The following is a 123,574-nucleotide window of genomic DNA, read 5'->3' on the forward strand; positions in this document are numbered from 1 at the left end:
AGTATGACTTTAAGATTTTACTATTAAAATATGTTGTTTGCTCTATGCCTTTTTTATTTAAGGTACTTATTATCAGGTTAAGATCGCTTTTTAAACCATGAATTGTTACTGAACTTTATTGAATGTTTTTTCTTTATCTATTGAAATAATCATATTTCCTTTAATCTCTTGATGTGGCAAATCACACGAGTTGATTGTCTAATGTTGAACCAACCAACATTCTTATAATTAACTCAGCAAAGTCATATGGTTTGATTATCTATGTCTCATGGTATTCAGTTTGCTAATATTTTCTTTTAGGATTTTGGCATCACTGTACATAAGTGCAAGGGCTTATAAATAGCATTTCTTACACTGAACTTGTCTATATTTTTGAATGTTTATTTTTGAGAAAGGGAGCATAAGCGAGAGAGGGACAGAGAAAAAGGGGGACAGAGGATCTGAACAAAGAAGGCTCTGCACTGACAGCAACAAGCCTGACCTGGGGTTCAAACTCACTAACCCTGAAATCAAGACCTGAGCCAAAGTCTGACATTCAACTGACTGAGCCACCCAGGCGCCCCTGAACTTGTCCATTTTTGATACCACTATTACACTTACCTATAGAAAATGAGTCAGGGACTGTTTCTCTTCATTTTCTATCCCTTGAAAGTGTGTTAGAACTCGTCGATAAAATTGTCTGGGCTTGGTGGGTTTCCTTTCATGCATGGGAAGATTTTAAAATGCCGATTCAAATTTTTATTATTTTAATCATTTTTCCTAAATTTGTTCATTTGTGCATTCTTTCCTTTTAATTTATCATTTTTATTTCCATTTTCCCCATTATCTTTGGTTTTATTCTTTTGATTTCTCTTCCAGTCTCATAGATTTGAGATTACTGTAGCTCATTTACCTTTTGGTACATTTTTCTTTCTAATGTAAGCATGGAGCATTATGCATTTTCCTCTAAGAATTCCTTTCCAGCATGTTCGATATATATTTTTATTACCATCCAAATTTAAGTATTTTTAAATTGCCACTACAATTTCTTCTCTGAAACATGTGTTTCTTTAATAAGTATGTTTATAACATTTCCAAACATGTAAGATTTTAAAAAATCTCTTCACATGCATTCCTAACTCAATCACATTGTATTTAGAGAATAGAGTCTGCATATGGCAGTTCTTAAAAATGTTATTCAAACTTGTTTTTTGGCTTGGTAAGTTTTCACATAAATGTTGTATGGGTACCTGGCAGGAATGTATGGAATTCAGTTGTTGGGTGTGGGGTTTATGTGTGTTTATTAGATCAAGCTTATTAGTTATATTTTTGAAATCTTCTATATTTCTATTGATATCTTTTGTGACTGACCTATTAACTATTTTTTAAGTTTATTTTTATTTATTTTGAGAGAGAGATAGAGAGCTAGCAGGGCAGGGGCAGAGAAAGAGGGAAAGAGAATCCCAAGCATGCTCTGCACTGTCAGCACAGAGCCCGATGTGGGGCCCAAACTCAACAACTATGAGATCATGACCTGAGCCAAAATCAAGAGTCAGACACTTAACCAACTGAGCCACCCAGGTGTCCCCCTTTGTTTTAAAGTTTATTTTTATAACTATTGATATAGATATATCAAAGTCTCCCATTATGGTTGTGGATTTGTTGAATTTCTTTGCAGTCCTGGCAACTTTCACTTTATGTATGTTAAAGCTGTGCTATGTCTGGGCACCTGGGTGGCTCAGTCGGTTTAGTGTTTGACTTCGGCTCAGGTCATGGTCTCACGGTTCATTAGTTCAAACCCCATGTTGGCCTCTCTGCTGACAGCTCAGACCCTGGAGACTGCTTTGGATTCTGTGTCTCCCTCTCTCTCTGCCCCTCCCCTGCACATGCTCTGTCTCTCTTTCTCAAAAATAAATAAACATTAAAAAATTTTTTTAATTAAAAAAATAAAGCTATGCTATGAGGCCCATAGCTATTGAATTATTAATATCAATGAAGTTAATCTTCCATCAATATGTTTATCCTTATCACTGTATTGCGCTTTGCTTTAAAATCTATTTTGTCTGATATGAATATAGTCATACTATCTTTGTATTGGTTAGTATTTACTTAGTATATATATTTTTTACATCTTTTGACTTTTAGTCTTTCTTTTTTTTAATGGTTTAGGCAGTGGTGTGCTGGCAGATACTTAACAATTAGCTCTCTGGGGAGGGGGAGTGGGGTCTGATTTGTAGAGTTTGCTTCTGTTGTGTCAGTGTTCCTACCTGGGTTGCAAGGTAAAATACAGAACACCCAGTTAAATCTGAACTTCAGATAAACAAGGAATAATTTTTGATATAAATATGTCCCAAATATTGCATGGAACATGCTTATATTTAAAAAGTATTTGCTATTTATCCAAAATTCAAATTTAACTGGTTAAATCTGGCAACCTTACTCCCACCAACATGTCATTGAATGAAAAGTTGGGAAGAAATGTTCACAATCAGCTTGTTCTAAAATAACTCTTATTAAGATGTAATTCGCACATTATACAATTCACCCATTGAAATGGACAATTCGTCAGTTTTAATATATTCAGACTTGTGCAACTGCCACCACCATAATTTTAAAACATTTTCATCTCCCCAAAATTAAACCTTGTACTTATTAACGCTCACTAACCTCCAAGCATCCTCCGGTCCCAGTCCTAAATAACTACTAATTTATTTTCTGTCTTTATAAATTTGCCTCTCCTGAACATGTCATATAAATGGAATCATACAATATGGCGTGTGTGTGTGTGTGTGTGTGTGTGTGTGTGTGAGACTGTCTTCTTTTACTTAGCACATGCCCTATATGTTGTAGCATAAATTAATACTTCATTTCTCTTTATTACTGAATAATATTTCTTTGTTTGGATAGATAACATTTATTCATCCATTTATCAGTTGATGAACATTGATTGTTTCCACTTTGGGGAGATTATGAATAATGCTGCTGTAACAATCCGCTCTTGTGAGGTGGTAGGAGCCAGTACGAGGCATATGGCCGTATATAATTGTCTACTTAACTCTCTCTAGTTCCCTCTAGCTGATCAGCTACACAAAGAGAAGGATTTTGTTCACCACTGTATTTACATTTCTTAATGGAGCGTCTAATACTTGATGTTTAATTAATATTGTACGCATGAATGAAGTACAGCGTGGTAGTTAAGAGTGAAGACTTGTTGAGTACTTTAAATCTCAGATATGCTACCTATGTAAATGTGGAAAAGCTAGCAGGTTACTTAATTTTTCTAAGACGGTTTTTTTCCTGGTAAGATGTGAAGGACATTAGCACCTCCTTTAATAGAATTTTGTGAGCATTTAGCATTTGAATGGCACATCTTCAATACTCCATAACACATGGTTGCTGTTACTTGTATTAGACATTGATAATCCACCTGATATCGTGATCTCCCGATTCCTCAGCCTCTGTCATCCCATTCACAAAGTGTGACCTACTCTGGGGACAACCTTGGACTTCTCACGGGAAGTCACTTCACTGTAGACAAACCAAACTCCCAAATCCCACTTTCTGATAATCTTAAGCAAATTGCATAACCAACATTGATATTGTTCCTTAAAAAAAAAAAAGCCAATTTAGGAGGAAAATACTATCTAGTTGTCATATGAATTTCTGTTCTGATTAACAAGGTAGAATGTTCTCAGTTTATTGGAAATGTGTATTTCTTTTGACCTTTCTGTGTGTTTTTTAAAGCTTATTTATTTATTTTGAGAGAGAGAGTTGGGGAGGGCAGAGAGGGAGAGAGAGAGAGAATGAATCCCAAGCAGGTCCACCTGTCAGCAGAGAGCCCAACGTGGAGCTCCAACTCACTAACCATGAGATCATGACCTGAGCGGAAATCAGTAGTCAGACGCTTAACTGACTGAGCCACCCAGGCACCCCTCTTTTGTGACTTTTCATGTTTTTTGCTCATTTTCTACTAGTATGTTAATCTCTGTCCTTTGGATTTGTAGGAGCACTTTATATATTAGGAATATTAATCCTTTGTCCAGAATATATCTTACAAATGATTTTCTCAAGTTTGCATTCCTCTTCTACTTTTCATGGCACAGAATTTTTCTTATTTCTAGGAAGTCAAAAAATATTAATCTTTCCTATTAAGAGTATAGGATTTAGAATGTGAAATTCCCACATATTTTTATACTCTGCCTACCCTGTGAAAACCACTGGTAATAACATGGCATATTCTCAAAACACATGCATTTATATTCGCCACGTATCACCAACTGTCTACTCTTTTCCATTCTTAATGTGGCCAACTGGTCTAGGCCACCATTATCTCTTGCCTCTCTTCATCTCCTTCCTCTCTAAGTCATTGTTCATATCACCATCCGAATGGTCATAGTTAAACATAAATGACTCTTTTCTAAACATACACTAGCATACAGGTCATTAACCGGTGGATACATACTATTCAGCTCCCTGCTCTATTCTCACTTAACAATTTATATTGAGCTTCTCTGTCTTCAAGTGTTGGATGGGACATACTTAGGTTTTTAAAAAAGGATTCCTTGTTTATCTGAAATTCAAATTTAATGGGGCCTCCGGTATTTCTATTTACTAAATCTCACAGCCCTCCTCCTGTCTTTGGCCCACAGTGGCTGTTCCAGTTCTCGCTTTCTTTCAGCCACACGGGAAGGAGGAGCACATGTCCAATTCTGTAAAGGGCAGAACGTGGACATACCACATACTTTCACTTTCATTCCATAGGCCAGAACTTAGTCACGTGGCCTCCTGGAGCTTTTGGGGGCGGCTAGGAAGTGAAGTGTTCAGCAGGTAGCCAGCCAGCTAAAGCCAGAGAAGCCCTATTTCAGAAGAATGGTTATTACAAAACAGCTAGTAGTCTGACACAGATAACAATCCTTCCATCACCAAATACAGTCGCTAGCGGTAGCCAGTCCACTTCCCCATTCCAACCAATGGGTGGGTATGTGACCCAAACCATTCCACTCAGCCCCTCTGTCTCTGGACCAAAATCTTGAGCAAAGTGATACAGAGACTTCAAATAACTCAAGTTCATTCATCCCAGTTGTAGTGACCTGAGAAATTTAGACATTATGGCTTTATGTTACTCCGATCTCTAGAGTTTCTGGTCCTGAGCTTCCCCCTAGTCTGCCCTCCCAGATCCAGATTGTCCTTGGATCCTGTATCTTTTGTTCCCCCTGAAGTCTTCAGAATTGGTTTGCAATCAATAGAACTCCAAATGATCAAAGGTCAAGTCTGGATGTATTCCAAGGTGAAGAGTTAGAAAACCAGTTCTCTACCTCTGAGGATTTCTTCCTAAGCACATTTTCACTTCAGCACTGCAGTTTTCAGACTTAAAAGTAACAGGACGACTATAGGTCCAGAGATAGTAGCTTAAAAGAGAAACAGAGAGAGAAGTGAAAATTAAATCTTATTAAGCTAATATTTGCACTTGCTCTGTGCCTCCTTGCAGAGATTACTAATTTCTCTAATACTTGCAGAAACCCTGTACTTTGTTGAGTTTTATGTGTATTATCTCATTAAACCCTTGCAGCAATAATAATAGGCATTATTATTCTTCTCATTTTCCAGATGGGGAAAATGGGGCTTGGAAAGTTAAGTGGCTTGCCTAAGGTCACATAACAGCTGTAGCTAGCATTCAAAACCAAGTTGAACTTCTGCATTTAAACTTTTTACATTCTGCTACACCACAGACCTTTAAAAAAATTGATATCTAAACCGATTTTTAATTTAATTTTTATCTTTTCATCCTGGAGAATTTTCCATGTACTAAAATAGAATGGTATAATGAAGCATTCGTGTACCCATCACTTAGCTTCAATAACTATTCCCATTCTACCATTATTTTTTCATCAATCCTCTCCTCAAATTCACTTTATTTTCTCTTATTCTATGGTATTTTCTTTATTTAAAAATTTTTTTAAGTTTATTTAGTTATTTTGAAAGAGTGAGAGAGCATGCACAAGGAGGGGAGGGACAGAGAGAGAGAGAGGGAGAGAGAGAATCCTAAGCAGGTTCCACACGGGCAGCAGAGGGGCTCTGTGCTGTCAGTATAAGGCTCAATCCCATGAACCATGAGATCATGACCCGAGCCAAAACCAAGACTCAACGCTTGACTGACTGAGCCACCCTGGTACCCCTATCCTAGAGTATTTAAAACTAAATCCCAGACATCATATCTCATCTCCTATAAATACCTTAGAATGTTTCTCTAGTACATGAGAACTTAAAAGAAAAAAAACAAAATAGCCTTATCATGCCTTCTCAAATTCACAAAAATTCCTTCATATATTTAATTTCTGATCCAAGTTCAATTTTCCCTGTTTGTCTCACAAACATCTTTTTACAGTTGTCAAATAAAAATTCAAACACAGTGTGTACATTACATATTTAGACATTCTCTTAGGTCTCTTTTACCTTATGACAATCCCCCTTCTCTTTTTTTCTTTTACACCGTGTGTTTGTTGAAGAAGAAGGGGATTTTGTCCCTGTGGGATTTTTTTTTTCTTTTCACATCAGATGGATAAGGTGCCAATTAAAAAATTTTTTTTAATGTTTTATTTATTTTTGAGAGAGCACAAGCAGGGGAGGGGCTGAGATAGAGGGAGATCGAGGGTCCAAAGTGGGCTCTGTGCTGATGAGCAAGTCCAATGTGGGCTCTAACTCACAAACCGTGAGATCATGACCTGAGCCAAACTCCAATGCTCAACCGACTGGGCCACCCAGGTGCCCCCGATGGGTAAGGTGCCAATTATGTTATGACAAAGTTTGAAGGAAGCACATCCCACACAGTGGCTGAACACCCAATCATCACACTTGTGAAATACAAAAGGTTCTGTCTTGTGGTATTTCTAATTGCAGTTGGCTGATGGCATCCTCCCGGTGTCATTAGCCTGTTCTTCCATCTCCCATCTTTACCATAATCTGGTGGTTGGTTCAAGACGTTTGATTAAACTCAGGTTCAAAATTTTTGTTTGTTTGTTTTGGCAAGATTACTCCATAGGTGGTGTTAACAGTCTCCTTTTAAAATAAATTGTGTACTGCTCCATTAAATGTGCTGAGTTAGTGATTATAATCAATAAACAGCTTTTCTCCTCCCAACTCTGCCTTAATTTTATTTTTTTTAGTTAAAGAAAAATTTTTTTAAGTAATCTCTACACCTAATGTGAGGCTCGAACTTACAAGATCAAGGGTCGCACTCTCTACTGTCTGAGCCAGCCCACTGCCCCAACCCACCACTATCTTTAAATAAGATCTCCCTTCTCTGCCCCCAATGACATTTCAGGCAGATCCCTTACCTTTGGGGTCACTTTCAGATGTGAAAAGAGTCTCATTTTCAGCTGTAGAAAATTCCAGTCTGGCCTAAATTAACTTTAATTTTTTATCTAATTCAAATCTCTCCATTTCTCTCCCTGCCCTTTTACTTTAGTTGGTAGACAGTCTCCACCTTGTCTCCTAGGTCCATGAGAAACATTGCATATTTTTATCCAGCTGAATGGTAGAACCCTATGTCCTCATCCAGCCACTAGGGGCAGTTCCAGCCAGACTCCAGTCTATTGTCTCTCTATTCTCTCCTCAAACTCCAGGGGAGCCTCAGTACCTTCCCCCAAAACTCACTTGTCTTCCACTCCTGTAACAGCACAGGGCAGGTGTACACATTCCTTAAGCCTGGCAAGCATCTGGCCAAGGAGTGAGAATCCAGCATTTTTGTCTGGCTAGCACTCACAATTCGCTACGTGGCTCCCTCACTGCCTCCGTCTCTTGGCTCTGGTTGGAAGAGCAATGTCCCATGCATGTAGGGAAGAAATGCTATTGTGCTCTCTCTTGTTGGGAAGTCTCTCTAAAGATGCATCTTCCCAACTGAATCTTTCGCTTTCTCTGATAATGGCTGTGGGAGGGATGGTTGCTAGACTCATAATAAAGCCTGTGTATATGTATAGAGAACCCTTCTTTAAATATGGGAGGTGGGGCACCTGGGTGGCTCAGTCAGTTGAGCATCCAACCCTTGATTTCGGCCCAGGTCATGATTCCAGCATTGTGGGAACGAGCTCCAAGTCAGGCTCTGTGCTGAGTGTGGAGCCTTGCCTGAGATCTCTCTCTCTCCACCCCCCCCCCATGCCTTTCTCCTCCACTTCCATGCTCTCTCTCTCTAATAAACAAAATTTTTTAAAATTAAAATATGGGGCTGCTTTTCACTCATCTCCTACACCTCTGAGGCTGTATTTTAAATTACTATCAACAGAAAAATTTCCATCTACATCCAATCTATTAACATTTACCCTCAACTTGGCTTTATAAAGTAATTCTGCTAAACCTACAGAATTTCCTACTTTATTTTAAAATAAATGATTGAGATAAACTCAAACTTAAATAATCCTCTCCAGGATACTTTTGCATGTGTCAGTGGGATGTTGGTGAACATTAAGCACAGTGCTAACAAATGTTTGTCTTTGGTCCTTACTCAAGAAGACCCCGGTGGTCTACTAAATAAATATCAAAAACAATTAAGCAAGGAAAGGAAAACATTTCTAAAAACAGCAGAGGACAAGGAAGCAGGTCTCCAGTGATTCAGTTGAATTAAATACACCCAGTCTTGTTTAATACGTCATACACAGAACCATGTACTTGTTAGATTCCCATTTTTTATTAGATACAACCTATAACCATTCTAATTGACATGTTAAGGTTTACATGTATTTTCTTTAAATTAGTGGGTTTAATTAGAATTGCCGGGTGGAGAACTGCTTATTCCAGCCTTAACTAGGAAATGAAAAGGAGGCTTACTGACTCACTCAAGAGTCAGCTGAGTACATTTTTATTCAGCTCTCAGCCAAAGGAGGAGTGAGGAGTGAACAATAAACTAACCAAGAACTGCATGGTGATGAGTCATTATCCATGGATGAGTGTGTGTGTGTGTGTGTGTGTGTGTGTGTAGGGGCAACTCCGTTACATCAGACTAGACTCCAATAAGAAGTTTAAACATGAAGGAGAGGTTTCTGGAGGGGTACTGTAATGGATCAATTGAATCATGTTAAATCATGTTCATCATGGACAAAGCTGTTAAATACGCCTGAATCCAAGTATTAGATATTCAAAATGTGTGCACTTACTAGAGCTCCAGCCTCATATTAGAATTTAATAAATGTTTGTGGAAGAAGAGAGGAAAGGAGGAAGTGAGGGAAAGATGGAGGGAGGAAAGGGAAAACGGTTTTTATTCATTTTAACAACCGAGTAAGCATCAATTGGTTAATGGTCTCTCGATAGTGTGTTTAACGTGGTATTTAGGACTGATTGCACAAGTGAAAGAAAATTAAGAAGCTAATAAAAATCATGTTATGGTAACAACGGAAAGGCTGACAGCACATGAGTTGGCAAAAGAAATCTTAAGCATTTGGGTTTTATGTTTTTGTTTTTAACACTGGCATCACAAATTAGCTTTGTAACGTATTCAACAGTCCAGAATATCAAGCCATTGATCTGTTCTGTTAGAAACATCATTTTCCAAGTCATTTGAATTAAGTTACAGATATTTTTAAACACAAAGACACTACTCATTAATAGAAAGCAAATGTTCCATTAAGGAATGTAAGATCTCCATTTTATTCACTTTCTTTCTGATACCTTCAGTTCCTCTGTTCTCTTATCCCTCTACTTTCCTGTCTGACAAAACATTAAACCATAGATCAGTGTAATGGCCCACATTTTAAAATACAGATATTGTTAGGAATAGGGAATTGGGGGGATTGATTTAAAATGATTTTATTTGGTTCATAAATTTAGAAGCAAGAGTCCCTTACTGGGAATTACGGCTATGGGCAAATATGGGGTCTTAGGCTAGTGGATTATGGTAAAGACTAAAAATTGCTTTCATTGTAAGGACTTTTTTTGTTGAGAACATGATGTCACATAAAGCTATTTGTTATAACTGCCTGTCATTTTTTTTAACTTGTTTTATTTTTTATTTTTTTAAATTTACATCCAAATTAGTTAGCATATAGTGCAACAATGATTTCAGGAGTCCTGAAATCCTTAGTGCCCCTTACCCATTTAGCCCATTCCCCCCTCCCACAACCCCTCCAGTAACCCTCAGTTTGTTCTCCATACAACTCCACAGAGTTTCTTCTGTTTTCTCCCCCTCCCTGTTTTTATATTATTTTTGTTTCCCTTCCCTTATGTTCATCTGTTTTGTCCCTTAAAGTCCTCCTATGAGTGAAGTCATAGGATTTTTGTCTTTCTCTGACTGATTAATTTCACTTAGCATAATACCCTCCAGTTCCATCCACATAGTTGCAAATGGCAAGATTTCATTCTTTTTGATTGCTGAGTAACACTCCATTGTATATATATACCACATTTTCTTTATCCATTCACCCATCGATGAACATTTAGGCTCTTTCCATACTTTGGCTATTGTTGATAGTGCTGCTATAAACATGGGGGTGCATTGTCCCTTCGAAACAGCACACCTGTGTCCCATGGATAAATGCCTAGTAGTGCAATTGCTAAGTTGTAGGGTAGTTGTATTTTTAGTTTTTTGAGGAACCTCCATACTGTTTTCAGAGTGGCTGCACCAGCTTGCATTCCCACCAACAATGCAAAAGAGATCCTCTTTCTCCACATCCTTGCCAACATCTGTTGTTGCCTGAGTTGTTAATGTTAGCCACTCTGACAGGTGTAAGGTGGTATCTCCTTGTGGTTTTGATTTGTAGTTCCTTGATGATGAGTGATGTTGAGCATTTTTTCATGTGTTGGTTGGCCATCTGGATGTCTTCTTTGGAGAAGTGTCTATTCATGTCTTTTGCCCATTTCTTCATTGGATTATTTGTTTTTTGGGTGTTGAGTTGGATAAGTTCTTTATAGATTTTGGATACTAACCCTTTATCTGATAAGTCATTTGCAAATATCTTCTCTTGTTCTGTCAGTTGCTTTTTAGTTTTGCTGATTAATTGTAAACTGCATTTTTAAGGCAAACCTGATAAAACAATTTTGGGACAAGATAGCATATTAATAATTCTTTCCAATTCTGTGTCATGTGCAGAGTTCATAATTATTCTTTTTTTTTTTTTAGGTTTATTTATTTTGAGAGAGAGTACCCACATGTATGTGAGCAGGGAGGAGCAGAGATAAGAAGAGAGAAATTCCCAAGTAGGCTCGGTGCTGACAGGGTTCTGCGTAGGGCTCAATCTCACAACAGCGAGATCGTGAGCTGAGTTGAAATTAAGACTCAGACATTTAACCGACTGTTTTCATCCTTTCTGTTTTCATCCAAGTCTTGGATACTGACTGCAGAGTGGGCAACAGCCACAATCCCGTGGCTCCCCACTGAAGGCCACACCCGTCAGACTTCCTTCTCCTTCCTCCCCGCCTCTGTGCCTCTGCTACCCGGTGTTCTCTATCTCCCACTTCACCCTTTCGGAGAACTCTTCAAGGACCTGAAGAGAGACCTCATGGAATTGCCTCATGGCCAAAGTAACCCTCTCTCAGGGTGCTCCTTTGGTACTTTTTCTACAACCCTCTAGTGGACATCATAATGTTCGTCCCTAGAACACAGACTCCATGTAAATAGAGTCCGTACCCACTTCTGAACCCTCATTGAACAGTATTTGCTGTGTGCCAACACTGCTTTAACGCTGGTCTGTGATCGATATTATATTTAGAGCCGAACAGACTAGGTGATGGTCTTTGCATTTTGGAGATATGCCATCTTCTGAGGAAGAGAGTCTTACATGGAAAAACCAGGAGAATGCAATTTGTGTTATGAGCAAAGAATCCAGGGCTCCAAGGGGCCAGAACAACAGGAGAGACAATCAGACTGAGGGTTTAGCAAAGCTTCTCTGAGGAACCAGTGTTTAACTTGAGGCCCAAGTTACTCAGGAGTTACTCAGGTTATTCAGGCCTGAGTGAAAAGAGTGCCCGCCAGACACAACAGTGTGTGGGACGTGCGGCCCACGGGTGGTGGGGGCACAGGTTGGAATGGCCGGGCCAAGCAGACAGGGACGGAAGACAGTCGGGGATCTAGATGTTCTGGAGCCTTTGAGGCCACATTAGGGATTTTGTATTTTATCCTAAGTGTAAACCATTGAAGGTTTTAAGCAGGAGATTAATGTGATTTGTGTGCTTAAGTGCCTTGTGTTTCCTGGTTAGTATTGAATATTTACAAGTAAATGAATAAATTAAACATACACAATGAATCAATGATACAGTTCTATGCCATTTCAGAGTTTTACCAACCCCAGGCAATTAGGTTAATTCAATATAGCTTGTTCTTAGGAAACATGAAGAAGGAATTTGTTGCTTTTCAGCCACTCACTATTCATTTTTCTCTTTCTACCAACAGTTCATTTTATGTTAGGTAATGCATCTTCCCACTTGTGTATCCTTGGTGGCCAGCTCTCCCGTGGCCAAGAGGCAGATTCCAACCGGACTCCCTCTTCTGGGACTTTAGCATGTTTAGCAGAGTAACTGATGGGAAGAAATATTTGAAGAAATTCATTTCAGCCATGGCCAAGTTTAAAAGATAGCATGTACTTCAGGCTCTGGTGCCCTCGGCATCCCTAGTTCCTGTCCTGATTTCAAGCCTGAGTCTCTAGTTTCTCATTTTTCTTCCCAGTAAAAGTCCCACTAGTTCATCCACTTTTTTTTTTTTTTTTTTCTTAAAATGGTCACTGTTGGTTTCTGTTGCTTGAAATAGAAAAATCACAATGGGATAAAAATCTATTTTAGTCTTAAGTAGAGATGGTATTTTGGCCTCAAGTTTTTAAAACTTTTCTTTGGATATGTGACTTGGTTATTTCCAACCTAATAGAAACCTTAACCTTTTCTTTTACTCCTCACAACTGATTTTAGCAGTTGGAATGTATCTGTGGGGACTGAAAGATTTGAAATCTTTGAAAACAGTCAAGTTCTCTTTTTCTGTCTCTCAAAGTTTCCTCAAAGACAAAAGTAGTTTCCTAATGTAGTTTTGTCTTTGCAGTATTTATTCTACAAGTTTTGGTTAGAAACCATTCTCTTTGCCTTAAAGACTGTTTTCCAAAGTATGTTCCACAAAACACTAGTGTCAATTATTACATAAATCTGAATGGCGGTGAAGACTCTATCCCTCCCTTAGGGCTTCAAAGAATGTTGTAGCACCTTAAGGCACTCAAAAAATCCTGCAGTAAAGAAATCTGAGTATTTTCCCAATGTTTCCCAAATGTATCTGCTCATGCAGCTCTTCTTCCTGCAAAATCAAAGAGCTAGCATCTTGTGGAACCCACTTTGAGAAGTGCTGCTTTAGAAAATCAAAGGAAAAGTGGGTTTTTTCCATTTTCTCTGGTACCATCTGTTCATGTTCCCTTGGCAGTAGGTTTATTCCTTTTCTTGTTTTTCCTGCTTTAAATACTCGTTGAACATTCTTTTTGTTATTGTCCTTTTTAGAATTTTTAAAGGCCTCCATCCCTCCTAGCACACGCTATACTTTGGATTTATTCTAGAGACGTCTCTGAAATGCCTCTTAAAGTGAAGGCCCACCAAAGTGCTCTGAGGGTAGCCACAGTGTTTATGTTTCATTTATTTTTCTGTGTGTGACTTTTCTGAGTGTACCTAAAATTAGAAGTGATACAGTAGAGGGAAAATTCAACATCCAGCCCATGCATTTGGCCTGTATTTTATGCACATGCTCATGAGAACCCATAAACAAACACAAATACGTATCATAGAAACAGCACAGTCTATTTGCAAGGTTCTCTTAAAGGTATCCAGACAATCCAAGCTGAGATGAAAAATGTGGATGAAGAGTGAGCAATGGGGACAGATCATTGCTCTCCCAACTTGTCCTGACTGGTCCAGTAAGAGCATGGGAAGGGAAAGTCAGGGGCTCCAGGAAAAGGCCAGGTTGGACAGGACGAGGAGCAGGAACCAAAGATTAGCAATGATGGTTTTGACCTTGGTCCAAGAGATGACAGCTGAGCAACTTGTGTCTTTTTTTTTTTTTTTTTTTTTTGTAATGTGTATTTCTTTTTCAGAGACAGAGAGACAGTCCGAGCAGGGGAGGGGCAGAGCGAGAGAGAGAGAGAGAGAGAGAGAGAGAGAGAGAATCCAAAGCAGGCTCCAGGCTCTGAGCTGTCAGCACAGAGCCTAACCCAGCTGGAACTCAAGAACCCTGAGATCATGACCTGAGCCTAAGTCGGATGCTTAACCTACTGAGCCACCCAGGTGCCCTGCAACTTGTGTCTTTAACTCTTCATTCATTTACTAATTCATTCCCCACTAACATTATTCAGTATCCATTCTGTAAAGGCATTCTGCTTGGTTCCTGTCTTCAAAAAACTTACTGTTGCAAATGGCAAGATTTTATTTCTTTATGGCTGAGTGGTATTCTAGTGTGTGTGTGTGTGTGTGTGTGTCTCACAATTTCTCTATCCGTTCATCCATTAATGGACAGTTAGGTTGTTTCCATATGTTGCTATTGTAAATAATGCTGCAATGGACATAAGAACACAGGTATCATTTTGAATTAGTATTTTCATTTTCTTCAGATAAATACCTAGAAGTGAAATTGGTGGATCATATGGTAGTTCTATTTTTAATTTTTAAATTAAAAACCATTTTTTTTTGAGAGACAGAGAGCATGCACTTGGCACGTGCACACACACGCACACGAGCAGGGGAGGGGCAGAGGGAGAGAGAGAAAATCGTAAGCAGGCTCCATGACCCTGGGATCATGACCCGAGCTGAAACCAACTGACTGGGCCACCCAGGTGCCCCTATTTTTAACTTTTTGAGGAACCTCCACTCTATTTTCCACAGTGGCTGCACCAATTTACATTCCCACCAAACACTGCATTTCTCTACATCCTTGCTAACACTCGTTACTTCTTGTGCTTTTGATAGTAGCCATTCTGACAGGTGTGAGGTGATATCTCATGGGGGTTTTAATTTGCATTTCCCTGATGATGAGTGATGTTGAGCATCTTTTCATGTGCCCGTTAGCCATCTGGATGTCTTCTTTGAAAAAATGTCTACTCAGAGCCTGTGCCCATTTTTTAAACAGATTGGGGTTTTTTTTTGTTTTGTTATTGAGTTGTTTCAGTTCTTTATGTATTTTGGATATTAACCCCTTATTGGATATGTCGCTTGCAAATATCTTGCCATTTGCAACACCATAGATGGATGGACCTTGCAACAGCATGGTGTGCTAAGTGAACTAAGTCAGAAAAAGGCAAATACCATATGACTTCAATTATATGGGGAATCTGAAAAACAAAACAAAGAAACAAAACAACAAAATACAGAGAACAGATTGGTGGCTGTTCACAGATACAGAGAACAGATTGGTGGCTGCTACAGGGGAGGGGGATGACTAAATAGGTGAAAGGGATCAAGAGGTACAAATATACTATTATAAAATAAATAAGTCATGGGGATATTATGTACTGCATGGCGACTATAGTCAATAATATTGGACTGCATATTGGAAAGTTGCTAAGAGAGTAATAGGCATTAAGGAGGGCACTTGCCATGAGGACCACTGGTGTTATATGCAAGTGATGAACCACTAAATTCACACTCCTGAAACCAATATTACACTATATGTTAACTAACTAGAATTTAAATGAAAACTTGACATAAAATAAAACAAAAGAAAGTTGCTAAGAAAGTAGATATTGAAAGTTCTCATCAGAAGACAAATATTTTTATGTAACTCCCCATGGTGATGGATGGTAAATAATAGACTTAGTGCTGTGATCATTTCACAATGTATACAAATATCAAGTCATTATGCTGTACAGCTGAATGAATATAATGCTTTTTGTCAATTATACTTTAATAAAATCCTTGCTGTCATATTGGGTGACTGGGTGCCTAAATGAAAGTGTGCAATAGAATCTGGCAAGTGTTACGTTAGAAGTAAGAATACAGTGCTTTTCTGAATTAACTTGAGTATTTAGATATACTCTATAACTTAAGCTTGTGTTGCTCTAGAAATATATGACTTGTTTCACGAGTGTGCTTTCAATTTTCTCCAGTAGTTCATGTTCATTCATGTTCACCGCTTTATAGCATTTTTATAGCATTGTATTGCAAAATAGAATACAAAGTTTCAGTTACCATAAATATTTATTGCTGAATCAAATACCCAAGCTACTGATGAATGTTTAGGTAATTCTCATTTTTTTTTTTGCAACGCCGCAGTGATGCTCTCATGTACCTGATGGGTTTGAAATGCTCCTAATAGTGGTTTTAATTTTTTTTTAACGTTTTATTTATTTTTGAGACAGAGAGAGACAGAGCATGAATGGGGGAGGATCAGAGAGAGAGGGAGACACAGAATCTGAAACAGGCCCCAGGCTCTGAGCTGTCAGCACAGAGCCCGACGCGGGGCTCGAACTCACATACTGTGAGATCATGACCCGAGGTGAAGTCGGACGCTCAACCGACTGAGCCACCCAGGCGCCCCTCCTAATAGTGGTTTTAACTTGTTTCCCTGATTGCCAATAAGGTTGAGCATCTTTCATTTGTTTATTGGCCTTTTGGGATTCTAGAAATTCTTTTATACTTTCTTTCCATAAAATACAGTACAGGGCTATCCCTCAGCACACTTTCAATGAGTACTTGCGATGGCAAAGTACCTTTGTTATGTCACACTAACATCAGTTCCTACATTCTAACTCAGCCTCATTTTTGCAGGTGGATGGGTTCTGGAAATCATTGTTTTTCTGTAGACCCAACGTCTGTGATGCATTTGATGGGTCCACCCACGGAGTTATAACATTTCCCTAAATCTCACTGTGGGAGTTGAATTTGCCTTGATTTCTCTGAGAAGGAGACCCCAGCTCTACTCGGCTAGAGCACTGCCAAGCCTCTCTGTTCCTCTTCCTGAGGGTCTGGAGACTCTCTGCTGATTCCCAAGGTGCAAGCGGGTGTTTCACTCTAAAAGCATTTGCAAGTATGATATTAATTCCCTGCTAACTTGAAGCATCCCCTGTGTGTGGAGCCCTTTGCTGAAATGCTCCACCTGTCAACTAGACCCCCTTGGGTACCAGCATTGGATGCAATTACATTTTTTTATTCCTCCCCTTTGAACATTAACTTGGACCACCAGCCAGCATCTGCGGGGGTCAGAGCCACAGCCAAATGGTGTTCCTGAGCCTGGTTGAGCCCTCACTTGCTCCCCACCAGCCAGACACTGAGGTCCTGCATGCCCTGAGGCTGACCGGCTAGAGTATGGCAATCTGTCTTTTTTCCTCAGTTATTAATGTCCCAGTTAAATGTAATTGTTATTGATTTGTACTTTCCAGCAAATAGAACTCCTTTTGCTTCTGTAAAGTTCCTTCTTAGAGGGCAGAAAATAGGGATGAGGGAGTCACAAATCTTTCTTAAGAGAGAAAGTGTTACCCTAATCCCTCCTCTCCAGCCTCTTCTTATGACTTATTTTTTTCCTGTCTGGAACTCAAACATTTCAATCCAAGCTAGATACTCATTTAAAATCATTTCGGGATTGCTAGGCAAGTGTCGCTATCAGAACCTCAGCAAGAAAATAATCAAGTGTGCTATCTCAATAGATTTTCATATTTTAGGTCAGCATATTTCCTCTCATTTGGATGTGTGGAACTACTGTGGCATTTAGTGTACAAAATAGGCCATTCACTAAGACAGTAATGTAGACAGAAAGTCCTGTGCGACAACAGCTCGAGGAAGCAAGTGACTTTCTGCCAAGCTCACTGCAGGCACCCAAGCGTGGCCCAGTTCTGCACTGGAGGAGAAATCACAATTCTCTAACCCTGTGCCTCCTTCTTTTGTTATTATGCACGAAACTGCACCCCCAACTGTTGCCCTGCACCTCCTCTTCCCCCACCCCTGCATTTCCAGGGCATGACCATGCTGTTTGATCTCACCTGTCTAAAAATACATCAGGCATATCCCAAAATTCTGAGAAGGGAAAAACACTATTCCATTAGGACACGTTACTTTCTGTTGTCACTTGGAACAAATCATTTACAGGTTCAAAGTGTTTTTTGTCATAGATCTTAGAGAGAGAGAAAAAAATGCAGTTGCTTGTTAGGAAGTATTTCAGAGAGAATTTTATCCCCACAAATCACTAGTCATGTTTTATTGCTGTGACAGAACAAATGAATAAGAAGGATTCATTCCCACAAGCACACAACCCCTATTGCAAGAATGTTGAAATTTGACTTGATTCTCAGTGGAGGGTCTCAGCCCTAAAGTGGAAGGATTAGGTATATCTTTGAATTCTAGAAGTTTGGACAGTGTGCCCAAAGGCATTAAGAGGTGAATGTTTTTGTTTTTGTTTTTGTTCTTTTAAAGCAAGCTTTGGAAAACTGAAAAGGCTTATCTTGAGTTATTTTACTATTTGCTGGGTCACCCTTTATTGCTATGTAGCCTTTGGGGGGTTATAGTACTGACTAGTGTTCCAATTCACAGTTCCCACAGAAAGGGGAGGATTCTTTCGTTTTTTGTTTTAAAGCTGATTTTTTTTTTTTAAGTAGGGAGAGCAACTCACTTTGCTGAGCCTTCATACATACATAAAAATACATATCCTCAGTTGGAGGGGGGAAATCTATTTTATATATTGATCAAAATCTGGTAACACCCCATAAAAACTCGTGGGACACCACTGCTCCATGCACCCAGGTACAGAATAACTGCCTTGGGTCTGGCTTAAAAACACAGCTTTCCAGGGCGCCTGGGTGGTTCAGTCAGTTAAGTGTGGGACTTCAGCTCAGGTCATGATCTCGGTGTTTGTGAGTCCGAGCCTGATTGGGGCTCTGTGCTAACAGCTCAGAGCCTGGAGCCTGCTTCAGATACTGTGTCTCCCTCTCTCTCTGCCCCTTTCCTGCTCTGTCTCTCTTTCTCAAAATAAATAAACATTAAAAACCTAAACAAAAAAGTGCACAGCTTTCCTTGGCTGAGGAGCACTGAGGAGCACAGGAGCACTGTGGGTGAGGGTCTTAGCTGACTCACGCAGGGTGTCACAAGCAAGAGGTGAATGTTAGTAGTGCATGGATGCAGCAGTAACTAAAATGGAATCACGTGATTCCTTTTTCAGTTCTCTTTAATCCTGATGACATCAAAGAGAAAATTCCAGTTTGGTACCAGTAAAGTTTCACCACCTCTCAGGAGTGCCGCAGAGAGGAGCAGGGAGTCTTAGCCTCAGAGCTTTGGGTGGGCCATCTCTCCAGTCTTGTTAGGGTGAACATAATTGTTTTGTTTTCCTTGTGATTGTTTTCACGATTGCCTTCTATTTCTGACAAATGGCACTGGCTGTGTAGCACGGTGCTGAAGCAGGTGCAGCGGCTTCCCCTAAAGCAGGGGGAGAGGGAGAGAGGATGGAGGGAGACAGAAGCCAGTCTGTTTATCACCTAATCTCCGCAGTGACAGCCCACTGCTCTGCCGTATTTTCTGTTTGTTAGAAGCAAATCACTGAATCCAGGCAACACTCAGGAGAGGGGATTATACAAGGGCATTTAGCAGGAGGCAGGGATTATCTGGGCGATCTCACAGGTGCCTAGCACAGGGACATATTGCAGTTGCCTCTTTTTCTTCTTTTCCCTAATGGATAAAATGCTCCATGGGGGCAGAGAGAGTATCTTATTTATTGTGGTATTCCTAGCACAGGGTACGGTGCCTGAAACTTAAAAGTATTCAGTGTTTCTTTTAAGGAAATAGGGAAGGAAGGGAGAGGAAAGAAGGAAGAAAGGAAGAAGAGAGGGAGAACCAAAGTGAGAGGATCAGAGTGTTCTGCTAATCCCTAGAGAGCAGGAGGGAAGGAAAACTCAACTAAAGGGACTCTGGGAATGGAGTTTGTACTTCCACCTCTTCCCTGGTCCTGAGCAGAAATAAGCCTCAAGGGAAATGGAGCATAGCTTCTGTGGATGGGGAACAGCTAAGCTATAAAATAGACTGAGTTCCCCGTGGAAGACCAGCCCTAATTGGAGTCCTAATAGCACACATACAGGCTCTGCTGAAGGGGCTGAGATCACTGGAGGGTAGACAGGAAGAACTCCAAGGTACTTTTTCCCACTTGCAGAGAGCAGTGAGAAGTTATACTGAATGTGTATAGGCTGCTCTGTCATTTCACCTTAGAAAATAGAGATACTGCTTAGTTACAGATGCTTGGTAAGCGTAACGTACGGTACAGCTGTAACTAAGCTCTTCAGCCATGACAGTGGCATTTATGGGTTGTTGCATTTATGGGTTGTTCCCATTTGTCCACTGTTACACACAAAGCTGTAATGAAGGTTTTTGTAAATCTGTCTTTTCCACAATTGTGAATATCTCTAGGTCAAATTCCTAGTGGGAATTGTAGGTAACGTATATGTACACTGTGTGTGTGTGTGTGTGTGTGTGTGTACCATCAAATTTCCCTCAGAAATGGTACACAAACTTTCATTCCTGATGTATGAGACCGCCGGCTACCACACGCTTGCTGAGACCAGGTTTTATTTATTTATTTTTATTTTTATTTTTTTTTAATTTTTTTTTTCAACGTTTATTTATTTTTGGGACAGAGAGAGACAGAGCATGAACGGGGGAGGGGCAGAGAGAGAGGGAGACACAGAATCGGAAACAGGCTCCAGGCTCTGAGCCATCAGCCCAGAGCCCGACGCGGGGCTCGAACTCACGGGGCCGCGAGATCGTGACCTGGCTGAAGCCGGACGCTTAACCGACTGCGCCACCCAGGCGCCCCAGGTTTTATTTATTTTTATAAAGTTACCAATCTGACAGCTGACAAATAATGGTTCATTACTGTTTTGGCTACCTGTTGTAGTTGTTAATGCTGCACACCAAATATTTCTGACTTCCCACCCCCTGATCACATAGTAGGATTGAATTGCATGGCCTTTGAGGTTAGGTGACCTGTTCTGGTCACTGAGCTGTGACTAGACATGATATATATCATTCTGGACCGAGTATTTCATTGTCAGCGCAAGACCCTACAGAGCCCTCTTTCGATTGGGCTATTGGTTACCAGCAGTAACATCCCAGAAACTGGCCTCCTTCGAATAACTGATTCATATGGACAGGCCAATGTAATCAATTGCATGGAACAAAGGCTCCAGCTAAACCATGAAAAATATGAGCAAAAAATAAACCTCTGTTGTTTTAAGCCACTGTGATTTGGGGTTGACGAGCATTACCTAGGCCATCATGACTGATGCGTTAAACATCTTTATCTTACTGAAATGAAACACATTTTCCTAGGCTTCTTGACCACTTGTGCTTCCTTTTTTTGTGAATTCTCTGTTCGTGTCTGAGCGTGTTAACTTTTTCAGCTTAGGAAACTCAACCAGACATCTGTCAAGGGTGAACATGATCCCCACTGAGAATGAAGGGAGAAAAATGAAGTCTGAAATACCACATAAAGTACAGGTCTACCACAACAGCCTTTTTAAAGTGTTTTCAGTGATGTGCTTTCCTTTCAATGATAATGTCAAAAAATTAATATAAACATATTCTGGATCATTTGAATGGCCGCTTTATAACTGAGGGATGCCATTTACTTTTATGATCCAAATGGTTTCGTATGGTGTCAATAGACTAATCAATGAAGAACAAATGTGCACTCAAAACATAAATGATGTGTTTGCGCCAAGTGAGGAATAAGTGATGTCCCAATCCATTGTCCACTTAAGAGCAGAGGTGTCAGAATATGTGGACGCACTGAGTCATTACACAGCCTGCATCAACACAAGCAGGATCACTTCAAGAGAATCTGGCACAGCACCCAGTACCATTTTTATGTTGTCATTTGACAACATAACATTATGATCCTTTGCTTGCAAACAGCAGAAGCAGATGCTGGCTAACTCGAGCAATAAAGAACTGATTGGAGTAATACAGGAAAATGCAGACTTGAAAAAGAAAACCAGTCTCAGAAAGAAACAAACCGGGACAGCCCCAAGGATCGCAGTACCAGGAATTCCTGGAATAGGGACATTGTGGAGGCTGCCAGCAAAATGACTCAGCCCCGGGCACCTTCCAACTGTGTGTCTTTGTGTTCTGGGTTCAAATTCCCGGGTTCATTTGGGTCATATGCTCATCATTTTCTGGGGTCAGGGAAGGGAAGTCGTATGGGACTCGGATGCCTGATGAAGATGAAAGGTTGTATACTCTCAAACTAAATGTGAGATGTCAAGGGCCCTTCCTAGAGGGCTTGAGGGATTTAATCCTCCCTGGGCAGGGGAGTACATGAGGCCTCTTCCTTATAAAGGCTTTTCCTTGTGAAGGAAAGGAAACAAATGAATATCCAGAGAGGCATTCAGGAAGAACATAAATTACAAAAGGACAAAAGAACGATCTGTAGACCTGAGGAGAATGTAAAAGAAGGAAGAGTGCTGCTTGGTAAAATGGATGAAGGAGAGGAGGGTGGCCTATTTCTGGCCGTACCGGGCCTCGTGAGGTCCTGTCTCAGAGTCACATTCAATGAAACAGCCGGTTTCAGAAAAATAAAGTCAAACGAAATTTAAATCTTTGCTTAGTCTTTTGATAAAATATTGAAGTTAGGGTATACTTTTAACATACATCAAAACTCTTTGAAATACACTTCAGAGACCTTTTTAATCACCAAATTCTCTTATGTGCTCTACAGAGGCTTCCCCCAGATTCATGTTCTCCATTGTCTCTATTTCAGAAAATTCCACTTGATAAAAAATAAAATAAAATAAAATAAATAAGATAAATTAAAAAAAACAGAACTCTACTTGACACTTCATTTGTGCCTCAGTTCACTATCGTGGCTATCAACGAAGCGTTTTTGGATTTTTTTTTAGGGTTTTGTTGTTGTTGCTTGTTTTTTGTTTTTGTTTTTGTTTTTTTACTTTACCCTATTTCTCAGATTCTCTACCACAAAGAAGCACCTAGGCAGTGACCTAGAAACCAACAGAGAGGTGGGGTGGTGGTGGTGGTGGTGTGTGTGTGTATGTGTGTGCGCATGTGGCCAGAAAATGGGTGGGATGTATAATCATTCCCCTATAACACTAACTGTATGTCACTAACATTTTTCATTTTCATTTAACTCAAAATATTTTGTAATTTCCCTCATCACTTCCTTTTTCAGGCTTATTATTGCAGTTATTTAGAAGTGTGTTGTTTAACCTGGGACTAATATAACACTATGTTAATTATACTGAAATTAAAATTCAAAAAATAGAGAAACATGCGATTTTTTTTAATTTAAAAAGCTTTTTTTTAAGGAGCGTGTTAATTTCCAAATATTTGTAAAGGATCTTTCTGTTATTAATGTCTGGTTTATTTCTGTTATGGCTGAAAGGTATTCTCTTTTGAAAGTGTTTTACAAAGTCATTTAGGTCAATCTAGTTGATCTTTAATTAACTGCACTCTAACTTCAAATAATATTATGTCCTGTAACAACATACTCTCGATTCATGCCTCCCACCTTCTGTGCTACCATCGTGCTTCATATTACTTTACATGTGCTGTATACAATTGTATGGTGATACTAATTTTTCTTGGGTAAACCGCTACAATTTTTGAGAAAATGGAACTTAAATTTTCATATTCACTTCATTTCTAGCACTATTTCTCTGTGCAGATCCAAGTTCCTGGCTGATACAATATCACTTCTATCTGAAGACCTTCCTTTAAGATTTCTTAGGAGCATAGGACTGCTTATAACTCATTCTCTTGGTTTTTTGTTTGTTGGAAAAAAGCCTTCATCTTTCATTTTTGAAAGATATTTTTGACAGTTTCGTTCTCTCGGCACATTAAAGATGTCGCTGTGCTGTGTTCTGGCTTGTATAGCTTCTGACAAGAAGACTGTTGTAATTCTTATCTTTGATCCCCTGTAAAATGTCTGCTTTCTCTGGCTGCCTTGGAGATTTCTCTTTATCCTTGGTTTTCGGTCGTTTGGGAGAATGTGTCTAGATGCTGGTATTGTTTTGTTTATGGGACAGCTATGTCTTCCGGCAACGCTTTTCAAATGTTGGTGTGCATATGAATCTCCCAGGGATCTTGTTAAAATACAGACTCGATTCCATAGGTCTGCTGCATTTCTAACAAGCTACCAGGTGAAGGCAATGTAGGCAAGGCATTAGAAGGCAAGCAGGGTAAGAGAGGAGAGGAATTTACGCAGCAGCGATTTCTGATTTTTTGCCTCTCACTGGTGGTCAAAATCTTCCAGTGGGCTATTAATACTTCCCCATATTTCCCAGTGGTTTTTACTGCCCTTTCAGGCAGCCACTGAGGAAGCCTTGCCCATCTCAAACCTGGGTGTGAAAGATGCTCCCACAGCTAGGGAGGCAGCAGAGAAAAGGCTTGATGCGGCCATCGGTGTTAGCAAAAGAGAAAAGGGTGACGAGAGCCACCACAGGAGTGAAACGCAGCCAAGGCAAGCAAACAGCAAGGTCAGAGTCCTCAATGCTCTCTGAAAGAAGCATCTCTTTTCAAAGTCAGTCTTACTCATCTCATTATTGGAATGTAAGCTTCATGAAAGCAGGGATCTCTCTGTGCTAGAGCCTTTAAGGGTGGTCAGCACCCAGTAGACAGTCAAAATATTGCCGAGTGAATATACTGTAATGGGACTTGGAGACCATGAGCTTCTCAAAATAAATTGGGGGCAGGACAGACGAAAAGAGGGGTGGAGAAAGAGACTATCTCTTTATTTAACCTCATCTTTCTTCCCCGATTGAAGTGTCGCTGCTTCAGGTAAAGGGAAGCAGCCACCAGACTGAAAGAGAGACAAAATAACCAGTTTTTTTTTTGGCCTTTATGCCGGCTGATAATTTCAGGGATTTTCACGGATAATTTTGACAAAGGCATTTTTTTTTTTTTTTTTTTTTTTTGCTTTAGGCACCGGCAGTAGAAACAGAACACTCCATTGTCAGATGTGGTTTCTCATGCATATGAAAAGACTGGCCTATAGAGGGTGCCAGTTCACTTCAAAAAACCAAAGTTAGTGCCTAAACTTTCATTGGGTCCTGGAAAGAGTTTACAAAGCAAGCAGAGAGGCGGCTTAGCCAGAGCTAATGAAACACCTAAATTTGCAACATTTTGCTCCATAACCAAAGTTTAAGAAAAGAAGGAAAGCAAATCTGTGAAAATGCCGGACGCATTCAAAGACCTCCCCTGGGAAAAAGAAGTGGCATCATTTTCCAAAAGCAAAGAAGAGAAGCCAGGCCAGGAGAAGCATCTAGAAGAGAATATCATATGTATTGTGAAAGAGAAACCCAAGGCTGGAAGAAGCTGCAAGTCCGGGAGGCCAGGTGGGCAGGCCTCTGCCAAATCCCACCCTGCACTTCGGGCCAAGAAATGGGGCCTTGAAGGCCTGGTGTGAGGTGTCTGTAGACTCTGAATGGTGGGCAGGGGGGTGTTCTTCTGAAGGCTGTTTAACTAAGTGCATCATTCTTGAAACTGACGCTGGTGTCAGTGCTCAGCAAGCATTAGAGGGAGGAAGAACCACTTGAGAATTTTGAAATACGCAGTTGGTCACAGTAGGCTTAGTAGGAAGCACAAGAGAGCCCGGTAGGAGAGAGAAGTCTCTTCAAGGTTTGGATCTGCAAAGAAATCTCCAGGGAAGGAAATGGAACCTGCAAGTGAGTTCTTGTAAAAACATTTCAGCCCTCTAGATGAACAGCATCAATTGAGGCAGCTTTGATGGCCCAGAGCTAAAGTCAAGATAGAGATATTAGCCTTCATATTCCAGTGAACAGATGCAAATTTTCAAGGAAAAGTTGGACTCAAAACTCCGTGAGAGTGAGAGCTGTGACGCGTCTTATTATGCATGGTCCTTTCAACTGGTGACTGTCTTTGCTTTTGTCAGTTCAAGGTGGATTAGTCGCTTTACTGTAATGTTCGATGGCTAAAATTTAAGCCAAATCAATAAAGGACAAGGAATGAGTTTGCAAAAACAATCAGCCACCTCCCTCAATTTAATTGTAAAATCAATCAAATCAGATATTTGGCACAGTGTAGGGAAAACATCTATTCTACCAATGAACAATCTCATGGATTCAATGATTCATTTGGAAGATATAACTACAGTCCAAGATTTAAATCTTAAAAAAAAAAAAGTTTCAAACAAATTTTCAAGATTCTGAAGTCAGCTTCTTTTCTCCTAAGGATTTGCTTCCTCTCAGATGTGCTTCTAACCTCTTTTGTGGTTATCTGTAACCATTAGCCATGCATTCAAAGTAGAAAATCTGTTTAAATGCTGAAAAGTCAGTGTAAGCCCACAAGCCTAAATACCAGCAAGTAAAGATGGAGAGGCACCAGTTACCGAGGCCTTACTGGGAGACACGTTATGTTCTATCTTATTTTGACCTCCAAACAACTAAATGAGAGTACTACCGTTTGCTCCATGCCACGACGAGGGTTAACAATTCAAGGCCACAGACCAGGCTGGCAATGTAAATGAGTGAAGAAGCAGGTGGGTTAAGAAGACTTGTTGCCCTTTGGACAGGTGCAAACGTTTCCAGCTCCTATTTTTCAAGAGAAGCTAGAAGATTTATATGAGTCTCCTGATTTTCAAAAAATGGTGGTAACTAATTAAAAGAGATATTTCCAATGCTACATGGAGCAGATAAAGGAAATCTGAGGCTAAATCTCGCCCAGGGACTACCATTTGGTTATGTCTGGTATTGGGGTGAAAATAAGGCTTGGGAAGGTGATGTCACCATGCTGCACAGCTGTGGCAGGTGACAGGCAAGTTTCCCAGAGCCCAGGATTTCCTGACTGCACCATTCTTAGCTATAGACACATGCTGCTGATGAGTTACATCTATGAAGTCCTTTTAATGTATGCAAATGTAGCAAAATCCTTGTTTTTTAATCACAATACATTGATCCAACTTAATAGGAGGTAAACAAAGGCAAGTAACCACTGGTTTCTGAAGGGAGTCAGCGTCAGGGCTGGGCCTCCTCTGAGGTATATCCTTCCTCCACCTGTAAAAACTGGCAAACAAAAAACAAATTCGGGTTTGGGAAGGAGAGGCTTCATTCAAAAGGATTATTGCAAAGGGGCAGGCAGGGACTACTGCAATAGGGAGAAAGCTCTGACCATAAGATCTGCAAGTGTCTCAAGAGTTAGTCCAAAAGTGTTTCTCTCTTACTGGGAGAAGGGTAAACAAGAGCTGGGTGTGGGGTAGTGAAGGGTAAGGGAGGGATAGCGGGTCAGAGAATGTCCCACCCTGAGGCCAGCCTAGTTTAAGGAGGGGCCCTCAAGGAAGGCCTGCAGGATGGGCCACGATTCAGGGACCTGGGACTGGGAGGGAAGCTTAACCAAAGTTTGGTTGACAAACACTTTGTCCTGATTGATCAGTGGGAACAAGCTCAACTAATCATTTCTGAGGCAAAGAGTAAGAATTTGGGGGCTCTATGTCTGGCCTTGTGATAGGGAAGCAAGGGGGAGCTTCACAAGTCTCATGCAAGTCACATGGGGAGGGGTGTTTCTTGCGAAAACCATTTCCTGACACAAAAGGGTGAGGGTCTTTCTTAACCTCCAGGTAAAACTCAACATTGTCAAAACATAAGCATAAGATAGACAAAGCCTCATGGTAAGATCAGGCCTGTTGCCCAGGCTCAAGCTAGTTAAGTCCAAGGTCAGTGTTCCCCACAGGAAAGAGGGAAGGAAAGAAACTAGGAAGGTTTTAGTTTCTTGTGCAGTGGGGTGAGCTGTGGTAGGCTCAAGATTGCGGGCCCCGGGGAACACAGAAGCTGTTAAGGTTTGCTGAGGGCAGAGCTATGGCAGGTGACATCAGCTCCACCAATGTCCTATGAGCAGGTGCAGAACTGGAGGTGACAGGTCATCAGTCTCTGGTCCCCAAAATCCCTGGAAATGATTGGGAGCCATTTCAGAATCAAGGAGCCAAGAGAAAATGTGGGACAAAAAGACTCCTTGGGTTTCATTCACAGCCATCTCCGTGGCCATCTTGAGCCATCAAGAAAGACTCCCCCAAATTCCAGGAATTGGTGACAATGGGGGCCTGTGCAAAATAATAGTTTTCTTTTCATTACCATTATCTTGTGCCCTCACTCTGTCTCAGGTTGATGTGATGTGGGACATCATGTTTGCTGTGTTATGTTTGTATAAATGGTCACATTCCTTGTATGAAAGTTGGCCACTCAGGAATAGCCCTTAAATCAACTTTTATTTCATCAGATTCTCCTCCTGTTTAACTTGATTTCATCCCTACCATTCAACACAGGATTTACTGTCCTTGTCTGATGTTCTAAAGAATGGAGGGCTGTCTTTGAAGTGGACATGGGAAGTGTCACCCCAAATAGTCTACTTATATATCATTGAAAGTTTAAAACAACAAACACAACAAAAATGCTCTCCGCTGTTCTAAACATCCTAGGAGGTCTTCCCATTGTTTAAGTGAGTATAAATTGTTGTCATTCTAGTAAATAAGTTAACATCTGCTGTCTGTCTGGCAATAAAGGCCACTCTCTTAAAATCCAAGTACACCCTAAACTTGACATCCAGGGCAGCACTGTCTCATAGTAACATGATGCAAAACCCATGTCATTTTAAATGTTGTAGTAGTAACCACATTACAAAAAAAATAGAAACAGATGAAATTAAATTATTAATTTAATGATACAGTTCATTTAGCCAAGTATATAAAAAAAACTATCATTTCAGCAGGTCATTGATATAAAAATTATTAATGAGATATCTTACATTCTCTTTTTCTTCAGGCTAAGTCTCTGGTAGTATTTTACATTTATGATACATCTGGATTCAGATTTGCTACTGAAGGGAATCAGGATATGCTATCCCCAAATATGCCACTTTGCTATAACGATTATTTGAACTAAAGGCTCTTGGGAATCAACAGATGCAGGAAGAGTTCTCTGTTCTCCTTTATCTGCCTAAAAGCAAGGGTATACATTTCCTTTTGTAAAGATGGGCACCTCCCTGAGCCAGGAAGGGAAGAGCCACTGTTATCACTGGAGATACAGAGATGAATTCACAACAACAGGCCTTACAAAGAGAACTCTTATCTTCCATTAGTTCCCCCATATATTTCCTAGCCATTTCTCCATGACCTATGGTCCCTCAAGTCCAAACCCCCTTTCCTTTGTTAAAATGGTATATGAGCTCCCAAGTCTAACCCCTTCTTTGAATTTCACTTCCTTTATGGGAACTGTTGTGCCCATAAACCATAATACAAATTCTGTTGCTTTTTATCCTGCTAACTTGTCTTTAGTTAATTTATTCTGCAGGTCCCCAGTCACTGAACCTAAGGGGGTGGAGAAGATTTTTCCTTCTCAACACTACATTTCAAGCACTCAATAGCCACATATAGCTGGTGCCTACAGTTTCAGACAGAGCAGGTCAAGGAGAATGATATATAGCATTGTTCTAATCTATACCCCATTTCCAATATATACTTTTTTTTTCTTACGTAAAACCTATTCTTGTCAGGACTTCCCATGTTTGCAGAAATTTAACATAAACAGTATTACAGTTTAGCAACTGTTAACAATTAGCTTAATTGAGATTATAACATCTCACTTTTACATTTTTAAAGGTTCTAGAGAAGGAGAAAAAGGTCAGTCCTTTCTTAGATTCCTTCATATTTTGGTTCTGAAAAAGCTGTTCCTAATAGCTTTCCAAAATGGAAAAAAAAAAAAAAAGTTAGTCTTAATTTAAGAATTATATGTGGTTTTAATTTAAAGACAAACAAAACAAGACTAAATCAAAGTCAGGATCAGATTCGTACCTTGCTGGGATTTTCTATTATGTAATCATATGTCAAGCAACTGTGGTTTCTAGCAGTGCTTTGTTCTGCATCCAAGGTAGGCAAACTCTTCAGAGCCCAAATAAAATAACCACACGTTCTAAAGTTAATTTAAAGTATAAATCATTACGTTATAAATAGTAGGATATCCCATTCAATGGCTTTAATTATTTCAGGTCTTTGAAGCAACAAATGGATTTGATTCAAGTATAATTTGCTTTATTAAAATTGAATTGAGGGCATATGTCTTGGCACTTCTATTATGTTTCCCCAAATGAAAGATGTGCCCTTTTCTGCTTGTATATTTTTTGGTTTCATTTTAAAATGTATACAAGCCTTCAATATCTAAAATCTAAGCTTAGGATCAGGTATAAAATCACTATGTCCTTGTCATTTTATTCTTCCCACCACAACGCACGTCAGACATAAAAATTAATTGCCAGACCTTTCATCTTACTTTTCTCCCTTGCTTCTGCTCTGCTCCAGAACATGTTTCCTCCTCTGCATGAGGACTCACGCTGTGGCAGTGAAATGAAAATAATACTCCTTTTTCTTTAACTAATCTTCACCCCAAAGGGTATCTTTTTTCATTGTACATTTCCTGGCAAAGGAGAAGATGAAAATTCACCAGGAATGGGCCTGGTTGGGTTTATGGTGGTATCAATTGAATATTTGTAAATGAACGACCATATGAATGAGCAGATGCATAAATGTGTCCATAACCCAGGATGTAACAAATGGCCAGGAAACTGGTGTCAGAATCAATACCCAGTTCTGGGAAGGCTCTGAGTGTCATCCACTGCCCTTGCCGAGCCTTCCAGGAATACTTCGTGATGACTATACTCTAGAAGCTTTTTACAAAAGTAAATCTGCAAAAGGTTATGCGTGGTTTTGGCTGTTAGCACAATTTCTCAAAGGGCCTAAAGGCCCGATAAGATCTGGCGCACCTCTGCACTCCTTAGACTCCACCACACCACAAACACAAAATCCCTGGCAAGCTGCTACTCAGTTTAGCTGTCACCTGAACTGCTTGCCTACAAAACTGGAACTGTCAAGAAAATGAGCATTTCCCTTGAGTGACTCTTTTGAAAGTCAAGTCAACCACATGTTTCCGGCCTTTTTTTTTTTTCCTCCCCTATTCTGGCTCTATCTCAAGAGTTTTCACCTATAGACCACACACTCCTACTCAAACCATGGCTTTGAAATCATGGCTGTGAACTTCTGGAAGTAATGTGCCTCTTTTCTTTTTTTCATTTTTTTCTGGAAAGAGTTTCTAGTGGATTCTTGAAAGAATCCCTGCCCCAAGCAGATACTCATAAACTGGGGATAGAGGAGAAGCACTGTCACAATCAATCAACAGAGAAGAACCCACGGATGCCTGACTTGCAAGCACCTTGCTCAGATGCTTTGTGCCAAGAACACAGACAATCCTGGCCTGGTGTGTTACACATCAGGGGACCTCAGTCCACTCCATATGTAACTATAAAGCACACTGGGCTTTATTAATCAGAAATTTTAGCTACAAAGATCTTGCAGGAGCAGTATATAAAATGGCTGTGCCTGGGACTTTTGTGCACCTACACAGTGTTGGTCATTGAAGTTATGGGCATCATCTTTTGATACAAAGAGTGAAGGAGGAACTTGACCACAAGGTAACCACTCTGTCACATGGTGGAATTAGCTGCATGCGAGGGATGGGTGAGGACATTCAACCATAGATTAAATGCAAAGTTTATCCAGGTTATGAAAGCAAACCATGGAGGAAAAAGAAAAGCAACAATTGTATTCATTCTTTTATTCCAAATGTTTACTGACTTCAGAAACAAGAGCAATTTATCTCCATGAGAAGTTTTATGTGTCTGTCTTGGCCCATGTTCTTTTGATTAAAGAGGCAGAGAATGAGAACATACTTTTTCAGCAAAATTCAGTTCCGTTGCACTTTTACTCCTATAATTTAATTAATATGAAAAGCTACATGCTTTATTCTACATGACCTAATAAAAGAGAGAGTGTTGAATGGTGAATTATAACAGTGTATGATTTATTCCAGGAATGTAAGGATGGTTCTAAGACAGAAATAGCAATGTGACTCATGTTAATGGACCAAAGGACAAAAATCACATGCTTTTCTCTTATACATGCAGAAAACAATATTTAAATCAATTGTGAAATTTTGAAAAAGGTTGTCCAGAAAACTAGGAATAGAGAAAAGTTCCATCACCTGATAAGTCTATCCAGTAAAACTCAGCAGTGAATTTAATATTTATTGAAGAAATATTAGAAGCATTTCCTTTAGGGTTGAGAATAAAACTAGGGTGCCTTTTCTCACCCTTACTTTACATGTGATATTACAAGTCTTGGCCAATAAAATAAATCAAGAGAAAGGAAAAGGAATAAAGATATAAAGGTCAGACAGTCAAGAGATTTAGTTGTCCTTATTTACAGATGATATAAATATTCACAGAAAACCAAAAAGAGATTAGACAGAAAAACTACTGAAAATTGTTAATAGAACTCAGCAAAAGGTCTTGCTATCTTTCTGACGGTATTAACCTAGGAACTAACCCAACAAATATGCACAAAATTTTGGAGAAATCTTTAAAAAGTACTTTCTACAAAAGTACTATTTTAAAAACATTCTTTAAGAAGTTTATTTATTTTGAGAGAGAGAGAGAGAGAGAGAGAGAGAGAGAGAGAGCATGAGCAGGGAAGGGGCAGAGAGAGAGGGAGAGAGAGAATCCCAAGCAGGCTCCATGCTGTCAGCACAGAGCACAAGGTGGGGCTTCAACTCACTAACCGTGGGATCATGACCGGAGCTGAAACCAAGAATCAGTCGCTTAACTGACTGAGCCACCCAAGCGTTCCTGAAAGTATTATTTTTAACACTTTAATGTAATGCAAATCACCTGGGGATCTTGTTTAAAAAGCAGATCCTGATTCTCTAGTTTGGGGGCAGGGCCTAAGAGCTGGCATTTCAGAACCTCACAGGTGAGGCTCAAGCAGCTGGGCCACGGACCACACACTGAGTAGCACAGTACTGTAACAGTTAAAGGATAAAGGGAAATAGAAGGTATGCTCATGTGGGGAAACCTAACCATTACAAAGATTCTAATTCTCTCCAAACCAGTCTATGATTTTAATATCATTCCCACCAAAATCTCAATAAAATTTGGGGTTAGAGGGTATTTGCTCAATTTACATGAAAAAAAAAATTCAAGATTTTTTTTTCCCAGAAAAAAAGAGCAGAGTGGGGGGAAGGGAAATTCCCCTACCATATATTAAAATATATTATAAAACCAAGGTAATTAACATGCAATTTAGTAATGGCACAGGAACAGATAATAAAACAATGGGACAGAATAGAGTCCAGAAACAGATCCCAGGATCTTGATCTATGAAAGAGGAGGTATCAACACTTAATAGGGAGAAGAAAAATTGGTTGGTAAATGATGTGGAGAAAACTGGCTCACCATAGGGAGAGGATAAAAATTTAAACTCTGCCACACACACACACACACACACACACTCACACACACACACACACACACACACGCACACAGCAAAACCCTGCAATGGTCTATGTTTCTGGTTGGAATTGATCTGGGGCTTCTGATCCAGAGCCAGAAGCAGAAGCAAGACAAACCCTTTCAGGCAACTTGGGTCCCCACATGAGCACATGATATTTACACTTCCCTCCTTCATTTACTTTGTTTTGGCCTCACAACTCACGGAAATTCCTCTGGGTACTCACATTGAGTCAGTCCTTGTATATGGTCCCACTACACTATATTGTGACTTTTCAAATTTTCTTTTGTCTTCATAAGTATTTTATTATGAAGTTGAAAAAAGCCACATTAGGAGCTACTAAACCAGATGCAGGTTTAACTACTACACTCAACTTTTTGATTATTGAGTCCAATATATTAGTACTTTTCCTCAACTTTGTATTGTCCACAAATTTGATTTTCATATCTTCTTTGTTTTCATTCAAGTTCATGATAAAAACATTTGAATAGATCAGGGTCATGGAGAAAGTTCTCAGACAAATAGTTACGAGATTTCACACAAAGCCAATATGAATCCATTGATTAATCAACAATGTTTGGAGAAAGCAACTTCCTGTTTCCTTCCCCTTGTATCTCTACTCTCTCTATAGCTGAGGCTTATAGACTTATTTCACTTCTATATGTGGGCTTGGCCTCCCCATACGTGTAGGAACAATCCTAGGAAGGTCTCCAGACCAAAACTCTGGAACTCAGAATGGGTCATGTTTTCTCCTAGTACTAGCCCTCACCCAAGGTGTAACAAGTAGGCTTCTGCCATGTGGCCTATTCTTAAAGTACTGCCTTGATAAGCTGCTTTTTAATTCCTATTATCCTATGAGTGGAGACCTGTTTAAAAAAAAAAAAAGTTATACTTGTGATCTTTTCATCTACTTGCCCTTAAATCCCCATACAAAGATATACCCCTCCACCCTGTCTCAAGCTCCAACAAAAAATGGGAACCCTGTAACCTGTCAATTTTTCAGTGGTGCCGGCTCTTGCCTACTTAGGTTTCCAATTGTCACTTGTACCTGATTCCCACACACTGCCCATCTTTTAGTATGCCCTGCCATTTGTATTAGACACTTGACACTTGTCAATCTCCTCCATGCTGATTGCCTATATCATCACCTATTTGTTATCTATCACAGTACCTTTACTTTTTTTAAGTTTATTATTTTTTTTTAGGAATCTCTACACCCAACGTGGGCCTCAAACTCATGACCCTGAGATCTAGAGTCACATGTTCTTCCTACTGAGCCAGCCAGGTGCCCTGTCACCATACCCTTAAAATGCCATGACCTGCTGACCAGTCTTGTCTTCCTTCAGCATCTTGTCTTTCTTCAACATCTGTGTCTTCCCCCAATATTTTCCCAACTTGTTGATCAAAATATTATAAGCAATTTTATCTACTGTTTGCTGATATCAAGTATTTGATGTCCATGACTTTCTCTGATATGTAATCTACTAATTCTATCCAAAAAAAAAAAAAAGACTTTAGTTTGGCACACTCAGTCTTGGGAAGTCCAAAATAGGTCCTACTGTTCACCATTCCTTTTTCTGAATGCTTCATATAAATGTTGTTCCATACTCTGGAACGATTTTATATGAATATGGAGATTTGAATGTCAGACTTCAGCAAAATTCTGGACACCAAAAACACCAATTTATAGTCATCAATGTAAACAATAGGAAAATATACTATCTCATATAGCAAGAAATCTGGGTAGTTTAGCTGCAAGCTGACTGATTCAGTGGCTCAGTAATATTATCAAAGATACAGATTCTTCCCAGATCTCTCTTCTCCCATCATCACTGTATGGATTTGTCTTTGGCTGGGTCCCCTCATGGATGCAAGGGAGCTTCCGCAGCTCAAGTATCATGCCCAGCCAGAAATAAGGACTACTTTTCCTATAAGTTTCCTTCCAGGAGCAAGGAAACCTTACCCAGAAACTCCCTCTAACTGACATCTCATTGCATTTTATTGCATAGAACTGGGTCACTGGCCCTTTACAAACCAATCACTGGCAAGCTCAGACTGACCAGAATTTAATCCTGACAAGTAGGGAAGAGATAGAGACAAGCCCCTCAAACTGGTTCTTAACAAGACAGGAGAAATCGGGCAAAGGCTCTTGGCGAGGCAACCATACTGTCTTCTCCAGACAGAAGGAATTACTCCCTACTTTGAAGGACAGGGATATTTGAAGGCATTTAGTGATGAAGACCTATTAAAATAGAGTGGACTTTTATCTATTCAAAAGAGTTGAAAACAGGATCGTGTCCAAAACAAAGGGGGAGATTAAGTTATCTCTAAAATTTCCTGCCAACAGTTTAGTGCTGTGATTCTGTTTTCATTGTTTCCACTGGGAAACTGCTTGCAATTTGGAATTGTGCACATCAGCAATGTTTGTGCTGCCAACAAAAGTACACAGTTGCTGATCTGTGAGCATTTCCCCTAACAGAACATTTGTGGAAAACTGAATCATGGAGATTCTAGGCACCATGAATCCATTGCCTGAACAATTTTCTGAATGCCTTACATCTTAGATACCAGCAGCTTCCCTCTATGTACATAAACTATAAGGAAACAATTGACTTGCAATGAGAAGTTGGGCAAAGCAGGTTCCATTGACTGGTTTTTACTGGCAATGTGCCTTTTCATTTATTTGGAGCTGAAAGCAGATTGTGTTATATAAGGCAACAAATTAAATGTGGATGTCAGTGCTGAGATGGAAGAAAACTTGCAGAAAAGTTGACCTGACTCATTCACTCATGTGCAGAGTCATTACTGTGCTACATGGTGAGCTATTCATGTGAAACGCAATCCGTATGACTTCCACTGGGGCAATCTGAGTGCTAATTAGAGGAAGGGAGGGGAAAAATGGATGGGGAAGAAAGTTATTTCTGTGTCAGTCAAGGTATGATTACTTGTAGATCCATAAATTATCAGCCAAGGTTCTCTCTTCTCTGGCAATACGAATCAAGAGGAGTAGCTGAATGCAAGTGATACCGTATGGGGGGAGTGATCAGAACTCTACAACTGCCTGGATTTGGGGAACAAGAAAGAAGAGTTGAAGATAATGTCGAGCTCTCTCGTTGGGAGATTTTAGCAATATCGTTGACTGATTGCTGCATGAGGGGTACTATGCTAAGTGTCAAATATGATTATTACGTCTCTTCTCCCAATAGTTCCATTAAATTAGTACTATTGTCATTCCCATTTTACAACTAAGGAGACTGAGGTTTCAGGGGGTTAACTTCATAAACAGCAGAGGTGAGATTAAAGTCAAGATCCTAATTCATCACTACCCTCTGCCTTTCTGAGAGAGGAGGAGGAAAATGAAAAATTTCCATACAGGCATACTGAGTTTTAAGCATTAGCACATTCAGTTGAAGATGTCCAGCAGGACATGTGAAACTAAGTTTAGAAAAGGGTTTAGGATGGATGCTACATCTGCCAGCCATTTGCTGAGAGGTACAAACTAGAGGCATGAGCTTGCCCTTGGAGACCCTGAGGCTTACTAACTCAGTTTTGTTGTGCGGGTATCTTTATGCACATCAAACATCAGGCATTAAAAAAAAAACTGATTGACCCATAGGCTCCACTTATTGCTATGACTGGCCCACTGACTGTCTGTGTGACTTTGGTTAAGTCGCTTGACCATTCTGAGCCTCTGTAAAATGAGGTCTCTTCCAGGACAAATGTGTGAGAGAAAAAGATGAATATATGTTACGATAAAGACAATTAATTGGATGCCAAAATGTGAGAGCAAAGGAGAGATAGTCTAGAGTTTAGGACAATTAGCACCATTAACCAAGGCAGGAAGGGAGACAGATTTCTGGAGAGATGATAATACCCTTTGTTTGGGATATGAAAAATTTGAGGGGTTGTCCACATGGCATTTCTTTGGGTGTTCATAAGAGAACTGCTGGGCTAGAAATATTTATTATATATACACTGAACACAGATTTGGAGTAAGAGGATGGAGTCAGGCGACTTATTAAATAAGCTTTCAGATCTCTTCCATCTCTCTGCCTCTCCAACCATAGTCTCCATAGCAACGTGACTCGCTGCCCATGCTGGATTACCTCACCGTGGATCAGCTGGTTTCTGTGTTGTTTGACAAAGGACAAAGCACCCTCAATATTTATGAACGAGTGGCAATGTGGTTCAGGGTATGTCAGCTATTTTCCCGTACCCTAGTTTATTACATCTTCCTATTGTCTTTATACCCCTTTCTAATAAGCCTTGCCTTTAACTTTTCCAATCATTATCTGCCTTCCCTTAATTTTTCACTTCCCCTCCCCCCGCCTCAGGTGCTTGCTTCTTTCATGGGTAGCTTTTCACTTTTTTGTGCATCTTTTTTCTCCATTGCCTCCAGTTTCATTCACGCCCTTTCTCAAGCCCCAGGAAAAGCCTCCTGCCTCCTTAATTACCAACCAAAGTTATCCTACCCTTCAGCCTCTCACATCCTCATCCTTAGCTTGCATCCTTATCATCATCTTTAGTAGCTAATATGTCCCAGGCCTTGAATTCGTGTTCTGCATGCCTTAGCTCATTTAATTGTTATAATAATTCTATGTGGTAGGTACTCCATCCTGTTGTACAAGAAAAGGAACTGACTTTCCTTTTACATTACTTGCTGAAGACCCACATGAATGGGGGAGCAAGAATGGACCCAGATGGTTTAATGCCAAAGCCCAGCGGTGACCACCATGTGTCCCAGCCTTCTCCAGCCAAGCTCATGTTTTTTCTTTCTTACCTTTTTCATTCCACTTTTCTTAAGTGTTTTTAGTATTTCCATTAAGGTAATTAATACAAAAATTATTTAAGCAACTACTCCTTAAATGTGGTTCTGTAAAAATCCTTTACGGTTTCTCTTTCTCTTTACTGTTCCCAAACCAACCAAACCTACACATCATATTCTCAGAAACATGTACACATGAGGCATTCACATGCTTTTATGAAATTTCTTTTCCTGCTTACCTCATTCTGATGAGGTTAACAAGAAGATTTTACCTAGTAGGGGAGGGAAGTGTCACAACAGATGAGATCCAATTTTGTTACCAAAACAAAGCAAAACAAAACAAAACAAACAACAACAATTTGTATGAGATAGAAGATGTACACACATAGAACAATTAAATAAAAGTAAATAAAAGTGAATGATTAAGTGTTCCAGTGAGAAATAAAAGCAGTAAACACTGCAGGAATCCATGGAAGAAGACCTTAAAGATGAGTGGGATTTTGTGCTTGGAGGGCAGGAACCAGAATGAAGACAGAAATTGGCATCTTCACCACTGATAACTATTTATCAAGCACCTCCATGGATTGAACATTAAAATTATCAGGATAAAGAGACTTATAAGTCTCCCAAATATTTGGTTTTTGAAGAAGGCCTAACAGATAGTGAAATAAACAGACAACCAAGAGGCACATAATACACAGAACAAGAGCTGAAACAATTCTGAAAATGAAGGGAAACTTACATCCATGAAAATGATAAGTCCAGGACTGAGGGTAAACTGGTTTGCGTGGAGCAAAGGGTTCACTCATTATGAGAGCCTTCTCTAAGCCAGGCACTGAACACAATGGATGCTAAGAGCTCAGAGCCAAAAGGAGGAACCAGGAACTCTAATGTGACACATGGGGGCATGCTATGAGGGGAGAGGAGGCATCAGAGAAGGCTTCTTGGTGGAGAGAAGTGGCAGTGGGGGTCAGTGGGGCCAGAATGGGCAAGCTGGGTGGGAAGATGACACTTAGGAGCAAAAGTTCAGGTTAGAAGATGTACTCAGTGTGTAGAAATAAAAAACAGAAGCTACAGGTCATTCAGTGGTGCTGAAGTACAAGTGAGAGCATGGAGTACAAGGCCAGGAGGGGTGAGATGACATGGGAGCCACGGGCAGAGGCTGGATTGGAAGGGCCTGGTGGTGAGTTTGTTACGATCACTCTTCCTGCAGGTTAGAAAATAACTGGGCACTGGATATTCCAAGAAGAGAGGCCAATTTGAAGCAGAGCTGCAGAATTATCAGCACTGAAGAGCAAAGGATGCTGTTAATGGATGACTCAGTATTTTTTAAAAAAATTTTTTAATGTTTATTTATTTTTGAGAGAGACAGAGACAGCGCTCGAGTGGGGGAAGGGCAGAGAGAGAGGGAGACACAGAATCTGAAGCAGGATCCAGGCTCTGAGCTGTCAGCACAGAGTCCGATACAGGGCTCAAACCCACAGACAGTGAGATCATGACCTAAGCCGAAGTCGGACGCCCAACCGACTGGGCCACCCGGGCAACACATGGATGACTCAGTATTTTAAAGAGCTGTTAAAAAGGTAAGATGGCTCTGAAGTCCAATTTCAAAACCTAGACTGTCTCTCCATCTGTATCTCCCACTTACCACTAATTGTGAATAGGTCTAGAGAATTCTTCAGTTCCTCCTCTTCTCCCACTTTTTCTTCTCTATCACCAACATTTTAGCTCCCCTTGGGTCTTTATCCTTGGTCCCTCCTGATGTATCATGACTATTGGGTCATAATATGGAGAATGCAGAGTTGAATACCATTACTACCCACTGTGTGCCTGCTGTGTCCCAGGCATTGTTTGGGGCACTTTAAAGCATTATCTCATTTAATCCTCATAACAGCAGTAAAAGGTGAGGGCCATTGTACAGATGAAGAACAAAGGGCACAGATAGGATAAATAAGTTGTCCAAATTCACACAAGTAGTAATGGACAGAGGTAGGAGTCAAATTCATGTATGAATTTGAACACACCCTTCTGTTTCAAATACTGGGTTTGAAATGATTTCCCAATGCTGTTAGGATTCAACACAGTCTTTGACGTAAAGATTTGCATGGTGATTCCTCTCTCATCTTACAACCAAAGCCTGGCAGCTGGCAGCCAGGATCTGAGGTCCTGACCACTCAGGTACCTATCTCTGGGTGCCGAAGCAGTCCATTTAAGTTCCTTTATATACTACAAGTTACAAATCATACTCTGGGAGCTTCTGATTTAAGTTCTTTCTTACCAAGGAGATGTTCAACAAACAGAAAAGAGCCTTTCAAAGAATGATTCAGTCTGATCTGTGTTCCCCACCCAGGTGTATTGGAGTTCTTCATTGTGTCTCTCCCTCCTCTGAGGCTATCCTGGTCTATGGCAGAAAGCTGCCTCCCCAAATGGGGGCTCTAACTTCCCATTTGCAGAAAGTTTATGGTCTTTCTCTCTGCTGAATTTCGCTTTATCATTAAGTGGCTCTGAGCTCTTCACATTGTCTAGTGTTCTTAGCCTCCGCTTCCTCATGTGTGCCCAACACCGCAATCAGACTGTCACTTTCAAAGTGTTGCCCACTTGAAAAGCTTCGACTTTCATGCAAATAGTAGAAAAGAGAATTCTCAAGTGCATTAACTAGGACCCTACTTGTGCTATTGCCCAGTATAATTTCTTAAACTTTCTCTATGACGTTTATCATTACTTCTTGTAAATGATGACTGATGTGAAGGTCACAAGTTATTTAGTGCCTTTAGATCTCATCCAAAGGTACTTTCCAGCTGAAAAATTCCATGATTCCACTGTGTATCAGTTTCATGTCAGGCAGGATCAGAGGCTTGGTCAATATTATTTTTTCCACACTGAAACTGGGTAAGGCAGGACATCTTACTTAAGTTAACAAATGTGTATCCTTCAAGTGGAAGAACAAATAAAACTATAATTTATGAATCTGCTAAAGGTTCCTTCCTGCTAGAAAATATTAACCTTTTCTCTTCTTTAGCAAGAACTTGATACATATACATAGTTTAAGATCAACATGTTTGGGGGGCGCCTGGGTGGCTCAGTCAGTTAAGTGTCTGACTTCAGCTCTAGTCATGATTTCATGGCCCGTGGTTTTGAGCCCCATGTCAGGCTCTGTGCTGACAGTTCAGGCCCTGGAGCCTGCTTCAAATTCTGTGTCTCCTTCTCTCTCTGCCCCTCTCCTGCTGGCGCTCTGTCCCTCTCTCTCAAAAATAAATAAACATTAAAAAAAATGTTTGGGAATGTTGGTGTCTTACAGTGATTTTCTACAAGCGTATTTCCCATCTCCAAACTCAATATTCCTTCTCCAAATGTTCTTGAGGCAATATTTGCATGTATTCATCATCATGGAGATCTCAGCTTCCTTTCTGCTCTTCTCTGACCTTACCAGTATTTCTGTATTTCCTAAGTCATTATTTTCTACAGAGAAATCTCCACCAGATACGTCAGTATTTGAAAGTAGCTGACACCAATAGAGAATTTGCTTTCTGTTTACTTGATAAAAGGATCTACCCCAAAGTAAGACCTGACATATTTTTATCTCCTTACTTGTGGGGGAAAAAAATCAAATTGTAATTAAGTTGTGATAACTGCAGCATATTGTATCTCATATGTTGCCGTAATCAAATTGTTTCTAAACACTAACAGGAAAAACTATAGTACAAGTAACTTTTGGAATACCCAAGTAATCCAAAGAGGAATGACTTCTCAAAAAATATAGGGCGCAACACCGCACATTTCAGTCTTCAGGCTGGGTAGGGAAACATTCACAAATTACCCCTTCCAATTTCGCTATTAACACAGATTGATGTAAAGCTACCTGCTGTGGGTGAAACACTCAGCCTCAGCAAATGGTCTCATTTTGAAACTATAGGTGTCATGGAAATTGTGCTTTCCTTCTACAGCTCATTGAAATGGAGATGGGATGGAATGGAGCACAGGGATCTGCTTTCTAATGAGGCAAAATGAGATGCATCTGAATTGGGGCATGGACTGAAATGAAGGGAAAATTCAATCAGTGCCTCATTTTTATATCCTTCGAAAGGCTTTGAGCAGCTGGACAGAGCAAAAAGACACCCATGCTCAAAATGTCCCAAGTAGGATACAAAATTCATGAGGAAATTATTTTCAACTTTCACGCAATGGCTCTATTGCATATATTATCAGTGTAAAGGAGAAAAACGTCTAACCTCAGAGGCACATTTTCATATTTTTCATGAACTTAGTTTCTTTGATACAAACATAAGAAATCACTCCAATCATCCTAGAGTCCATTTGCCATCTCTACTATCCATAAGATTTATCTGACAGAAGCAAAAATATCAGAGCAAACACACACACACACACACCAAATGAAAACAACTACAACAACAAAACCTTTATAATAATCAATGAAAAATATGTATTCTAAAGAATTGTGATATTTGATTCTATGCAGCTAGACTATATTCCCGTTTCTTTTTTTTTTTTTTTTTTTTAATTTCTTTTTTCAACGTTTATTTATTTTGGGGACAGAGAGAGGCAGAGCATGAACGGGGGAGGGGCAGCGAGAGAGGGAGAGAGGGAGACACAGAATCAGAAACAGGCTCCAGGCTCTGAGCCATCAGCCCAGAGCCTGACGCGGGGCTCGAACTCACGGACCGCGAGATCGTGACCTGGCTGAAGTCGGACGCTTAACCGACTGCGCCACCCAGGCGCCCCTATATTCCCATTTCTACCATTGGTGTTTATAAATTAACCTACTATTGCAGTAGAAGGAAGTGAAATTTTACACAATGGATTATGTGAAACACAAACTAATGAAACCAGCCAAATGTTGAGTCCTTTTTTTTTTTTTTTTTGAGAGAGAGAGAGAGAGAGAGATGGAGAGGGTGCAGGTGAGTGAAGGCCAGAGAGAGACAGAGAGAGAGAGAGAGAGAGAGGGAGAGAGGGAGAGGCCAATGTGGGACTCACGAACTATCAGATCATGACCTGAGCTGAAGTCAGATGCTTAAGGGACTGAGCCACCCAGAGGCCCCTGAGTCCTTAATTTACGTAGAATTCCTCTTAATTTTGTCTATTTCATCATCTTAAATTTCAGAATGATAGCATTCTTAGGTTAGTGGTTCATAGACTTAAGTTTTTTTAGGACAGTAAAACTCCCAAAGCAATGGAGAGAGCTAACGAACAGTTGACTTGCCAAATTGTTCATTTTGCCAACATCAACAATAACAAAAAGCTACCATTTCCAACATTTCAGAAAGGAAAGGATATTTCAACACCAAAAGCATAGGAAGTTCATAATTTCAGAACAAAAGAGAGCTCTTCCCAAGAAACACTATTTGTTAACCAGAGATAATTTTAAAGGATACATTTATGATTTTCTGTAAATACAGAAACATTTACAACATTAAATTTTATTTTATAATACCATGTATGTTGTGTTTCCCTGGTGCAAGTTTTCCTTTAATCAGGTAGCACTGTCTGTATGTATTTGATACATTTGTGTGCGATTGTATTATGAGGACAGGCTATATCATGCAGCTTGTTTTGGTGTTTCATTTTTATACCAGTCACTATCAAAAAATTCCCTTCTATATTGAGCACTAGTGAAAATATCAGTCTGAATACTGTTGTGATTAATTTGAAATAGTCTAGGCAAACCCTGATGCTAAGGAACAAGAGCCCCCATGTTCCCAAGCCCTTTTTTCTTCCACTTTGCCCACTGTAGACAGGTAGGAAAGCTGCTGAGTGGCTGGGGCCCAAAGGAAGCAAGCTGAGGGTGCTCTCCACTCACTGCTCCTCATTTTAGGACAGAACCATTTTGGCCCTCCCTGCCATTATGGAGGGAAGATGGACATTTCTTCAATCTAAGGGTTCTAAGGACTCCAAGTTCAAAGGAGTATAAACTTTGTCCCTGCCAGGTGTTGGGAACCCCTGCTGTGGGTGGGTAGTCTTGGAATCTGTCAATGTCACATGGTCTGAAACAGCCCAAGGGTCAGTGTGGTTGTAGGTTGAGTTCACATCCATCACAAAGCATCTTTGCATTTGCAAATTAAGCACAATGGAAACTGGTGGTGGGAATGCCACTGTGCTTAATTTGCAAATGCAAAGGTGCTTTCTGCTGGATGTGAACTCAGTCTACAACCACACTGACCCTTGGGCTGTTTCAGACCATGTGACATTGACAGATTCAGAGACTACCCACTCTGGAAAACAGTGTGGAGGTTCCTCAAAAAATTAAAAATAGATCTACCCCATGACCCAGCAATAGCACCACTAGGAATTTACCCAAGGGATACAGGAGTGCTGATGCGTAGGGGCACTTGTACCCCAATGTTTATAGCAGCACTTTCAACAATAGCCAAACTATGGAAAGAGCCTAAATGTCCATCAACTGATGAATGGATAAAGAAGATGTGGTTTATATATACAATGGAATACTAGTTGGCAATGAGAAAGAATGAAATCTGGCCATTTGCAGCAACGTGGATGGAACTGGAGGGTATTACGCTAAGTGAAATAAGCCAGGCAGAGAAAGACCGATACCATATGTTTTTACTGATATGTGGATCCTGAGAAACTTAACAGAAGACCATGGGGGAGGGGAAGAAGAAAAAAAAAGTTACAGAGAGGGAGGGAGGCAAACCATAAGAGACTCTTGAATGCTGAGAAGAAACTGAGGGTTGATGGGGGGGGGTGGGGGAGAGGGGAAAGTGGGTGATGGGCATTGAGGAGGGCACCTGCTGGGATGAGCACTGGGTGTTGTATGTAAACCAACTTGACAATAAATTATATTTAATGTAATAAATAAATAAATATCATGTAGAAAAAAATTAAATTAAAAAAAATTTTTAAGCACAGTGGAAAAAGCGCTGGCTTTAGGGACAGAAATGTTGCCTTCCAGTCTCTATTCAACATTTACTTGATTTCTTGATGTTTTTTGATGTTTTTCTCATGCCTGAGCCTGGGGGTGTGGAGTTTTGGTAGGAAGAGCACAGCAGTATAGGGCTATTTTCATCACATCCTATCAAGGATACATACTATCAACACAACTTTATCACTGTTGATATTGACCTTGATCACCTGAAGTTGTGTTTGTTAGATTTCTCCTTTGTAAAGTTATTCTTTTTTCTCCCTTTCCATATTGTGCTCTCTGGAAGAAGTCACCCTGTGTAGCCCACACTTACGTGAAGACATATGCACCCAGAGGGTGGAGTACCAAATATAAATTATTTGGAATTCTGTGTGAAAGATTTGTCTATTCCCCTCCATTTATTAACTGATTCATCCATTTATTTATGTCAGTATGTTGTCACTCTTTTAATTTTAACTGTTCTAACTGTTCTAATATGTATATAGTGATAGTCTTAAGTTGCATTTCCCTTAACGACTAACGATACTGAACATGTTTTCAAGTGCTTATTAGCCATCCACATATCCTCTCTGGTGAAGTCTCTGCATGTTTTTTGGCAGTTTTCCAGTTATAAGTTTCTTTTTAGAGATTAGAGATTTCTTTATATATTGTAGATACTAGTCCTTTGTCCGATATGTGATTTGCAAATATTTCTCCAGTATTTTGCTTGTCTTTTCATAACAGTGTCTTTTGCAGAGCAAAACTTCTAAAGTGTGAGGAAGTCCCACTTTTCAGGTTTTTTTCTTTTATGGATCGCACTTTTGGTGTCATATCTAAGAACACATCACCAAGACCTATGTCCTGAAGACTTTCTCCTATGTCATCTTTTGAAAGTTTTATAGTTTTACATTTAAATCTATAAGCCATTTTGAATTAATTTTTTTATAAGATGTGAGATTTAGGTGAACATTTATTTTTTACTATCAATATCCATGGAGCCAAGAATGTTTTTAAGGAAGTGATATCAATGGATATGGACTCTAAGCTAGACAAGGAAGAAAATTAAGATGAGACGAGGCTTGTAGATCATTCTTTTTAAAAGGCAGAATTTAGGGGTGCCCAGGTGGCTCAGTCGGTTGAACATCTGACTCTTAATTTTGGCTCAGGTCATGATCTCACAGTTTGTGGGATCAAGTCCTGCATTGGGCTCTGTGCTGACAGCACTGAGCCTGCTTGGGATTCTCTCTCTCCCTTTTTCTCTGTCCCTGCTCTGCTCATGTATGCTCTCTTTCCCTCTCTCAAAGTAAATAAATAAACATTAAAAAAGAAAAAGCAAAACAAAAAAACATCCTACCCTTCAAGAAGCTGTGGGGAAAGAAATATCCTCTGGAGATCTCTGGGTTTCTGTTAAGGTTACAGAAAATATTGCATTAGCTGATCACCAAGTGAGGGGCAGGGGGCAGCTTCAGAGTCCCAGAGGTGCTGGCAGCGGGGAGCAGGCTTTGTGTCCGATTGTAGTGACTTGAGTGTCATAAAATTTGGGGGGACACAGTTGTTGAACAAGGTCTGGAAGTCAAGGGAGGCAGTTTGTCGGGGGCGGGGGGTGGTCCTGAGAGAAGAGGGTGAGCAAGTGTTCAGGCCACTCAGTGAGTCAACTCTGTGAAAGCACTTTGTAAAATTATATCTTACGAAGCTGGAAATTACCAGCCATAGTTAGGTGGTGAAAGACGCTGTACAAAGCAAGTTAATATGTTTGATTCTCGTTGTCTAGAAATTACTTATGATTACATTTACATGCACGACCGTATTTTAGAATATTCATTGGCCTAGACATGATGATCCTACAGTTAGTCATAGATAAATATATGAACACATACACAGACACAAACACAATTTAGCCAAAAACAGTAAGTTCCACAGCTATAAAATGAACAATCAGATATTTCACAGATTGTGTTTTAAGGCCCTGGTTGGATCAGCCCATCTTCTCACTGGTTCCTGCCTCTTCCTCCTTTGTTCCGTTTCCATTTTCCATCATGTTTTGACAGGTGAGGTTGTTCGTGCAAAGGGATCCAACAAAAATACAGGAATGCCACCTTGGCCTCCTTATCCAGGATGGAGCAACCCTCCCTTTCCTCCTTGCAACAAAGCAGGCTAAACACACACTCTGTCAGCACCCCTCAACTGAGCGTGATGACGAAAGACGGTGGCACAATTGTTTTGCTTGCGGGGAGGGGATTTGTTTGCAGTCAATAGGTCACCTGCCCTCTCTGCTCAGGATCAGCTCTCCGCCCAAACCCCCGTGCCCTTCAGTCTTAGAATGCTTCAGGCTTCAGCCAGCACAAACATGTCACAGCAAGAGGAACAGGGATTGTATTTGCACATGCAGTTGGTTTAAGCACAGGCTTTCTTTGATCCTTCTCTATATAAAAAAAGCTTTATTATCATATTATAGCCAAAGGAATTTAGCCTTTAACCTGTAGTTTCCCTACACTTAGTAATAGAAAGCCTTCTTTTCTGACAACAGCTGAGGTCTGGAATAATTTTCCTCTTTCCCCTCGTTCCTGGGGGTGAGGGAATTAACAACTGTTTTATATCAATTAACATAATAGAAAGGGGTCTTTGGTAACATGGAGGGAAGAAAGAGAATCTTCTGGCAGAGCAATGCAGAGAAATACACAATACAAGTGACGAATATCTGTAAAAGGAAGATGTTTATCTTGTAGATGCTTTACCCTGAGACCATACCAGGTGAGCCATTTTCCTTTTCGGCCCTCCAGCGGGCAGAATGGCTCAAGGGGAGCCCTCCCTCCACAGCCCATCTTCACTGAGGGCTTGGGAGCTAGGACTCCAGAGACCACTGAGAGGCAGAGGGCCAGCTGGAGAACAGGGGGAGGCAGAACAGAAAGTTGTACTTCATTCCTACCCCTGCTGCCCCATTACTCACTGAGGAGGAGGTTCTTATGAACTAATTTCCACCAATGGAAAAAGCCTGAAAATGGCTTTGCACCATCCTCTGGACCCTATGTCCATGTCTGCCTAATCATCCAATAGCAGGGTTTGGTTTTGTTTTCTCCAAGCAATGATTTCTGTATTAGTTTTCTATGATGTGTATCAAATGACCACAAGCTTTGTGACTTAAAACAACACATATTATCACATAGTTCCTATGGGTCAGGGTCTCACAAAGTTGCTGTCAAGGTGTTGGCCAGAGCTGGGGTCTCATCAGAGGCTTGAATGGAGAAAGATCTGTCTCCAAACTCCCTCAAGCTGTTGAGTTTACTCCCTTGCCACTGTAGGAACTGTGGTAAATTGCTTCTTCAAAGTTAGCAATGAATATAGAGACTCTAGTGTGAGTCTACTGGCAAGATGGTATCTTACATAACCTAACATAATCACGGAGTGACACTCTGTGGTCTTTGCCACATTCCATCGGTTAGCTGCACGTCACAGGTCCTGCCTACACTCAAGGGGAAGGGGATTATACGAGGGTGTGAACCCCACGAGGCGGAGTTCATGGGGGCCACCTTAAAGCTTGTCTGTCTCAGTCTGTGTCCCCCAGCCTCAGAAATGTAAGGGTGTGGCTAGGGAGTAATGGAAGCAACATGTGTAGGGGAACCATGGAATGAGGAAAGATATTTTATACTTACACACATATACTCACGCATCCTCACCTAAAAACAAAATGAACTTAGGAAATTTTCTTGGTGGTTGATGGCGTGAGACTTTGCCACCATACAGCCATGGATTCAAACCCCTGATCTATGGCTTAGTAGTTGGCAAACCCTCGTAAGCCTCAGTTCCCATCTTTAAAAATGGGAATAGTGGTACCCGCCTTTGGGTTATTCTGAGAATTAAGTTAGACAAAGTAGATAAAACACTTAGCACAAGAGAAGGGCTCAGAAAATGCTCACTACCGTATCCAGTAAGAGCCTTGGGTACCTTAAACTAGGTAGAGTTTTCACAACATGCTCTAAACACGGAGAACTTAATCCTCCAAGTGGGGGCGTCCTTCTGAGGCTTGAAAGGATTTGGCACCAGCTGGCTTTCAGGCTTCCCACAAAGCTGTGGGTGTCCCCTAACCTCCTGGGTGGCTGTGCCTGCTGTCCTTACCCCTTCTCCTGCATCTTCATCAGTGGAACGAGTAAAGTTTTGCAGAGCTGGACACGAGGTCCCTGCAGACCTCCAAACTTCACAATGCCTCAGTAGGGGCCGGCCTCACTCCAGATGCCTCCATCCACACTGTCCCTGGGCAGAAACTCTGGTCATAGTCTACCGTTCTATCACAAGCTTCCCAGCTGCTAGTCCCACTTAGTCCTCGCAACCTGGCTCCCAAGATGGGTTTACTTAATTACTCACTCACTGAGCACTTACTCAATACCTACCACATGCCAGGCACGGGGCTAGTTTGGGGGAGGGGTAGCAGTGAGTACCAAACCCTTGGCCCATCAGCCAATGCAGAGGCAAGCCAACAAACTAAAGCTGACTCTTGACTTTGGACAGGAATATACCTGATGCCTTACATCAGTCCCTTGGTCTACAAATATAGGATGTTCAAACTGGCCCCTCACTTCCTCTACATTGCAGATTCACCCAGACTTGCACTTCTGGAATATGGTCTCACACCCCTTTTGTGTTTCCAAGTTCCGCTGCAATTTCATGTTTCATCTGATCAGCAATTTTCATGCTAGCTGGAGTACTTTCTCAAACAGTTTCACAAACCATGTTTTCCATGGAACATGAATGGGGGACTCACTCACTTCACCAGTCTTGGGCACCGCCCGGCTTAAAGTTCCACTTTCCATTTATCCCACTTGACTGATCATTTTCCAGCTAAGAACCATCACTTTCTCAGAGCTCATTACTTTTATCTGCATCACGGGTACCCGCTGATATCCTTTTTAAAACTTTGTTTTCACAAAGAAATGAACTATTTACTATTTCACAAGAGTCGCACTGCATACATCAGTGAATAGAGAAAACAGAGCATGTTGAGGTGTGCACCAGCCTCCTACACACCAGGTTTCTCACAGCCCAACAGGTGTGCAGCCAACAGCCCAACAGGTACGCAGTCAAGCCTTGTCAGTCATTTACACCTTACCCATGCTCATACTCATACTAATATTCACAAATACCAACACCAACACTAATACTAATAAAGTTAAAATCTATCAAGAGATTACCATGTGCCAGGCATTTATATGTGTTATGCTATTTAACCTTACAATCACCTCTTGAGAAAGAGACTGGTACCAGCTCTTATGTCATCAGGACACTGATGTTTAGAGTTTTTAGGCCATCTGCTCAAGGTCACACAGCTAGTTAGTGTAGTGTGAGATTAAATCCCTAGAAGTCTAATGCAGTGCTGTCACCCAAGAGTGAAGAGAGATGTGTGGGCCTGAGAACAAAGTTAACTTACTTAGTAACTTTGTCCAAGGTCATCCCTGGCTTCAAGCCCAAGGAGAGGAAGCATGATCAGTAGTCACAAAGACCAATGGTTAGCCAGTCACCTGTACTTTAGGGTATCTGTCGCAGCCCAGCTCTGGATATGAGCAAAGAAAGGACAGCAATGGATGTCTGTGCTAATGGGAGCCAATGTGGAATAATCAAGAACAGAAGAGGGGTGTCTGGGTGGCTCAGTAGGTTAAGCATCCGACTCTTGGTTTCCCTGCTTGGGATTCTCTCTCACCCTCTCTCTCTCTCTGCCCCTCCCTTGCTCACTCTCTCTCTCCCTCTCTTTCTCTCTCAAAACAAATAAACTAAAAACAAAACACACAAACAAACAAACAAAAAACAGAAGAGAGGCAAAAGATGTAGGGTGACTTAGCTAGGAAGGACTAGGAAGCAGACAAAACTTTCAGATAACTCTTTGGATTGAGGAATAAATGCCTTTCTCTGAGCAAAACTTATAATTCTGTGTGTCTAGGGTCCCCAACAATGACAGGGACGGATGGGTGTGAAGGGCACTAATCAAAGGCATAGTAGACTTGTGTTTACACTGAGAAGGACGGCAGACCTGGAATAGGCCTTTGAAGCCACCCTTGCTCACGCAGATCATAACGCACTGTGAAGAAACGTCTTCAAAGAAAAGGGGGGAAATTGAAATACACATGTCTAGCCAGTTATTTCACTAAGGCACTTCAAAGAAACATTTCCTTTGATCATTTTGACTTCTCATTAATAATGAATGTGAATATATGACTCACAGAAATTACTCAGGGACCTTGGGCTAATGGAGGCTTTGGTTTGACCCACCACCGGTGCATGGGGGAGGATAAAGTAGAAAATGGCACGCAGGCTATAAATCTTCTGCGGGAAGTGACACATATCCCGCTACTCATACTTCACTGGCCAGAGCAAGTCACACAGCCCACTTAACTTCAGGGGGGACAAGGAAATACAACCTTGCCTATGTCGGTAAGGGAGGGCGGGACACCGACAATATCTGGTGAACAGTGCTGATGACTAACACAAAGACCAAGTGATAAGTAGGTATTTTTAGGAGGTCAAATGAAGAAGTATGTTCAAGAGAATAAGGCATTTATGAGTTTTGTTACATTTCCATAATAATTTCTCAGATAGAATATCCCCATAACAGCCTTCAGCATGAACTCCACAATTGTTTGTGGAAACAAGGTGTCCTGATCTGACAAAATCACCAAGGAAAAATAATACCCCCCAAAATGTGAAATTTATATAATTGGGACAAGAGCAATTTTCTCACGTGTAAGAGGAGGATGAAACTATCCATCTGCCATCCTTGATCACTGGTGGGACTGCTAAGAAGTATCATTGTAGGACTCTGCAAAGGTGAACTACCAAAATTTGGATGGCACCATCAACCTTCTCTCCCTTGAACATGCCTATTGTCTTTCTATTTCTCCAAGGCATTTCAAAGTAAACTTCAAAGAATTTTATTGTATACCATCATATCTGGAGCTTCAAACAACGTGATACCGACGATTTTGTCTCATAATGAAGACTTATTACTTCATTCAACAAACATTTGTTTTGAGGGCCTACTACAGGCAGTATACTTCCCTAGACCCTAGGGATGCAAAGATAAAACATAGTGCTTACCTTCAGGGCACTCACTAATAAATCTAATGTGGGAGAAAGAGCAGGGATTAGAAAATTATAGGATATTGTGTAAGTATGGTTATAGAACTATGCACCAGATACAGTGGGAGAGCTGTTAGTATTGATATTTATGGTGACCATCACCTGCCTTGGAAGGGGACAGTGAGCCTGTGTGAGCCATCCAAAACACACACGAGTTGTGTAAGATGTTTGTCGCAAAACTCCAGGCTGCATTTTCTTGCAGGCTTCTTAGATTTGTATGGATGTCGGTGTGGTGTCTTGAGCCAGAGGCTCCTCTGTTTCCCTCCAAGGTCATCGTTTGAACTAGCTACAGAACTGCCAGCATCTAACCAACATTAAGTACTCTGCAGTATTTTCATTATACGTTTACTCTTATTTTTACTAATATTGATGTAATGGTAATCCTTAACTCATTGACTATTTTTTTCCTGAATAATCATCGATTATACAGCTAGACTGACTAAGACTCTTCTAGCCACATTGGGAGTCCCAGATGAATACAAGCCACTATCCTTTTTTTTTTTTTTTTTAATTTTTTTTTCAACGTTTATTTATTTTTGGGACAGAGAGAGACAGAGCATGAACGGGGGAGGGGCAGAGAGAGAGGGAGACACAGAATCGGAAACAGGCTCCAGGCTCTGAGCCATCAGCCCAGAGCCCGACGCGGGGCTCGAACTCCCGGACCGCGAGATCGTGACCTGGCTGAAGTCGGATGCTTAACCGACTGCGCCACCCAGGCGCCCCCAAGCCACTATCCTTGACCTCAGAAATCTTTTAAACTAACTGAAGAAGGACAAAAGCACATAAATCAATTAGAGGTTAATAATTTCTAATCTGTGTAACATGGAGTCTAAAAACAATCTCAGGTGTGAGAACCAAGAGATCAGCCTTGGATGGGATTTCACCTCGAGCTGGAAGGAGGTTGAATATTTGGATAGACTAGGAAAAAAAGACTAGGAAAAAAAGACTGATGAGAGTGTATAATTCTATCAGTCTTTGTCCATTCTACTCCAAACTCATTCCTTGCTGTACAGATTGGAAGCTGCCCCTGTGTTATAGCAAAGAGGGCAGCACAGCTGAGAAAGTGAACTCTGCTCATCTCCCACCCCCCACCCTCACACACCTGCTGTAGCTCCTTTCAGTGCATCTGTTTACCTTGTGCCATTCCCCCAGGCTCCTCTTGGACAGAGCAAGTCACGGGCTACTCCACAGGCTACTCAAAGTGTGGTGCCCAACGGCCACATGAGCATCATCTGGGAACTTGTTAGAAACACAAATCCCTGGGCCCTACCCCAGACCTAGTGAATCAGAAACTCTGACAGAGCCCTGCAATCTGGGGTTCAGAAAGCTCCCCAGGTAATTCAGATGCACACTGATGTTTGAGGAACACTGTGCTCGTCAGGCATCCTGGTTTCAAACTCTAGTACTGTTGGTACTTGCCAGCTCCACAGCTTAGGTAGATGGTTCATTTTGCTAAATTAGATAAGGGTAAAATAGCATTACCCACCCCCTTGGGGTCATTGTAAAGAATAAATGAGTTATTGTGCATAAAGCCCTTAATGTAATCCTTGGCAATTAGGAAGCACTCAGTAACATAGTACATTATCACCTGGCAGATCTTCTCTTTACTTTTAAGTGATAGTTTACTTTTTCTTTCTTTCTTTTTTTTAATTAAAAATTTTTTTTTAGAGAGAGAGAGGGCTCAAGAGGGGAGAGGGGCAGAGAGAGAGAGAGAGAGCGAGAGAGAGACGCTTAAGCAGGTGCCATGTTCAGGGCAGAGTCTGACACAGGGCTTGATCCCATGGCTCTGGGATCATGCCCTGAGCAGAAATCAAGAGTCAGTCACTTAACCGACTGAGCCACCCAGGCACCCCAGTGACAATTTACTTTTAAATAATATTCGTACCACAATATGGAAAATCTTAGAGCTGTGTTTCTTCACTCCTCATCCCCTTCACCGCCCTCACCATTCTCTCTCTCTCTATGTATATATACATTTTAATAGCATAAAACTTACCATTTTAACAATTTTAAGCATATAATTCAGTGGCATTCAGTACACTTACATTTTTTAAGTGCAATTTACATTTTTCTGCTATCACCACATCCTCCAATTCCAGAACCTTTCTTCATCCTCCGGAACTGAAACCCCAAGCCAACCAAACACTAACTGCCCACTCCCTCTCCCTGCCAGCTCCGGGCAACCCCAGCACTACTTTCTGTCTCTATGAATTCGACTACTCTACGTCACATGAGTGGAACCATGCACAATGTGTCCTTTTGTGACTGGCCATTTCCTTAGCACAGTGCCCTCAAGTTTCATCCATGTTGTTGCATGAGTCGGAATTTCCTTCCTTTTTAAGACTGAATAATACTCTAGTCTATGTATATGCCATATTTTACTTATCCACTCATCTGTCAGCATACACTTCCACTGTCCCCATGTTTCAGCATTGCAGACAGTGCTGCTGTAAACTTGGGTGTACAAATATTTCCTCAAGTTCCTGCTTAGAATTCTTGTGGTGTAAACCCAGGAGTGGGATTGCTAGTGATCTACTAATGTTGGCAGTTTCCCATCTAATAAAGATGAGCCTTACTTTCTCTCTGTTTCATCTGTCAAGCTGGTGTGGCCATGGTTACCAGACAGCAGCACACTATCCACCTTCTGTATCCAGAAAGATATTATAGGATTGCCTTATAGTCTTTCAAAAGTGGAAACTAGTGAATAAACAGCTGGGCCCTTCTCTAAAACATATCTCCTTCTATCCTAGACTCCATTTCATCATAGCCAAGGGTTTTCTGCCCTACCTACAAAGTACCTAAAGAGAAAACTTTATTTTCTTCGAACCCCACTGGTAACAAGGATCAGAGAATAAAGAGGGATTACAGGGTGGACTGTCCCCAATGATAACTTAGTCTTCCTCCGGTTGTTTCCAGCCAAGCACACAGTGTCATTAACTTTGACTGTGGTCATCACTTTGGCTTCAGGTTTAATTTATTTTGACTAGGAATATTGTCCTGGGAAACACTACAATTTCCTGAAGAGACTGCAAATCAGCAGTCTTGACTAAAATCATACATGGCCATTATCTTTCCTCTGCTTGAGAGATGTACGAAGACAGTATGTTATTGTGAGGTGGGAGGTTTTCTTTATTTAGGTCTGCCTTTTGGCTGAGCTATAAGGTAAGGCAATTAGATACCCAACACTTATAACAGATATGTTTAACTTCCCTGATATGTCCTGCAGAGGTTAAGCGAACACAAAGATAATAAGCTTTAACTGGCAGTTAGGTGGTTCAGACTTCAAACATTTTAGACTGTATAAACTATAATGGCGAGACAATAAACAATGTGCTCATTGAGCTCAAAACCACCTTGAGCCAAAATATTTCATGTAGAATCATTCCTACCTGTGAGGTCCACAAGAAATGGGTACTAAACATCTTTTTATGCAAGGCTTTTAGTTTCTTTTGTTTTGTTTTTTGTCAAGACTAAGCTAAACCAATGTGACCCCTCTAGGAGGCAGTATTGGGTAGTGGAGAGGTGGTCTGGATTCAGTTTGGTTAGGTTTCTTGTAGCCTCTTTTACTAGCTACGTGACCTTGAGCAAATTACTTAAATTCTTCATATCTCAGTTTCTCCACCTGAAAAGTATAGATACTAATAGCATCTACAGGGTATTTCTTGTCATTCAAGTGTAACTGACATCTAGAAAAGGTCACTTAAAATGAATACACCAAAATGTCATGGAAAAACAGGTGTTTTGGAGCATTTTCTTGGAAAATGAACTAAAAACTATATAAATTATAAAACTGTCTTACATTTAATGAACTCCAAAGTTTTAACTGTATAGTTAGTTTCAGGAAAAACAAAAACCTTCCAAATAAGTTACTTAGGAGGTTTTTGTTAAATGTTTTCGAACAAAACTGTATGAAGGCACCACACGATATTGTTCATTTCATATTTGACCTCAAAGGAACATTATCAGGATATACACTTTGTAAAAATATTCTGGGTGTAATCGGTTTGCAATGGCCTCTCCCGCTCCCTTGATGTGGAATGATTCCTTCGGAAGTACTTGTCGTTTTCCGGTCATTGTTTTCTTCAACCATCAGCAGGTTACATTATGCCAAATCTACATTTGCCAATGGCTTTGCAAGTAATTCTAGTATCTCCTGTATCACTTTCCTCAACTCCACGAAATTCTAAATATTTAGCAAATTGTGTTTTTTCCTTTTGTGATTCATCTGCTTTATAGTTTCATTGTACGGTTTCATTGTAAATCTCTAACAATCAATGCAGTTATGAGCGACAAAGGGGACTGACCCATGGCGAGATGTATCGCAGAGCAAAACAGGAAGGGATATTTGAATGGAGACTGATTTCAATAAATGGCAGCTCATTACAACAATTTTTGCCTTCCTGACATCTTTTAACTACAGAGATTTGGAAAATGAATACTAAGGTAGGAAAGACCCCAGGTTTCTCATTAAATTGCTACACTCACACCATGCACTCAGCATAGTCCCTGGTGAACAGCATGTGCTTAAGAGGATCTCCATGTTCACAAAGGTGTTAAAGGCATTTAAACCATGTTAATAATATAAGCTCAGAAGGTTATCTCCCTTAACTCAATTCCCCCTTTCCATCAATAAGTAGCACACTTAGAGAATAAAAGAATCCTTCACTCCCCAACCTACCTGCATTGCTTGCAACCCTTCCCCCTTATTTCATTTTATCTTCTCTCAGTAATACTTATTCCCATTTGACGTGCTATATATTTACATCTCTGTGTTTTGTCCATCTCCTGCCACTAGAATCTAAACTCCAGTGGCCAAGGACTTGGTTTGTTCCTTGGTGTATCCCCAGCACATAGTAGGCACTATTGGCACATAGTAGGTGTTCAGTAACTATTTGTTGACTGGATGATGAATGGAAGATTCCTTTCATCCTCATCAATCCAGGGCCCCAGTGGCCAGGGGCCATCACAATGATCCCACAATAAGGGAGCCTAGTACACAATGGCCTGAAAGAGCCCCTGATGTGAATAAGAAGGGATACTGTGCAAATCCTAGGAAGAAAGGACAGTGCAGAGATCCCAAGAAGCACACAGTAGAAGGAAAGGTTATGGATAGTCACTGTAAATGCAGGCCTTCTCTGTCCCTAGACAAAGATCCATTCTAGTTCAATTTGGAGGGAAGACAAGAGAGTTCTCCTGACGGGCAAAGCAAGGAACTTGGATTTCTCCCTTGTACAAAGGAAAAGATTTGTGGTTGAGTCACGGTGTAGTAAAAGAACTATCCCATGAGGGTCAGGAAACCTGTGTGCTGGTCTCACCTTTGACACTAATAGGGTCTGTAACTCGAGAAAGTCACCTCAGACCCTCAGGCCTTTACAGTTTTATCTGTGCTGAGGGAGTGTAGCTACATCAGCATTTCCTAAACTGTTCCTCAGAACATTTGACCCTCTTCTGTGCTGATATGGCAGCCACTAGCCGCATGTGACTGTTGAGGACTTGAAGTGTAGCCAGAGCCACATTTTAAAATGTGAAAACTGGGGTGCCTGGGTGGCTCAGTCGGTTAAGTGTCCGACTTTGGCTCAGGTCATGATCTCACAGTTCATGAGTTCGAGCCCCGCGTCAGTCTCTGAGCTATCAGCTTCAGATTCTGTGTCTCCCTCTCTCTCTGCCCCTCCCCAACTTGCACTCTGTCTCTCTCTCTCAAAAATAAGCATTAAAAAAATTTTTAATGTAAAAACTAAAGCAGTATACACAGAAACACTAAGAGTGGCAGGAGAGCTACAGAAGTTCCACGGTTGAGAGGACACCTTTTGTGTCAGTGAGTCAAACCCAGATCAGGAAGGCTGGGCTGCCCCACACTTGCCAACCTCTCCCCTGCAGGCCTCCGGGGAGTGGCTGAGGAGAAACCCTTAAGGGCCTATCTAGCTAGATAAAGCAGAGAAGCCACAGCCTGTAGACTCTGACAGAGATTGCTGTGAGGGTGATAAGAAATCTATTTCTGGTGCCTGACATTTCTGCCTGTGCTTCCAGACAGTGTCCCAAGTTGTGTGCTATATTGCCTAGGATTGCTGGGGTGCCATTACAAATACAAGTTTTTCCTGGGTGAACCTCAAAAATTCTCCTTTTGCTTACCAGCTTCTCCTTTGTCCTCTGTAACTGCCAAAATATTGCCTTATAAAATGTGCTGCTTTTTATAAGCTCTGAGCATTTATTCTGAATTAACTGTTTTTACAGCTTTAGATATAATTTATGTATACTAAATTTCACCAATTTTAACTGTAAATGAATTTTAGTAAATGTATAGCCATGCAACCACCACAATTACGTTTTAGAATACTTCCATGGCCCCCAAATTTTCTTTGTGCCCCTCTGCACTCAATTCCCCTCTCTACCCCTGGCCCCAAGAAACCACTGGTGTGCTTGTTATTACTATAGTTTTGCTTTTTCTAGAATTGCATGTAAATAGAATCATATAGCACAGTATATGTGATATTTTGTTTTTGGCTTCTTTCATTTAGAATGATGCTTTTGAGATTCATCCATGTTATTGTATCAGTACTTGGTTCCTTACAGTTGTCAATATTCCATTGTATATGACCATTTTCTTTTTTCTTTGTTTTTCTTTTTGTTTCTTTCTTTCTTTCTCTTTCTTTCTTTCTTTCTTTCTTTCTTTCTTTCTTTCTTTTTTTAATGTTTATCCTTGAGGGAGAGAGAGAGAGAGAGAGAGAGAGCGTGAGGAGGGGAGGGGCAGAGAGAGAGGGAGACATAGAATCTGAAGCAGGCTCCAGGCTCTGAGCCATCAGCACAGAGCCTGATGCAGAGCTTGAACTCTTGAACCACCAGATTATGACACAAGCCCAAGTCAGATGCTTAACTGAATGAGCCACCCAGGTGCCCCTGTTTTTATTTTTAAATGGGTATTTGGATTGTTTCCAGCTTGGGACTATTATGAAATAATAATCCTATGAACATTCCTGTGTAAGTCTTTCCATGGACCTATGTTTTTATTTTTCTGAGGTAAATATCTAGAGTGGTATTGCTGGGTCATATGGTAAGTGTATTTTAACATTTTAAGAAACTTCATTTTTCAAAATGGCTCTATCATTGTGCATTCCCATCAGCTGTGTATAAGATTTCCAGTTGCTCCATATCCTCACCAGCATTTGTTATTGTCAGTCTTTTGAACCTTTGCTATTCTAGTAGGGGTGTAGTGGTATCTCATTGTGGTTTTAAGTTGCAGTGCTCTAATTACCAATGATGTTGAGAGTCTTTTTGTGTGCTTTTTGACCACCCATATATTTACTCAAATATTCAAATATTTTCCCCATTTTACTATTGGATTGTTTTATTATTATTGAGTTGTAAGAGAACTTTATGTTATCCAGATACAAGTTCTTTTTCAAATATACACATTACACGTATTTTCTTTTAATTAATGCCTTTCCTTGTCATTTCCTTATATGTTTTGACAAGATAATGTTTTTAGTCTTTTTGAAGTCCAATTTACTAATTTTTCTTTATGGTTCAAGCTCTTTGCAGTCTACATAAGAAACTGTACCTAATCCAATGTCACAGAGATTTTCTCCTACATTTTCTTCTAGAAAGTATATGGTGTTAGCTCTTAGATTTAGGTCTATGATCTGGTTTTTGTTTGTTTGTTTATTTGTTTGTTTTAGAGAGAGAGAGCACAAGTGGTAGAGAGACAGAGAGAAAGGGAGAGAGAGAGAGAGAGAGAGAGAGATTGAGAGAGAGAGAATCTTAAGCAGGCTCCATGCCTGGCGCTAAGCCTGAGGCAGGGCTCAATCTCACAACTGTGAGATTGTGACCTGAGCTGAAATCAAGAGTTGGACACTTAACCAACTGAGCCGTCCAGGAGCTCCTGGAAAGATTTTTTTAAAAGAATTTTTTTTTTTTATACAGTTGAGCCTATAACCTGCAGCTTCCAGCCACTAAACATACACAAATTTATTCTTTCTTTGAGACACTTTTTAACATGCAGAGAAGTACCCAGATGATTCATAGATCCAAAACCACAGCCTAAGCAGGACACAACAACAACATTTCCTTCCTGAGCATGGTGCTAAGAAAACAGAGAACAGACCAACAAAGCCAGAATGGATCCCTGGAGTCAGCAGCAGACAGACCTCAGCTAGACCATCCTGGACTGACAGTCCTAATTTGGAAAGATCCTCAGGGAGCAATATTTGGCAGGGTCCCCTCCCTCCACCCAAATTTAATTCAGAACAGACTTCCATATACTTTTTAAAAAGGCTTTAAACTGTGGTTTTTGTTTTTAATCTTGGAAAACCAGGTGTAAAAAAAAAAAAAAAAAAAAGTAACAACATGGTGTTAATCTGAGAAGTAAAGTACCCAGAGAACAGGATGAGGACGGGACAGATATCGGAACATGGAGGTGGCTCCAGCCCTACAGCCTCTAATTCACGTGGCATGTAATCTTCTTAAACAATGATTACAGATACTAAATGTGCATTTGTGGCGACTGGAACTGTCATTAATTACTCTGCAATATCCCGTTGACCAAACTCTCTCCTCAAGTAAATACATGTAGCTTCCACTGAAATTAGTGGGTGTCACTTACAGGTAACTGAAAGGAGAATTTGGTTCTGTGACCTTACAAGGCACTGTGAAGACTGGGATTTACAAACGATGACTAAAGGAGATTTCTAGCAGAAGCAGTCAGCAATAAGGAAGGAATTAAATATCTTTATTTCGATGGAGTTAAAAAACAAAACAAAACAAAAACCACCTTCTGTCTAGACTTTGTTTGGGGCAAGATGCTAGGTACTGCCGGGGGAATCCAAGCTAAGACACAGACGCCCTGCCTTGACCTGCTCCCACAGCTGCAGGGGAGAGACCTGACCAACATCTCTTGCATCTAGATCATTCCCTCAGTCCTCAGCCTAAACGTCACTTTCTCCAGATGAGATTAGGTCTTGCTGGCAAGATGCATCACGTTTGCGATTACTTGTTTAATGCCTGTTTCCTCCTCCAGTTCCAAGAAGAGATGGATCACATTTATCTTATCATAGGGTCTGTGAACATCCTGGTAAGAACACAGGAGTCAGAGCCAGCAGCCTGTGTTCAAAACTCTGCTCTGTCACTCACTCTCTGTGTGACTTTGGGCAGAAGATGACTACTTTAGGTCTATAAGATATCAGAAATAGAAATAAAAATATTCTAAGGCATATGAACCAATGATCTAGATTCTAGACAGAACTATTACTTTCTTTAGAACATAATTTTGAAGCTCCTTAAGAGAGATTGGAAAGTTGAGAGACTACTCAAATCTTTCTTTCTCTCTCCTCCCGAGAAATAGCCAGGTTCAAATGTTATTTTTCCTACCACCACATCACTTTCCACCTGTCCTCCAGGTACTCAGCTTTAACTGTAGCACACTCCTACCTCAGGGCCTTTCCACTTGCTGTTCCCTCCACCTAGAACACTCTTTTCCCAGGGAGCTGTATGGCTCACTCCTCCACCTCCTCAAGGCTTATGCTAACTTATCACCTCCCTATAGGACCTTCTCCAATTACCTTAGCTAAAATAGCCCCTTCCCATCTCATCACTCCATCTGCCTTTTTTAAATGATACGCATCCCTACCTGACATCTGTACATTAACTCATTTTTACCTATTTCCCCCCACTAGAACGTAAGCACTCTGAGGGCGGAGGTGTTGCTGTGGTCACTGCCGTATCTCCCGCCTGTAGAACACTCTGGTATATAGTAAGTCCTCAGTGAATAGTCAGTATAGAATAAACAAATCTCAGTCTTCTTTTCTCATTGTGAGACACTTGACAATGTTGTTCTCATGCAGGACACGTTCCCATGCTGGGTACGCAGATCATGGAAAATCTTAAAATTAATTTTTTGTCAGGTAAAATAAGTTGGCGCCATTTTGCTTTAGATAGGAAGGGGGCATGGAATTCAGAAGCATGTGACGGATGTATGAGTGATGAAATCACACGCTTAAAGATCCCTAAGCTTTTATAAGGGACAGTATATCTGCATCTTACAAGAACACAGAGCAAATAAAATATAAAATTAAAAAAATTTTTTTAATGTTTATTCATTTTTGAAAGAAAGAGGGAGACAGAGCATGAGCAGGGGAGGGGCAGAGAGACAGGGAGACACAGAATCTGAAACAGGCTCCAGGCTTCAAGCTGTCAGCCCAGAGCCCGAGGCAGGGCTTGAACTCATGAACTGTGAGATTGTGACCTGAGCCAAAGTTGGATACTGAACCGACTGAGCCACCTGGGCACCCCCAAATTTAAAGTTTTTAAATGTTAGTTTGTAAAAAGAACCTTGATTTTTTTTCTAGACTTCTACTCTATAGGTAATATCATAAGTCAATATGCGTTTCCTTCTTTACATCTTGACTTAGATAAAACTTCCTTCTTAAAAACTTCTCCATGACTCCCTCCATTGAGCATTATGTGCTCCCCCCATATGTCCCCATGGAACCCCAAGCTTACCCTACTGAGGCTCTTAACACCATGTATTATAATACATGTAAATATTGCCTGATTACTTATTTATGTCATTTACTCACCCCCACCCAACACTGTCGCCTCCTCACCTCCAACCTGCAGGTCACAAGCTTTAGGGGAGACAAGCCCAAGTTACCTCATTGAGCATTTTACACACAGCACATACTGTGTGAATAAAATTTGTTAAATCAACTAATAATGTAAGTTCTTTTTAAGACTAGGCACACACAAATCATTGTTTAAAATAGAAAATTTATCATGTATGGGGCACATGGGTGGCTCAGTCAGTTGAGCATCAGACTCTTGATTTTTGGCTCAGGTCATGATCTCACAGTTCATGAGTTCGAGCCCTGCATTGGGGCTTGGGATTCCCTCTCTCCCTCTCTCTCTGCCCCTCCCCTGCTCGCACTCTCTCTCTCAAAATAAATAAATAAACTTAAAAAATCCTTAAAAAAATTTATAATGTACAGAGTTTGATAAATAGTAAAAAATGGTGTGACTTTTCGGGCACAACTTTATTCTGGGTGCCTGTAGTTTGGAATCATGAGTATTCAATTCTAGAATACCATCCTAGTTTTCTTTTCCTTCCTCTGCATTACAAATTTGCCCACAGATAAAACTGAAAAGAAAATGGAGTGCTATATCAGCGAGCACACACGCCAAAACAAAATTTACAATGTAGGTAAGGGAGAGGGGAACATTCTGGAAGCCCAATAAGTCACCTCATACTCAGGGAGAAAGAATTTTTTTTACAAAACTGAAAAAATCATGAGGTCACAGCTTATAAGCACTGCAATAATTGGTTATTGCCCCTCCTGTGAGCATTAGCAAGTCACTTGCTGAAGGGTGTGACTTTGACAAGGACGCTTCAGGTTGGTTACAATTTCCAGCTGTGTAACTCTCTCCCACTCAAGAGACCGTATCAAAGGCAGTAAGCAAGAATAGCATTATTGCAGGAGTAACCCTGAGTCCTTGGCCACTTCTCCAGAAATATAAATCATTTCGCACTCGGTACCTCACAGCTTATCATGGCAATCATGGCATGAGAAACTCGGGTCTAGAGCTGTAGCTCTCCCAGTATCTTGACTGGGGACAGCTTAGGCAGGACAAAAGTTTCTGTGGTCCATGTATTCCACTCCTTTCTACTTTCCACTCAGGAAACAAAACAAAACAAAACAAAACTCAGTAATGACAAAGACTACAAATGCAAAAATTCAAAAAAACTAGTTAAATCAAGGACAGTAGCAATTGAAAAGCAGGATTGACTCAAGGCAGAATCTGTTGTTCACTGATAACAAAGACCCTCCATAAACACAGTGGGAAGTCCAGCTCTCTCTCTGCATATGTGCACATGCATTGGGAGTTTTGCAACACTGGCAAGTATGACCTGTGAGCAAAGCTATCTCAGTGGAATAGTCAACAAACTCAACAAAAATAGGAATACCTATAAACTCACTTATTTACTAGTACGTAGGCTGTAGTATATCATAATCAACATCCAGGAACTCCCGCATTGTTTGATTAGTCCATTCAATGCCCATCAAATGGATCTTTTCAGACCTTACATGGACCATGGAGTATACCCTGAGAAACATTTCAGTGAGACAATTACACAATCAACTATTAAGTTTAGCTTCCAATATGTGCCTAATACAGCTTACTGCTTGTGACGAGGATAAAAAATATGAACAGGTCTGAGGAGCTTGTAGGTACTCAATAAATATTTAGAAAAATCATGTATTAGAGAGCAAAGGAACACATATGACTAGTATTGCTGGAAAGAATGAAAACGTTTTCATAATGTACAGGATTTCATGTGCAGTAATTGAGAGTAAATGCAATCCTTTCAACACTCTGGTCTCAAGATTTGTTATACTGTATCTAAAACCCATTGACCTGCATCAGCAAGTCATCCATAACACGTGCAAGATAAATTGCAAAGGGAATACCATCTCGGAGACCAGCTAGGAGTCTGGGGTAATAAAACAGGCCCAAAGTCTGGGTTTCCAGTTAATTTGGCAACAAGTGTGCATAAGCGTGAACCATAATTCTATAATATGCTCGAGGCTTAGGAATACATGTATGAGTTAATAAGTAGAAGTAGCTGTGAAACACAGTGAGATTTGATTCAGCCTTTGAAATCTCGTACACCTGCTATGAAAATATCTGCAGTGAAAGAAAATCAGATACAGTAAATAATTCACAACACAAATTCTCTCGTGTGGGTGGGAAGTGAGTGGTGTTTGCCTTTGTCTCATTTTATATCATTTGTGTCAGAAAATCCACAGCTACAACGTAGATGCTTTCTAAAATGGCAAACTAAAGATTCTAAGCTAACAATAGGCAACTGTAGAGCTGATATGAATTTGCTGGTTGCCTGTAGTACTATCAAAAGGTACAGTGGGCTGCAGAAATTCTTTTCTTGGTCGTTGCCTTTCTTTTTCTTTTCTCCGTGCAGGCTGTAAATAGATTGTAAATTGTGTGATACTGTTGAACCTGAAAAATAATGCAAGGCTACTTTTAGCATAATCTACCAGAGCATAAAAATTTTGCTTTTCTACCAAAAACTACTTGACCAGTGTACTTGACCTTGATGCCTGTGACTTCATCTATTTTTTTTTTTTTTCAGAGAAGCTTGAAGGTCAGAGAACCAGGGAATGAGAGTAGGTTCCCAATAAATGTATTAATCATATTTTTAAAATTTTCTGTATCTTATGATGCTTTGACATTTGGAGAACATTACAGACCCAGGAGAGAGTGCCCCTCCCAGGGCTAGCTAATTCCTAAAGATGACATCGGACCATTGATCACGACTTTCATGTGCAAACCAGTCCATCCTGAATCCATACCCCTTAAGCATCTCCTTTATCTAACCCTCATACACCAAGCCAATAATTTGTCTTCCCTAATGCATCTCATGGTCAGGTACCAGGCAACTACCTCTTTTACAATCCAAAGGCCACGAGAATTATTTCAACTAGCCAATCTTAGTTGTTGACTCTACTTTACCTTGCCTTTTCTGCAGAAACCCCAATAAAGGCTTTGGCCTATGCTTTCCTCTCCCTCCTTTCTGCCTCCTGACTGGAACTGGGGGACCTCTTGTGGCCCTGCATGACATGGCATGCCCCCTCTTAGGATACATAAGTGATAAATTCTTCTTTCAATGGCATTGGCTTTTCCATGTTGTCACTGAGTCATCCATAATCAGAGTCCCATGGGTACAAACAAGGCCACGGGCTTTTGTAGTCATTATTAAGAACATGCTTTCTTGGCCTCAAATCTGGCTCAGAGACGACCTAATTTCAAAAAGATAACACAAAGTACTATAACCCCCATCCCAGGATGGGAGCCAGGCCCTTTCCTCATCTCTGCCTATTTCCGGTGTGGCGCAGTGATGTATGGGGAAGCACACTCTCTTACTGACTTTCTGTCATGGCACCAAAGTCCAGAAAACTTGTGTGACCTACCGAAAAAAGTAGGAATGTAGATCTGTACAGGAAGTGAAACAGTAGAGCCCCGCACTCCTGATTCCTCAGTGTCGAGCCACTGGAATAACACCACTGATCATGATGATAGCTGTGAACATTCGTTTACTGAGTGGCTCTGTGCCCAATGTTTTACACGCATCATCTCATTGAACTCTTACAACGAGGCTATGAGGTAAGTGCTATCATTATCCCATTCTGGAGATGAGAATTTAGGCATGAAGGTCATTAGTCCAAGGTCATGTATCTAGTGACTGGTGACGTGGGACAAGACAAACCAAGTCTAAACCACAGCCCAGGCTCTAAACCCTTACCCTATACTACACCTGCCAAAGCTGAACAAGGCTCCATTTCCCTCATGACACAGAATTCAAGGACATAATTCCTTTCGTGAATGAAACATTGATAGTCTGAAAACCTTAACCCCTAGTTGGCATCTCTAACTGACTGGTAGATGATGCCATATTGCCTTCCAAACCAAACATACTTTTGATAGATATTCACAAGCAGGGGCAGGGCCAGGCAACATTGTGAAATAGGCAACCTCCTGATTTCTGGTGATTGCTTTTCCTAGAATTCAGGGATCTCACTACTTTTGCAGGTGAACCAAATGACTCCACGTCCCACATTGTCCTCTGTGGTCTGTGGCTTAGGCTCCAAAGTATTTCTGTGGATCTCTAAACCTGTCCGAATTCTCATTCTCTCTTGTGTTCTCTAGAATCCATTAAGGGTTCTAGATTCAAATGGACCTGGCTTCTAATTCTAGCAACCTCTAATTCTATACAACTTTTAGCTGTGTGACCTTGATCTCCACTGTCATCTATAAAACTGCCATTGTAGCATGGACTTCCTCAGTTTTTTTTATAAAGATAAAAATGATACATCACGTGTGCTGTGCCAACATCAATTCTTATCATGTAATTGATATTCTATAGTGATAGTTCAGTCATGAGGAATAGTTCCCCAATTTTCATATGTACTATTTCAATATAAAGTAGTAACATTGGTTTCTAAGAGCCACAAAAGCATCAGTCTCTTTACAGTATAGACATACTTCACAAAGATGGCTTAATAAGCCAGCCATGAAATTAAGCACTGACCTAGCATATCTGATAGGAATTTGAAAGAAATACAGGAAGTTCTGATAAATATAGACAGTAGGATAAATGAAATTTAAGCCATGGGTCTAAGAAGAGAATGCAGTCTACTTTACAACGTTGCCAAATGTCTGCAATTCTTATGTCATAAAATTCTAGGAAGAATGTAATACATTCAGCAGAACTAATAAAAGGAAAAAGCAGGAAGGCAAATATCATAAGTCAGACGTCTTCATCTCTGTTCTGCCACTCGTTGGCCATGTGACCTTGGATATATCTCTACGGATGTCAATTTCCTTCTCTGTACAATGACAGTGTTGGGCCAGACAGTCCTGGAGATTGCTTTCAGTTGTACCATTCTATGAGGTGATGAGTCCGACTCTACCATTGTCCTCTCCCCTTGTTCTCTGGAGATATTGTTACCACAATAGTTACTGTTGCCTCCCAAGTAACATCACGTAGCAAAGTCTAGTCACGCACAGGAATTCTAGGCACTGTGACCGTGAATCCTAATCCCTCTTTGGTCACACCGTCATTGAATGACCTTGCGCAGGGCACGTAACTCCAGCTAACTGCCTCAGATGCCTCACCAGACAAAAACCTCCAGGGATTTACAGGATAAATTTCCAACTCATTGCACTCTACAAGCTGCCCTCCAAATGCCTTTACAATGTTTACCCTGGGACCACCCATGACAAATCATGAAATTAGACTGGTTTCCTGAATAATTTTTTTTTCTTTCTTCCTTCCTTCCTTTCTTTCTTCCTTTCTTTCTTTCTTTCTTTCTTTCTTTCTTTCTTTCTTTCTTTCCTCCCTCTCTCCCTCCCTCCTTTCTTTTTCTTTCTTTCTTTCTTTCTTTCTTTCTTTCTTTCTTTCTTTCTTTCTTTCAGTAGGCTTCACACCCAGTGCAGGGCCCAACATGGAACTTGAGCTCCCAATCCTGAGATCAAGACCTGAGGTGAGATAAAGAGTCAGATGCTTAACCGACTGAGCTACCCCAGGCACCCCTCCCTGAATAATTTTCAATCATGGTATGTCTCCACCTCCAACATAGAAACCTATTTCTCCCTATTCAAACCATAACCATCTTTCAAGGGACGCTAAATTTAAATGAAAATTTAAAAGGCTGAAAAACTGGTCAAATTTGTGGCAAACTCAAGGCTAGGAAGGAGGGCTGATATACACTGTACAATAGAACCACCAGTATTTCAATAGGCTGAGATAGAGAGTGGAAACCAAGGAGAATTAATGTCAACTTTCAGCAAATATTTTTGAGCAGATGTGTCTTATAATGGAATTGGTGCATAATCCCCTCCCAAAATTTAGTGGATAGGAAGTTCAATATTTCTATAACAATAATAAAATAATGATAGCCATTTATTGTGCAAATTTTATGTTTTAGGCATTATGCCAAAGGCATCACATACCACGTCCATTAGAATGCTTTCAGCTGCAATTTGGAGTACCCAACAAAAATTGGCAGAGTAGTAAGGATTTTCTATCTTACAGCCATAGGTAGTGAAGGGGCTGGTTCCAGGGTTAGTTGCTTAAGCAGCATAACAACACCATGGAAACTCATCCTCCAACTCTGCCATTCTTGCAGAGTCAGCAACATCTCTCCTTGTGGTTGCACAATGGCTGAAATGATTCCAGGGGCCATATCTCAACATATAGAAAAGTACACCTCCGACATGTCTCTTTTTACTATTTAGGAAAACCCTGCACACAGCATCCCTACAATTTCCCTCACATCTTATTGTCTAGAATCAAATCACTTACCACACCTAAATCTGTCAATGCCAAGGGAAATGGACTGCCAATACCATCTTAGACCTATCATGATTCACCCCTCACTCACCTTCCTTGAACACATGGAATGGTGTCCACCTTCCCAAACAAACCTCTCCACAGGCAAAGAAGAGAAGGATTGGGTTGGGAAGTAGCAAATGGGTAGATAGTCAACAGTATTTATTACACATACATTATCATTTTAATAAATCATCTTCAAATGGGTTATTATGTTCATTTTATAGATTTAAAAAACTGAGGCTCAGAGAAGGTCAAGTAAATTGCCCATAGTCACACAGATAGAAGTGGGAAATCCTACATTCTTAATCATCATACTGATGGTTCTGAAATGTCAATGTATGTAGGAAACATCAAGAGTTAGTGAAAATGTGGGATGCCTGGATTGCTCAGTCGGTTAAGCGTCAGACTCTTGGTCTGGGCTCAGATCATGATCTCACAGTTCATGAGTTCGAGCCCATGTGGGGCTCTGCACTGACAGTGCAGAATCTGCTTGGGATTCTCTCTCTCCCTCTCTCTGCCCCTCCTCCACTTTCTCTCTCTCTCTGCTTCTCTCTCAAAATAAATAAACTTTAAAAAATTTTTTAAAAGATTAAAAAAAAAGAGTTAGTGAAAAATGAGGATTTCTGGACTCCACACTCAGAGATTCTGAGGGTAGATGCCCTCATTTTTCATTTTTAACAATTTCAGTTAATTTGGATACAGGGTATCTACGAACCACATTTTGAGAGAGAGGGAGAGGGAGAGAGAGAGAATGGGATTAGCTATCACTTGGGCAGAAATCCGAGTTTTTTTTTTAAAAAGCCCCGATTTTCTGGAAGCTTCAGACCCACCATTGAGCAAAAGCTATTGTTTGCACAGGTCAGGCCCTATATGGTGTCCATGTCTGGCTCACTAATTTAAGAAGGATGTGGATAAAATGTGAGGGGAACAAGGGACCTCTAAAAGTTGGGTCTTCTAAGTAATCATTGAAGAATTTGGGGAAATTTAGAGTGGAGGATAGTCAACTTTTTGGCTTAGGGGAGAGAGGAAGCCATCATAAACCTTCAAATATCAGCTAGGTTGTCACATGTAAAGGATGTTCAGAGGTAGAATCAATGATTCTCATTTTGTTTTATTATAAGAAAGAATAGCCTAACAATTAACATTGTGCAATAATGCAAAGGAGTCTGCCTCATTCAAGCAGAGGCTGGCTGACCCATGACCAGAGCTACAGACACAGTAGAAAGGATTCCTCAGTTGAAAGGAAGGCAAAGCAGATGGCTCCTAAGATAGACTGTGGTCCTCCAATCTCCTTCTCTGCAAACTGACTTATGTTAGAGTGCAGAGGAGAGGGGCAGAGGGAGAGAGAGAGAATCCCAAGCAGGCTCCAAGCTCAGTGAGGAGCTCAATGTGGGGCTTGATCCCACAACCCTGGATCATGACCTGAGCTGAAATCAAGAGTCAGACACTCAACCAACTGAGCCACTATGGTCATTTCTGCTGAACACCTTCAGCAGATTAGCTTCTATTTTAATTTTGTTAATATTAGTTTTATTAGCATAATTAATATAAAATGATTTTAATACAACATATTAATAGTAATGTTAATTCATAAATATATTAATATAACTTCTATTCCAGGTTACATTTCTATTTTAATTTCTACATGTGTAATTCATTTAAAACATGAAATTATTATTTAAAATGAAAAAATTTTTTAATTTATAAATATCCTGTTTGCCCTAGTTGATAGGACATGTCTGACTTTTCTTTGTGTCCTTGTGGCATCGAACTTATAGATACCTAATACATAGTTGGCAAATGAAAAAGGATGGCCTAGAATGGTGGGTGAGCACATCCAGATTATAACACTGCACAACATGAGTAGTGAGTAACTTTTAATAATTCTGCCCTTCTTACTACCATTCTTCCCCCTTTGGGCACTGAGCATTGTGGTTATATTTGCAATATGTACCTTCCTCTCTAACCATCATTGATTGGGCCAGAAGTTAACACATGCTGATAATTTCTTAAAAGGTGGCTATACTTATATGTAGACTCAGAGCATGGTCTACTGAAAAAGAATGAAGTCAATGAAAGACAAAGAGTGAGGTCTCTGGCTTCTCCACCCCTGGATCCCAAGGTCTTCTTGAGGGCCAAGTGTAAATGTGCCCTTGGTCTCTGTGAGAAACCTCTATGTCTTTATAAAAGTCCTTCCTTCCTTTCTTCCTTCTTTTCTTCCTTCCTTCTCTCTTTTCCTTCCTTTATTCTTTTAAATTTTATGGAAGTTTAAACGGTTTTAGTTCGTTTCAGCCAGAATCTTGAATCCAAATGAATTTGTCTCTAGGCTTGCTGTTGAGGTGACTGATGACAATATCCCATGTCCTGACAGCTCCAGGAAAGCTGAGAATTTAAAGAGCTCAGATGATGAGAAAGCACCTGTATGATGCTAATATTTTGGAGAGTTTGAGATCAGAACTACTTCAGGCTGATTTCTTTACCACTCCAGCCTTGAATCTGCAGGGACATCAAAGCCCCTATGAAGACTCCACTGCAGACCACAAATATCCTTTTAACAAAAATTCCCCCCACAGGAATGATGACAAAGGAAACAACCTCTAGGACAATGAGGCCAGATCGCTCAAATGAGAGATGGGAATATCTGGGGGTATCTACAGCCCCCTGGTGCCACAAAGAGCTTCTCCATGCAACATTTTGGGTCTGCATAAGGGAATCCATCTGTAAGGTACAAGTAGCCTTTCACAATCACATTTATCAGTGAGTAATCACACGAACTTTGTATTTCAGTTTTGTGGCAAAATCGTTTCGCAATATGCATTTTGTACTCCATGGCTATCAGGCAGAACGTGTTGATGTCACATTGATATACTCACTGAAAAACAGTGCCTGAACAAATCCAGGTGACACTCTTCCCAAACCCCCAGTTTCAATGTAAATGGCAAAGCAGCACTGGCTGTAAATGAGGGGCAGCAGGAGATGTGTGGTAGCAGAGTAGGCAGGGACATCGTTGAGAATTTTTTCTCTCCTGCGATGAAGATCTCTCTTGTGTTGGTCAAAGTGGGCAAATCATTAACACAGGAGTGCTGAGGAAGAAATGCTGCTTCTTGGCTTTCCTATTCCTTAATTTTTTTTCATATTTCTTTATTTTTGAGAAAGAGAGAGAGAGCAGGGGAGGGGCAGAGAAACAGGGAGGAAGAGAATCCCAAGTAGGCTCCATGCTGTCAGAGCAGAGCCCCATGCAGGGTTCGATCTCACAACCCGCGAGATTATGACCTGAGCTGAAATCAAGATTGGACGCTTAACCAACTGAGCCACCCAGGTGCCTCTGGCTTCCCTATTCCTTAGTCTTACTTAAAGTCCAAGGCATTTGTAGACCCTCTTCCTTGGGTCCTTTTCATCCTCCTTACTGCTTTTTGATTCTTTTGTTTGTTCCCAGGGGTAGGAAAGGAATCAAAGCACAATGATTTTCACATTGAAGACTGGTTTAAGGAACAAAATTTGCAGTGTGTCTTGAAATGACTGCCCCTATTTCTATAAAATTATTCCTCTTACTGCCTTGTGGATGCTGAACTGGTTGCAGGTCTGAGAATATGCTTTAACCACGCAACACTTCTGTTCAAATTTAGCCTAAGAAGTTGAGTTGGCTTCCCTTGATCTACTTTTCCCCCCTTTGATCTATTTTTTTAGTTAATAGAATTCAGGTTTTATTTCTGAAATGATATTTATAAAATATATATTTTTTTAATCCAGAATCCTGGGGCACCTGGCAGGCTCAGTCAGTAGAACGTGCAACTCTTGATCTCGGGGTTGTGCGTATGAGCCCTATGTTGGGTGTACAGATTACTTTTAAAAAATCTTTTTAAAAATATAAAAATAAAATAAAATAAAATCCAGAATCCTGTCAAGGTAAATGCCCTACAGTGGCATCATGTTTGAAAATGTTCTGTTTCCATTCTTCTTTCCACACTTACCAGTTGGCATTCATTTGTATTCTTTTCCCCCACTACCATCATTATGCTTTTAGATGCTCCAATTGACCCACATTTGTCCAAAGGAAGCCAATATAATCTGGTTTCTGTATCATTTTGACATTGGCTCTTTGATTCTCGAGCACTTACTTTCTAGCAAAAGTGAGTCTAGGCTCACTTTGTACTTTTTCTGCCTCAGACCTAGAATCAGTTATTTTTCCAAGGAGTCTTGTTCTTTTCAATAAATAATGATATTTAGAAACCAAGATCTAGCTTCTAGGTGTGCTCATTGCTAATGGGATGTAACTTATACAGGCTCTTTCAGTATGCAGAACTAAGGAATGTATTTTTTCAAGAAATCATGGGTTCTTACTGATACCTCCAATTCTCATCCAATATCATAGAAATCTTCCTCTCTTTCTCCTAGTTTATATTTTTATCTTCCCTCACATTGAGAACCTTATTTCCAAAAATTTAAAGATATTTTCTCATTTGCTGTATGCTTCAATCCATTCAAAATAATCTCAGTATTGCTTACCAATACCACCACAAATAAATCTAAGTTAAAGGAAATATTGTTTAAAGTTCTTTCTGTTCAAAGAATACATCCTAGAAAAGCATATTAACACTGTGCCTGAATCAATTCCATTTTTTTCTAGGTCTGCCTGGGTGGTTTAGTCGGTTGCGCGCCCAATTCTTGATTTCAGCTCAGGTGTGACCTCACAGTTCATGGGATTGAGCCCAGTGTTGGGCTCTGCACTGACAGGGCAGAGCCTGGTTGGGATTCTCTCTCTTTTCTCTCTATCTGCCCCTTCCCCACTCTCTCTCTCTCTCTCTCAAAATAGATAAGTAAACATTTTTTGAATTCCGTTTTTTTCTATAGTTATACTTGATGTACAATTTGATATGCAGTTAAGATCATTTTTTCTGTTTATATTCTTTTTTTTTAAATTTTTAAATGTTTTTGTTTATTTTAGAGAGAGAGAGATTATGAGCAGGGAAGGGGCAGAGAGAGAGACACACACAGAATCCGAAGCAGGCTCCAGGCTCTGTGCTATCAACTCAGACCCTGACTCAGGGCTCAAACTCATGAACCAGGAGATCAGGACCTGAGCTGAAGTCAGACACTTAACCAACTGAGCCACCAGGGCGCCCCTGTTTATATTCAGTTTTAATGTTTGCTCTTTTTATTCTTTGTATTTAATTTTGTTTTTTATTTATTTTAATTTTATTTTTACAATATGTATAATTTTTACATGGTTCAAAAATCAAAACTGTATAATAACATAAACTCAGAGAAATCTTAGTCCCAATGCTATCCTTTCCACCCTAATTGCTTCCAACCCTCTTAGGTGGCTATTTTTATGAGTTTATAGAGTCTTAATATTTTTATTTTTGCAAATCTTTTTATTATTTTTTTATTTTGATATTTAAAAAGTTTTCTATTTTTACTATAGTGGTTACCTTTATACGAACTAATACTTTGCAATTTTTAATGGCCATAATCCCCCTTTTCCTTACATGGACTTCTAAAATTGGTTTAGATCTTTAAGTAGTATCTTTTGACTCCCACTTATGACCTAAATGCCAGTCAGTGGTTTTATTTTACTTCTCCTCTTCCCTTTCTTTTTCTTTTCTTTCTTTTTTTTTTTTACATTTATTTATTTTTGAGAGACAGAGTGAGACAGAGTGCGAGCCGGGGAGGGGCAGAGAGAGAGAAGGAGAGACACAGAATCTGAAGCAGGCTCCAGGCTCTGAGAAAGAGTTCAGCACACAGCCCAACACGGGGCTCGAACCCACAAACCGTGAGATCATGACCTGAGCTGAAGTCGGATGCTCAACCCACTGAGCCACCTAGGTGTCCCTCCTCTTCCCTTTCTCTTCTCCAATATTGCCAGCTGTGCTATTTCTAATGTAGAAGAATGTGCAATATTTACAGGCTATTCTTCCAACTTTGTTCACAGTCTTAGACCTCAAGTTAAATACAGTCGGTGCTCATCGGTTGCTGCTTTTTCCTCAGTCATCTTCTAGTGGGATACAGTTCATCATCTAGCAGATTTCTCAGGATGAGATTATGATTACATACACTCTGATTTCTTGCATGTTTAAAACTAGTTGCCTATAGTCATATTTAAAGGACAGCTGGGCTAGATAGATAACACAACCTTGTTTTAAAAGTGGGAATGGAAACAATTCAAGTAATCAACAATCAAAGATGTTTAGTTAAATAATGAACCCTGGTCCACACATCTATCACACATGCTACAACTGCTGTAGAAAAACAGGAAATGATATAAAAACGTGGAATGGCCAAATTTGTGTTTTTAAAGCATAAGGACGCTATAAGTATGTGTATGGGTGTGTAGCAAAAAGCAGGTCAGAGGTACCTTAAAAAATTAGCAGTTATTTTCTTTGATTAATAGAATCATTGGTGATTTTTAGATTCTCCTTCATGCTTTTCTCCCCCAGTTTTTCAAATTGTTCAACTTGTGGGATTGGAGAGAACACAGTATTTTTTTTAAAAGCAAGACAAAGATCTAAAGTTTTCAAGGCTTATTTTTAATGTGTTGGTTTTCATCAATCCCACAAGACACAGTGTACCAAAGAAAGAGCAGCATGATCTAATTAGCAAGCTCAGGACAGTCTAGGCTGGTCTCGGTGCTCTGCCTGTCCTAGGTACTCGATCAATGTTGGCTGGTGATTAAGAAAACTACAATTAGTCAGCTCTGAGCAGAGTCATTTTAGGCAGTAATGTTAGTGTTTTTGAGTCAAGCGTCTGCCCTCTCAGGACTGTGGTGAGGACAGAATCAAGTAGTGTATAAGTAAAACTGTCAGTGTTGTCTCTGGCACATAGTTCTCATTTCATCTAGGAGGGAAATATATATTGTTACCCTCTTTTTCTCAATAACTAATGGGGATGTATTCGCATTTACTTATTCTGAAGGATGTAAAAACAAAATGGACAGATAGCCAGTTAAAAAAAAAAAAAAAAGCCTGAGGCAGCCTATGAGAGTGTTCTAGAGAAACAGAGAGGAAGAGACAGCTCAGAGAGCACACAGAGAGCAAAAAAGCAAGACAGAAACTTTAGAGGTTATTAGAAATTGCAGTAGTTAGGCCTTCTAAGTAAGAGTGGCTTGTGGGCTTATAAGTAAGAGTGGAGGAAACCTGTGTCCCTAAATCATAACTGTATTGTTATAATAAAAATAAGCAAGTGGAGTATCCACCTGCTTTGCTAAGTAATGATCACAGGATAGTAAACTCATCACAGCTTTTCCATCGACTTCCCCCAGTGGATCTGACCAAGAACAGACAGCACCCCAGAGCGACTGAATCAGAATCTGAATGTGAAATGCCAGGCCTAAAAGTTTTTTCTGAACACCTCTTCCAAGGGATTATGATGACTAACTAGGTTTGGGAGTCACTGGCCTATATATACATGTGCCCACCATCCATCCCATCCAGCAGGACAGTCCCAGAATAAATATTACGAGAGCCCCTCCTGGTACTCCTGGTCTTTCTCTCAAGAGATACACATTACGTGCTCTCCTACCTGGACCTCAGCCTCCCAAAGGCACTTTTGTGAAGGCGGCCTCACCTCTATAGGGACGGCCTTGAACCATTACTTCCACTCCATGATGGAAGACAAGACGTAGAGAAAAATCACCCCTTGAACTTAAATTCACATTAAAATGTCAACCAATAACCATATTCTACCTGAGAGTGGAAACTGATGAGTGGAGAAGACAAAACATACATTTTAGCGGGAAAGGAGAACGGGAATCCTGAGCACCTCAAGAACAGTTGCTTCTGCTACTTCACCATTTGGTCCAAGTCAATCAAGAAGGTCAGAAATAAATATGGATTTGACTTTATCTGCTGGTTATTTAAGAGCTTTTGCTCATTTCTTCTTTACCTATTTTTGGTCCCCAGTTTCTAGAAAAGTCAAAATTAACCAAATCAGTGGACAGTGATGTCATATTGTATTTCGACTGCTGAAAAACCAATCAACACTCCTCGTCGTGTTAATGTGTCATCCAATTTTGAGTGTTGTTACCTTGTTCTGGTTTAATCTTGATCTGTTGCTTGTAAAATAAGGATAGGCAAAGATAAACATAAAAACCCAAGTGTTCCTAAAAGTATTCATGTTATAAAAATGTAGGAGAAAATATTTTAGGTCCCCTGGTGCACTGAGTATACTCAGTGCCCTCCATATTCCCCCTTATATCTGCCATCATGTCCCTGGACTGCCCACCTTCCCCAGCCCCACACAGCTCACCTGGCCCATACACTGCGGGTGTTTTCATCCTTCCTGTCTTGGCTTATCATATTTCTAACTGGGGCCTTGTCCACAGAAAGGATTTTTAGTTACTGGACTCCTCAATTAATATTCAAGTTACCAAAGTTACCAATTTAAAAGCCTGGGTTGCACTGCTTTCAGTTTGAATGACAACTCTGTTTATAAGACTAGTAATGGAAGAAAAGCATTTTCAAGTTTTTTTTCTAATTCTCCAGAAACTGCAGCGGACAGACTGACCTGCTCAAACAATCAGTTCCGTCTACAAATTTAATCAATTAAATAGTCTTACGTTTAAACTGCATTAACAAAAATAAGACACTGAAATTTATTTCTAAGTGCTTCCAATGTCTTACAGGACAAATTTACAACTATAACAAGCAAAAACTTCCCTTGCTACACTGTGGCGAACAGAGCTGTTGATTCACTATGTTTTACATTTGAAACTAATGTAACATTGTTGTGTCAACTCTATTCAAATTAAAAAATTAAAATCAGGGGCTCCTGGGTGGCTCAGTTGGTTAAGTGTCCAACTCTTGATTTTGGCTCAGGTCATGATCTCATAGTTCATGAGATCGAGCCTCAAATCAGGCTCTGCATTGTAGCATGGAGCCTGCTTGGGATTCTCTCTCTCTCCCTCTCTCTCTGCCCCTCCTCTGCTCTAGCACATGCATTCTCTCTCTCTCTCTCTCTCTCTTTTTCCCCCTCTCCCTCAAAATCAATAAATAAACTTAAAAAAAAAAAGTCCCTAGCATTTAAGCTCTCTTATTGCAACTATAATCAAATAAACTTTAAAAAAATCATAAATTGAGTTCCCTTAAGCATTCCAGTTCTGGTTATAAACTTAATCACCATCTCTTAAACCTTTCAAGAACCTTAAAATCTCAAGATTAGAATGTTACCCATTTTATATTGAAACCACAAAGACAATCCTTTAGGGTCAGAATATGTTACATTCTCTTGAAATAGCAAACATACTGGTCCTTTTTAGAGAAGCTTAATTTGGGTAGATGGAATTCAGCAACCCCCTGGCCTAGGCTGGATTCAACTAATCTCTTTGCTGCCTGATTGAACTCTGTATTCTTTTCATGTTCTTTTTGTCCAGCTCTGTCCCTACAAGCCCCCATCTGTCTAAAAACCATCAGCCTTTCTTTATGTTGTCCAAAATTTGACAGAATCAATTACTCCTTAAGGTTGATGTGCTAAATACTCCTTAAGGTTGATGTGCTAAAGCTAAAAATTCCTTTGAAATGCACACATACTCACTTAGATGGAAATCACATCACTGTTTTCACCTTACAATGCCGCCATCACCACACACACGTTGGTTTAGATTACTCGAGAAGGGGCACAATGAGGTAACAGGCTTTTGTGCAATGAGTTTCAGTTGTCTCCTAAAAACATTTTTTGTGGTATTTGTTTTGAATGCCCTGTGGAAAGAACACAGGCCTCTTGCTTGGTAAGCAGTTTTTGAAAGGCTCGTCTCCAAGGCAGTTACAAACTCAAGACATTGCTAGGAGAAATTCTGTTGCATGAAGAAGGCTGGAGCTGGAAGGGGTCTGATGGTCATTTGGTCCAACGCCATGCTGTACAAAAAAGAAAACTAAGCTCTAAAGAGAGGGGACAAAGGAGGGAGAAATGCCTTTACTGAATGCCTCCTGTGTTCCAGGCACCGTGCAAGTTAACCTTCAATTAAGATGCATAGAGTGGTGCTTAATAATCCTTTCCAACTGGCTTTCCCCCTCAGATACACTGCAGTGCTACCACACTCCTCAAGTTCACCCATCTTCTGGCCCTGCGTCCTTAGCACACAGCTTGACCTTCCCTTCCACTGAGTCAGTGGAAGCAATCCACCATTGGCTATTTCAAATTTCAAACCCAGCCTCACATGTACCCAAATACCTTGTGAACAGAAGCCCAATTTTAATGGCCTGAGAGGTAAAAAGGAGGTGAATAACCAGAAAGTCTTCCCAGAAGTTTAGAGAAGCAGAAGGAGTAAGTAAGACTAGACAGAGCTGAAATATGGGTGCAGGGTCAAGGGAAGACTGGAGACTGGAGGCAGCAAAGCATATTCACAGAGAGATGGGAAGAGGGTGCACATGCAGGTCATATGGGAAATGATGGACAGAGCAGGAGCCCAGAGAAGGGGGATGTGGACGCAGGTTGAATTATTAAATTGGAAGGAAGGGGAGATGCTTCATTCTCCAAACCATGGGGAAAGAGGGGGGGTGGACATAAATACTGCTTATAATGGTCCTAGGGTAAGGGGGAAGTGGGGATGGAGGAAAAGCCAGGCTGGGGATACAGACTGGGTGCACATGGGAGAGTCTAAGTTCTGGACATCTCCATGAACTAACTAATGGGAGTAAGGGCATGAATGCGCTGGAAGGACATGGAGTTTGAGATCTGGGGATGGGGTAGTCCTGAGTGACGACACAGCACAGTAGAACTCCTGAAAGACCATGCCCTAGTAGATGCCAAGTAAAAAACACTGGGCTTGAAGCCAAGGATCAGAGGAGCCGTGGCTCAGAGGGGTCATCCTCCTGGACACTGGAGTGATGAAGGCTGACAGGTGGCAGAATTTGGGGGAGAGAAAGGTCATAAGTTTGTTGCCAAAAACCTTTTGTGAGTGCAGAGACAGGTAAGCAGGTGGACACAATGGAGGTGACACAGGGATGAGACACGAGCCTCAAAGCCAAAGGGAATTTTGTATGGGAGGTGTGGAATGGTAGCCAGGCAACAGTTTTGGGGAGCAAGGGAGACACTGACTCCCAACTCCCAGCCTGAGGGGCAGAGCAGAGGGCAGGTGCCGTCCAGCAAGATAAAAGGGAAACAGGGAGCTCAGAAGAGACTAAGGCTCATTTGGCAGCAAAAAACCAGAAAAACATTTAGTACAAATGTTAAGGATGTAGGGATTCTGTTTACAACGGGATGGAGTTTCAGATGGCACAATAGAAAGGTGAAGGGAGGGAGGCAGGGGAGAAAAAAAAGAAAGCATTCTGGCATGATCTAAATAACAGGATAGAGACTAAGGAGGTGTGTGTCTGAGGCAGCAACTAAGGATGAGAGGAACAGGAGGCAGAGGACCTCTGTCCTCAACTTTACTAGCCTTGTGACCTTAGGTGTGACTTACTTGCTATCTCTATGCCTCAGTTGCATCATTGTAAATGGGGAAAATGCTAGCATAGACCTCATAAGGCTGTTCCTGTGAGAATTAAATATACTAATACATGTAAAATGCATAGAAAATTGATCAGCATACAGTTATAAAAGAAGCACTAACTTTAAAAGGAAAAAGATTCCTACTCCACACTTTTCCCTCAAGCGATGGTCATCCTGTTACATTAAACCCTCAATAACACATCTTTGCTTCCTATCACTTACATGAAGCAAAAAACCAGCAGGAAAAAAAAAAGTCTGTCAGAGTCACTGACAAGATTCAATTTCTTGCAAACATATAAACATATCCTGTGGCAGTTAACCATTTTCCATCTCTTAAAAGGAAGGAAAGATGAAAAAGCTGTTTGAGGACACTAAGAATCTAGTTATAAATGTCTAAGATGGACAGTCAGTAGTCACCTAGTATATAACTCAGCAACAAAAATAAGTGCCTCACTAAGAAATGGGCAAAGGACTTGGACATTTTTCCACAGATGATATACAAATGGTCAATAAGCAAATGAAAAGATGCTCCACATTACGAATCATCAGAGAAAGGCAAATCACAACCACAATGGGTTACCACCTCACACCCACCAAGATAGCTACTAGCAAAACAAAACAGAATATAACAAGTGTTAGTGAAAGACAGAGAAGTTGGAACTCTTGGCCACTGCCGGTGGGAATGTCAAACGGAACAGCTGCCATGGGGAAAGTTATGATGGTTCCTCAAAAAATTAAGAGTAGGATTACCATATGATCCAGCAATCTTACTTTAGGGTATATATTCAAAGGAATTGAAAGCACTCAAACAGACACTTGCACACCTATGTCCACAGTAGCATTACTCAAGAGGTGGAAACAGCCCAAATATCTGCTGACATATGAATAAACAAAATGGTATATGCATACAAAGACATATCACTCAGCCTTTAAAAGTAAGGGAATTCTTGGAGTGCCTGGGTGGCTCAGTCGGTTAAGCATCCGACTTTGGCTCAGGTCATGATTTCGCAGTTAGTGGGTTCGAGCCCCGTGCTGGGGTAATAAATAATTGTTGGTTGTTGTTGGTAATAAATACTTAAAAAAATAAAGGGAATTCTGACACACTACAACATAAATGAACGTTGAAGGCACTGTGTTAAGTGAAATAGCCAGTCACAAAAAAGACAAATACTTATATGATGTATCTACAGTACCCAAAATCATAGAAACAGAAAACAGAGAGGTGGTTACCAGGGACTGGGAGGAAGGAGGAAAGGCGAATTGTTTAATGGGTATGGTTTCAGTTATACAAGATGAAAAAGTTCTGGAAATCTGTTTCACAACGATGTAAATATACTTAACACTACTGAATTATACACTAAAAAATGGTTATGATGGCAAATTTTATGGGGTTTTTTGGGTTTTTTTTTTTTTTTTGGCTACAGTAAAAAAAAAAGGAAAGAAAAGAGAGCCATCTAGTATCTCCCCCCCTCCCCGCTCCACTTTACTGATGAATAAAATGAAGCCCAGAGAAGAGAACCGACTCATCTAAGGTCACACAGCTCACAGAGGCAGAGTGAGGACCAGAACCCAGGACTCTGATCCCAGCTGCAGGGTTCTTGCTGTTCCACTGAGCTCTCTCCACGAGGTGCTGAGGTAGTGGAAAGATGACATACTTGATTTATTAGTGGTGACAGTGACATTCCACTGAACCTGAAAAGGATAAAGATTCTACTCAGTGCTTACAAATGCTCATGTGCCTGTGCCTTTTCTCCAGATCCCATCGGGATTATTCAAACCAGCAGGTCTGAGAGGCCACACTGGAAATCTTAGGATATTCACAGCTTCTCTCCCTAGTCTGCGGCAGGCCCCAGAGCAGACGAGAGCAGCTTTTCTGTGCCCAGGCTGTCCCCCTGTAATTTAGAAGTCCAGACAGTTACACCGGAAAACAGGAAGAAAAGCTCGGGGGCCCGCTTGAAAACAAGCTCAGTGTGGGGTCTCCAACGTCATGGAGTGAAGCTACTAGTTAAAACGTGCTGCTTTGAAATGGGTTCACTCACTCCTGTCTGGACTCAGGGAGGAGGAAGTCTTTCTCCCATTTAGGGAGATTTCCTTTCGCTCTTTATTCCAAATTCCACACAGGAGACAACAGGAAAAGCTGGCCCCAGCTCAAGAAGCAGAGATGAAAAACAGACCTTCATTTTTGGTAAGGGTGATGTCAATAGGTTGCCTTCTATTTAACATCAGAAATTTCTTTTATTTCCATGGAAATGACGAGTATGGCTGAGAATCCCCATAGCACCTGGCGTGGTGATTCCAGAAATCTCCACAGGTTTACCCAGCTTCAGAGCTGAAGCCCAAGACCTCCCTGGTCCTGGTCCCTGTGCTCCTCTGGTCCTCAGGACACACAAACATCTCATGCATACAACACCCCTCTCAGCTCTGAAGGTGTTAGGCAAATCCTTCTTGCATTAATACACCCAGGGATGAAGAACTAAATAAAACATTTTGGCAAGGACATTTCTAAAGATCTTTCCACTCCAGAAATATTTTTTTTTTTTTTTGTTTGTTTTCAGCAACCCTACCGAGGCTGAACCAGGATGCCTATAAAAAGTCTTCTGTGCTCCCCTAAGCACTCTTAATGAATCGTCAGGAAGGATGGAATAAGAGGGGGGTCAGAGAGCTGGAGCCCGAGCCAGATGCGGAGGCTGCCAGCTTGGCTCGGTGCTCTGGTGGCAGCGCTGAATGCCCATTCCCCCCACTCCTCGAATTGCTGTGGTCTCTGCCCATACTCCTTAAGGCAATTGGCTGTGCTCCTGGCTCGTCTCGCCTGTGTGTCTGCTAGTTATCGAACAAAGGGTGGAATTGCTCCCATGCCCAGTTTCCCAGATGCTCACAAGCACGGAGCCAAGGATCAGCTGAAACAGAAGGGAGAACTGAGCCGAGAAGCACTGTTGACAAGACTCGGCCACACCTAAGCTGTGGTTCCTGCCACAAGAACTCACCTGTCGTGTAAAAGCCAATGAGCCATTCAGGAAACATCATGTGCCTCCTGTTTAGAGGTGACCCTGAGAAACAAGAACTGTCTTGAGATGACACTAAGCATGAAAGTGAGGGAGAAAAGCCACAAGGCCCTGGGTCCTCTGCAGCACCTCCCCCTCCTGCAGACAGAAGTCAGGAGGTAAGAGGTTTTGCTGGGTCTAAGCGTCCCCCCTCTGACCTTCCTTTCCTCCACTATGTGTATTTTCCCCCAAATCCAAGGACCATCTTCACAGCCTGAAACTCCAGAAGAGCTAGCCTTTTGATAAGACCTTCTCCCCACAGTGAACGCTGGCAAAATGCTTTCTCTAAGCTGAATGATGTCCACCTCTCGGCTCATGGCTAGCTTTGGCAAACCAAAAGGACCTGCAGAGTGGGTGTGCATACAGCCCCTGGAAACAGGAACACAAGTCTCTTACGACTATCTGTATCACCCAAATGTCCAGGGGCCATGAGACTATCTGAGACACCTCTGGCAGTTTTGCCTTCAGGAGCTAATTCCAGAAGAATTTAAAACACAATTCCTTACCACCATGTTCAAGGAAACCAGGATACAATATCTAAAGAAGACTGTAGAAATGGGGACCCCAAAGGACCACTAGATCTGATGTGAGGGTGTTGAATTTTTTTATTGACTGCTCCTTTGGAAGGCAGGAAAAAGGAATTGCATCCATAATTACTTCATCTTCTTTATAAAGAACATCTTTATAAAGATGAGGCTGCAAAAACAAACTTGGTCACTGAATCAAGACATTTCTTTTTTATAAAGCTGTATAAAGGCTTTATAAAGGTAAGGAGAACCTGTGTAGTGTTTTAATCAGTACTGACTTGGGAGTCTTCTCCTCTACGCAGTATTTACAGGCCAAATCTGGGAGTCAGGGATATGGAGTGGGGAGGGAACTGCCACTCACAGAGGATCTGCTCTTCTCTAGGTACCAGGCTGGAGGCTTTATATTCAGGACCTTTGAACTCCAGACCCTTATAAGTAGCCACCTCCCCAACATCCCCACTTGGATGGCTAAAAGGATTTCAAACTCATCCCAAACTGGGTTTCCGATCTTCCCCCAAACTCCTGTTCCACCCACAGTCTTCCCCAATCCAGTTGATGGCGGTTCTGTTCTTCCAAAGGCCAAGCCCAAAACTTTGGAGTCACACTTGACTCAAGCATGACTCTTCTATTGTCCTCTTACCCCATTCCCGATCTGTCAAGAAATTCTGTTGGTGCTGCCTTCCAAATGTAACCCAGAATCTCTCTCTCTCTTCCCACCTCTACTGCCACCAGCCTGATGCAGGTCACAACATCATGTCTCACTCAGATTAGTGCAATGGTCTCCTGGCTTCTACTCCTGCACCTTTATAATCTATTTTCACTATAAAAGGCAGATGGATTTTTTTTTAAAAACATGTGAATCAAATCATGTCACCTCACCACCCAAAATCGATGAACAGCTTCCTACTCTACTCAGAGTAGAGTAGAGCCAAGGTATGGGGAAGTATATTGCTCCTACAATAGGTATAGAACAACGGTGTGAAGTATAGTGTTATCACGAGGCATGAGGAATTGGGACCAAGATTTCAATCTGCCACCCACGATTATATTAGTTAAAACATTACAATATTGCCATCTCTTATGTAGAAAATGGTCAAAAACTGACCACCTCATATGGCTCAATATGACACCATCTATAGAACTAAGATGTACACAAGGCTTTTGTCCAACAGCTACTAGAACTCCCTGGAAAGCAGCACAAACAGGCGATACCCCACAAAGTGCAGATTTGCTAAGCACATAGGAAATGAGAAACATCTGTGATTGTCTGTCTCTGAAATAGCAGTTTGGTTCCCCTTGAGTAGAGTCATGATCCATTGGAATCAAGCCATTCAATAGAAGTTAGGAATTATGTGAAAGTAAACCTTCAAATCTGAGTCCCAGTCATATTTTTCCCTGGAGAGTCAGAGGTATCGTGGTCCCACAGGATGACTATTTTAAGTAGAGAGTTAATTACATTTGAGACTTTGTTATAATTGTCCATGTGGAGTAAACCTCTCCTGCAGAATCACACCAATAGCACATCCTAATCAAAATTTCCTAGTTTGTTATCCTCTCTTCCCCTTTTCAGCAACTACACATATCTGCCCATGACTTGCTTCTTCTGCTTCGACCTTTGTTCATGCCCATCTCCTTGGAATGCACGTCATCTAGCTGATCTTTCCCACCCTTACTCCCTTCCCCATGCAGACTGGCTTAGAGGTCTTGCACTGCTTCACCATAGCTATGTGGACATGCCTATAATGCTGTTACAAAAACGTGGAGGCATACATCTATCCCGCCCCCCCCCCCCCAGACTGTGAGCTCTTTGAGTGAAGGGACTGTGTTTTATTTATCTTTGCGTCCCTAATACCCAGCATTGCACTCAACAAATAGTAGGGGCTCCAAGACATTTAACAAAGGAAAGGGAGAGTATTAGAGTAGGCTAAATGCAAGTCCAGTAACAAAGCCCAGTTTATGCAAAGGCTCACGTGGGCTGCAGCATATGTGCCTGGCTGCACAGCTCTCCTCCAGAAGGTAAATCAGGGATCCAGCCTTCTTCCAGCCTGTGACACTGCCATCTCCAACATGTGGTCTCTAAGGGCATTGCAAACAGGAAACAGGGCATGGGGAAGGTACAGTAGATACTAGGTTGGCCCAAAGTGACACCAATGACTTCCTTCGCCATTCCATTGGCTAAAGCTAGTCACATGGCACCACCTAGTCACAAGGAAGGGCTGGTCAGGCAAAAACTCACACAATGGGAAGAGAGTACGAGCCTTTTGGTAGTCTGTCTCTGCCACATGGAGAAGAAAGAAGTGAAGGGGCAGGTAAGGAGGGAAGAACTTACTCAATGCCTAAATACACAAGCACTACCTTTTAAGCCCTGTTAAGAATTATTTTCAAATTTCCTGTCAATTGGACCTTTAAAACCAGATATAGAAAGCAGTTGAACAATATGCTTAGACAGAACACACTAAAAATAAAAAATCAAAATAAGAATACACCCATGACAGTTTCACGCTTAAGCATAGTTAAGAGGATGATAAGTTTCAGGAGTAGAGGACGAAGGTGTGTGTGTGTCTGTGTTAGTTCTGTGTCTCAACTGAAAGAAGGAGGGAGGAGAGGTGTTGGGAAGCTTACGGGGCCCATGGAGAAGCATGACCGTGGGATTGCACCTACTCTGAAAAAGACTCAGTCTTCAGTGTGCAAAGTAAACCAAGGAATTCATCAGACATGAATACGTAGTGAGAGAATCATATTCATCAGGATTTGAGAGTGAGTGACGAGGAGGAGGCCACTACCTATGCGTAAAGCAACCACTTTCCAGGAGGCTGTACATAAGAGAAGGTCTGGTGTCAGAAGCCGGGGGGGTGACAAGGAGGGATAAGAACATTCATGGTGGAGACCGATAGCTGTTCACCAAAATCCCTTTCCTCTCCTTCTGGCACAAAGCCTTCCTTGCAGCCTGGCACTGCCACATCCACGGAGTATGAACAGAAATGACATGTGCCACTGTCAGACCTGGTCTACAAAGTCCTTCCTTCTATGATTTTTTTGTCTTCCAGCCAGACGCAGATGGCAATGATGTTTTGGTGAAGCCATAGATGTTTGTCATCATTCTGGCCTACCTTAACTAGCACAGCATAGAGGTGGAACATTTTTCTGCCCCATGGCTGTGCTAGGATGGCCAGCAGACATGTTCCTTGCTACGTAGGAAAGCCATTTGCCATCTGCAGTAGGAGGGAATTAGACCACACACAAGGAGCAGAGACAGACAGAAGGGAGAGAGAAAATTCCAGCTGGTTTGAGTTTCTTTCCAGGTTTTGAAACAGTGATTCCTAAAGCTTTCCTTTGAGCTGCTCTAGTAAGTTTCCCCAACTACAGGAATCAGTTAACTTCCTTTTCCTTTCTCTTTTTATGTCTGCATTCACAGAGAAAGGTCAAGAGAAGCCCGCTCCTGACTCTGCACCCCCCACCAACCATATGAGACAATGAGGAAGAACCCAGTGGCTGAGTGTGGGGTACGCCGTAGTAGTTTGTCACTGCTTCGAAATTGAGTTAGCTCTTCAGAGCAAAACAGTGAGAATGCTCCCCTGTACTCTCAGGAGAAAGCCTACCCTCCACCCAACCTGGGTCAGGCTAGGATGGAATGGAATGTCAGCAAAGACCGCCGAGTGCACAGTCCATACGTTAGTACTTTTTTATTGGGATGCTTTTTACTACATCTTCTGTGCCTGCCACGTCTCTACTGACAAACATTTCAAGGCTGAGAGATTCTCTGTATTTGCTGCTCATTTCACGCCGAAGTGACTGAATACCAACTCTGGTAAGTGATGACATACACCATCTCAATTACTGTTTGAAACTGCCCTGTGAGGAAGGCGTCATTATTCTGTACTGTGGTAACATAGACGTAACGTAAGGTTCCCTACATTAACGTTTTTTGAGCGCACGATTCAGTGACATCAGTATCTTCACTTTGTTGTGTGACTGTCACCACCATTCATCACTGGAAGTGTTCCATCATCCCAACCTGAAACTCTGTACCCATTAAACAAGAACTCCCCATTTTCATCTCCCCCCAGGTGCTGGCAACCACCATTCTACTTTCAGTCTCCATGAATTTGCCGCTTCTAGGTACCTCACGGAGTGAAATCTCACAACGTTTGTGTTGCTTCCACCTTTTGGCTACTGTAAGGGATGCTTGGTGCGCGAGTATCTGTTTGAGCCCTGGCTTTCAATTCTTTGCAGTATATACTGAGAAAAGGAATTGCTGGATCACATGGTAATTTTATTTTAAGGTTTTTGAAAAATTACCACTGTCTTCCGCAGCAGCTATGCCATTTTCCATTCCCACCATCAACGTACAAGTGTTCTAATTTCTCTACATCCTCGGAAGGTATTGTATTTTATCTCCATATTACAGTCAAGGAAACTGAGGCCCAGAGAAGTGGTAAATTCCTCACAATTACACAGCTACTAAGTAGTAGATCGGTACATGGGAAGCTGAGATTCTTCAAGTTGTCATGCTTCCCCGGCCCCATGGCTGCCCTCAGACACAGAACAGCAAAACAGCAAAAATACAAGTCAATTGAAACCTTAAAGCAAGCAGACCCATCTCTGGGAAAGGATTTGTTTCTGGGAGTTACCAACTCAGTTGTCCTTTTAATAATGACAGCCCCATGGACGCAGCTGGGACTTCTTGGAATAGAAACGTGTGTGTGTGTTTCATTGAAAAAAAAAACCAATCCTATTAACTTATTAGCAAGCTTTCACTCCTTCACTCAGCTGTTATACATTCTTTCATTCAAGTCTTTCTTAGGTCCAAATTCGGTGCCAAGTGCATTTTTAATGGCTGTAAACAGCTGTGCCTTGGTTCTTGCTCTCATAGAACTCAAATTCTAGAGAAGGAGACAGGCAGTATACAGAAAAAGATATAAACTGGACCATTTCAGTGTTGTAAGTGCACTAAAGGATATCAACAGGGGGGCGCGATAGAGTAACAAGCTGGGGGTGGGGTGGGCGGGGACAGGGGAGGTGACTTCGGATAGCATGAGGCCTCTCTGGAAAAGATGACACATAAGCTGAAACCTAAAAGTGAGAAGGTACCAGCCACGTGAAATCTGGTGCAAGAACATGTGGGCCTGCAGAACAGCAAACCAAAGGACTTGAGGTAGAAAAAAAAAAAATTGGCTGCTCTAAGTAAATCAGGATTTTAGTCTGATGGGATCATGGCGATGAAGGTTGGAGAGTAGACAGGAATATAGTCAGACATCAGGTCTCTTGGTGCAGGAGACCAGCACCAGATCTGATGGCTCTTATAGTAATCATAGCTCATGTTTATTGAGCACTTAACTAGATTTCAGATTCTATTCAAGGTATTTTTGTGTATTAGTCATTTAACCATCATGACAATTCTATAACTAAATACTATTATTCTCACTTTTGCAGATGAGGAAACTGGCCCAGAGAGGTTATGCAACATTCCCAAGGAGATCCAGCTGGTAAGGGGTAGAGCTTAGATTTAAATCCAGGCAACCCAGCTCTAGGGTCTGTGATGTCATAACCACTCTGCTATATGGCCATGTTGAGATCAGTGGTTTGGATGGTATTCTAAGACCAAGGTATCACTGAAGGGCTTTAAGCACAGAGATGTCAGGACCAGTTTTATATTTTGAGGTGCTCATACTGGTGGCTGCATGGAGCAAAATGAGAGGCAGAGAGACTAGCCGGAGGCCATTATGAGGGTCTAGATAAGAGATAATGATGGTGTGGATGAAAGAGGCGGTGATGAGGAAGGACAAAAATAGGTATCTTTGGGAGACTTTTCAAAGCAGAGCTGTAGTAGTTGGTAATGATTTGGATGTCGAGGTGAAAGGAGGGGAGAAATTTGGGCTCACTTCCAGGTGTCTGACTTGAGTAACTTGTTGGATGGAGACAGGCTTACTGAGTTGGGGAAGAACAGGGTGTCGAGAGGATATGTGTTGGGTATTTGAATGTCTAGCATTCATTTTCTTAACTACACCCCCATTTCTTGTTAGGGAACACCTCTTTCATATAGGTGACAGTCAAGCCAAGAGGTAATCCAATTAGATATTCCACCTCTAGAATATGAATCTTGAGGAGAAGAACACAATTCAGTTCCTGCACAGGTGGCTCCTAACAAAGTTTTCCTCTGGAAGGCAGTTGTTGGGCTTCCTACTTCCCAAGCCCAGGACTCCAGCATCTTATCAATACATTGGATCCTAAAGCCTTCTCTGCCTAAGTTAGCCAGTGCCAGTTCTTATTGCTTGTAACCAAAAGGAGTACAGGGTAGAGACAGGGTGAGGGCAGGGTGCTCTGAACTGAGAGATACACTTTGGATAGGTAAAGTTTGAGTCTACAGCCATACCATCCTGAATGCACCCGATCTCATCTGATCTCAGAAGCTAAGCAGGGTCGGGCCTGGTTAGTACTTGGATGGATAGGTCAAGTTTGAGAGGCTGATGAGATGTGTCAAGGAGGCTGTTGGGTATATGCACCTGGAGTTTAGGATTGAACTTTGGGATGGGGAGAAACAAATTTGGGAGTTATCAACATGTAGATGGCATGGTGCTATCTAGCATAAAAGCATCTTGATTTTCTTTGGGGGAAATATTTCTCCTTCTTGGCTAGTAATCTTGATGTGGCTATTAATCAAAATCCCAAACACTCTTCTGGTCAAGTAGCCAGCAGGGATCTCATGCCTGGACAGTCAGCATATGCCATCCATATGGCCACAGTGATTCTTAAGAAATGCTCAAATGAATTAGGTCAATGCAATAAGAATTAGCCAAAGAACTTTTGATGGAGCAATCAGGAGCAAAGAGTTCTCTTTCTGGCATGATTGCTAAGCTGGTACAATGTAAGCTTAGAGCTGTCAGAACTTTTGTTTGTTTTTACACCACCTTGGGGCCATAGCCTGAATGAGTGAGCTGAATGACAGCAGAAAACAGAGTCAAGTGACAAGGGATAGAGGCCACACTCTGATGCGGCATTGAAGACCCTGACTCTGTCATTCCTGAAACTAACTTCACAACAATGTGAATTAATAAATTCTCATTTTGCTTCAGATAGTTGAGTTTGTTACTCACAACCAAGCAATTTCTCACAACAAATGGCACTTAAAGCCCTGTTACCTGGATGAGATTACACAGAAAAAGAGCACAGATAGCAAGGACTGACCTTCAACACACTGTAATATTAACGATCAAACAGAAGGAAGAGCCAGCATTTTGGTCAGATTGTCTCTTGTCCTTGTTGACAAAAGGGACCGGAAAGGTAATACAATTCTTTATATTGCACAAAGAAAATCTGTTGGTAGAAATTGATTTTTCCCCCACTGGGTGATAGGCACATAGGGGGCCTTATAGTTAAAAATTCCCAAATTAAAAAATTCATGTGGCACCTGGGTGGCTCAGTCAGTTAAGCATCCGACTTTGGCTCAGGTCAGGGCTCATGGGGTCGAGCCCTGCGTCGGGCTCTGTGCGGACAGCTCAGAGCCTGCAGCCTGCTTTGGATTCTGTATCTCCCTCTCTCTCTGCTCTCGCCCTGCTTGTGCTCTTTCTCTCTCTCTGCCTTTCAAAAATAAATGTTTAAAAATTCTTAAAAATTAAAAAATTCGCTTATGATTTGGTATTGCCGCGTCATTCCTGCATTCAAAGGACAGCATCTCTTTGCTGGAGAGCTCTGTAGCCGCTGAGTCATGCCATCCAACATAGCTGTGGCTACCTGCCTTTTCTTGGCACCCAACATTCTGAGATGTGGAAATTCAGGGAGTTTGGCCAGGAAAACACAGGCCATATGCGGTCTTTTTGTAAATATGCATGAGTTCTCTGTGGTTTTACTGCTTGAGGGCAGGGAGGAGCTTGGACCCAGGCTCTGTTGGACCCTGAATTCACTTTGGATGAGACAGATTGGTGCCTGCCAACCAGGCTCCCCTGTTCCTAACAGTAGCCAGGCTGGCATCTTTGGCTTCAAAGGGGATTGTCCCAGTTCCTATGTCAACAGCAGGCTCTCCACCCAGCTGATAATTTGAGCAAACTGAACAGAATCATGAGTAGTGGGAGGATGAGTTCCACCCAACAGGGCGCTGAGACAACCACACGGAGGCTCTGGAGTGGGAAACCAGTCTCAGGGAAGGCAGCAGAGAAATCATAGAAATTCACAAATGGTAGGGACTGTAGAAACAGTCAGGTAAAAGTCTGCAATCAGGAGGAAAAGTCTGCCCTTTTATTTATTTATTTTTTTAATTTTTTTTAACGTTTATTTATTTTTGAGACAGAGAGAGACAGAGCATGAATAGGGGAGGGGCAGAGAGAGAGAGAGACACAGAATCTGAAACAGGCTCCAGGCTCCGAGCTGTCAGCACAGAGCCCGACATGGGGCTCGAACTCACGGACCGCGAGATTATGACCTGAGCTGAAGTCGGAGGCTTAACCGACCAAGCCACCCAGGCGCCCCAGGTCTACCCTTTTAATGAGACACGGAAGATAAAGGGAAGCTCACACTTTTGCAACACAGGAGAGAGAATGTGAATTTCAAGTCATTTCCCTCTACGTGGGTAGAATCAGAGAATCAGAGACATCCAACTGTCCCATGACTTAAATACTTATCACTGACTTTGAAACTAGAAGACCCATTGATGAACAGCCCACTGAAGTACTTAAGTACTCAGGCTCTGAAGCCAGACTGCTTGCCTTCATATCCTGGGCTCATGACTTGCTTTCTTCATGATTCTGTACCTCAGTTTCCTCACCTATAAAATGAAGATGGAAGTTTGAACCTGGAAAACATCACGCTAAGTGAAAAAACCCAGACGCAAAAGGACCAATATTATATGATTCCCATTATATGAGGCGACTAGAATAAGAAAATTCATAGAGACAGAAAGTAGATGGGGGCTTAGCAGGGGCTAGAGGGAGGAGAGAATAGGGAGTTTTTGTTTAACGTGCAGAGAGTCTTTGTTGGGGATGATGAAACAGTTACGGAGATGGTTACCGGTGATGGTTGCACAACATTGTGAATGTACTCAATGTCGCTGAATTGTACATTTAAAAATAGTTAAAATGAAAAAAGAAAATGGCTACTCTGTGAGGCGGTGGATATGTTAATTAGCTTGACTGTAGTAACTATTTCACAATGTATATGTAATCAACATATCAAGTTGTAACCTTAAATATATACAACCTTTGTCAAGTATACCTCAATAAAGCTAAAAAATGGTTAAAGTCATGATTTTTGTTATGTATATTTTACCACAAATTTTTTTAAAAAGGAATGCTGTTGCTGCACACATAGCATTGGGCGAAGAAGTCATACAAGAGAATCAGTGCGGTATGTTGACAATATGTAAAATTCAAAAACAGGCAAAAATCGTCAGTGGATTGTGGTCACCACCGAGGGTGGTGGGGACTGAAAAGGGACTTCTAGAGGGGCTGGTCGTGTTCTGTCTCCTTATGTGGGGATTGGTGACCTGAGTGGTTGCTTTTGTGACAATTATTGAGCTGTCCCTTATATCTGCACTTTTCTGTGTGTATGTTAGACTTCGGTAAAAAGGACCTCCACCCCCACCCCCCTCAAAATAAGGGTGATAATAATATCCACCTCAGAGGCCTATTTTGGTATGCAATAAGTGAAAGCAGACAATGTGTTTAGAATAGTGCCTGCCATGTAGGGGTCTCTCCATCTTTTTTTTTTTTTTTTAATTTTTTTTTTCAACGTTTATTTATTTTTGGGACAGAGAGAGACAGAGCATGAACGGGGGAGGGGCAGAGAGAGAGGGAGACACAGAATCGGAAACAGGCTCCAGGCTCTGAGCCATCAGCCCAGAGCCCGACGCGGGGCTCGAACTCACGGACCGTGAGATCGTGACCTGGCTGAAGTCGGACGCTTAAACGACTGCGCCACCCAGGCGCCCCAGGGGTCTCTCCATCTTTAGTGGCAGTATATGAAACCCAAAATACTCCTACCTCTAGAAAGCTTTCCGGATGTCCCCCTGCATTTGAGATGCCAATCATTCCCTCCTTGTCCACACTTCCCAGGTTTCGAGATACTTTGCATTTGTTCTTCCGGATCCCCACCTCGCCTTTCCTCTGCTTCTAGATCCTGACCCACGGCAAGATGCTCCGCCTTGCCCTCTAGCTTCCTTCCAATCACGTTGCACTATAGGGGCAGGGAGAACCAGCAGGAAATTGGAGGAAAGAGAGTGATGTATTTGTGCCCTTGGTGCTCTCCCTGTGGAGTCACTGTGGCCTGGCTGTGTCCCTCAACCAAAGGCCACACTGCTGTGGAGCAGGCCTCTCTACCCAGCTCTCTTCCCCCAAGTTCTGGTCATTGCTCTCTCCTGCTGGCCCTTTGGGGCTAGGAGTGGCAATGGCGCCTCATGATTGCTAACCCAAGGATACTGCACTACTCACCCTGGTAATTTCTCATGGTGTTCTTATATCCTGCCTAGACCTTTATGAATCACCTTTTTATTAACATCTTCAATTTCCCCAGTCTCAGTGTGTTATCTACTTTTGCTGAGACCCTGACTACTATCTACATTCTTAGAGACCTATGGAAGGGCCCCCAGCATTTCACATGATCCCACATAATCAGGTCCCTGCTGACACATGAGACATGAACAGCCACCCAAGTTGAACCAACCAGAGTCTCTCCTCTGAGAATTTGGCATAGAGCCATGGACTGAGTGATTAAACCAGAGGAGAGCTTGAGCATTATAAGATCATTAGAGGTAGCAAGAGTCAGGGCCGTGGCCACCCAAAGACACGAGCAAGCTAAAGCTACCCCATGGCTGTTGAAAAATCGGCCTAAGGAGGAAAAGGAACAGATGTAGCGGTTTGTTCATGTTTTAAAGGCTTTTATATATTCAGAAACAAAACATGTTTTAACAATACACAAGAAATGTAAAATCATCTCATGTAGTTTTCCCAACTATTGAACTGTGTCTTTAAAGTCCCCAGAAGTATTGTTCCTACCCAAGTCATATGAATGAGACTGTGTCTAAATATTTACTGTTCAAAATGTAGGAATGCTACTTGTTATGAACTCTTGTTAATATGTGCTGGGGTGGATGTGGCGAGGAGCAAGTAATGCTATTCAAGAAACTGGTTATCCATTAGCGTGTGAGATTTGAATTTAGATCACTAACGAAATACAATGGGATAGAAAATATGAGAATGCTTCATGGTCCTAGGAGCAAATATTGCTTTCTGAAACTTATTTCAGTGATACATATAATGGATTACAATGTAAAATGTATTCCAACAGGGCCCGAAAAGTATGAAAAATTCTGGTTGACTAAACTCTGTAGTTCAGAAATTACTCCGGTATGGTATCAATGTGGGGGCAAATAAGGGAAGAAAATACAGTAGTGCTTTCACAAATAATTTTGCTAGCATCTATAGGAATCATGTATTTTGAGCTTTTTTTAAATAAAATTTTTTAACGTTTATTTTTGAGACAGAGAGAGACAGAGCATGAACGGGGGAGGGGCAGAGAGAGAGCGAGACACAGAATCGGAAACAAGCTCCAGGCTCTGAGCCATCAGCCCAGAGCCCGACGCGGGGCTCGAACTCACGGACTGCGAGATCGTGACCTGAGCTGAAGTCGGACGCTCAACCGACTGAGCCACCCAGGCGCCCCTATTTTGAGCCTTAATATGCCCTTTCATTGATGACTTGAAGGTGGGGTCGGCCACCAAGTTACTATCCCACCATCCTCCTTCTCCCTTTCCCTGTTTTTCAGACTGGCGAAGGTAAGAGCCAGACCTTTATCATTCAGGTCCCTCCCCAGTGCCTGGAACATCAAAGGCTCTAAATAAGCATGTGATACATCTCTGAAGTCTGATCTGCTCATAAAGCTATTGTATCTACATCAATCAATGTTATGAATAAGGTTTTACAAATTCCATATATGCATCCTATCATCAAACATCGTATCATCACCGCAATCCCCCATAGTGCTTTAATGTAGATTTTTTTAAAGACAGCATCTTTTTAAAATGAGCTATTTTTACATTATTGTTTACATTATTTTTTAAATGTTTATTTATTTTGAGAGAGAGAGAGAGCATGTGAGCATTGAAGGGATAATGGGTTGAATTGTGGTCCCTGAAAGATATGTCCACTTGGAACCTCCGAATGTGACCTTATTTGGAAAATGGGTCTAGGCAGATATTAAGGGTCTCTAGATGAGATCATTCTGGATTTGGGTGGGACTTACATTTAATGAGAAGTGTCCTTATAAGAGACAGAAAAGGAGAAGACACACAGACATAGAGGGGAAGTTGTGTGAAAAAGAGGGCAGAGATTGGGGTTACAAAGCCCCAGACAAGGAACGCCAAGGGTTGCCAGGAGGCACCACAAGCTAGAAAACAGGCATGGAGCAGATTGTCCCTCAGAATCTGCAGGGGGAGCATGGCCCTACGACACCTTGATTTTGGGCTTGCAGCCTTCAGATCTGTGAGAGAAGACATTTCTGTTGCTTTAAGCCACCAACTTTGTGGTAATTTGTTATGGGAACCCTAGGAATCAAATAGGCCAGCTGAATAATTTACTAACAGTTTATAAGTCACACCGATTATATGTCTGGCTCTCTTGGCTCTTGTTTGACTGACATCCTTCTCTTAGAGGATTTTGGTGGGCCACTTTTGCTGCAGTTTGTTTTGAAATACATTGTTAAATTTCTATGGCTGATTAAACATATAAGGTCACACAGTAACTACCTTTCACAGGACTATAGACCATCGCTTGAATTTTTCTTTTCTTTTTTTAATGTTTATTTATTTTGGGGAGAGACGGAGAGACAGAGTGTGGGAGGAGAGGGGCAACGAGGGAGGGGGACACAGAATCTGAAACAGGCTCCAGGCTCTGTGCTGTCAGCCCAGAACCCCACATGGGGCTCAAACTCAGAACTGCAAGATTATGACCTGAGCTGAAGTTGGATGTTTGCTTCACCGACTGAGCCACCCAGGTGCCCTGGCTTGAATTTTTCTAAATCTTAGAAAGTAAAATAGGTTCAGAAGGAAAACTGAAAAAAAAACCAAAAACTGAATTTTTACTTCAACTGAAAGGCAGAGTAACAGCAATCAGGAACAAGGGATGGTGTCAAATAGTCTTAGATAGGAACCCTTTAAATGGATAAACCAGGACAGATGACTGAAATTCTCCAGGCTTCTCCTGTTCATTTGTAAAATAAGAATCAGTGAACTCCCCAAAATATTATCGGATAATTGAATGCAGGAGACATCACCTTGACAAAGCCTTAGCATCTCAGGAAAGGGAGGTTGGGAGAGGATATTTATAGAGTTTGGGGGTCTGAATTCAAGCGACTTCAGGTGAGTCTTTCAAGGAGGGAATTGCCTACAATTGGGCTAAGACCCTGACATTATAGGTTAGGATTCATGACTACAGCTAGGTGAGGGTCTTAAAGCGCAAGTCTTGATGGGTAACTGTGCTTTAAGGAGAACAAGAAATTTGCTCAGGGTGAGCGGACTGTTATCTCAGATAAGTTGATCTGCAGGAATTTCCCAAAGCAAACAGAGAAGTTATTTATTGGTTTATACTCTTACCTTCCCCTGGCAAATATTTCACAGAGTGAATAACTAAGTCATATTGGTATGGTGGGGGAGGGGTCTCAGGGTTTTTTTGTTTTTTAGTGTTTATTCATTTTTGAAAGAGAAAGAGTGCGAGCAGGGAGGGGCAGAGAGAGGTGGGGGGACAGAAGATCCAAAGCGGGCTCTGCACTGACAGTGAGCCTGATGTGCAGCTCAAACTCACGAACCCTGAGATCATGACATGAGCTGAAGTCAGATGCTCAACCGACTGAGCCGCCCAGGTGCGGGGGAGGGGGGACCTCAGTTTTAAGTTCAAATAGCTATGTCATGTTGATCGTCATGGTTGTACTTGACAAGGTAGTGACATCCAATGCCTGTTGCTGTAAGGACTAAGTGAGATCATGGGTCTATAGTGCCTGCCACATCCCAAGGACTAAATAAGCAATAACTTCTTATTATTACCCATTTTTATTTACTTGGGAGAAGACAAATGTGGCTGGAATGTGTTGACACCCCTCAAATTGTTTATTGCTTCTTATAAGTAAGAAGCAAAACAAATGGCTTTTAGTTTTCCTGTAATTCAGGAACCACCACTAAACCACTGAGGTTGTTGGCAGAATTTGCATTTATGGAAATAAGGAGACAAAAAGGAATAAAAAGTGAGGGTGCCTTTTCTTGTAATTCTAGCTGGCTTTCTATCTGCATTCCCCCAAGGATTCTAGAGTAATATCAACTCTCCACAAGAGCTTACTCTTGCACATGCAGAGAGGGGTCCTGGGTGGTGCCTCATGTGGAAATGCAGTGCTTAGGAGCCTCAGGGGTCTGTGTTCCTCCACTGTGCTGATTGTCAGCTGATGAGTACAATCTTCTCACAAGGGGAAGCTACACCTCTTCTGCCCCTGAACATGCAGAGCCCAGAGGAATTCCTGAGTGTTTGTGCTGGCTATAGAATCCACAGACAGTGGCTGAGATCTGATCCGTCCTAAGGACAGAAGATAACATGGTCGGATGCCTGTCTGACTCTAAAGACAGTGCTCACTAGTGCTTCCCTTTGCTCTCTCCACTGAACCCTGGAGTAGTGTTCTAAAGATAGGAGGGACTACTCAGGTTCAGACTAATAACAGAAATGCTGATCTGAATGAACAAAAATGCAATGCATCGACTATTTAAAGAAATGAAGTGGCATATAATTTCCAAACCTGCTGTGCGTTTAAGAACCAAGTAGTAGATGTACTCAGCAAGTGACTAGATAAAATGATATATAATTAACATTTTTTGTATGCTTAATTGTTCTGAACGTTTGCTCTATACTGCTTTTGCATTATTAATTTACTCAGTTTGTTAAAAGGGTTTCCTAAGCTGTGACTTCATTTCAGTTTTGAAATCCAAATATTGGTATATTCTGGCTATTATATACAAATATTGGTATATAACTGAGTGCCCACAGGTCAGGTTCCAGGGCCTTACCGGAATCTGGGATCTGCATCCTAGCCTGTCATTTTCTAGTTGTGTGTCCCTGGCCACACTACTTAACCCCTCTGTACCTCAGTTTTCCCAATGATAAAATGAAAATAACCACAGTGACCTCGGAGGGTACTTGGGAGAATTTAAAGTTGATTCATGTCAAGTAATTAAAGAGTTCAATGCATAGTGTGTCATACATTTTAGTTCTAGTTTATTTTCCTTGAAATTACCTATAGGAATTTTACCATGTGACATTTCCAGCAACATTATCCTATGGGGTCAATACCATGAGAAAAAATTCTGCAACTCTTTTAGTTTGAACCTGTGACCCTAGCAGCATTGTGTTATTAAAAGAAAACTGGGTAACAAGAAATTTGAGTTTGAGGTCTATTTCTCCTTCTTTGTGCAAATATCTCTGCAGATGTAACCTAAGAAAAAACTTGCCTCTGGCTTGGGATTTCTCGATATTTTAAGGGGGCTTTTTTTGTTTTAAGTGAAGAGGATGAAGGGAGATTATCCTCATTTACATATAGCCCCTGCACGTGCGGGCGCGTGCACACACAGGCACAGACACAGACACCTGTGACCCTAGCGGCATTGCGTTATGAAAAGGAAACTGGGCAAGAAATTAAGAAATTCGAGTTTGAGGTCCAGCAGGGCCATCAACCATGTGATTCCTGAATGCATCACTTCAACTCTTTGGGCCTGTTTCCCTCAAAATTAATAAATAAGTAAACAAACAAGTAAGAGTAGTGGACTGACTGTATCCTCTTAAGACAACGCATGTGCTAGAAAGAACTCTGGAACAAGAGTCTTTGGACTCTTTAAGTTCCAATTCTAGTACCAGTCAGATGTAAAATCTACAGCAAGTCACATAACCTCTTGGAACCTCGATTTCTGTTGGAAATAAGCCCGCCAACCCAATCAAAGGAGGGACCCAGAGACTCGGAGCACAGTGCAGTAAAGTGAGGCTTTAACCCAACTTCTTGCAAGAGCAGGTGTCTGCTGGACAGGCCTACTCAGCAGTTACCACCCGCAGGTTATCTCCTAGCGTGAAGCCCCGCCCCTGATTCCTCATTGGCTGAGTACTACAGAGGTTACCGCCTTACCCCGAAGTCGCCTGTGCCCACGTAAGGCCAAAAGTAGTCTGATTGGAGCAAATGTACATTCCTTGATGTGACGCAGACTTCAGCTCTTTGGCGCATGCTCATTGCAAAGCCGGAAAAAAAATAAGCCCCTGAAATGGAGGGGGGAGAGGAGGGAGAAGAGCCAGGAAGTCAATTGTCTAAGGGTTTGGGACTCCATTGCGGGGGGGAGGGGGGGGGGGAGTTCGAAAAGCTGTTCATACTAGACAGCACAACTTTTAATTTGGTATTTCTGAAAATGAATCATCTCATTTACTTCTCACAGTTTCCACATCTGGAAAATGAACAGAGTAATATCAGAAATGCTCCTCTTCCGGTTAGTGGTGAGCCTAAAATCAGGTAGTTAAGAAAGTACTATGTAAAGTATAAAGCACTAAGTAAGTGTAAGGTAATATTATTAATTAAATTCTATTTAGTCTAATTTTTATGCTAAATCTTACTGTTTTCCTATGGTCTTTTACAAGTGTTTGTGCTCCTACAGGTAGAATTCTGCCAGTTAGAACCAGAGACTAGAAAGATGTGTTTTTCAGCACTCAGGCTATCTACTATAAACGGTATCATCCCATAGTTAAGGTAGCAGCTATAAATTTTCAATTTGCCCCTGAGTCATTATTCAAGCATGACTCTATGAGTCAAGAAATCTAAAAATTTCTATTTCTCCTTCTTTGTGCAAATATCTCTGCAGATGTAACCTAAGAAAAAACTTGCTTCTGTATTGGGGTTTCTCAATATTTTAAGGGGGCTGTTTTTGTTTTAAGTGAAGAGGATGACTGGAGGTTATCCTCATTTACATATAGCCCCTGTGTGTGTACGCGTGCATGCACAGACACAGACACAAACATCAACACAAACTTTATGCTCCAACCAGAAAAGCATTTTCCTGTTACGAGGCCCTTATTCATGCAGTCCCCTCCACCTGGAATTTCTTTTCCTCTTTTTTCTGCCTGTCCAGTCCTACCGAGAATTCAGGGCTTCGTTAAAATCTCAGATTTTCAATGAGATGTATTGAGTGTTCTTTACCCTATCAATAATCTTTCAGATGGCTCCTCCCCTTTTAAAGATGATGAAACTGACAGATGAGAGATTAAATTCTTTGTTCAAGGTCACCTTTGTGGAATTTGCAGAAAAATTTAACTCACATCTTTCTCCTCTATACCCCAGGTAGGTCTTCTCAAATCATTGTAGTCTGAACAAATTTACATCCTGCTCACCAGTCCAATTCTCTTATAACACATATTATAACACATACATAATATCATAGCCTGCCTTGCATTATAGAGTTCCTTGTGAATAGAGACCTGCTTCCCCAGAGAGTTGTTCCCATAGAACAGTAACCATTCTAGGGGGTGCCAGGGTGGCTCAGTCAGTTAAGTGTTGGTTTTGACTCAGGTCATGATCTCACCGTTCCTCCCATGTCGGGCTCTGTGCTGACAGCTCAGAGCCTGGAGCCTGCTTCACATTCTGTGTATCCCTTTCTCTCTGCCTCTTCCTCTCTCTCTCTGTCTCTCTCTGTCTCTCTCTCTCTCTCTCATACTCATAGAATGAATAAACATTAAAAAAAAAAAAAGTAACCATTCTATTCTCCAAATCCCTCATAGCTTTTAGTGCTGCTTTATGCATCCAGCTATAATAAAATTTGTATTTGTTGAACTGGAGTGGAATACCTCAAGGACATTTCCTACTACCTTTCCACGAATGAAGTCCATTTTGTATGTTTCCATGTTGATTCCCCCCTAAGGGAGATCTTCTGGAAGTATCAAAAACATCATAGTGTAGATGCAAGAGACGGTGAAGATCCAAGGTCCACCTCTGCCTTCTGCTGGATCTGTAATTCTCAAACGCAAAGCTCTCCTTGGAAACAATAGGAATAATGGGCAATCCCTTCAAGACAGCTTTTGGGAGTGAACTGTCCTTGACATATCCTGAGTTAACTGTGGTCTGAAGGCCCAAGGCCATTTGCAGCAGGATTTTAATGACTATCATTACTTCTGCCATTACCACCACCCAATAAAACCATCACTGACTTGATGTGATTACCCTCTGTTGTGCCGTGCCACCAAACTCCAGCATGTGACAGAGCATATGGTCTTTGCCAACAGCATTATTTATCAAAGGAGGATAAAAATCACTGTGGCGCCCTGCTTTTCACAGGAGGTAATGGCTTTGGGCAAGACACAGCTTCAGCTCAGCTTGGGTCCTTCAAAGACACAGCCCCCATTTTCCCACGAAGCACTTCATAAAAGTGAAAATGGAACACATGCTGAATGGGATTTGCAGAATAATGAAAACCCTATAATTAGGAAGCAGTAGTTAGAATTATATTACCCCATAAGAGCAAAGCTTAGTAACAAGTTAATGCAATTACTAATTCAGCTTTTCTAGAGATAGAAGCAAACAGTGCAATTAAATCCTCAGTCTTTATTTTTTTCGGGGGCCTAATGAAAGGGAAATAAATGAGCCGGATCCCCTTCTTCCTACCTCTGTCTCAGCTGTGCCATCCGGGGATAGGTTTCCCACCTCCTCTCTCCAATCTTGTCTGAAAAATAAAACAGGCCACCAGCTGTGAAATGGATTGTGCCCTCCAACTTTGTACCTGGAATAGAAGCCCTCATTTTTGACAAAGGTTGCCAAGAATTTTGCATCATTGGCAGCTTCCTATTCCCTCATTAGCCTGCTTATTCTGCTTAACAAAAGATGCTCTGTGTGCTGATTTGTATGTGAATGTCAGTGTGCCCTGTGTGCATTGATTTTGACCTGTCCCCATCTGTCCCCATACACAGTTGTAGTCTAACCCACCATCTTTACCTGTAACTCTTCTCCCACACAAACCCAATTCACTCCAAGTGATGGTCCCAAATCTCCCAAACGCAGTGTTCACTTTCTGATGACCTTTATGCATACCATTCACTGTGCTTGACGAGCCATTTAGGAGAGGGTACCAAATGCAGGTGATTTCTCTTAGCCGCCTATGTTGGAGGAGGCCACTGGTCTGATGTAGTGACTAGCAATTCACTGCCACGAAGAAGGCAGATGAGAGGGTGGCTTCATTCTTTGATGCTAAGAAAAAAGCCCTTAAACTCACCTATCTACATGTAATTATAACCTTCAGGATCCAATAGTACCAAGCCAAAACAGTCCCTGTTTGGACACGCATCATGGTAAATGAACAACCGAATTTAGTAAATGGTTGGCCAATTAAGAACACAGAATAGTGACTTCTGGGTGATCATTTTGATCAATCTAACTCACACATTTCATGTTCAATAGAAGTGCTCAGTGAAAAGACTGAACTGTGTGTAAATGGAACCCAAATTTACAAACAGTTAATTTGGATGAATTAACCGGTCCTTCACTGAATATAAGGTACCACTGATCATAAGACATACCATTATTTAACGAGTCATGGAGGGAAAAAAAAAAAACACCAACAAAGCTCAACGCCATGTTTACTTATTAGAGAGCTTCATCTTCTGTTATGTTACGTTTATTTGATACAGGTATGTATTTGTTAAGCAATGCAGGGCCATGATATGAATATCTATGCCAAGTTTCCACATGTTCCACCACAACCATCATCATGTCTGTCACTGACCAATAGTGACTTTGATACCATCGACTGTATGATGCATCCTGATCTCAAAGTTGTTGAATTTTAAGAAAATGGGTACTTCAGCATCAATGAAATATGGTATCTGTATCCTTCAGATGAGGATCTTGTGCAATCGACAGCCTCTCCTCACTTGACATCGGCTCCTGCCCCAAGTGGCAAATGGATCTTGTCTGTGTACTAGGAGTCCTCCTCTCCTTCTGTCTCCCCCTTCTTATGATCCATGATGGTCCTCTCAGGGCTATGCCTCACACCGGCCTACACTTTGCACTTTGGCCACTTATTAAAAGTTTAAGCTTTTCTCCTTTTTTTTTCTTTTCCTTTCCCAAACTCCTTAATGCTTGCCATTGTCACCTTATTTCTGCCATTGTTGCTCTCTGTTTATTTTTCTTAAGCCTTTTTTTTTTTTTCTTTTTTAACATCAAGAAAAAATTCCTTTGGTTAAAAGTCTGTAACTGTCCCCGTTCTCTCCCAGGAGGCTTTTAAGAGGTCTTCAAAGATTGGGGGTAGAAAAGTTCAATGATCTGCATGCTAGTTCAAAGACTGCCCCTCCTCCACTTCTGGGAACCACCTAGATACACCCTCTCTATTAACCTACCTTTCCCATTTTTAAAATTTCAATTTCTTTTTTCTCTTACAGTTATACAGCAAGATCAAAGGAACACCTTGTCCCTGGGCCTTCAGCACGGAAAGGCCTTTAGCTCCTCACAGGCCATCACCCTAGTTACTCAATCGTCTTATGACCTCTCAGCCACAGTGAGCAAGATTGTTCTATGTACCTCACACTCACACACCCATACGCATGCCCCTAGGCTTCCTGTTACTTTTTAAATTTACTTTGTTCCACCTTCACAGAGGCTTTTAATATTCATGTTAACCTGATTTCACCTGTATGGAAGCGTTAAGGGACATGTGGGCATTCTGTGATGTGTCCTCGTTCTAAATGTCCCCAAGGGTGGTCCTGGCCCACTAAAAATAAGTTTGCTTCAAAGCCAACTTAAAATGTTTACCTCCCTGGCTCCCTAACCTCAGTTACCCTTCAGTGACTAGTGATAGTATTACTCTTCCTATTCAATGTTTACATACAGTGCTGGACAGGAAGATGTTCGCAACTGGCTGGGGGTAGAGGGAGGGAGTGTGGTTTTGTCCATTTCAGTGGAGTAAATACTCCCACCATGGCTGATTTCGAGACATCAACAGGATGTCACTAAACGCAGTTGTAATAGGTGCACAGTGGTACAGATATAGTGGACATAACTTCAAGAGTAAATAGTAAAATGTGGTAAAATGATTAGGAAGTGAGGAGTTTTACTATTAACTGCCTTTGTTTTTAAGATAGTTTCTTTTATTAGAAAAGTTCCTGTAAGTTTCTATAAGCTTATTAGAAGTTTATATAAGTTAATTTTTAATAATGCCTATGTTTAGTAACCAGCTGAACAGAATTTTGGAAAATGTAGCAATTGGCTCTTGAAAGCTCCAACAAACATATTTAATTATATTGTAATAAAGTATATACTACCTAGTATTATTATTATTATTTTCATATTTTCTGTACCCAACTAGATTATATACTCTGGAATATGAAGTATTTGTCTTATGCTTCATTTTATTTACTATGCTGCTAAACACAGAAGGTAATTAATCTCTAACATTAATAATAATGTTTACTCATCAAAAATGTTTTTTGGCACAAAAACAGACACATAGACCAATGGAATAGAATAGAAACCCCAGAACTAGACCCACAAACGTATGGCCAACTCATCTTTGATAAAGCAGGAAAGAGCATCCAATGGAAAAAAAGACAGCCTCTTTAACAAATGGTGCTGGGAGAACTGGACAGCAACATGCAGAAGGTTGAAACTAGACCACTTTCTGACACCATTCACAAAAATAAACTCAAAATGGATAAAGGACCTGAATGTGAGACAGGAAACCATCAAAACCTTAGAGGAGAAAGCAGGAAAAGACCTCTCTGCCCTCAGCTGTAGCAATCTCTTACTCGACACATCCCCAAAGGCAAGGGAATTAAAAGCAAAAGTGAATTACTGGGACCTTATGAAGATAAAAAGCTTCTGCACAGCAAAGGAAACAACCAACAAAACTAAAAGGCAACCAACGGAATGGGAAAAGATATTTGCAAATGACATATCGGACAAAGGGCTAGTATCCAAAATCTATAAAGAGCTCACCAAACTCCACACCCGAAAAACAAATAACCCAGTGAAGAAATGGGCAGAAAACATGAATAGACACTTCTCTAAAGAAGACATCCGGATGGCCAACAGGCACATGAAAAGATGTTCAGCGTCGCTCCTTATCAGGGAAATACAAATCAAAACCACACTCAGGTATCACCTCACGCCAGTCAGAGTGGCCAAAATGAACAAATCAGGAGACTATAGATGCTGGAGAGGATGTGGAGAAACGGGAACCCCCTTGCACTGTTGGTGGGAATGCAAATTGGTGCAGCCGCTCTGGAAAACAGTGTGGAGGTTCCTCAGAAAATTAAAAATAGACCTACCCTATGACCCAGCAATAGCACTGCTAGGAATTTATCCAAGGGATACAGGAGTACTGATGCACAGGGGCACTTGTACCCCAATGTTCATAGCAGCACTCTCAACAATAGCCAAATTATGGAAAGAGCCTAAATGTCCATCAACTGATGAATGGATAAAGAAATTGTGGTTTATATACACAATGGAATACTATGTGGCAATGAGAAAAAATGAAATATGGCCTTTTGTAGCAACGTGGATGGAACTGGAGAGTGTGATGCTAAGTGAAATAAGCCGTACAGAGAAAGACAGATACCATATGGTTTCACTCTTATGTGGATCCTGAGAAACTTGGCAGGAACCCATGGGGGAGGGGGAGGAAAAAAGAAAAAAAAAAAAAAGAGGTTAGAGTGGGAGAGAGCCAAAGCATGGGAGACTGTTAAAAACTGAGAACAAACTGAGGGTTGATGGGGGGTGGGAGGGATGAGAGGGTGGGTGATGGGTATTGAGGAGGGCACCTTTTGGGATGAGCACTGGGTGTTGTATGGAAACCAACTTGACAATAAATTTCATATAATAAAAAAAAAAAAATGTTTTTGAGGGGAGCCTAGGTGGTTCAGTTGGTTAAGCATCTGACTTTGGCTCATGTCATGATCTCAGAGTTTGTGGGTTTGAGCCCCGCGTCGGGCTCTGTACTGATAGCTAGGAGCCTGGAGCCTGCTTCAGATTCTGTGTTTCTCTCTCTCTCTGTCCCTCCCCCACTAGAGCGAGCACATGTGTGCATGCTCTCTCTCTTTCTCAAAAATAAATGAACATTTAAAAATAAAAAAATAAATAAACATGCTTCTGAGGGGCTATGAAAATTTACTAATAACAAAATTTTGGCTTTGCCCCAAACCTGACTCTTCCTGCAATCACATCTTTAACCCCAAAAACTTTATGAACTAAAAATATGCTATCAAAAAAGATATAATATCAGTGTAACTGAATCATCTTTGACACCAGCTATAGGGTCATCTACTATTAAGAGTGGTGGTGACCAGCTTTGTTATCAAAAGCTGTTGAGAACACTGATCAACTTTCAATCACCAACAAGCAAGCCAGCTAACCTCTATTAATGTTGAAGTTAGAGCTCTATGGGAGAAAGTATTCTTCGGGTGGGAGTCCCCTGGTGGGGTAACCAAACTGACAAACTTAATTAACCAAACTCCCAAGAGCAATCACTCCCTCTTCAATTTACACTTAAAATGAACTGGCATTTAATCTCAAATGCGAACTTATTATTGAAGAGATACTATTGTTGTCCTCACTGGAGAAATAGCTTTCCCACAACAATAGTGTTGGTTTCTATTAACCAGGATCCTTCCTTTTCCAGAAGCAAAAAATCAGATTAGCAACAAGGAGGACATTTGTTGAGTATCAAACCAGGAGATAGGAAATATAAAAGTCTTGAAAGATGCATACTCCAGGATATGAACAATACAAATAAATCATCTCTGTTCTGCAGTGGAGTATATCTGTCTAAGCTCAAGACTATTAACATCTACCAAAGTGTGTCCGTCATAGTTAAAAAGTATTCGTAAAGACTGAAAATTCTCTACATATGTCACCAAAACCACTATTATCTCATGCCAGAAGTGTTACAATTGAATGAGTTTTAGCTTTATATGCTATAGTTACATCACAGACAGCTGTCTGAGCATCTGCCCTAGTCTAGGACTGGCAAATCCATAGCTCATATGCTGCCTCCCACTCCTTCTCACACCATTGGCAGACATCATTAGTTGATCGCTGCACTCTTTCTCCATCGAGCGCCACCATTCTTCCCAACACAGTCTATACAAAGCACTCCTAATCCTGGCTCTGTGCTCTGAATGAAGAATTAGGAGACAAGGCATGTACAGGTCTCTTGCAGGGAGGGTAAGGGCTACACGTGACTCATGTATTATTTCAGGTTCATTTCGATGGTGTTGCTATCATAGAGCTAACCTTTTGAAAATCTTGTTGCCAATTGATCCTCACTGTAAACTCCAGAGTGTAAAGTCAAGAGCTTTATGTTGGCTTTGGCTTTTCTCTGCTCCAGCATTGCAATGTGGTGGTGGTGGCTGGGGCGGGAGGGGGGGGGGGGTGTCCTATGTCTTACTTAACCAGACCAAATTGTTCATCATCACTTCTGTCAGCGAAATGTACATGTTAGAAGTCAATTATTTAAGCTTTCCTGGCTTTTTGTCATTACCACTTGTGGGCGCCACTGAACTAAAGGGAAGCTGGTTTTCTTTTCCAGTACCTTCACATACTGACACTCTGCTTAACCTTACCATCCAGATCAGGAGCTCCTGACCTAACCTGCACCACCATCTTGGATGCACCAAACAGCTAGTCACTTTCTACACAAACAGAAACATCTCTTTTTACCTCCCTGTACCTGCCCGTTTACTCAGATCCCAATCACCTTACATCCACCTCAGTCTTTGTTCCTGTTTACTTGTCTTTCTCCTCCCATTAGATTGTGATTCCTTGAGGGCAAGGCCAGTCTTTGTGTCCCCACACCATTATGATTCCTAGCACACAGTCTGTCCTCTATAAGCATTTGTGCTACATTAGAGACGTACTGTGCTGAAAGTCACAGGCCTCTCATTCAGGGTGACAGAAAAGAAAACCATACCACCTCATTAAGTTGTAGCAAATTTTCTACATGTATTTAGGCATGTGCTTAGGGCCTGCTTTTCAATTCTTTACACCATGAAACAGCTCCCATATGGGTACTAGTCTTCTGCTCCTTCTCAGGGTAGAATTCAGCTTCTTAACTCTGCATCCTAAAAGGTCTGATAGAGAAAGAATCTGGATGTCTTTCCCCTGATGCTGTAGTGTTTCCATTGATGGTCTTACAGGAAAGCTGGGGGGAATGCGGGGGGTGGGGGGGGAGAGCAGTCAAGTTTCTAATAAAAATTACTTCTGGTTACCTCCCTTCTCCCACTCTGAAATTCTTAGAGTCACCGCTCCCCCCCCCCCCCGGCCCCCCGCCAGCCCCCAATTGTTGACTTTAATTGTGTTCTCCCAATAGCATTTTGAAATTGAGCAAGCTCCTGGGAGCATTTTGAAAGGCCCTGTGAGCTTCCTGGTCAGCATTTTCAATCTCTAATTATAACTTTGCATGATGGCTTCACTTAATACTTGTCAGGTGGGCCTGGGAGTAACTGATGGTTTGAAACTAAATCTTCAGTAGCCACCATCAATGTATTGAGGCTTAATTCCTCTTCTGTTCTTAGAGAAGCTGCTGAAAGCAAAGAGGAAATATATGCTATCCTCAATCCTAGGAAAACACAGGGACTTTATTAGAATGTGGTGGCATATTTATAGGAACTTTACAGCTTGTGGGGCTCAGGGCCTGAATTCACCTACACCTTCATCTGCTTCCAGGGCAATCTATTGTGGGATGGTCTGGATATGACCCTTTGGAAATCCTGCTTTTAATGAACTGATGAAGAAAGGTGAGTACTTTTCTCTGGAAAGAACATTTTTCTCGCCCACTGACTTCACAAAAAGATAAAAATGTGCTAAAATATAGTATAGAAATGATGGGACTATTTTGAAACAGAGACAAAAGCATTTTGACTGGAGAAAGGAATGTCGGTGATGGTAGAGAACTTCTTTAATACAAAGAATAGACTTAACTTTTTGTGTAGAAGGGAACTTTGTCTCTCAGTCTTTAGTTGTGAGTTTCTGTTTTACCAAACTCTTATGCTTATGTTGGCTTCACTGTCTTCTCACCTTCCCTTAATCCTTCCATGTGGCTTTGTTGGTATTTATTGTCCTTCTAGCAAGCCATCTCCTTCCTTTCCATGCTGCTGCTTCCATCAAATGTAAACTATGGTACCTTCCTTAGCCCATTCCAGATGCTTCATCTGTCCATTCCCTCATTCATAAGGCATGTATTGTGGGTCAGACATTGGCTAGATGGGGCAGACACACACCCGCCAGACAGTCCCCACTCTCAAGGGACTTTCAGTTTATTGAGACCATTTGGGAACCATCTGGCAACATTACAAACTGTATTAAAATTTTAAACTATGCTAAAATTCTCAGAGACCATCATCAACCCTCCAAGCTTGAGGGTTCTGATTAGCTGACACATTTGTAACACTAACCTAGTGGACAAGATGTAACTGTGATTCCTTGACCTGAATTGAGAAGCCCTCAGTGTGCCAACAGTGCTTGGAAAGAAAGCTGAGGGAGACTGGGAGAAGTCTGGAACCTCAGCAAAGAACACACACCAATTCATAAAAAGAGAGTTCCACATTCCTCTAGTTCAGCAGCTGTAGGTAAGATACCGTGTTCCTGGGGACGAGGCTCTTCCCACAGCAGAGCTGTCTTACTCCATTATAAGCTAACCTAGGATGACTCACATTCCCTCTCTTAACATCCTCCCTGGCCAAACTAGCCAGATCTGGCACTCACCTCAGAGCCCACAGTGGGATTCTGACATCCAGCTGCAGCACTGGCACACTAGCCCAATAAGAAACCACTGTTTTTATGAAGTAAATGATCCTTAATGCCAAAAGCACGCTAAGATGTCAATTGAAACAGAGGTCTACCTCCAAAGTAAAGAGCTTCAAAGAGCATTCCAGATTTCACCCCTAAGCCCATACTTGAAGTCAGTATCTATGTGCTGCTAATGATTGTTAAATTAAAAGGCAGTCGTTTAATGGAGCACTTTCAGTACCCAGTTGCCTTCTGCCATATGGCTTTGGGCATGAAGTGATTAAACTATAATGTCCAGAGCCTCTGCTGCTGGGCTATTTAATGGTGCTATGCATCATGAGCCCTGAGATGACGGGAAATCTGTTTTCAGTTTACATCCCCAGTGAAAAGTGACTCCTTTTGGCCTACAGGGGTTTAAGCCCTCCTCCAATCACTATGGCTTGCACACTCACACTAACCCTGCATACAGCCACTAGATGAGACAGGCCTGACTCTCAGAATACGGGCAGGAACCTTCATCATGCAGCCATTCCCAGGGTTCAAAGACAAAGAGAAGAACAATTTGTGGGGACTCATAAAGCAAGAAGCAAGAGCAGAAGACCTTGAGATAAGGATAGTTAGAGGCACACGGAATGGGCTGCAGCCTGGAGCAGTGCAAAAGTTCTGGCTTTTGGCTAATGGGGATGGCTACCAGGCCTTGGTCATGCCTTATGTAACAGGCACTCCACGGAGTACTTTATAAAGTATTTTTTTTTTAACGTTTATTTATTTTTGAGACAGAGAGAGACAGAGCATGAACAGGGGAGGGGCAGAGAGAGAGGGAGACACAGAATCTGAAACAGGCTCCAGGCTCTGAGTGGTCAGCACAGAGCCTGACGCGGGGCTCGAACTCACGGACCGTGAGATCATGACCTGAGCCGAAGTCGGACGCTTAACTGACTGAGCCACCCAGGCGCCCCATCCACGGAGTACTTTAACATAGATCACCTCATCTAATCATCCCAACAGCCCCTATCAAGGACGTATTATTATCATCCCCATTTGCTGAGGGCAAAACAGTCTTAGAAGAATTAAGTAAGTTGATCAAGGTCACAGCTAATTAGTGGTGGACCTAAGATTCAAACTCAAGCCTTCTTGACTCTAGAGCCCAACTTTTTAAACCACGATGGTGGTGGAACATGTCTGCCAATTTCTTACTTAAGGGGTGAACACCACTATAGGTATTTTTTAGTTCCTTGCTTCTAAATATGATTAGTAAACTATATGTGATCTTCACTTCAGTGGGCAGCCTTAGTCATTTTTAACATATCCTTTTGTTGGTTTCATGAAAGCCAAGTCTAAGGAACCATTTTAAGTGCTACATATAGACACATATAGACACCTGATCCAGCAAACCATACCTGACTATTATCAATAAGACTCTGGAACTCAGAAAGGGCAAAAATAGATAACTATCACCTCTTCAGAGTTCTGCTCGATATGGCTTTTGCTTTCTCAATGTGATATTCATTACATTAGTATAGGCATTTTTAGGAATATAACACAGTTCCTGTTCCCAAGGATCTTACACTCCTACTGGGGAACCTGGAGACAGAGAGTTCAGTAATACTCAAGAACATAAACAATTCAAGCCTTTAATGGTCCAGACGGTACTAGAGACATGCAGAGAATCAAAAGACCTCAGAAGAAAGCCCTTATTACTTTACTATGTGAGTGAGCAACTCATAGACTCATCCTATCAGACTGAAATCAGAAAAGGAAATTTTGGTCATATACTTTACTCACCATGGATAAATCACTTAAAATCATAATCAGTCTGAAACTTTGGGTGTCCATGGTTGAAAGTCTTGTGTAGCTTTAATAAGACTTTAGGCACTATGCCAATCAATTCCTTTGGAAATTTCTACCATAGTTCTGAGAGAAAATTCTTGCAAAAGACAGAGGCACTGTCTCACCCTCAGTAAATGGGTTCTCTTACGTGATGGGCCTTGCTTCATTAACTTTTACCTGGTGCTTTTAATATTCAGTTTGTACTTTTAAACTTTTAAAGCCTTTATCAGATGTTCTTTGAAACCAAATGCATACCACTAAAATACACATGTTTCCAGCGTGATCAGATTTCTTTTCAACTTATTCACAAAGACCTTGAGAGGACAAAGAATGTATTTAATGATAGGAACTAACATGGCGCCAGTAATGAATGGTTCGGTTCTGCCAACAATACCCAAAACTAAAGCAGTAATTTTTTAAAGCCTTGTTTTGCTTTAGCAATTTAAAATAAAGTATTTTCATATGTATTATCTTATTTAGTCCCTCTGACAGCCACAGAGCCAAGCAGAGTGAGTTTTACTCTCCCCATTTTAAAATAAATATGGTTCAGAGCCCTCAAATAATGGAGCCAAGCTTATGCAACCAGTAAGTGGCAGAGTTGGGCACCAGAACTCTGGCCTCCTGGCCCCCAGCCCATTGCCATGTCGATTCAGCTATTTATATCAAACAATATAACTTCTATTCCTACGTGATCTCCACAGGCACAGGTTGCAAGTCTTACTCGTCTCTAGATTCCTGGTACCTGACTTGGGACAAATAAGAGTTTATGGCGGCCCAGAAATAAAGATACTTTGTGCTAGTGTCTGTGCTTTTCATAATCACAATTACCAGTTAGTTGGGTTGAGCTAAGACTAATAAGGCCAAAGTTTCACGTTCTAAATAGGCAAGTAACAGTTCTACATACGACCAGTTATCTGACTAACCTGTCCTGAGAGGGATCTGGCAAGTTAGTGGGTAGCTTAGTCCAATTTATTTTCCTAAATCCATCCATCCATACTCGAGAGTGGGGATTATCCCATCTGTATGTAACTTCTCAGGAAACATCCTCACCTACAGTCTCTCCCAGGAGGATTCGTAAACAAGAGCAGCGGCCAGGATCTGTTCCCAGTGACACTTCCCCTCAATCTGGCATAACTGATTAGAGCTAGATTGGTGCTTGACCCAAAAGCAGTCAATGGGCAGCCAAAAAGCTTTGAGGTGTCCTGGCAAGAAGGCTCTGCCCCCACCAGAGACAATGGGAATTTACAGGGTTGATCAAATGCCCCTTATCAGAAATTCAAAGTGAAGATATAAGGAAAGAGTAATTTAGGAGCAAGAAGAGAGAGACTCGGAGCTGGAGACACATTGATGGTGGAGCACCAGAGTGGGGAACATGTTTGAAGTGCTACCTGGGCTCCAGGCAGGGTTACAGTCTTCTGGATGGCTGTCTTTTGAAGCCAGGGCTGTTTTCTTCCCTTCCAGGCCAGATGCTCCTTAACCTTTTGGGATCTTGATTCTTTTGATAATCTGATGGAAGATTTGGGTTGTTGTCTCAGAAAAATTTACGTACAAAAATTTAGACTAATGACTGCATTTAATTTCAAGGGATTTCTTGATCCCCTAAAGTCCAACCTCAGACCCACTGAAAATCTATGCACTACAGGTCAAGGAAACTGTTAGTTCATCTAAGATGGCTATGGGATCACATGATCTCTGAAGTTCAGCATGTAGTATAGGACTTGGAACATAGTATTACATACATCTTGGTTGAATGAGTGAATAAATGAACAATTGAATGAATACGTAAATAAATAAAAAAAATACAACTTGGGAGTTCATGCCCTGTTGGCAGCACATTAGGAACATCCTTTTCCTATCTTATGAAACACTTTGTTAACATAAGCTGGAAGCATGGCTGGAATGAATGCCTGTTACTTGTATAAACCCAGATGATGTTTAATATACTCATCAACACAACTGATGGGCACACTATCACCTTGCACATACAGAACTACAAGGGCATTGTGCCTACCAGTATACAAATGAGAACTTGGAATGTCATAGCCTACAAGAGGCATCCTACTTTTCCAGTAGATAAAGAAATGAAAATTTACTAGATTTTCTACTTGAAATACATATAATCATTTAGAATTTAAGCTACTTTTCCTTAATGTACAACCTTAAAAATAATAATGATTAACACCTTTCTTTTTCTGACTTTTGGGAGAAAAAACTTGTTATTTTCTTTTTTTTTAATTCTTTTAATGTTTATTTATTTCTGAGACAGAGAGAGACAGAGCATGAGTGAGGGAGGGGCAGAGAGAGAGGGAGACACAGAATCAGAAGCAGGCTCCAGGCTCTGAGCTGTCCGCACAGAGCCCGATGCAGGGCTCGAACTTACAAACCATGAGATCATGACCTGAGCCGAAGTCGGTGTCTCAACCAACTGAGCTACCCAGGCGCTCCCCAAAACTTGTTATTTTCAATAATCTAGGGTTCTATTTTAGGTTGAACATTAGCTGGCTTCTCATTTAGACAGGGAGAGAGAATAGCCTACTTCCCTTTGGTTATTCTGGCAGGGTTTTGGAGGGGGTCGGGGAGGCTGCTATTACCCACCTGAAGATTGACCAGAGTGTAAGTTCTTTGAGGGCAAGACTAGCCACATAGCTTAGTATCTGCCTCTCTTGACCACTGCCAATCTTAGTATAGTACAAATAGAGGGATTTTAATTAAATTTAACTGTGGTCCACAAAGTGGGAAGGACAGATCTGCTTTTTGATTTGGTGAGGGAACAAAAGAGAAATGTAGTCAAATGCAATGATCTCAATTTTTAAAAAAAAGTATTGCAGTCATCATTTCAAACTGATTACATTTAAAAGTAAAAATCTGTCCTGTGGTTAATTATTTTTTTATTTCTTAATCCTTTATCATAAAACTCCTATGTAAAAAGCTGTACTTCACTTTCAGTTATCAGTAACTAAAACTGCAGGGTATGACATGCAGTCATATGTTTTCACATGAAGAGTCCCCCCGCTCCCCACTTTGGGATCAAATACCCCAGTAGTGTAAGAAGAATGAGAGTTCCATTCATTTGCAACACACAGCCTATGAAGACACCAGTGGCACAAATATTGTACTGTCCTTCCATCCAAGGAGCATAAATATTCTCTCATTAATGTATTTCAAGCCTATTTAACAGGAAATCTATACTTGGTTTGTCGCATGGCTACTAACATCAAACACCTAATTTTTGCTAGCTCTTGAGCCACTTAGCTTACGAAGCATAACATTTATTCTTTTAATGTGATCTTCAAAATACAACTACTGGATTCAACATGTGTGTGGGCTGAGGAGGAGTGAAGAAACCAATATTTCCTGAATATTCTTTATGTAACAGGGACTTTGTAAAGATGATGTCATCCTAAGGAATTATTTTACCCATTTTACAGACCCTGGGAATTGAGCTACAGAGAGATTAAGCTACTTGCTCAAGGTAACACAGCCAGAAAACAACAGAGTCTGGACTTGAATCAGTACACCCTGCCCTCAAAGTTTAGGTCCTAGCCTCTTGCTGCCTCCCTAGCAGGGTCCCCTGAGAGGGGACGGTTGTCTGAATCACCCCCATTATTGCAAATCATGCATTAAAGACCAGTTGTGCTTGATAGGATTCAAAGACAAAGACTTCAACTCCCTGTTCTCACCATTTAGAGCAATCACTTCATTTGAGTATGATCCACGTGTTGGTATGAGGTCCCACCCTTTCCTATTGGAGGTCAGGACCAGGAAGTATGGTAACTCTCTTCAGTCTAAGGAAACACCAACAGGTTAGAACAAGGAGCTGCTCTGACCCAGCAGCAGGAGGCCAAGTTAAAGAATAGAAAGGCGTAACCTAAACCCAGAACTTGGCTCTCAGGTTTAAATGCCTCACCATGTAACTTCGGCCACAGCACGCTGCAATAGCAATGAGATCTAGATCCCAAGTGGAGGCTCAGATTCCATGTCTGCCTCCAATAAACTTTGCAGGGTGACCTTGGGCTAGATCCTTGACTTCAGCGTTCTCATCTTTGAAGGGAGGGTTAGCATGTCTTCCTAGCATCCCCCTTGTAAGCTGGTTTTTAAGTAGAAGTGACACAGCCTTGGAGCAGGCACTAGCATAGAGGGTAGCTCTCCCCATACACACAGAAGCACTTGTACAGAAGACCAGACCATCAGGCTCTATCCTTTGGGCAAGACCTTTGGGCAATCTCTACCTCCAAAGACCCCAAGCCTTTATCAACAATCCCCCATTCTCCCATCAGTGTTCTTTGGTAATTACAGATATTGTAGCACCACTGCTGTCCAGGATCAGAACTTAAGAAGTTCAAAGGCTCCAGGAATATGTGGTGTCTTGTCTCCACATCCAGTAAAAAGCGGCATTGCTTTCTGACAGGTGACAACAGACACTCACGGGGCAGCAGTGAAGGAGCTGTGTTTACATGACACTTAATATCCAGGAAGGCATTTCGTATATGGGGGTGCCCATATCCAAGTAATCCAACCCCATGGACTTGGACCAGTGGTGAGCTCAAGATGATCTCCACCATTTGCTTGGCTGTCACCACCTCCGCAACCTGTGGGAATCGGCTGATGGCTCCAGAGAATGACTCCAGCCTTTCAAATAGAAAAAGGTGGTGTGTTACATGTTACCCAGACAGTAGAAAAGAAAGGGGACCTTTAAGAAAATGTTTTGGAAGGAAAACTAGGGCAGCTTTGAAATTATTTTCATAGTCTTTAAACTCAAAAAATAAATCACCAGGGTTAATAGTTATAGACAGCAGAACAGGCAGCCATACTAAGCTCTGTACTTCCTTGATTCTAACACCTGTTGGGGGGCATCTCGTGGGCCCATACTCCATAAGGCACTTAATATGTGTTGTCTGAATTAATCCTCATGACCATCTATCATCCTCTGGCGTGAACCAGCAACATGACCTTGAGCCAGCATTGATATCTCTGGGCCTGGTCCTCTTCTAATGCCAGGGTAAGAATTATCAACATGTATGTCAAAATCCCCAAGGCTTATGCCAAGAAATAGAATAGAGAGGAAGACAATAAGCCATAATGAGGGCATAGATAACATTGATACAGAGGGGGAGGAGGAGAAGCAGTGTAAATAATGGGAAAATATCTAGAGAGAGATGGAAAGACAAATTCAATAAGCACTTTCAAAGTATGGGCCTCAAAATAAGTGTCTTTCTTCCTTGGAATATTACTGTTTTGTGCCAGCTTAAGAAGCCTGACTACCTCCTGTCTGCTTCAGAAAATAGACAGGATAACAGGAAACAGTTTCAGATTCCACAGTGATTATAGCTACTTAAGTTTGACTTACCAAATACTGTCTCAAACAGATGGTATGTAACATTTGATTAAGGGCTTATCCTGCAAGCCCAACAGGGAACATTTCTTCCCCTCTTAATATAGAAAAGATGCAGAGAAGAAAGGAAGTAAAATGACATCTTTGCTCATATTCCATGTGTATCAGTTTTTCTCAATGTTTGTGCCTTTCCTGAAATGAATATGTGTTTATTTTGCAACTCAAGACCAAACTACAAAACACTGACACCGTAGAATCTTGGTGAAGAAGGATATGGAAGATCATCTCATCAACCTCCTTATTTTACCTAAGGTAATAGAGACTGAGAAAAGTTAGCCGATTTTCCCAACGTGGTACTGTGGCAAATCTGGGACCAGGTCTTCTAACTCAGGCTCTGGCATTCACCCTAGGCTTTCTGTGTGCATATGTTCAATGTGGGGAAAACATACAAATCGGTCAGCACCATTATTACTAAATTAGCACCAATCTGTGATGAGCAATTATCAGAACTTGAAGCTGATGGGTAATGCCATTCAAGTCCAGTTAATGAGCCAAAAGCTTGGTTCTTCAAAACACTTAACATTAATCAGCATTTGGCTTTGGTTTGTGACAAGTATTTTCAAAACATCACAATTACAATATTCTTAGCTTTGCTCAGTGTAAATAAAAAATGAAAGAAAGTCAGAATTTCATAAATGACAGTCTCCAGAATGGAAATAATGAGTCCCACAGAGAAGGTACAATGTGTTCATCTTTCTAGAGGCCAAATGTAATTTGGGAACTATTGAGGTCACTGAGAGATTACAAAGTGTGAGCCTTCTGCTTGGTGAGGATGAGAAGGTGAACAGAATCAGCCCCATAATGCAGTGAGAAAGGAATTACCCCAGGCTTTACACCCATGTCCTACTCCCAGACATACCACTTAGCCCCACTGTCACCAACAGTGCCTTGGAGGAGAGGGTTCCCCACCATCTAGTGGGGAGGAAGCAGCATGTTGAGAGGAATTGGAAACTCAACACATAGGGGCCTGGCTGGGAAAGTAGCAGAGGAGAGGAAGCCAGGGGGCAAAAAAAAGTGGTTGGTAGGAGACAATGCCTTAGCTCCAGGCTCCAGGGTTCCAAGAAGGGTTCTTATGGAATTTTATTCTTCAGGTTTCCTGGAGGAGTTCATCTATGATCTACCTGTCTATCTATCTTCTTTCTATCTATCTAACTATCTATCTATCAGGACAGGCTAAAAAACTGTGGTTAATGTTAGGTTTTCTGAAAGACAGAGAATTTCTTCTTCGCTGGGCTTAGACAATAGCTAACATTAATTGAGAAGTCACTATGCTCCAGAAACAGCGCTAAATGCTTTCTCAGCAATATCTCATTTACTACTCACTCTCACCCTTTAACATGATAATCGCAGTTATAATCACATTCAGGAATTTATTCAACACATATATTAAGCACCTGAGGATGTGATACGTGATGCACTGTTCTAGGCACTGGGGATGTAGCAGTGAATGAAGCAGGCAAAGTTCCCCTTCTGTGTTAGGTAACGTATAGCAGTTAGCTATTGCTGCCTAACAAATTTCCACAAAATTTACTGCCTTAAGTGTATGGGCTTCCTGATCTTGGCTAGACTCCCTCATGTATCTGTAGCCATCAGGCAGATGGGCTGGTCTAGAAGAACCTCCACGGGGAAGATTCCTCTCTATTCCACAAGGTTGCCATCCTCCAGCAGCTCTCCTGAGGGTGTTCTTTATGGCAAAGGCAGGGGTCCCAAAAGAGAGAGTGAAAATATGCCAGGCTTCTTCATGCCTAGACTGAGAATTAGCACACTATCTTCTGCCACATTCTGTTGGCCAAAGAATGTCATAAGTGCAGCCCAGATTCAAGGGTGGAGAAGTGGAGTCCACTCCATTGTGGGAGGAGTCACACTGGAAAACACATGCATACAGGGAGGTCACGAATGCCATTCCTCTGGGACATATGGAACAATGACTAAAATGCTGCTAAGGAATTCATGAAAATATTTCATTTGAGTCCCACAATAACCCTGTGAGGCAAGTTCAATATCAATCTTTGTTTCCTAGATAAGGAAATTGAGCCCTAGAGGGGTTGAAAATTTTGCTTGACATTTACAGATATTCCATGATGGAGTCAAGATTCAAACCCAAGACTGTGGTGCCTGAACACTGAACCATGGTGTGATTCTCTCCAGTCTGGGAACTTTGAGACAGAGAATGTTTAAAACATGGTCAGTACCTGCAAAGCCCTTATAGTTCTTTGGGCACCCACAATATAAATCTATGAAGAATCAATAACCATACGTGCCACTAAGCTATATTTGATTGACAACCAAGAGTAAGGATAAAGGTGGCCAAGAAAAGAGAAAGAAGCTTCCATGAATGGTGGGGGTGACACAAACTGAGCTTTAAAGGTCATGGACTGTGGACAGCAAATGGCATCCCCTAACTTCTATGTAAAGAGATGTCTGCATCTTCCTTGCTTACAGAATAAACTTCAGTTTCTCTAGAGTGGTATTCAGTATTTCTAACATATGGATTTATATATGCTAACATTTTATTCAGCTGCAAGCAATAGACAATCTGACTAACAGTGATTTTTTACTCAAATAGAGATTTTTTCCCCCATGCACAAGGCATGTGAGGGAAAGCAATCCAGGGCTTCCCAAGAGCCAGATGATGTCATCGATGTCTTTCTGTCTTTCTCCTCTGCCACCCTCCAAACGTATCTTCATTCTTGGGGGAGGGGTCTCATGGTGCCAGGATGGCTGCTGTACCCACAATTAATTGTGTGTATCCCTAGGTATGACGGAGAAAGGTGAGGAGGCCCAAGGTGAGCATGCCAGCACATCTGGTCCACTTTTTAAATGCTGTCCCATGACTTCCACCAGATTACACTCTTTTACTCTCTTGCTCCAGAGGCTGGTAATGCATAACTGCAAGGAAAGCTGGGGAACCTGGCATTTCAGTTTTATAACTCCATAATATGGAAAAACCAGGCAAAATGGAGCTGTCACTGGCGTTTGCATATGCCAGCGAACAGAACTTGCCATTTTGAGAGCACTTTAGTCCATCGTTCTCCTAGCCCTTCTCCCTTCATAGATTGTGGAAATTCTTCTGTGACTCCTCTGATCCCCAATAGGAGACATGCCTTCTGCCAGGCTCCTTTAGTCCTTTCTTGCTGCTGCTGTTTTGACATTTAGCACTTTCTGCCTTGGGTTGTTCCTCTAGTAGAATGACTGGCTCATGGTGTTGCCATCGGTAGTAACAGGACACTGCTGAGTTCTGTTTCAGACTTGCTGAGTATGAGTTGATCACTGAACCCACAAATAGAAAGTTAATACAGGTATCTTGTTTTAGGAGAAAGGTCAGGATTTGAGTTATAGGTTTGAAACTCATTGTCAAAAGGGAAGATTCAAAGTGGAAAGGGCTGAGGATTCCATCCACAGTCAGAGAAGACCATGGGGAAAGAGGAAGGAATGAGCTCTAAAGAACAAGCAAATGTCAAGAGCAGTGCTGGACAGTGACAAAGATCTGACATCACCAAGGACAGGGAGCGCTGGCTACGTGTTTGCCTCATAGTCAGTGTGTCCTCATGAAGAGGAAAGGAGGCCAGACTTGAGCAAGTGTTTTCAGTTCAAACTCTAAATTTCAAGGTAACTAGGGATGGAGGCAACAGACATGTGCTTCTGTGAAGCAATGAATAAACAAAACATATTAGTCCGCTTTCCTTATATGGTAAATGACAGAACCCTGACTGAAATTGGCTTGAAACTGGCTTACGTAAAAGAGATCTTATTTGCTCCTGAAAGAGCAGAGATGGCTTTTGCTTCAGATATGATTAGATTCAGGGCCCAAGTAATGTCTTTAGGAACTATGTCTCAACTCTCTTCATTACCGATTCTTTTAATGTTGGACTTATTCTCTCTTACTTTCCCCATGGGGAAAGATGACTTTCCCCATGTGTCAGGAGAAGTTGGCAGAAAGCAACTCAAGTCTACAACATCTCTGCGGCTTGTGATTCCAAGACTGAGAAAGAGCTCTGCTCCCTCCTTAAGCTCCTAAATATCAAATCTCAAGGAAGAATCTGATGGGCCCTTCTAGGTTTCCTGCCTATCCCCAAACCAAGGGAGTGGAGCATTCTGATTGACTGGGCTGAGATAACACACTCACTTCTCTGAGAAGTTGAGGAAGGGAGCTCTCCATTAAAATGTAGTTCTGTTGCCAGAAGAGAAGAGGTGCTAGATGGACAAAAACAATAGAAGTCTTCTAAGGCCTGTTGAAATAGGCTTTCACCAGTTGGGCCCTGCTTTCTTGTTGCGATTCAGACACACAAAGCCTATTGATAATTCAACAGTGAAGACCTGCTTGGCTGACTGCCCTGGCTGCCCACTTGCCTGTTTAGCTAGTAAACAGCCTCTTTGCCTCCCTCTGGGCTTTTAGACACATCCCAGGAAGAGGAGCTAAGTGGAACCTTAGGCCAATCAGTCTCAAGGCTTGCTATTTTCAGTAACTGAATTCAGCCCCAGTTGCCTTATAATTACATCCATTTGGGATCCTATTTGGCTCCTCTCCAAGCCTTCCTGAGCTACATCTCAGATTCCTACTCTATATATTATTTCCTCTGGGCCTGGAATATTACTTTATTCTCTCCTGGTATAATCCCCTTACTAAGTCTCATGACTAGTCTCCACTCTTTCATTAAATAGCTACCTGCACTAGAGCTGTCTGCAGCTGGATACTGAACTCTGCTCACTTGTCAAGCCTTCTTCCTATTGCCCACTGGTTGGACCACCTCTGTGCTATCTCTGGAGGCTGGTTTAGACCCTGACAGCTACTAACATCCCTGAAAAAAACTTCCTCAGTCTCTAACTATATGGGGTAATCAGGCCACATGGAACAGCATTCTTGGAAGCACCCAAATCGTGTTAATTGCATTATAAACATTTGATCTTCCCTGAGGAACCATGCAGAAGTGGGAAGAATGCCCAAATCCCCTACTTCATTATCACACTCTGTCACCAGGACTTTTAAAGAATTTGTAATACTGGGTATCAAGGCATCGAATCCCCCCTAAATCAGACCCTGCCCTTTAGACTGAGCCTTTTTGCCCACAGAGTTCAGACCCTGTCATGGGATAGCTACCACCTAGTTCCTTCCATCTTTCTCACATCTCTTTCAAGGGTCTTATACATAAAAATGCCTTCCTTTTCTTCAGGAAAAGAGCAAAAACTCATGCATATTGATGCATCGAAATAGGCTCAATCAGATCTGCTTCATTAATTTTCCAAACATGCCTGGACATGAACTCCAGTAGAGAAGAATAAGCCTGGGTTTAGGTTGAATTCTCTTCAATAAGAAGAGGCATATTACTAGAAAACTCTTTCCCAATCTGAGTTTACACTATCAAAACATTCTTGGTATGTGTACTGGATACCCATCACACATCACTTCACAACCTCTCAGCCCCATCTCCCACTGCAGCCACTGCTGTGGCACCAAGTTCCATACGGTTGGTCTTTGTCCATGGGTATAATCTGATAGTGTCTTCCCTGGGCCCCCATCACGTGCTTTTTGCAACCCCTCCCAGGTCTTCTCTTGTGCAAGGTGCATTACACCCTAGGGGAACCTGCTTAGTACTAACACATTACAACCCAGAAGAAAGACGGGAGTTAATGCCATGGGACCACCATTGACCAATAGATAACAGAAGCTAATGAATACATACTTCCCTCTTTTGTCTTC

The 123,574-nt window shown here is 41.3% G+C and overlaps 2 long non-coding RNA genes and 1 other non-coding gene across 4 annotated transcripts; all 3 read right to left on the bottom strand.

Annotated features, from left to right (window-relative positions):
- Positions 1–6,744: 6,744 nt before the first annotated feature.
- On the bottom strand, positions 6,745–6,850 carry LOC123592344. Its single transcript, XR_006709732.1, has one exon. It is a non-coding gene; the product is annotated as a small nucleolar RNA U13 (small nucleolar RNA).
- Positions 6,851–10,867: 4,017 nt separating this feature from the next.
- On the bottom strand, positions 10,868–113,981 carry LOC123590401. Of its 2 annotated transcripts, XR_006708744.1 has the most exons (4): positions 113,873–113,981; positions 102,966–103,076; positions 102,543–102,600; positions 10,868–10,987 (listed from the first exon to the last, which is right to left on the bottom strand). It is a non-coding gene; the product is annotated as an uncharacterized LOC123590401 (long non-coding RNA). The 2 variants fall into 2 exon arrangements; XR_006708743.1 differs by lacking the exon at positions 113,873–113,981 and having other exon boundaries at positions 102,966–103,182.
- Positions 64,283–66,127, bottom strand: LOC123590402. Its single transcript, XR_006708745.1, has 2 exons — positions 65,979–66,127; positions 64,283–65,007 (listed from the first exon to the last, which is right to left on the bottom strand). It is a non-coding gene; the product is annotated as an uncharacterized LOC123590402 (long non-coding RNA).
- Positions 113,982–123,574: the final 9,593 nt, after the last annotated feature.

Source organism: Leopardus geoffroyi, chromosome B4 (assembly GCF_018350155.1).
Source record: "Leopardus geoffroyi isolate Oge1 chromosome B4, O.geoffroyi_Oge1_pat1.0, whole genome shotgun sequence".
Classification (NCBI taxonomy): domain Eukaryota; kingdom Metazoa; phylum Chordata; class Mammalia; order Carnivora; family Felidae; genus Leopardus; species Leopardus geoffroyi.